General features: G+C 35.0%; 12 protein-coding genes and 2 non-coding genes across 20 annotated transcripts; 8 read left to right on the top strand and 6 right to left on the bottom strand.

The window, feature by feature from the left end:
- Positions 1 to 3,436: 3,436 nt before the first annotated feature.
- On the top strand, positions 3,437 to 5,776 carry LOC6639894 (protein arginine N-methyltransferase 7). The gene is made up of 3 exons (XM_002062678.4): positions 3,437 to 3,624; positions 3,692 to 5,254; positions 5,312 to 5,776. Exons 1-3 carry the CDS (start codon positions 3,538 to 3,540, stop codon positions 5,717 to 5,719), a joined length of 2,058 nt encoding a protein of 685 aa, XP_002062714.3. The 5' UTR covers positions 3,437 to 3,537; the 3' UTR covers positions 5,720 to 5,776.
- LOC6639625 (tektin-B1) lies at positions 5,715 to 7,429 on the bottom strand. Its single transcript, XM_002062679.4, has 3 exons — positions 7,042 to 7,429; positions 6,555 to 6,986; positions 5,715 to 6,496 (listed from the first exon to the last, which is right to left on the bottom strand). The coding sequence occupies exons 1-3, from the start codon at positions 7,251 to 7,253 to the stop codon at positions 5,839 to 5,841; spliced, it is 1,302 nt and encodes a 433-aa protein (XP_002062715.1). The 5' UTR covers positions 7,254 to 7,429; the 3' UTR covers positions 5,715 to 5,838.
- A 434-nt stretch (positions 7,430 to 7,863) lies between these two features.
- On the top strand, positions 7,864 to 9,440 carry LOC6639626 (rRNA 2'-O-methyltransferase fibrillarin). The gene is made up of 4 exons (XM_002062680.4): positions 7,864 to 7,877; positions 7,950 to 8,225; positions 8,289 to 8,437; positions 8,700 to 9,440. The coding sequence occupies exons 1-4, from the start codon at positions 7,865 to 7,867 to the stop codon at positions 9,276 to 9,278; spliced, it is 1,017 nt and encodes a 338-aa protein (XP_002062716.1). The 5' UTR covers position 7,864; the 3' UTR covers positions 9,279 to 9,440.
- Positions 9,441 to 10,273: 833 nt separating this feature from the next.
- Positions 10,274 to 10,355, top strand: Trnas-uga. Its single transcript has one exon. It is a non-coding gene; the product is annotated as a tRNA-Ser (tRNA).
- Positions 10,356 to 10,959: 604 nt separating this feature from the next.
- Trnas-uga lies at positions 10,960 to 11,041 on the bottom strand. The gene has a single exon. It is a non-coding gene; the product is annotated as a tRNA-Ser (tRNA).
- Positions 11,042 to 12,847: 1,806 nt separating this feature from the next.
- Positions 12,848 to 20,694, bottom strand: LOC6639877. 2 transcript variants are annotated; one of them, XM_023181811.2, is made up of 6 exons: positions 20,630 to 20,694; positions 19,365 to 19,566; positions 19,046 to 19,233; positions 14,017 to 14,298; positions 13,534 to 13,947; positions 12,848 to 13,467 (listed from the first exon to the last, which is right to left on the bottom strand). In XM_023181811.2, the coding sequence occupies exons 2-6, from the start codon at positions 19,480 to 19,482 to the stop codon at positions 13,291 to 13,293; spliced, it is 1,179 nt and encodes a 392-aa protein (XP_023037579.1). In that variant the 5' UTR covers positions 19,483 to 19,566; positions 20,630 to 20,694; the 3' UTR covers positions 12,848 to 13,290. The 2 variants fall into 2 exon arrangements, with proteins under 2 accessions (XP_023037579.1, XP_002062717.1); XM_002062681.4 differs by having other exon boundaries at positions 20,556 to 20,632.
- A 342-nt stretch (positions 20,695 to 21,036) lies between these two features.
- On the top strand, positions 21,037 to 22,518 carry LOC6639878 (zinc finger protein 277). The gene is made up of 2 exons (XM_002062682.4): positions 21,037 to 21,316; positions 21,373 to 22,518. Exons 1-2 carry the CDS (start codon positions 21,061 to 21,063, stop codon positions 22,482 to 22,484), a joined length of 1,368 nt encoding a protein of 455 aa, XP_002062718.2. The 5' UTR covers positions 21,037 to 21,060; the 3' UTR covers positions 22,485 to 22,518.
- A 197-nt stretch (positions 22,519 to 22,715) lies between these two features.
- LOC6639898 lies at positions 22,716 to 23,572 on the top strand. The gene has a single exon (XM_002062683.4). The coding sequence runs from the start codon at positions 22,822 to 22,824 to the stop codon at positions 23,410 to 23,412; it is 591 nt and encodes a 196-aa protein (XP_002062719.1). The 5' UTR covers positions 22,716 to 22,821; the 3' UTR covers positions 23,413 to 23,572.
- On the bottom strand, positions 23,494 to 39,605 carry LOC6639790 (long-chain fatty acid transport protein 1). Its single transcript, XM_002062684.4, has 6 exons — positions 39,356 to 39,605; positions 37,730 to 37,903; positions 26,238 to 26,482; positions 25,068 to 25,709; positions 24,804 to 25,005; positions 23,494 to 24,749 (listed from the first exon to the last, which is right to left on the bottom strand). Exons 2-6 carry the CDS (start codon positions 37,814 to 37,816, stop codon positions 23,808 to 23,810), a joined length of 2,118 nt encoding a protein of 705 aa, XP_002062720.2. The 5' UTR covers positions 37,817 to 37,903; positions 39,356 to 39,605; the 3' UTR covers positions 23,494 to 23,807.
- Positions 26,613 to 27,143, bottom strand: LOC26529954. Its single transcript, XM_015179012.3, has 2 exons — positions 26,910 to 27,143; positions 26,613 to 26,845 (listed from the first exon to the last, which is right to left on the bottom strand). Exons 1-2 carry the CDS (start codon positions 26,991 to 26,993, stop codon positions 26,702 to 26,704), a joined length of 228 nt encoding a protein of 75 aa, XP_015034498.1. The 5' UTR covers positions 26,994 to 27,143; the 3' UTR covers positions 26,613 to 26,701.
- On the top strand, positions 28,727 to 34,966 carry LOC111519827. Of its 6 annotated transcripts, XM_023181923.2 has the most exons (10): positions 28,731 to 30,272; positions 30,334 to 30,989; positions 31,641 to 31,838; positions 31,908 to 32,501; positions 32,564 to 33,076; positions 33,142 to 33,303; positions 33,365 to 33,496; positions 33,697 to 33,861; positions 33,918 to 34,082; positions 34,144 to 34,964. In XM_023181923.2, exons 1-10 carry the CDS (start codon positions 29,178 to 29,180, stop codon positions 34,277 to 34,279), a joined length of 3,816 nt encoding a protein of 1,271 aa, XP_023037691.1. In that variant the 5' UTR covers positions 28,731 to 29,177; the 3' UTR covers positions 34,280 to 34,964. The 6 variants fall into 6 exon arrangements, 5 of the variants coding, with proteins under 5 accessions (XP_023037695.1, XP_046865975.1, XP_023037694.1 ...); XM_023181925.2 differs by lacking the exon at positions 34,144 to 34,964 and having other exon boundaries at positions 33,783 to 33,861; positions 33,918 to 33,983; XM_023181926.2 differs by lacking the exons at positions 33,918 to 34,082; positions 34,144 to 34,964 and having other exon boundaries at positions 28,730 to 30,272; positions 33,714 to 33,798.
- A 13,152-nt stretch (positions 39,606 to 52,757) lies between the features above and the next one.
- LOC6639811 (protein twist) lies at positions 52,758 to 55,884 on the bottom strand. Its single transcript, XM_002062685.3, has 2 exons — positions 54,464 to 55,884; positions 52,758 to 53,181 (listed from the first exon to the last, which is right to left on the bottom strand). The coding sequence occupies exons 1-2, from the start codon at positions 55,744 to 55,746 to the stop codon at positions 52,917 to 52,919; spliced, it is 1,548 nt and encodes a 515-aa protein (XP_002062721.1). The 5' UTR covers positions 55,747 to 55,884; the 3' UTR covers positions 52,758 to 52,916.
- Positions 55,885 to 69,023: 13,139 nt separating this feature from the next.
- LOC6639788 (Krueppel-like factor 7) lies at positions 69,024 to 109,071 on the top strand. The gene is made up of 4 exons (XM_023181940.2): positions 69,024 to 69,095; positions 69,652 to 69,709; positions 106,988 to 107,821; positions 108,536 to 109,071. The coding sequence occupies exons 1-4, from the start codon at positions 69,024 to 69,026 to the stop codon at positions 108,706 to 108,708; spliced, it is 1,137 nt and encodes a 378-aa protein (XP_023037708.1). The 3' UTR covers positions 108,709 to 109,071.
- A 19,897-nt stretch (positions 109,072 to 128,968) lies between these two features.
- Positions 128,969 to 137,033, top strand: LOC6639789. The gene is made up of 7 exons (XM_002062687.4): positions 128,969 to 129,121; positions 134,822 to 135,022; positions 135,489 to 135,630; positions 135,737 to 135,879; positions 135,941 to 136,097; positions 136,158 to 136,272; positions 136,338 to 137,033. Exons 2-7 carry the CDS (start codon positions 134,968 to 134,970, stop codon positions 136,467 to 136,469), a joined length of 744 nt encoding a protein of 247 aa, XP_002062723.1. The 5' UTR covers positions 128,969 to 129,121; positions 134,822 to 134,967; the 3' UTR covers positions 136,470 to 137,033.
- Positions 137,034 to 143,402: the final 6,369 nt, after the last annotated feature.

The raw sequence follows: 143,402 nt of genomic DNA, 5'->3' as shown, positions 1-143,402 counted from the left end.
TCGAGGATTCATAACCGTAACCGTTGGTGGTTGTCAATTAACTGCTTTCAATTCCTTCCATTGTGATGGCAATTATTCAAAAAGCTTTGAGCTTGAAGATGGTTGGCAAGATAAATTCACAAGGTTAAACCTATAAGTTTCAATAAACACAATTGAAAGCAGGTAATTATTGTTTGAGTTCAATTGAATTATATTTTAATATGTTGTTTACCCATCAAATATAAATGAAACTGCAATAAAACTATGGAATATGTTAATATGGCGCACATTGTTTGATACCATTGATTACGATTCACTTCAAAGAGTCCACATATCGATATACTTAGCTTAGAAGTCGTCTCGTATATTACAAAGGAGCTTAGCTGGAATGGGGAGAAATAATAGTCTTAATTAAATAAGTCTTGATACTCTTTCAATACATTAACAAGCAAACAGTCACTCCTACTTATAGCACGCTTAAACCAGTTGGGAATTACAGCTGCCTTACGTGTAAGGTCTTTTAGTTATCGCTTGTTTTCAGAGGCTCTAGGAAAGTTTTGCTATACTCAAAGCCTTAACTAGTTGGGGATTACAATATGCCACTTTTAGAGTACAGTCTATTCAGTAGACCAAGGACAGTAAAGTCTTTTTACCGTCTTTTAGTTATCGCTTGTTTTCAGACGATCCAATTTCACGAAACTTTACTTTTGTATGGGCTCTAGAAAAGCTTTGCTATACTCAAAGCCTTAACTAGTTGGGGATTATAATATGCCCCTTCTAGAGTGGACCAAGGGCAGTAAAGTCTTCTTACCGTTTCTAGAATCCAAATGCTTAAACACTTTGCGAATTATAAGGCCAAAATTATCACCTACTGATTCATGCCAACACTTAAACCTCTTGGGAAGAGTTTACTTATCCAGGGAGCCCTCTGCAACTACCAAACTATAAACATTGGGATCTTGTGATAGTCTTGTTATTGACTTTTTAATACTACTGCTTAAACCAGTTGAGAATTACAACTACATTTGGTTAAGAAAACACTCAGCTAACCAGTCTTTGTACTACTATTATGCTATAGTCTTACCTCTGGTGCCAAATTCCTTTCGGTTAGAGTATGTTTCGGTTCACTTTGATATTTCACCGTCAAATCGCATATATAGTCAAGCAGAAAGAAATCCACAGCTCGTATTAAATAAAATACTGATCCAAAGGCTCGCATATAATGCGGCACCGGTCCGCTAGACATTAAAAGATATCCCCAATAACTGTTGATCACACCAAAGATAAAAAAATCAAAACGTGCCGCCAACATCAGAAGTCCATACATTCGGTTTATCTTCCGAACAGTGCGATCGAGTGTAGTCCGAAGGTGCCAAATATCGTGTAACTCATTCCCGTCCTTAAATTTTGTTGAAATTCCATTAAACTCGCCATTGACAAAGTCATAACCACGCGCCACAACCCACAAGGCCAAGAAATAGGCATATGTGGCGACACCCAAAATATTCATAGTATTAATCATGAATATGGCATTGAGTACTGGCAACCAAGCTCGTGGTTTGGAAAACATTCCAAAGGCCAATACATTGGCAGTATGTAAGAAAAACACTGTAAACATTTTGAAATAGAAAATCCTTAGAAGAAGTGGATTTGTTTCCATATTCATTCTCCTGAGTTTTACGCCCAACTCGTGAACATGTTTCAGTATTTTATCTCTCATGCCTCTGGAGAGAATCGTATAGACCACAACCATATACATCACGGTGAAATATAGATTTGTGGTCATTGTAATGGATATGAGTTGAGGAAACGTTTTCAAATATTTCATAAAATCCACTGCGTCCAGAAGAACATTGGGCAACCAAATGATCGTAAAAATATTTATAGCCAGGGCATAATAACGGGTTAGTTTGGACTGCTGAAATTCACCATCGAAAAAACGATACGAAGTTATGCCCAAGATTAGGCTATAATTCGAATAAAGTGACACTAGTTTACGTCCTACCATTTTACCGCAATGCAAGACTACTAAGAGGCAACTAAATGTCCTTCATTAGCCTGTTGCCTCAATGGCTTTGGCTAATTATTGAAAGTGTTCGGTAGAATTCCTTTGAGACATGTCTGGTCACGTGTCCATATATATAGATCTTGATAAGGGATCTATATATAATGTCGCAAGTTATACAAAATTTCTACCTAATTAGAAATGAAGAACACAAACAAACAGATTAAAGTTTTATGATCTTGTTTACCGAAAAGGGTTTCCCATTAACCCTTTACCTGGGCCAAACAGGTACAATCTGCAAATATATTCTACCTGTTTCCTATATAAGGACATTGCTTCAATCATTGTCACATCATTCGAGTTTTATAATTCAAAGAGTTAACACACACACACACACCATGGAAGGAATGGAAGGTCCACTAGAGTTTCTGCAATTCGATGTTAGTTACATGGTTCTATTCGTTTTGATCATAACATTACTGGAATATCTAGTCAACAGCTGGCCAAGGACTACCAAGGAAACAAAGGAGGAAATCAAAGTACAGTGGTTCCATGAAGAGACTCCAATCCTTTGTCGTCATTTGGATTCACGACATCGTCATAAACTTATGACTGGAGTTCGACGAAGACTGGATTTTAGCAATTTATAGTTTATAAACATTAATATATAGTATTATTTTTAATTGAATGAAATTTGGCTTTAAATTATATAAGTTTAATATAAACAAAATTTGAAATTATGCATAAGAAATAAATAAATACATTAAAAAAAAAAAACAAATCTAATCATCTTCTTAATGATCTATGTGGTTGTAACTGAAAATAAAGAGTTGGGTTTATTTCAAGCTGAAAATGGTGAAAAAAAACTTTCAAATCTATTTGAAAAACATATTTTGCACATTTTAACAGCGAATATATGGATGTATGGGCATTCCTTTAGTTATATAAGATTTTATAAACAAGTTCAGCTTGTTTTAGATTATATATTGTCGCAAATAATCAATTTCATTAAACAATTGAAGAAAATGCATTTTAAAATTATTCAAAAATTTTGATTTGGTTTTGGTGGCAAGTGGAAGAAAAAGAATTATTTTATTTCTTCTAAAAACTTAATATGATCAATTACAAATAAAGGTATTTGGCAATTGACGTTCTAAAAATTATTCAAATATATAAATTCTTCCATTAATATATTCTTATTTCCATTAAACACATATATTCCCAGTAGTCAGATCAGAAAATCAAAAAGGAATGTTATTTACATTTGTTCAATTTGTTAATTACTGATTATATTTAATGTATTCATTCAAATCATCTCATTTACCGTTACTACTTCAAACTCTAACGTCTCAGGTGTCACATTTAAATTTGAAAATCAATGTGACCCTAAATTAGAAAAATATCGATAGCAGTTAATCGATTTCTTGTTATTGCCGGCGTGGTCTAGCAGTGCGAAAGAGAAAGATAAAACAGCTGAGAGAGTTAGCCGCAGAGACAAATAAAAATACAAAATTAATTTAACAATTTTAAGACGATTCTGCTTTAGGCGTGCCATGTCCTCCTTTTCCCAAGTGAGGAATCCCATAACAGGACAAGCCACCTGGCAGGAAAATGCAGATGACTATGATTATCATCAGGAGGTAACGAAATCCTAATGCCATGTGGTTGCTGAAAAGGATTGACAAACCATTTCCATTCCATTTGTAGGTGGCCAATGCGGGATTCGGCGACATGCTGCACGATTGGGAACGGAATCAAAAGTATTATGCGGCCATCAAGAAGACGATAAAGAGAATGCAAGCAGATGGACGTGAAGTTCATGTCCTAGACATTGGCACGGGCACCGGAATCCTGTCGATGATGGCTTTAAAAGCGGGAGCCGACTCAGTGACAGCCTGCGAAGCTTTCCTGCCCATGGCCAATTGTGCTGCCAAAATTATGACAGCGAATGGTGCGGATAAAATCCAGTTGATTAGAAAACGTTCCACAGAGATTCAAATCGGTGTGGATATGGCCAGGAGAGCTAACCTTCTCGTCGCCGAATTATTAGACACTGAACTGATAGGTGAAGGAGCCATTGGCATCTACAATCATGCTCATCAGGAGTTACTCACCAAGGATGCCCTATGCATTCCAGCGCGTGCCCGTTGCTATGCCCAAGTGGCCACCTCCTCGTTGGCCAAGCAATGGAACGGTTTCAAACTGATGGCCAACCTTGATGGTGAGACATTGCTAAGAGTGCCACCACAGTTGAACGAATGCAAGGGCGATGCGGCTCTACATGATCTTCAGTTATCCCAATTGCCAACCGAATCTTTTCGTTTATTCAGCAAACCTGTGGAAATATTTGAATTTGATTTCCAACAGCACTTGGAACCCATCCAGAAGCAAAGAAATAAGGTTGTACCACTTCAAGCCAGTCAGCCGGGCTCAGCGGATATGGTCTTCTATTGGTGGGACATTGATTTGGACCATGAAAGTGAAATAGTCCTTAGCTGCGCCCCCTTTTGGGCTCACCCGGACAAGGATAAACATGTTGCAGGCGAGGACAAACCTTTGGCAAATGCCATTCCATGGCGGGACCATTGGATGCAGGCCATTTATTATATACCCAAACCCCTCCACCTAAGCAATACAAAAGAAACTTTCTACCTGAGCTGCCATCATGATGAATACTCCCTTTGGTTCGATGCCCAATTGAAGGAACCTGCCGAATCCATTGAAAGGCATCATTGCACCTGTGACCTGCATCTCATCAATCCTCGCAGTCGTATAGGTCAACTGAATCAATCGCCGCGTAATAAACGTTACCTCAACTACCTGGAAGAGACGACCACAAAGGATTCCCAGTTTTTGGTCCTGGGCAACTCTTGTTTCTTGGGACTGGCCACATGTGGCCTGGGAGCAGCCTCTGTTGAAATATATGATTCAAATTCGCTTTCTCGTCGACTGTTGGACTCGTTTATCAAATTCAATAAGCTGGAAAATGTGAGTCTACTGGAGAAACTTGAAGACGTCCAGGATCATAGCAAATTAACTCACATCTTTGCGGAACCTTATTTCATAAATTCCATTTTACCCTGGGATAACTTTTACTTTGGCACTTTGTTATTGAGTTTAAAGGATAAACTGAGTGAAGGGACTCAAATTTCACCTTGTGCTGCGAGAATCTTTGCCTTACCCATGGAATTTTTGGATCTACACAAGATTAGGGCTCCAGTGGGCAATTGTGAAGGTTTCGATTTGAGTTTGTTTGATGAAATGGTTAAGGTAAGAAGATAAAATCATAAACTAAACTTTTATTATAAATTTCTTGCTCTTTTTTAGGACTCTGCCGACAAAGCAGTCTCTTCCGTAGAGGCTCAACCCCTCTGGGAATATCCTGGACGTGCCTTGGCTCAACCACAGGAAATACTGCGTGTTGACTTTGCCAACTTCAATCAGGAACTGCATCAACAAGGCAGCATTGAGCTGATCAGGAGCAAAGAATGTAATGGAATAGCCCTTTGGGTTGACTGGCAATTGTATTCCTCGGAGTCTCCCAAGGCCTTTGTAACCTCGGGACCCAGTCAACCCATTGAAATTGGCAAATTTGTCAAATGGGACATGTTTGTGCGGCAGGGAGTGCACTTTCCACAGACCAGGACAACCAACGCGACCCAAGTCGAATGGCAAATAGATTTTAAGCCCTTTCTGGGTGAACTTAATTTTAAATTTGATTTAAAATCAATTTAAAGAGACAAAATTATTTTATTTTTGGATTTTTTACGCACATAAATTTTGGAACCACAACTACACGAATACATCACCCGATTGGGGGGGGACGGGACAAAGGGAGAAACGGGAATACACCTCTAGTTCTTTGGTATCTCGCTCTCCATGCGTGTGAGGACAATATTGCGATCAGTCTGTGCACTGGGATTGGCCAGTTTGAGACCAAATTCACCGCCCTTGAGACGTTGACGCAAATCCAAGGCACGAATGTCGGTCATCAGGGCATGTTGCTTGTTCTCCAGATCAACATCACATTTCTGTGCATGCTCCTCCATCATATTATAATGGGCACGACTCTCATCAATCTTGGTTATAAGAAGACGACGAATTTCACGTAATTTCTCCACCTCGATGCACAGCATATCATGAGCCTGATCTATGCACAACTCCATGCCCGATCGCTGAGCACGATTCTCCAGACGGGTCTCGGCCAATTTGACGGCATCAGTTTTATCCCTCAAGGCCTGTTCCAGGGTCTTGATCTCACACACTGCCAACTCCATATCATCCTTCATCTTGAGCTTTTGCCATTCGAGTTCATTGCGTGCCCGTTGGGTCTCAAAGATGCGTTTCCTGATGGAATGCTCGGCACGTTCTTGCTGGGATTGCAGCATATTACGGGCCTTTTCACGGCAAACAAAGAGAGCCTCCCGTATGGCATAGGTATCGGCTAGCTCGTTCTCGGCTAGCTGCTTCATGTTCTTCACATGCTCCAACCAAGTCTCATAAGAACAGGAACTGCAAGGATTATAAGGATAATCATAGAACGGATTTGATTTGAATGTTGGGCTCTTACTTTTTGGGATTCCTAGTGGGATCAGGCTTGAAGGATATATTTGCGGAATTGCGATCCAAAGCCAATTGGGATTCATCAAGCTCCACTGCCTCCAGTTTATTCTCAATTTCCAGGCCAATCTTAAAACGGACCTCCTCCAGGCGCGTCAATTTCTCCCAAGCCTTCTGGCAGCGATCGGCCAAAAGACGTTGATTATTCTCCAAAATGGCCAATTCATTTTTGATTTCTGTATCGGCATCATCGTAGGTCATCTCAGAGCCCGAACGTCCATCGCGCATGGTAAGAACTTCGGCTATAACCGATATGGGTCCCGCCAATGACTCCAGTTCACGTTCCGTGGCATCTTTCTCCTCCTGCAGCAAAAAGATTTCCCTTTCAATGCGTTCGAAAGTTTTCGAAATAATCTCACGCCAGCGATTTAGCTCCGAGATGCTACAAGGCAATTCATGTGAATCTATGGAAATGGAATGGATCATGGAATCCTTACCGATCAGTTAGAGCCTCATTTGTCTCATAGTTGGCCCAATCGCACTCGATTCTGGTCTCATTTCGCAAGGTCCTCGATGAATGGCGAATGGAAAAGGCATCTGTGCGACGGGCATCGGCCACATTACGCAACTGATTGACTCGAGCATGCCAATCCGTCAAGGATATATGAGGCAATGGCTTCTCCATTGTAGCCACCGAATGGAACGCCATGATTTAACGCGACAAAAAAGTGAACAAAACTATTTTTCAATTAAATATTTTCCAATTTTCAAAATTACAAGTCTATATAGATATATATTTATATATGGATTTGTTCCTCAACTCAAACTATTTTCTAGAATGAAAAAAAGTATTGTTTGAAAAATATATATGTAAATCAATGTTGTTTGTCTGAGGGCTCTTAGATCTCCAAGGTATTTGCCAGGTTGATTTGGGGTCATTGTCAGGGTTACGTTTGGACGCTATGAATATGTTGTCAAGGAGTCATTGATATAGGAAAATGTAAAACTTTAATAATTGAAATTATTTCAAATGGAAATCACTTAATAAATAAAAAAGATTTTCATTTCAATAATTGCTAACAAAATGTTTTTGAATCTAAGCAATGGCGCTAATAAATATCGATAACTATCCGTAGCATCTGTGCCAGCTTATCGATTGTTGCGCTACTATCGATATTTCCAAATTTGCTTTGCATCCCTGGGTTTCACACGTGTTTTTCTTCTTTACGTCTGCGGGTACAGCATTGGTTGTGCCGCGTGCTTCTCAGGAATTGAATTTTGAAATAAAATCTTGTATTAAAACCAAAAAACCTCATAAAAATGGGCAAACCAGGTGGGTGAAACTTCAATCGCCAAAAGGAACTACCTAGAAGTGGCATAATCTAAATTCTTGTATCTTTTTTAGGTTTTAGTCCACGCGGTGGTGGCGGCGGCGGTGGAGGCGGAGGCGGTGGCTTCCGTGGTCGTGGTGGTGGTGGCGGCGGCGGCGGTGGATTTGGAGGTCGCGGCGGTGGTGGTGGTCGCGGTGGTGGCGGCGGCGGATTTGGTGGTCGTGGTGGCGGCGGTGGCCGTGGAGGTGGCGGAGGAGGACGTGGTTTTGGAGGACGCGGCGGTGGAGGTCGCGGTGGTGGTGGTGGACGCGGCGGTGGTGGTCGCGGTGGCGGTGGACGCGGCGGCGGAGGTAAACAAGAAAGAAACAAAGAAATTTTTGGATTTTTTTCTTAATGTTTTTTTTCTATTCCAGCTGGAGGTTTCAAGGGCGGCAAGACCGTGACCATTGAGCCACATCGTCATGAAGGAGTGTTTATTGCCCGTGGCAAGGAGGATGCTTTGGTGACCAGAAATTTTGTGCCCGGCTCTGAGGTCTATGGCGAGAAACGCATCTCTGTCGAGGTAAAGGTTCTTCCCCCACACCGATCTCTCTTAGCCAATGATGAAGCTGTGCGCAGGGGTACAGAACATGGCAGTATGTGGCCATGAGCAAACATGTGTTTCATCTGGCAGCTGCTGTGGACTTTGGGTGCACATTGAAGCAGTTGCTGATGGCATTTTGTTTTGCGTAAATCTAAACACAACTGAGAGAGATTCGTCCTTTGCTTTGAGGCCTTTTTAGAAGTTTAATCTAAACTAAATGTTTTCTCTACTTCTTCCTCAGACCAATGGCGAAAAGATTGAGTACCGTGTGTGGAATCCCTTCCGTTCCAAGCTTGCTGCTGCCATTTTGGGAGGCGTTGAGAAAATACACATGCCACCTGGCTCAAAGGTGCTCTATCTGGGCGGAGCCTCTGGCACGACCGTTTCCCATGTCTCTGATGTTGTTGGACCCGAAGGTCTTGTCTATGCCGTTGAATTCTCCCATCGTTCTGGTCGAGATTTGATTAATGTGGCCAAGAAGCGGACAAATATTATACCCATCATTGAGGATGCACGTCATCCACACAAATATCGCATGTTAGTGGGCATGGTTGACACAATATTCGCCGATGTGGCCCAACCCGATCAGGGACGTATTGTGGCCCTAAATGCTCAGCATTTCCTTAAGAATGGTGGCCACTTTGTCATCTCCATTAAGGCATCCTGCATTGATTCCACAGCCCAACCCGAAGCGGTATTCGCCGCCGAAGTCAAAAAGATGCAGGCCGACAAACTGAAACCCCAAGAACAATTGACACTGGAACCCTACGAGCGTGATCATGCGGTTGTTGTTGGCGTCTACAGGCCACCACCCAAGTAGAGAGGGATGATGGATCAGTCGCTCCTTGAAATTTGGGAACAGATGATGCAGTTGGCTAGGTGTTAAGGCTCTATTACTACTACTACTACCTAATACAGACTTTTGTATTAAGTTTCACTTTTATTATTAAATCAAAAACCATAGTTTTAAAGTTAAATGATAAAAATACAAAAATATTTTTGTAATTTACGTACAAAAAAAATACAGAAAAAAATTACAAAAACCCAAAAAAAAAACCAACTAATTAATATATAAGAAATTAATTTTGCAGACTAAATTCATTTGAGAAAAAATACGATTCGAATTATGTGGAAATATTAGATCAAAATAATATTACATTTCCATTCATATGATGGAATTATTTTTTTTTTAATTTTTTATCCCATTTGTAATGAATTTCGACTATAGAAATATTGATCATTTAAAAATTGATTGATTATTTCTGAATTAACAGATTTGAGATAATTTGGGCGGTAAGGCGAGATCTTATAGAGATCGACTTTATGGATATCTTAATTCTTAGAAAATTTGGATTCGATATGACAAAATCAAATGGAAAATGCTCCTTCACATTTTCTTCAATTTGTTAAATATTTTTGAAACTGATATTAGAAAATTGAAACCTCAAGGATGACCCACGTTTTTCCTAATGTCAAAAATTAAAAAAAATGGAATTGTAAAAAAATTTTAAAAATTCCATTTTCATTTATTTAAATATGTGTATTCTTTATTTAATTACACATTTTTTTTTGAAATGCATAACTTTGATTTATGTTAAAAAACTATTTAAGAAGTTATTAAGCAAAAAATTAGTATTGTATTTTCTTGGTAAATCGTAAATCGAAATTTCATTTCTAACAATGAAATTGTAAACAATAACAAAATATGTAACATAAAGCAACAGGTTTCGAATTCAATTGTTCTCCCGTGCGGGCTAGAACCCATTACTCACCCTCGAAAATTCTAGTTGGCCATTTGAGCAGCTAAACCCAACAGCAGTTGTGGCCGAGTGGTTAAGGCGTCTGACTTGAAATCAGATTCCCTCTGGGAGCGTAGGTTCGAATCCTACCAGCTGCGAACGATTAAACTTTCTTTTTTACTTTTTTTTTTACCAATTATTCTTTAACAAACATTTAAAATAGTTTCAATTAGTAATGGAAATGTGTTTCGTTTTCTGTCTTATACAAGGTGGCGCAAAGGAATGTCATCCGATGTTGTTTGGCTCTAATTTTTTTTTTATAATAAACTTTGATTCTGTTTTTAAGTTATTTAAACATTGAGAAATTTATTGTCCAAATAAACATAAGTTTTTTTTATTTAGAAAAAAATGAGAGCCAAACAACATCGGATGACTTCTTTTTACCCGGATGAGTTGTATGCCACAATTGTTTACCTTTTTTAAATTTATTTAATTTAAGTCCATCTTATCTAATGTTGCTGAAAATTCGACTTTCGTTTTTATTTGTATCAGCTAAACTTTTAAGGGACTCTAATATAATATATAGTCAACGCACTTTACTCTAAATAACCAATTTATTATTTTTTGAGTATAAACAAATCTAGAACTGGATTAGAAAGTCTTAAGTTCTAAATAAGTTTATGATATGATTTTTGTTCAACAAAATATAAAAAGAAGAAGAAATATATAAAAAAGTAGTACAAAAAAGAAACTCTAATCGTTCGCAGCTGGTAGGATTCGAACCTACGCTCCCAGAGGGAATCTGATTTCAAGTCAGACGCCTTAACCACTCGGCCACAACTGCTGTTGATGATCTCGTGTCAAATGACTCATTTGATTATATGAGTGTCTTGGTTTGCTTACAACATTTCGGTTGCAACATGTTTCATTAAAGCGAAAACCGACAAGTTTGAAGCACAGTGGGCTCATTTAGTAAAATTCATTGGAAATATAAATTTTAATAATTTAATAATTTTAATACCAACTTTAGAACTTCCTTTTTAAGGAATTGTTACAACTTTTCTAACCAATTATGCTTTATATGTCTATAAGTTTATCTAAGAGTGACAATTTTTAGGCTTTATTGGCTAAAGATTGGAAAGAAAATGATTAAAAAAATGAATTCTTTTATTTCATTGACTAAAAATTGAGTGACATCTGAGCTAAGGGAAAGCCAATCGGAAAAAAGTCAAGTTTTAAGAGGAAATAAACTTTGGGAGACGGCTAAATTAAATGGTGACTGGACTTTAAATTTTCTTATCAATATAATTAATTAAGGGAATAGTTAAAATTTAATCCGAGATCCGAATAACTTCGGCCTAAACGACACTTGTATACCCTTCCATGTTTTTAATTTTAGTCATACCTTACCTACAGGCAAAATAACGTAAAAACTTTTTACTTTAAAACTTCCGTTTAGGTAGGTTAAAAGATTTTTAGCATTTGTTGTAGTTTGATATTTCACTATCCAGAATTGCAAAAATTAAGTCCTTAGAAAGGGTTAAAAAGACTTGCTGATGCAAACCGTTTGCAATTAAATGGACTTGAAGGATCTAAAAAATCATCTTTTCTTTGGCACACATATTTAATGTAAGACCAGTCAGATCAGATGTAATATCTACTACAACTATATACATATGTCTATTTTCTAGAAAATTTCAACCACGGATCCAAGATGTTGCATTTGTATACCCTTGCAAAAAGGGTATATTAATTTTGGTCAGAAGTGAGCAACGCATAGAAGGAAGCATCTACGATCATATAAAGTATATATATTCTTGATCAGTATGACTAGAAGAGTTCATAAAGCCATGTCCGTCCATCTGGATCAACGCAAACTCCTCCTAGACCGTTACAGCTACAGAGTTTGAATTTTGCATGTAGGCTTGTATATACTGCAGGGGTTGTATGATGATAGGCGATTAGATCGATATAATTTTTGTCGGATTTTTATGAAACATGTATCATTTGACGGGAAATTCAATTTACTTTCATACTTAGATTAAGAAAAAGTACTTTAGTTTAAATTGGTATCGTAAAACGGCGTCAAACCAAGAGACCTCAAGAATTACATACAAAAACCCGAAATTTCGATTGGCGCCAAATCAAATACTGGGGCTAAAATGAGAATTTTTGGTATGTAGCTTATCTTAGATTACCTAGATCTACAACTTCTTCAAAGAATACACAGGTCTAACTACAATATTAAAGATTTTGGAAAGACCGGGCTAAACTAATGACCAGCATTTGGGGGCCGATTTTCGTTCAAACGCACCTGTAAAAAAAACGTCGAAAGCTGACATGACAATAATTACGGGACATTATCTGAATACAATAACCAACAAATTATATATTATATTATTCAAAAATTTCTTCATTAACTTTCTTAGGAGCCGAGAAAATCGAATTCAAAGTTAAAAAAAAGGGGTTAACCTGGTGACCACCACTGTAAGTAAAAAGTTACCAAAAAAATAAGCTCAAAATTCTCAGGCAATTCACAGAGTTTGCCGATCTTGAAAGCCATATCCTTTTCTAGCTTTCATTTCAAAAGATACAAATCGGTCCTCTCAAAATATCAAAAAAACTTAATAAGTGATAAATTGTTGAAAAATTTGTTTTTGTTTGATTTATTTAACATATTAATATTAATTGCTTTCAAAAGTCTCGTCCGAAATGGACATATTTTAAAATGACAGCGTTCGCTTTTAGTATTTTTTTTTATTATTCGTTAAATTACTATTTATTTAAATGTTTTTTTTTAGTGATTCTCCAAATATAACAATATATAATATAGAGCATTTTCCTCTTACTTTCGACATTCATAGCTTAAGTCTAGATTCGCTTTCGCTTCAAGATTCTGCCTCAGGAAACACATACACACAAAAATACATGCACATACACACATATATAAATCGGTGCAGACACATATGTATATATATGTATATATGAATGTGCTAATATTAATTGAAATCTTTTGAAACTTAGAAACTAAAAAGGGAGTAAAATCAATCAATCGCGTTGCATTTTATATCACCGTCTCACAGTAGTCGCCGCTTACAATTTGGCCCTCTTTGGCACTCCGATGGCCTCGAGTACCCCCGATGTCTCCAGATGCTGGAACAAGATCTGGAGATACTCATCCCGATGTTTCATGAAGTGGGCAGCATGTTGCGAATGATCCCAACACTTGAAAGTGACCGTAATGTCGGCTCTCTCCCAATTCTCGCGGACCTGTGTATGGCAAATTGTTAATTAGTTACAGAATTATTAAACCCAATGGAAATATAGATGGCTCACCGCATGATTCGACGATGGCGGACCAATCGGGTCGTTCTTGGAGACAAAGAACAGGGCCGGCGACTTTAATAGAGTCGAGTGGAACATTTGACTCGATCTCATGTAATGAATGGTCGCCTGATTATGGAATGTCTTCATATGGTATAGCGTATAATTTCTCAATGCACTCTGCATCCGGGCGTTCTTGGGAAATATCGATTTGGGCAGACCCACCGGTATTTCCGTAATATCGGCAGCACTATCCCATATCTGGCATACGAAACGATCCAATATGCTGCCGTAACGTTCCATATCCCGTGACATCTGCAACATTATCTCGCCCAATTGATAGGCACCCACCGAGAAGCCATGCATCACAATTGGCTCATAAGCCTTGTTGTTCTCCAGGAATTTCAATGTCTCGGCGGCCACAACCTAGAATCAAAGTATGTAGTTATAGTTATAGCTATCGGATCATAATGATATATATTTGTATTGACTTACCTGCGTTCCTTTGGTGGGCCACAACAATTGCCAAGGTGTAATATGGACAACCACCACATCGAAACCCAATTCTGTATAGATCTGAGCATATTTCTTCAAATGCTTCTGCTTGGCCATTAGCCAGGCCATCATGAGAACCAAAGGATTACCCGTTGGCTTCTTAAAGGCCAATGTCTTGGGATCTATTTCAATGTCGCCCTTGTGCGTCGTGTAGAGTGTCATATTTTTGGTAATATCCTTGGAGGATATATTGCGACGATTCTGTCCTGGAGCCATGGCGCTCTGAAAAAATGCAATAAATTATTGTTGTTAAACATGTTCAAGTCTCGAAAGATAAAGCAAATTAGAAGCTTATATATTGACATAGTTAGTGGATAATTCGTTTAAACTGAGAAAGATTATAAAAGCTTAAGATAAAGAACACTGGAGTACACAGACAATTGAGAGACTTGCAAGCAACTAATAGACTTTCAAGTGTTTTATCAAACGAAAAGTTGATAGCAGAGTAAACACATAATTATCTATTAAATACCACAAAATGGAGACAATCCTAGCATCTTTAACTCATATGTATCTAACATCAGCTCCCGAACTCATAAACGAGATCATTTTCTCGGCGTCTTAGTTTAAATAGACCTTCTCTAACTAAAATAAATAATGAATTAGCGTCAGGAGACAATCATCTAAGTGAAAAAGTTTTGGAAAATAGATAAAGGACTTAAGGGAATTATTAAAAGTAAGAGATTTTAAACCCACAAGATTATATTTTCAGGACTAGAAACAAAACTAGAATATAGACAGTGATTCGTCACAAAAATTAAATATTCTGTTCCATGAACTCGTTCAAATGATTAAAGTGAGTTGAAAACATTTCAAAATACAAGTATCTCATATATTGAATATTTTTTGATGAATATTATTGAATATTATTATCAAACCAAGCCTTATCTTAAATATAAAGCTTCATTTTAAAATATGTAGTTTCTTACATTTTTTTTGTTCTTTTGAATTAAAGAAAATCACCTAAAAATAAGAATTCATGCATTTAAGTGTTGAATTAACTTCCTAAATGATAAAAAAAATTGTGAGTTTTACTGATTTTTTCCAAAAATATATGAAAGGGTCTTGAGAAACTCTTAGCTCTCAGAAGTTTAAATATGAAACTGAAAGAAATGGGAAAACTTTTTTGTTACCAACTTCCCAAAATAGTTCTAATATCGACTGAAAATCGAAGAAATACTCTTCCAAATGATTCAGATTGTATTTAAAATCCATATATATATATGTATATTTGACTCAAGGTTACCATTTCAAGTGCCCTTGGTTAGGTAGTGCTTTCTACTGTTTGGTAGTAGTCATTATCTGTTGTTGAAATCGATAAGCTTTTAGACCCTTCTATTCTATAATCTATTAACTTTAAACGTCTAGACAATGAAATAATCTTTTTAGTTTTATTTTATTTGAATAGTTCGGATAGGTCCAGGGTAAACTACAAATCTTATCTACATACTGTGCACCTGAATATTACCTGTTCGAATGGCCTGATCATTGTGAACTTATCGGACCATTTAACGATTAGATATGGGATTAAGCGTGGCGTGGTTTATATGCAAATTAGTTCACTTGATTTTTATTTGCCAACACAAACACACACAGAAAGCGATAATAATAGTAATTAGATAAAAGAGATGTTAAAAAGGATCTATAAATTTGAAACGTAAAGAACACTATAAAGAAGGAAACTCAACTCAAAAGTCTTTTACCACCTTGCCAATTACTACTAAATTTTAACACAATTTTTTAATGTCGCGTTTGGGACATAATTTTATAACTAGGTAAAAATTGGAACCGTGCAATATTTAAAAAATGCTTGTTATGGCCACTTTGAAAGTTAATTCATTAATTAAATAATCTATGTGTAAATTTGTTTAAACTTAATTTAAAGCAAGTTTATAGAATTTAAGATCAATTTTATGTTAGACACCAGAATCTTAAGATGATTCAAGACGTCTAGAGAACAGAAGATACTTGTCACACAGAATAGTCTTAAGACACAAAAAAAAAACTTATTTTAGCATAAATTCAAAGCAGTTTAAAGACAATTCTTCATACTATACGTTATTATTCCAATTAATGGTTTGTTACAAGTTTTTTCTTCAACTTGATTGACCGTCAAATTGACTTAAATGCAGTTAACTGAACGAAGAATTTTTAATTTTGCCGTTGCCAACCATAATCAGCTGGTTAAGAACTTTGGATTCATAGATAGACCAAAGCCAAATCTGTTAGATAAGAATATTGCAATTTCTTTTTTAGATAATGACAATGGTCAAGGCAAAGAACAAGTTTAGCAGGAATATACATATTATACCATACACATGTATGAATATTCAAATTTGGACACATCTACATACACACACCCACACAATCGAGAGAGAGAGAGAGGAAAACACTTTCACTTTAGTTCTTTGGAATTATTGTTTGACATTTTGAACTTGAACCACTCACACGACGTTTCAGATGACGATGGGCCTTAAGTAATACAATCAATAACATGGCCAATAATAATAATTCAATTGCAAAATCCAACATTGTAAATCATAAGGAAAACCAAAAATAGATAAAGAACAGGTGAAATCGACTGACCGACTAGCTGACTGACTGAGTGACTTACCTACCCAATGGAATGATCATGGATAGAGAACCAAAGCTCACCTTCCAATGTACAAATGTTTGAGTGTGGGGGACTTAGAATTGTAGTTTTTTTTTTTTGCGGCAGATTGAATTACATTGCGGCACTGGAAGAGTGCAACCCCAAGCCAACCCCCCAACCCCCTTTCCCCAGGTTGATCCACTAGTTCTGTTGGAAGATTCAGCTCTTCGCATGCTGAATGAAAGCTTGACATTGATCGTCATTTATGATTTATGACTACAGCAAAACTGAAAAAAAAAGTAAGAAAGAACGTAAAAAGCTGCCCTCAATTGAGCAGTCAAGCTCTGCTCCAGGGTGGCTCTAGAGATCAGAGGCATCGGAGGCAACTAAGCGACAAAATTTTCCATTCAGTTTGAGTTTAAAAATGTTTAAAAAGCATAAGTAAATCTTCCATTACAAAGCAATTTTTGATGTTTTGGGAAACATTTAAAAGTTTTTAAAGTGTAGTGATTTTTTTTGAGGATTTTTTCTCAGACATTCATATATAATGTAAGGATTCCTTTATTTTTTAGCTCTTATTTTTCTAAAGAACAATCTGATATTTCTGGGGAATCATCTTTAGTTTGTCTTTCGCATAAAAAGACTCGTTCTACAATTTTTTATTGAAATCATTTCTCAACAAGGTGTCAGTTTTTGTTAACAAATTCAGTGCTTTATTTAAAAGTTACTGTAACCCGGCGGAAATTCATTAAAAATTCTAATTACAAATTGATTTCTTCTATGAAAATATTCTAAAAATAGTTTCTATTCACTTGAGGTGAAAACAAATGGCATAGTTAATCACAATATGCAAGTACGTGGTACTCAGATGATAAGAGTATCTGGCGAATTTAGTTGTAGATTTTGGGTAAAGGTGAAACTCGTTGTCTTAATTTAGAAACTTTAAACTTTAACTTTAACTAATTACAATATGATGTGGAATACGGTCCTTCCCATTATGAACTGTTCAGATTTGGATACCTAATTTAAACCCCTAAAATGATCCACAGGATTCGCCATTGATTAAGCCCAAAAACCTAACTATCCGTTTCAAAATATCACGTGTAGATAAGATATAGAAGTTTAGGTTTAGAATTGTAGATTGATTATCGAATAAAATACAAAAAAATAACTTAGTTTGACAGCTGAGGCATTATTCCGAGTTGATTTATTAATCTAAGCACGTAACAGGCTGAGTCAATTTTGTTTGCCATGTCGATACAGATAATATGTGTATATACAACTACATATGTATATTGATATGTATATATAAAAAGTTATAAACACAGCTGGTAAACCAAGCCAACATAAAAACTACCTTTAAATAGAAAATGTTTGTTAAACTTTGTTTGCTTGCGTTTTTTCAATAGTTTTGATAGAAAATTTTAATATTTAAGTCATTAATTTCTTTTCTTCATAATAAAGCAACTATTTTCTGATTCCGAATCTAAAAAAATAAGTCGTCCAAATTGTATTTTAATTCAAAGAGTTATATTTGAAAAAGTTTTTAGAAAACACACGGAAAGTGGAAAAACTTGGATCAAATTTGTAGAGCCCAATAGAATCGAATAATTTATAGATCTATTGAGTCCTTATTGAATAATAATTGAATAATGTATCAGGAGTTTAAAATATTTTCAAAATTTCTTTATGAAATGTGTTATTTTTCACCTTACAATTTAAAGTTTAAAAATAAACAGAAATCAATTAAACAACTGAGTGAGACTCGAACATTTTATTTAAAAAAGAAAAACTAATTGCTGGAAATTTCCAATTTTAGATAATAAACTTTCTAATGCAGCGGATTGTAAAAGAAAAGTTGACTAAAATTTTACGTGAACAACTAACAACGTTTCAACTAAGGTAGCTCGAAAAGTAAATTGTTATATCAGCTATAACAAATATAACTTTTAAGCCATATGATATCATTTTGGTTTACATATATTTTTTTGTGGTAAATAAAAGAAAAATACATATGAAGGTTATGTTTTTAATATCAGTAATTTTAAGGTTAGTTCATGCATTAAACGAGCCACTGGTTAATTATAGTATAGCGCAATTAAGAAACAAATCGTTCGCCGGCTAATCAACAATGTAGTCAAACAAATTTATAAAGGTTTTAATATATGTACACACAATACAAAAATTTGCAAGTACAAAGTTCAGAAATCAATAATCAAACATCTCAAATCAAGCATGGAGGAAAACAGAGAAAGAGAGAGATAGAAGCAATAGGAATAAATTGAATGTAGGAAATATAATTTGGGGCAAAATGGTCAAAATTACAATAATATGGAAATAAGTTCGATAGATAATTACGAAAAACAAAATGCTTACTTGTTGCGTCGGGGTCACCACCTTGGTGATGGGAGTTTGCAGGCTTGAGAAATTACGGTAAATGGGTCGCTGCAATTCCCGATATTCAGCTGGCCGAAGAAGACCCTCCTGCATCATCTGCCCCTTACCAAAGAAACTATCCGCAAATGCATTCTCATAGGGAACAGCTGCACTTCGACTATTTTGCGCTGTGACAGGGAAGGAGGTGCAATTAATGGGGCAATCAATTTATAAATAAATACATTAATACACTCAATACACAATTAATGTGTATATACAGAGAAATTGGGTGAAATATTATTAATATTATTATTATTACCGCCAAAGGATAGGCCCACGGCTAAAGTAGCGGCTGTTCGACCGGCAGCAAATGGTAAACTTATTGATTTTTTTCCTGCAGTTGCATAAAATGCAGTGCGAAAGAAATTGTATGCCATTTTCCTTCCTTTATTTTTTTAGTTAGTCAGTTGTAATCGATTGCAAAGTAGCCTAAAACCGGGCGAGAGGCGACACAAGTGAAACTGCAAAAACCAAAGACATACACAAATTGATAATGCTTTATTCTTAATTTAAACAATATCCACGTCCGCAAAAAAATATTCGTTTATGCGTATACCAAAATCGTGATCTATCAAAAATTCAATGGGTAAACTGAAATTTAACAAATTTCTTCACTTTCACTTGAGTTTAGTTGTAGTTTTAATTGTTATAACAATTCAATAACATGTGAATAGTATTAAATTGTCTATTTAGTATATTATAAATTTATTTTTAGGTAAACACTTTGACAAATTTGTGTTAAAAGCAGATTTAATTTATATATTAACATGAATTATTCAATAAAAATTGTGATTTTTATAATTTTAGATTCCAATTCATTTTTAATTTCTTTATTTAATATAATTTATGAATATTATATAGGTTTTTATACTTTCAAAACTAAACTAAACATTAAATTTATTCAAAGTTTTGAAAAAATTTTATTTTTTATTCCTTTATTTATATTTAAAGTTGCAATATTTTTTAGGAATTCCAATTATCCAATATTTTGAATTTTTATAAACTTTTTGTATAAATTTAAACATTTAGACAATTTGCTTTATTCTCTTGATTTTTATTTTTTTTATTAATTTCTTAAATTTGTCGTTTTGATTGGAATTTTAATGTATTTATTTATTTTCCTCTGAAATATTCCAAGTGTATGAAGTTTCGATGAAATTCCTTTGGAAATTGTAAATTTTTGAAACTTTTTCACGATTTTGATCGACGCATAAATGAAACGCAATCATCTGCTTCCCAGACAGTCTCTCACACACACGCACACACACATAACGAAAACTCTACCAACACAATTACAGGCCATTGCACACAAAATGAACTTTGTACCTAAATGCGTAGTATACATATATATACACACACATACACACACACACAGACTAAAAAGCCGCTGCTGCAAGTAGAGTTTTTTATTTTTTAAATTAATAAATTTTTGATTTCTCCTCCACCCAACCTGTGCGTGGTGGCTTTTGGTTGCCTTTTATTGATTTACAAAAAAAAATCGAACGAACGGAACGCGAGACTTACGCTCAAGAACGTGCTTTTGTTTACTTTGTCTGCGGACGAACAAAAAATTAGTTTTAATTTATATTCCACCCCCAGACTCTGTTAAATGTTTAACATTCAAATGATCGACTAGAGAGCACCCTCTAAATTAGTCAATCTCAGCAGGAGTGGGTGAAATGGAGTTAGTTTTAATATATTGTTAAAGATTTAAAGCAGTTAGTTGCAATTGGACTTGTATTGTAATCACTTTATTTATAAACAAGTCTATAATAACGTTTTTTTATTCAATTGGCTAAAGAGATATGCTCTTTTAGTAATGGGTATCAATGTAGAACTGTTTACAGTATGCTAATTAACAGAATATGGGTTCTGTTAACTAACACAAACCTAATGTTTGGTCACACTAAGCAAGCACAGCTGTTTTGTGTTGTTTAATTTTTCAGCTTGGTCGAATGGAACACGCGGAGATGGACTCGGTGCCAGGAGGCAGTTCATCATTGGAAGCCACGGCCAGCGAACAATCCCACCTTAAACCATCGGGCAATACAGCCATCAAGTGTCTGAAATGTGAAAAGGTTTACATCTTTCCAGCAGATAGAGATGATTGCTTAGCCCATTTGTATCTGGAGCATCGTCTGGTTATAGCCGATGTAGAAGATATAGCAATGTTGGAGGAGTATTTGCAATTCTGGGAGAAGCAGTTTCAGGGTAAGTGTAAGACTGAATTATTAACATTTGTCTAATTGAAGTTATTTGCTTGGCAGACCATGAATTTGAGCAATATTGTACGACCATGTTCTTGGACCAACTGCCAGATGGTACCTATGCCAAAAATGAAAAATATTATCTGCTCTGTGATATCCTGCCGCAGGACTATGAATTGCGCCAGAGCTTGAAGGAGCAGCGCCTTAAATCTGCTCTGGAGCGCCATCATTACGAGCTGACGGATCGGAATTTTAGCAAGGATTGTCTCTTTTGTCGCACCGTGATCAAGGGTTTACGTGCCGACTATTTGGATCATTTGTTCGATAAGCATTTTCTGCTTGTCGGCAAACCCGAAAAATTGGTCTATGTCGATGAGCTGCTCAATCAACTGGAGAAGAATCTAAATAGATTGATTTGTCTCTTCTGTGAGAAGACATTCAAAGATCGGCCCACTCTCAAGGAGCACATGCGCAAGAAGGGTCACAAACGCATCAATCCGAATCGCAAAGAGTATGACAAATATTTCCTCATAAATTACAATCGTGGATCACAGCCACAGCAATCCCGTCAAGGCCATCAAAAGAGACAGACCTCAAGAAGAAAATGCTCCAATTCCACTGTGGAGAAGGAGGGAAGTGTGGACTTTGATAAGCATTTCGCTCGCCAGGATTCGGATGGGGAACACGACTCCGATTGGTCGGATTGGGCCGGCGATGATGAGGCTGAGGGTAATTCCTTTAAATGTCTCTACTGCCCACATTTGGACAATCAGTTTGCGGATCTCAAGCAGCACATGAATGAGATTCATCATTTGGATTTCGAAATGGAAACCAAATCCCTGAATTTCTATGAACGTGTCAAAATTGTAAATTATGTGAGGCGGCAAATTTGCATGCTGAGATGTGTTAGCTGTGATCTTCAGTTCGATGAATTTGATTTACTCGAGGAACACATGACCCAGGAGTTGCATTGTGGCATTGGGCGGCGCTTGAACTGGGATAAGCCAGAGTTCTTCTTTCCCTACATGGAGAATGATGGTTTGTTGTGTGTCCTGGATGACACGGGAGCGGATGAAGAGGAAATGGATATGGTACGCATCATATCGGAGGATAGTATGGCCGAAATCAACAAGGATGCGGAGCGTTTGTCCTTGGAGAATTTTAAATTGTAAATTAATTTAATTGGAATCTTTATATTTTTTTATTAAATTAATTGGGAAAAAGCAAGAACAGCCTTTCTATAATTTTTAATTGTTTAAGATGCACCAATTTAATCTTATGGCTAGTGGCCATTCAAAAATTCATTCCTCTGACACCCTGTATATAAACGCCACTGTTAACTTTGTTACTTTGTCAAGCTGTTAACTCATTTTGAGCTCGTTAACGCATTATTAGTTAGTTCAGCAGCGCTCCAAGCGGACTTGACCCGAACATATGACATCATCAACAAAACACAAAGTTAATTTTTATTAATTTTATAATAAATAAATTAAGTTGTAAACTATAACTATGGATGCTCTGGACATATTGGAGAAGCGCATTGATGCACTGACACGCGTGTTGGGGCCCCTGCCGGACGGCGACTCTGGTAGCGATAAAACAGCCAATGTTGTGGATTCCCTGTGCTCCGCCAACTCCATGCTAACTGAAGCCACCACCGGACGCACAGAGCTCCAGAAGTGTGTGGCTCGGAGTGGGGAGCTGGAGAAATATTTGGATCCCAATTTCCTAGAAGAGCAGCAACAGGTGCGCTCCAAAGAAGTCTACCTCAATGCAGTGGCTCCCGATTTGCACTTGCAGGCTGAGCAGCTGGAGAGGATTAAAAAATTGGAACCGGCTCTTGGGGCCGAATACTTTCGCAGCATTCCCAGCGAGTGTCTGGATCAATTGAAACAGATCACAGCCAACAATGGCGAATATGCCCAGCAGAGTGAACTCATTGAGGAGAGTCTGATATTGGCCATGAAACGTTATGGCGAAATCCAAGCTGGTCTGCTCAAATCCCTGGACGCCATGAGTGAGCGTCTGGAGCAGGTGGAGCAACGCATGGAGCAAAAGAAGAAAGCCGAACTTACCAAGGATGTGCCGGTAAAGGAATAACCAAGTTTGATCAAAAAGTATTTCCCCTCAAATTGGAGAAAGTTTTCTTCTGTGAGCAACATTTTTTAGACATTTTTTTCCTCCAATTGTAAGATTGATTTTTTATTACTTATTTAATACTTAGCACAATAAAATGAATCTATCCATTAATAATAATAAATGCTTAAGCCATCTAACGATTCCGTAGGATAGCACCACCGTAAAGAAGTAGAGGCTAAGGCTAAGGAAGGGTTAAGACTGCCTCTAACTGAACCATAAGATCAATTAAAAGTAGATCCCCCCCCCGCCCTTTAAAGAGGTCCTCCATTTGCTAATCTTATATATTCCTGTATGATTTTTCCCCAAAAGGAATAAAAGACGTGAACGGGAAGAGAGAGAGAGGGAGAAAGAGTCTCCTAAAACCGCACTTCACTACGCTGAATGCTGTCGTATACGGTTGGCGTCAACGGAGCGTAGCTTCCATCACTCTTGGCATAATATAATTCATCCTCGATGGTGGCCGGATCATAGCCCTGCTGTTGCAGTTCCACTTTGCGCAATTTGAAGGTTCCCGTCAAATCGATTTTACGCAGGAAACGCAAAAACTGCGGACGTGCATAGCTGGGCAGGACCTTTGTTATCTCCACACTCAATGTATCCAGTTGAACTTCCCGGGCTGGATCATAGATGGCTGCCATGCCAGCTTTGCCCTCTGTGTGTGGTATGGCCACGCCATAGCATATCACATCCTTGTAGGCAGCAAGATTACTTAGTTGGGCCTCCACTTCGCTAGTGGAGACATTTTCACCCTTCCAACGGAAAGTGTCTCCGGTACGATCCTTGAAATATAAGTAGCCCTTCTCATCGGAGACGAGTAGATCGCCCGAAATGAAGGCCATGTCCCCTTTACTGAAGACATCACGTACCACCTTCTTGGAGGAGGCCTTGGTGTCCACATAACCCAGGAAAGCACGACAAGGATTGCCCTTGACAATCTTGCCAATAAACACGCCCGGCTCATCGGGTTCACAGAGTTCGCAGAAGCCCTTCTTATTTCTCAACGGTTCACCAGTGTGAGGATCTGCACGTATAATGGATATAGGATAGATTTGTGGCAGAATACGAGACACAAATCCAATGGCTCCCACAGTGCTATCGTTGTTCATGATATTCGCATTACCCTCCGTGGCTCCATAGAATTCTCCGACTTGTTTAATCCCGAAACGCTCAACAAACTGTGGCCAAATCTGTGGACGCAAACCGTTGCCAAAGACCATGCGTATCAGGTGCTTGCGATCATGTGAAGCTGCCGGCGTGGCCAATATATAACGCGCCATCTCTCCAATATACTGAGCAATCTGAAAAAGAGCAACTTGTAGTATTCCAGAGGTCTCTATGATGGCTAATCCTACCGTGCAATTGAAGCGAGCGCAGTCGGCGAAATAGCCCGAGGCACTGAATTTCCTGCGTATAACCACAGTGGAGCCAAAGAGCAAGGCCTGGCCCATGCTCATCACACCTCCGGCTGTATGATAGAGGGGTAGAGGTGTATAGAACACATCCTTGTCACGAAAACCCAAAGCATAGTGTATGCCAGCGGCTATGAAAAAGTAACTAAAACAAGATCAAAATTCATCAAGAGAGTTTGGAAAATGCAAGAGATGATCTCCTCTCACCGTGAGTGGGTGATGACAGCAGCTTTGGGTAATCCTGTGGTGCCCGATGTATAAATATAAACCAGTTTATCATGATGATCAGCTCGATTGGCGCCAGCTGACACTTTGTCCTTGGCTGCTCCATCCAGTAGTCCGTTTAATTGTTGGGCCAAACCCTGACTAAGTCCTTCAGTTGATGCCACGGTCGATCCCTCATCGTTGAATTGATACAGTCCCACATGAGCAGGCAAATCTTTGGCTATATCCATAACTGCCGATCTGAAGGTAGCTCCATAGATGAGAGCCGTACACTGACCCACCTTGATGCTATGCTGGAGCGAGGGTCCACGTAGATTTGTGTTGATCAGAGGCGTAATCACACCTATTTTGGATAGACCCAACCAGGTGGCCACAAATTCTGGGCGATTCTCGAGCAAGAGACCCACCACATCGCCCTTCTTGTAGCCATGACTATGAAAGACATTGGCCACACGATTCGCATGTTCATTCACTTGACGGAATGTCCATTGCTGAGTCTCACTCACAATGGCCAATTTATCCGGATGACGTGCCACATTCGATTCGAAAATGTCCCCAATATTGAGATTTTTGCGCTCTTGACGTTTCACAAATATTAAAACTCGTATATACGAAATTAGAGCCCTGTAAAGAAAGCAAAAATTGATTAATAGCAAACAAATTAGGGATAACTTTTTAAGCATCGAAATCTGAATAAATTGGGCTAAATATCATGACTTTATATTGAAAGAAAATATTTGTTGAAAGATAACTTTTGACTGCGAGAAGAAGCGACAGAGAGAATATACATATTTATTATCGTTCCCTCTCGCTTGCACCTTATTGGTCAAATGGAAATGATGGTGAATATCACAAAGAAAAATATCGATGGGTGGGGTACGGGGAAATTATGCTTTGAGAAGATGTTGGTTCGATATTTAAGGGCATTTGATTAACTTTTCTTAGTAAGTTTTCCTAAATGATTGGAACCTAAAGTATTTAAAGAAATGGCACTCGGATTTGGATTTATGTTTATTTGAAAAATAAAGTTTGCCAAAGAATTGAATGGAATTTCGAGAGCGAATGGCTTTCTTTGATTTTCTTGAAACTTTTCCAAAATATTCTTAAAAACGTTACAAATTCAGATTAAATGAAAGTAATTGTTTAACTTACTTGGTATCTCTTGGTCCTGTTACTGCGGCTATGTAGAACCATCGGAATCCGGGCTTAATCAATAGCAAAAGGCTCAAACTGACATAGAGAGAACCCAATCCAAACCAAAGACCTTGAAAGTACCAAAGAGCAGCAGTTCCAGCTGCCAAAACTGGTCCGAGAAACAAAAGTAGCCAGAGACGCCATCGGCTCTTGTTTTTGGGTGGTATCTGTGGGGAATTTCCAGCATTTTCCACATCGGAGAGCTAGAAAACATTTCAAATATTAAACATTGTCAAGATCAAACATTGACCCCTTTCCCCTATAGACGATTTTCGTGATCTTTTGCTAATTGCTAGTTGTTTAATTTGCACTTGAAAAACAAACAAATCGGCGTAACTTTTTCCGCATCAAATCATTTAACACTTGATAAGCAAAGGGGAAAATATATATATATACAAAATATGAATACAAATATATTAATGCTAATTGCCAAAGCGTCGACCATTTGAGATCTCTTTAAAGTGCATCAAAGACTTGTGTTCAGCATCGGCGGTCAGTTTATTGGACAATCGGATGAGCACACATATGGTAAGGGCCGATATCAGACCCAGCATAAAGAAGAGAATCTAACAAGGGAATTATTATTTGAGAACGATTTTGTGAAATACATTCCGAACCCCTCCCATTTACTTTATGGCCAAGTGTGAGGCGTGCCTGGGGGCCCAGAACTCTGCCCTCTTCCACCAAGGGTTCCCTGTCGCTGCTGGTCATCATGATGGATGGACGGTTAGCTGAATCGTTGGGCCAAATATTTGCTTGGCTTTTATGAACTTTCGATATGAGATTTCGAGTCAATCAAGTTTTTTTTTTCTATTTTAGTTTGACTGGTTTTTGACAGTTTGATCAGTAAAGTGTAGGAAAAGCAAATGTTTGGATACAATCAATAATTTTTTTCCTCTTCGGTTTTTTTGTTTGCTTATTTACGCTTGATCAACATGATCACCTTTTGATCTTGACTTTAGTTTTTTAACTCAATTGCTAGACAGGTGTTCATAATGTTATTAGTCATGTTTGAGATCGTTTCGAATTTAGTCACTAACTAATGTCTGTTAAGGTTTTGATTTAATTCTTATTATCACTCTTTAATTGATAATTCCTAAACTATCAAAAAATCATTTTGTTTCATTCACAAATTCATAATTAATACCTTTTTATTAATAACAAATTTCTTACTAGACCAAATTCTTTAACCTAAATATTAATTTGCTAGTTGGTTCGATGAATGAGAAATAAAATATTAAAGATTTATACATATATAACAATTAATGTAAGACATATGGAATTAAACTACACAAACAGAAAATATTTAATGGCAAATAAGCTTTAAAATTTAGCTTAGATTTAGAAAATCAGTATAAAGTTTCATACAAAATAGTTAAACAAAATGTTAACTGTGTAATTTCCTAATAAATCGTTGTTCAATGCAAAGTCAGATAGTTAGTTTAAGTTCTTGAAATCTCTCTTTTCAGATCAATTAAGTATTGTCGTGCCTTTTTATACAGATCTCTCCTTTTCATTCTCTAGAAATCAGTGCTTTAGTTCTTTGAACCGTTTTATTTAGACAGTTATTGGTTGGTTATCAACATGTAGTATATTTAGCTTTAACAGTGACTAATGAAAGTTAGTGCCCAAGTAATCTAATAAGCCATCTTGGAGGTGTTTCTTACTAACTGTACCGACTCAAGGTTTAAAAGGAAAAAAATAGATTTTACCCTCAGACTATAAAATAAGTCTAATGTTCTTGAGTAATTGATCCTTTGCCGTATAAAAAACGAAAAGTGATCTATATTGATTTTTGCCAGGATTAATTGACTATACATTTTCCTTTTTATACCATACACCCATAGGGTGAAATGGTATGTTAAAGTCGCCAAAATGTATGTAACAGGCAGAAAGAAGCTTTTCCGACCCCATAAAGTATAAATTCTTAATCAGCATCAACAGCCAAGACGATTTGATACTAATATCCAGCAAAATACCAAAATCGGACTAAAAATAGCCAAGTTATAAAGGTTTTTCCATATGGCCGGCGTTGGCCGTTGGATGGTGGGGGCGCTAGGGTGCTCGTATGCTTGAGTGAGCAAGAGTTTTTTATAATACGTAAATGCATTTGTTATAATATTTGAAATATTTGTTTTACTGGTGTATGGTATACCATAGTCGGCGAGACGACTTACTTACTTCATTTTGATGTAAGTGGATTCATTTGTGAATAATTCAAAGCGGTTTATCGAATTTTAAATACATATATTCAAATAGATACGACAAACATTCAGTAATCATACTTAATTATTAATTTAATTCCTAAATAATAATTGATTCAACATGTTATGAAAGTAATCTATTTACATTTCCATTATCTGCTATTATCTACAACAAATACTAACGTCATTTTAAGGTAATCTAATGCCTTTCAAGTAGGAATCGAACATTATTAAACCTGCTAGCATTTCGTTTCTCACTTCAGTACAATTTACAACACGGCACATGATAGTATTTCGACTCGGCGGAAAATTGGCCATATCATTTCTAAACACTTACATTTAAAAGTAACTGATAAAGCGTTATCTGATAATATTTCATGGAACAAAGGAATAATTTTTTAGCTTAATCGTTTAAAGTTCATAGTTGATCGATCCAGTTTAACGGATATATAAATACATAAATCGTTCAAAAGAACGGACGGATATGGATATATGAAACAAGAACTTGTTTATAGTATCTCCATGTGAAAAATTCAATTTGTCGTGACATAGAACATAGGACATAGAATATCTATTTTATCTTTAAAAAATGAGTGCAAAATGTGTAGCTTATCTTAAATACTAGTAAATAATTAGTCATTCCGTTGACTAATACGGTTGTCCATTTTCGAACAAGTTAAACCACTATATAAAAATGAATTGTGAAACTCAACCTCAATTGATTGATAGGGATTTTAATGATCTGCTATACAATTTAATTGATATAAAACAGGATGAAGTTACGCAATCGGCCACAAAACGAATTCTGGAATTTATTTTTAACCTGTTTCTGATTAAAAATGTGAACTTGTCTCTAAATATATTTGAAAAGCTAATCTCAGTCATGATGGCTGTCTTTGATGGAAATGAAGCTGCTTCCTCTATGGAACATCGTCAGTTTGTCGCTAATGTGTTGGCCATTCTTCAGCTTCAAATAAGGAAATTCCCAAATACCGATACCAATCTTTTGCTGAATAAGCTGTGGTCACTCTGTCTGAGTGGCGATCAGGTGCATCCTCTCGCTGGACAGATAATCTTTACGCTTTCTGATGATTTCGCTCACCGAGTTGGAAGTTCGCCAGAAATGCAGAAAGGGATTCAACAGTTAGTCCAATCAAAGGAGAAGACGGATCGTAAAACAGGCTACTCTCTTATGCGAAAATTGAAGGAGTATTTCGATTCCGATTACATTTCTGCATTGGAACATTTGGAGGAGCAACAGATGCCCAATAACTTAGTCAGTTGGTTGGACAAGCTGAAATCCACCACCGACATTTCCCCATGGACGCGTATTTTATACCTCAAGCTCTTCCATTCCGAGAATGAATTAATTCTTTATGAAACAGTCAAATATATAGACGACAATGTGACAATGTCTCATTTGACTGATTGGAATTTGATAGATGAGTTTCTAGCATTAACCAATCGAACGATTTTCGACATTTTTGATGTTAATGATGATGATGATGGTAATGATGATGATGATGGTAATGATTATGATAATGGAGTCTTCAAAAACTTCGTATTAACAAGTGGAGTGGAATCGATTGTGAAAGCCCTGGTAAACGTTCCATGGAAATGGAATAATATTCCACTATGGAATTGGCTCAGAAGTATACCGAAAGAGAAGAAAGGACAAGCGCCAAGCATTAGTAAGGAAATATTCTTTAAACTCGTTTTTCGAGTCCAAGAAATTACAGACGTACTAATGCTGGAAAAATTTTTAGGATGCGTTATGGATCGATTTTGCGTAAGTCACTTCGTCACTTCAATTTCGTGCCCTTCATTCTCTTTTATCTTATGACTTATAGGTTACAATTGACGAATTGTCCTTAAGGGATTACTTGTTCTTTATTGAGACGATGTACAAAAACTCGATATATGAATATTGCGATCATAATTGGTTGTTGGACAAAATAAATAATTGTGACAATTTTGGAGCGGAAATCGTTTTCTTCAACAAAATTAACTTGGATGTAATATTCTATTCGAATCCATTCTGTATACGGTTCGCAAATCCTGTAGTTGCTACTCTAATTGAAAAACTAAGAACAGTACCAAAAGCTCAACATGGACTGTTACCTTATTACATAATGGCTTGGATCAAGGACTCTGAAAAGATTAGGGAGTTTTGCGCCACCAAATACGAAGTGAACATTTCTTTAATTCTAGGCGGAGATCTGAAGGCAATACAAAATCATTTGCTCAATAAGCTCAAGTGTCAAACTGAAGAGGAGAAATCTATTTTGCTGGAAATTTCTGTAGACTTGTTTGTTTTAAATCAGATAAAAAAGTGGAAGGACATAAAATCTTTTGGCTTCAAACCACAGGAACTACTTCAAATGGGAGGAAAGCTAACATTTCAACACTTGGGATATCTTTTGGGAGAAGTTGATGAACAATTGGAGGACGCGAATGTGTTATCGACTTTTGTTTCTTTACTGGAAAAGTTTCCATTTCCTCAAATGTAAGTTAATTCACTTAGATAATGTATCTGTATTTATGAATACCTATTTATGTATGTAAGAGGACCTTCTAAATTGATATTTTTCGGCATGTTGGTAAACACTTCGCAAAAAAGTGTATGACTCGGGGTTTCAGGAATTTTGGCGGCGGTAGTCAATTTGACCAACTTTGAATCCTCTCCCCCTATGTATTTGAGACTGAACTTTCCACTGAAACATTGAACATGTTGCCAGGATCAATGCAGATTCATCCTGTCAGCTTGCAACATTTGAAGGCGACACATCTGTCAATGCAACTCTGGACACAGTCTCTAAACAGTCTCCCACAAGTCTAAGTTTGTTTTTGCCAGGTACAATTGTAAGACGTCTCTTCTCGTGCCAGGGGATTTTCTTTACCGGTCGCAGACATTTACGAATCAAAATCAAATCGCCCTAATCGAAGATCAAAGGGAAGTCAATACCGAAAAAACCATTTAAAATCCGATCCGATGTCGAAATTCTGCTAATTACGTCTTTTTAATACCCTGACGAACTGCCTTGGAAATATTTGTCCCAATCTGAAATTGTTTATCACTTGGTGCATTCGAAAAGTATTTATTTATATTCTGTGTAAATGGGTCCATTTTATTTTCTTCTCTTTCTATATTTTGTAGAGCTTGGACAATTGGAAAATATGCATCCAAACATTTGACACCTGCAGAACAAAATAGCATTTGCTTAAAGATTATTACGAATTATATTCGTAGCAATAGAAATGTTGTAATTGGAATATTAAAATCGAAAGTAAAATTTTCTATCAATGAAATCCTAGAGGAACTTATCCTTCATTTAGAAATAACTAAAAATGCATGGTGAGAGTAAATTAAGTGAATTGACAAATAATAATATTATATCAAAGTATCCTTTCATTGCACTTACAGGATTTTTGAATCTCTAACTACTTTTTGTGACATGGTGTTTTTGGTTAGCGAGAATCCAAACAAAATCATTTGTGAATTGTTGCAGCTTAACAATGAACTGTCTAAGAGCCATCCACGTTATCTAGCCAACTCCAAGGAGCACAGACTTAAACTTTGCATTGCCTTTGTTTTGCTTGACTCACAGAAGCATCTAACTAGACCATTGTTATTGGCAAAATATTATCCACCACCACCACCACCACCACCACCACCAATGGAATCTGAATGCTTAGATTTGTTATGGACAGCATTACTTTCACCCCATGAGCAGTTAAATATTACATGCCTTTATGAAATGATAGTGGCACGATATTTAGATGATCCACAAATCCTTATCGAGCGCTTGCAGTCTATAGCTACTTTACAGCCAAATCAACAAATGTCCTTACTTTCCGTTACACATTTGTTATTAAATAAAATTTCTGGAAAATGGATCGGCCACATTGATAAATTCTTACAATGCTTGGTGCCTCTTAAGGAAGCAGAAAACTTAGAAGTTCGTCAATTCACAACACTGATTATACAAAAATTGTTTACACAATATCCAAGTTTGCGGTAAGCTAAAAATAATTCGTGGTATAGAAAATAAATTTATTATATTTTAAATTTATTTTTAGAAATGCGCCTTTAGATGAATTTATACAGAAAATTTTAAAGGATCAAATAGCAGATGACTCGGTTTTACCTCATGTGAAAGTTCGTCTCCTGTTATATAAATTGTTTGGACAACGCTGGTCAATACATAGCCTTTTGATTGCTTTTAACATGAAAAATGATGCAGTAATTTATCCAAATAAAGATATGGAAGAATTAGTACATGAATTACGAAAAGCTTTCAAATCAACATCCATCCATCCTGGTGGAGTTCCACCAGTGAATGAAGATATGCCAAGTAACAAACCAATTAACGATACATATCCCAAGTCCAATCTAACTTGCTGGAATACATCGGCTGCAACCGAGCCAGGAGTTGTTCCTTTAGTCCGTGGAACAAGTTCATCTCAATCTGATGGCGAACTAATTGTATTATCCACTCGCAATCATAATGAAGCCAGCTTAAATGACTTGATGGAAACGTGCAATGCGTTTGGCGTTCGAACTTTGGTATTGAACAAGTTGACAAATTTAGGGTTAGTCTTTTCCATTTACTTCGTTATGCATATTTGTAATTAACATTTCTTTACAAATATTACAGAATCAGAACTGCAGGTGAACTAACAATATGGCTAAAAGAACCTGAGTCGTTGCATGAATATTTGCGTGAGAAAAAAATGAAAAATTATAAAATTTTTGGCATTGAAAATATGGAAAGATCACATAAATTGGCTTCAACTCAGAAGACAATTTTGGTTCTTGGGTGAGTGAATCTTAGAATTAACAATCCAAATTTATTAATAACTTTTAGCATTTTTTTTAAGTGAGGATCAACAAGGCACAGCGGACAATTTGAAGGACTTGTTAGATTCAACAATTGTATTACCACCGGCTGATGTGAAAAATTTACAAAATATGGCAATATTTTTGTGTTCTCAGCCAGGTCCTGAAATGTGGTAAAAAGATTTTCCTATGTGAATTTTTACTTTTACAAATTGTCAATTATTCGTTATAAAATATTACAGAATCAGAACTGCAGGTAGATTATTTATCACATATTAACCAAATTGATAATTGATATTAAGATAAATAATCTACCTAACGACTAAAGTTGTTACCCAATTTGGTTAATATGTGATAAATAATCTACCTGCAGTTCTGATGTTCCTTTAGTCCGTGGAACAAGTTCATCTCAATCTAATGGCGAACTTATTGTATTATCTACTCACAATCATAATGAAGCCAGCTTAAAAAACTTGATGGAAACGTGCAATGCGTTTGGCGTTCGGACTTTGGTATTCAGCGACTCAACTAATTTAGAGTAAGATCATTTCCGTTGATTTTTTCACATGTATACAAATTATTTTGATATTACAGAACCAGAAAAACTGGAGGAGACTTAAAAATACTGCCAATAGATCCTGAATCATTCGAAGATTATTTGCATTTGAAAAAAAAGAAAAGGTATAAAATTGTTGGCATAGAAAATATAGAAAGATCACATAAATTGGCTTCAACTCAGAAGATAATTTTGGTTCTTGGGTGAGTAAATCTTAGAATTAAGAATCCAAATTTATTAATAACTTTTACCATCTTTTTTAAGTGAGGATCATCAAGGCACAGGGGACAATTTGAAGGACTTGTTAGATTTTACAATTGTATTACCACTAGCTGATGTGAAAAATGTACAAAATATGACAACATTTTTGTGTTCTCAGCCAGATCTTGAAATGTGTTAACAACTAAAGTTGTTACCCAATTTGGTTAATATGGGTAATAATTGACAATTTGTAAACTAAAATTATTTTTGATTATCTATATATCTGCCTTAAGAGCCGTATTGATGTTGTTATGTCTGTCTGTTTAAACCTTTAGATTTCGTAGAAACTAAAAGCTAAAGCCACTAAATATAATTTGTAGTTTCTTTTAGCGTGCACGCAATTCAAGTTAGTTTTAAGCTTTTGTGATGCTTCTTCTGACGAATAATAGTCATGATGTGCGTATAAACCATTTAAAAATAGGGACACACAAAACAATGGTCCATATGTATGTGTGTTTACCGTGGTGGACAGCCGGCTATCCCGTTTCGTGTTGATAAATTTTTATTCTAATTTTCTCGACTTCCAAGTAATTTCTTCAGAAACCAACTGGTTGGCCTGTTGAATTTGTAACTTTCGTAAGTAATTTTTGGTCGTTTTACCACCGCACTGTGGACGGAAAGCCCGATTTTTTGGCATAAAGTCCAATTTTGAAGATAAAGAGTTGAAACTTGGTACAGGTGATACTAATATCATACATAGTAAACCTTTAAAATTTGAAACGAATCCGACCACGCCCACTCAGACCGCCCATATAAGTAATCTTGCTAATGAGCTATTTTTCAATTTTAATTATGTGCTTCTCTTAGTACACTACAAAATTTATTTTAAAAAACATATTAATAAAAAAAAACATAAACAAAAAGTACAATATCCAATACATAACAATATTATTTAAATATATTCATTATTAGAATTCTTAAGCATTTAAATATATGGACTATAATTTGAGTCTGACTCCTCATCGCTAGCATCATATTTTGAACCGTCACTATAATTAAATGAGGAATTTTCTAAAAGGAGTTAACACTTTAGCTTTGTTGTGTTGAGATTTTTTTGTTCAAAAATATGCTTGACAGCTCGATCATACACTCTTTTAAGGGGGTATAGGTAATTCGTGCAAAAATCTGACATTTTTTAAGAATATTCATTGGCGATCTCAGTTCAATTTTTTTTGCCCGTGTGATAATACAACATTAAAACAATATGTGTGAAAATTTTCATCCCAAAATATTAAAAATTGACAATGACAAAAAAAAACTCGACTACCTGAACAATTTTGTGAAGAAGTACTGTGTAAAATTTCAAAACGAATTGTTCTAGTAGATTTTGCAGGATCGTGTTCACCGACTTTGAAAATGACAACTTTTCAGGGGAGCGTTTTAAAGTCCAAAAATCTAATATAAAACGGTCGGCCGACCTGCGTTCAACTGCCCATAACTTCAGAAGTTTTACTCGGATCGATCTAAAATTTTAACACATTATTCTTAAGATGTTGTGCATGAAGAAGAAAAAAAATAAGAAAAAAATTTAAAAAAAAATGTTTAATGCTATACCCTCCCTTAACACATATGTGGTGTGTCTTTTTAATCAAAAAGATAATTTCGGACAATTTTTTCGAATGAAGTCGTGAATAGTAGCAGCTTTTTTATTTATCGAATCTTTTTGTTGATCGTCTATATTTTTGCTGCCGATATGATCATATTGATCAACAATCCAATCATAAATTGATTCTTTTTTGTTTGTGTTGTTGCGCCATACATCAAGCAACTGTGCATTGCTGAATTCAAAAGTGGCTGCAATATGTGTTATGTGCAAAGAGGGATGCAAGAAGACGCAAATAAGATTATTACCCCGAACAAGTATGTACTTTTATTCATGACTTCACATATTTACTTTTTGGCCGGGAGTGGCCGAAAATTAGTTCTACTCCATAATTCACGTGGACTCGGGTCTAATTTTCAAGAAAAACATATACTACAACATAAGGCACATGTACAACATTGAACACATACTACACAATTCTAAACTGAAATTTATATTAAGCATACCTGGCTCTGTATTTTCCATAGGTAATTATTTTATTAATGTTTACTTTCACTAAAATAGGTCACCTCTAACTTGAGCAAATTTATAAAGCTTGCAAATGTAAACAAAGATCTGAGCTCATGCTTGTCTTTGGGACCCTGGTTCTCATACAGGGCTGCAACAACTAATCTATAGTTCATCGATATATTGTGCTTAGAGTGTCTAGTTTCTAAATAAATAACAAAAAGCACCATATGGTTCCATGATTTTTTAGACTTTATGCCAAAAAATCGGTCTTTCCGTCCACAGTGCACCGTCTTACTACACTCATTTATACAAATTAAATTATAACACTTAATCAATTACCCATCGAATGATAAAAGTTTCACTAAAACCCATTAAATATTAGATAGTTTTCAACGCATTTTGTGTTTATTTGAAAGTTGTACTTTCTTTATTAATCTTAAGCCAATATATCATAACATGCTATCAAATTTGCTTTCTGTTGTCAAGCTTTTTTAAATCTTACGAACTAAAACTTTTGATGATGCAAAAATAATCCATTTTAATGGATTATGCAATTATTTCGGCAATAAACTGTATTTGACTTTGGTAAAAGGTTTTTGTATACCCGTGTAAAGAGGGTGTATTAACTTTGATTTAAACAGTGCAACGCATAGATGGATCACCTTGAAGAGATGATCTCCATCCGTCCATTTGAATCAATGCAATCTCATCCTAAGCCGTTAAAGCAGAGCTTAATATGGGCTTCAATATACTGCAGAGTTTGTCGGATTCAAACGGATTTCATAGAAATCTGAAGACAGTGACTTTTCTTAATAACTTTGTTATTTTCTAAGCTATTGTCATAAAACTAAATATCTGTCAGTGTGATCCACCTAATAATGACTGTGCCAAATTTCATTAAGATCAAGTGACTATATCATATATCTTTCATAGGAACAATCGGTCAAGAGATAATTTTTTATAGAACCACTTTTTTATTTTTTGCTCCAGCGTAAGTTTGTATAACGTTTAAACAATATAATTTGTAGACAAGAAGATTTTTTGCATTCAGGCCTGTTGAAGAGCAATGAAAACCTTGTAAGGGTATACCAGCTTCGGCATGGCTGAAGTCAGTCCCTGTTTCTGGTTATATTTATTATGTATTTACATATAGGCTATAGTAAAAAGCATTTTGTTTTGCCTATTTCGCCTGACCTGAGCCCATGGACTTGACTTTCAAGCTTAATCGACCATAAAAAACATTAAAAATAAAGTGCGTCAACAATAAGCACTTGAAATTTTATAATTAAATAAAAGTAAAAATAAAAAAGTAAAATAATTCAACTCGTTTGGACAGAGAGTTACAGATACAAAGATGCATTCTAGTTGAAGACCAAGACCTAGTCCCCCAAAAAAATGTGTGTATATGTATGCATGTATGTGTGAAGTTGAATCTTGAAACTGGTTTTGTGATATGGCAAAATCTAGTATTATAATTATTTGTTTGTGGTAGATAAAAGAAAAACCAACAAAATGTTGATCATATGTCATTTTTACCTGTGCGGAGTTCAAGGCTGTTGAATCAGCGTTGATGTTGTTGTTGCTGCTGCTGATGTTGCCGCCGTTCAAAGTGGCAGAACTCATTTTGCCTTAACTCGGTGTATGTGTGTCTGTGTGAGCCCAATTAAGTTCGTTGTGGTTGCAGCAGCTTTTGTTGATTTGTTGTTGTTACTTTCAAAATGAAATTGCAGGTAATTAAAGGTGCTAGAGAAAGACACACAGAGAGAGAGAGAGAGAGAGAGAAAGAGAGTTGCAATTGTTGCTTACAATTGAGTGACACAAAAGAAAAATTGGCTGACTTCGTTTTGACTGCAGCTTTTGTACTTTAAAAAATCTTTTGGAATGCTCAAGGTGAGATTTTTATATATGTACTTTTTGTTTTTTTGTTTTCTTTTATGTTTTTTTGGGTCTCTCTTGTTGTTCAAGCGGATGGATGGCTAAGTGACTGGTTGAGGATGACTTGTCGTGTTGGACTTCAAGTAATTTAAATTGTTTAGATGGCTAACAATTTTCAACTTATTTTCAAGACATCGTAAAGTCTTGCAATTAACTCAGATTTATGAGTGAGGAAGTAATTTGGAAACACATTTAAAGAAACAAAAGAATTTAATAATAGGAAACAATTCAGAAGCATTGTTAATCAATTGAAAATGGAATATAGTTTAAATTTGAACTATAAACGATTCCCTTAAATATTAATGCTGATAATTATAATTATAATTATTTATTATGAAATATAATATCTACTTTCAAGCTTTCGCTTTATTATTTTTCTCTCAAACATTTTCAAGGCAATTTTCACTTCATTATCACCAAATAAATTTTTATTTTCTAAATGCTAGTTATAAATTTAATGTATAATTGATTTAATTTGGTACAGTAGACGCTTGCCAATTGAAATTTAAAGTTATTAAAAACAGAAAAAAATTGAATTTCTTTATCAATATTTAAACAAATTGATAACAATATACAAATTTTAATCAATTTGCTTCTAAATTCTGAAGATTTTAGTGAAGAAACTTTTCAATTATATAATATTTTTTTAAGAAATTGGCTAAATATCAAATTGGTTCTAATTGTGTATATATTTTTGACAAGATAATTTTACTTCTTATTTAATTTTGATGAATTTATTGCTGGAATTTATAATATTAGCATCCAAATTTTGTCAACATTTAATTGGTATTAATAAAAAATGGATATTAAACTTTGAATTAAAATTGAAGTCTTTGATAATTGAAATTTTGTTTTTAGGAACATATATGAGTTTGATTTTCATTGGTTTTCCATGCCTGAATTGCATTTTTCGATTGAATTTTGAAAAACTTCATTCCTTGTAATGTTTAAAAAGAAAAATTTAAACTATTTCACTTTCGTTTTTAATATGTTTTATAGTTTATCGAAGCTGCGATTTCAATGTTTTCTTTTGTTGTTGCACATCGCACTCTTTCTCTATCTCTTTCACCCATTTCACCCCATCTCTTTCTCTATATGATTAATATTAACAATCATCTCAATCTCACATCATTAGAGATGCGGATGTCATGGCTCATCTTCTTCTTCTTCATCACTTTCACTAGCTTCTTTCTTTCTTTTGTTTTTTTATTTTTAACTTGAAATTACCATAAATTGTTTATAAATTAGCCACCACATATAAACAAATTTCAAGATGATTTTTAACAAAATTTTCACATATGAATTTGAGTTTTGAGCAACACTTTGTACAATTTGTTTAATTCACTGCACGCATTTAGAACATTTGTTTAAAATTGTTTAGACAAGATCAAAGCCAGATTTGTCCGACACACTGAGTATGTGTGTGTGCGTATGTGTTTAAGCCGGACGCGTCTTTAGGCCAGCAACTCAAATCGTTGACTGCGCCCAAAGCAGCAGATGAAGCTTGAAGCCTTCGCACAATAAACACAAAAGCTGCGTTGCTGCCGCATTCGCTGTTGACGTTGACGTAGACGCTGACGTCGCGACGTCGACAGCAACAGGTCGTCACAGTCAAGACACGCAAAGTACAGCTAAAGCTTTGAAGCTCAACCTGTAGAGTGGGTACACTGTAACAAAACAAAGAAACCATAACTCACTACGGGCTAAGATGAGCGCTAAGTAATCTATAAATATTTCCCATTTTGATAATATAAAAGTCGTTAAAACCGATAGGAAATTATATAGAGGAATAGGATTTTTATTATCGTGAATGTTAATAATTTCTATATCAATTCGATAATGTAAATCAAGGGTGGGCACGAAAATTTAACTTGGGAGCCAGAGCATCAGCAGCAGAGGCTGGGCAGAGAAAAAGGTCACTTTTGCGAGTCGACGCACACAAAAATTTGTGTGCCTCGAGTTTTATGACGGGTCATAAAACGACCTTTTTTGGGTCGAGCGAGCGATCGTCGTCGAACTTATGGGCAGAGAGACGGACAAGTCCCGAATTTTACGGGGAGGGGGAAAAAGGTCGCGATCTCGAGCTCGCAACTTGTAGGCAGAGGGACGGACAAGTCCCGAATTTTACGGGGAGGGGGAAAAGGGTCGCGATCTCGAGCTCGCAACTTGTAGGCAGAGAGACGGACAAGTCCCGAATTTTACGGGGAGGGGGAAAAAGGTCGCGATCTCGAGCACTCATCAAAAACAACCCTTATTTTTACTTGTCCCTCACTCCCTCTGCCCACAAGTTGCGAGCTCGAGATCGCGACCTTTTTCCCCCTCCCCGTAAAATTCGGGACTTGTCCGTCCCTCTGCCCATAAGTTCGACGACGATCGCTCGCTCGACCCAAAAAAGGTCGTTTTATGACCCGTCATAAAACTCGAGGCACACAAATTTTTGGGTGCGTCGACTCGCAAAAGTGACCTTTTTCTCTGCCCAGCCTCTGCCGGTAAAGAGCCACGGGAGCCAAAAGAGCCACTACGTGCCCATCCTTGATGTAAATGAATACAAATCTATTCTTTTAAAAAGTGAGTATAAATACTCTATATATCTCCACATAATGTTATATTTAGGAAACATTTCATAACATTGACTAAACCACAACCGAATAAAATCTATTCAAAACTTAAATTTAGAAAAAAATATGTATATACAGTGCACCCTCGAGTAACACAAATTGTTCCAGCATTATATTTGAATTTTGGATTGATTTTCATGTTAAGTCAATGTTAAATAAATCTGCAAATTAATGTCAAATAAAGATAAAACGGTCACACTGGAAAGTGTATACGGGGCTTCCCCCTTAATTTTACATGCATCGAGGGTTTCTAAACGAAACGTTGGTTAAGAAACTGTGTTCAATATTTGGGGCGTTCATTAACCGAGTGTCCACTGTATGTAATATGTATTTCAATTCGTTTTCTATTCTTTTCTAAACATATTTGGAGCATTTTGATATTCCTGGCATAGAAAAAGGTTTAAAATGCTTAGGGCAACATTTTACCATAATTTGAATCCTCTGATTGAACTCTGACAAAAATTGACATAAACGAGCTCAACATTTCATCACAATTGAATCACTTCGACTCCTTTAGAGAGTAATGTTTTTAACCAAAAAGAGGGCTTCAAATAGATTCATCACGGTAATTTTAACTTTCCAAATTCTGGGTGGGTATGATTTTAATATACATTACATACTTTACTTTTCTTTTCATTTAGCACTTAATTTAAAGCTCCTTCCATCTTTAAATTGAACACGTAATTTCTTTCAGTGTAAATGTACTTGCATTGCTATTAAATGTATACCGGCAGCAATTATATGCATATTTGTATTCCCTGCATTTTCTTTCGCTTTGCCATTACAATACTCTTTACCAAAATGAGTATATTCATATTGCTCAGACCTCACATAGAAGGCTTTGCTTCAGATGTACCTATTTTTTTATGAATTCATATATGTATTTAAAAGCCTTTATTCTTGAGATCAGATGAATGTACAGGATCATGGAACTGTTATTTATTCCCTATTTGGAAATAAAGTCTAGAATTATTTATTTACTTTGTTTTATTATTATTAGCTTTTAGAAGTTATATCTTACAATAAGTTAAGGCATCTTCCATTTGGCTTCGCAGATTTGACACTGACAAAAAATAGGGAAACTCAGCGCAGATGAATTTGGAATAAAATAAATAAACTGAGCAAATTATTTAATTACTCAGCATAGTTCATCCTTAGACCTTAACCTTAAAGATAATGACTTAAAATAACAGACATAAAAATATTCTAAAGTTAATAAAAAGGATTTCTTTACTTAAATAAGTTTGAATCAACAAATGAAACCTCCAAAATAAATAAATAGAAATTTGTGATTTTTAGTTTGCATTAAATGGCCAAAAATGAGAATAAACACTGAGGGTTATATGAATTTATCTATCGATGACTTTTTCGAAAAATATTTAATGAATTACATATATTTCTTTTCGGTTCTTGAAAAAAGCAATAAGATTCAAATAAACTAAATTAAAAAAGGGCTAACTTCGAGTTTGTATAGTGTATTTGCAAGTCGTTGTCACTGCTGCTTATCTAATGACTATAATTTTTTTTCTTCATTCGGTTTTCTGCTTTTTTTTTCTGTTGTTTTGCAAACACGTGAATTGTTCAGCATGCAACATTTTATTATGTACGAGTTTGTAGTTTCCCTTGTGGCTGGCCATTAACATCTCAACAAGACACCACAAAGCAACGCATAGAGAAGAATTTTCTAATGTCTATGTGTGTATAAGGGGGAGGGCATTTAATTCAGAACACGTGTTTTTGCCTTTGGACTCTTGTCATCGTTGCCGTTGTTGTTGTTGTTGTTGTCTTTGGGTTGACTTGAGCAATTGAAGCGTTGCATGACTCCAATACTCCGATTCTGCCCCAATGAACTCCAACGAGACAAGTGCAAGACACAGAATTTTGTATGCTGATTTCATTCGTTCATTTTGTTCGCATGTTTGCCATGACTTGGCTATATCGAAATTTGTCTCGAGTGGGCCAGAGAGTTGAGTTATCTGAATGTATATACTATATAAATATACCTATACATACAAACATATGACGAGTACTTATGGCGGAGATTATTATGAAACGGGGTTAATTGCGTATTGCAAAATTACAGTACATATATATTTTTATTTTTGGAGGCGTTTATTTACGTGGTGAACGGGCTGGTAAACAATCAGAGGAACAAACAACAAAACTTTATGAATTTTAATGGCCAAATTGTTTGATTCTCAAAATTTGGCATACAAAAGACGGGTTTTGAGAAGAGTTTTTAACTAATATATTTTGACCATAAGAAGGGGTTTTGATAAGCTCAAAAAGTGTCCATAAGATTCAATTGGAACTTGAAGGTATGACAAAGAGTTGATAAAGTTAAAGATTTCATCAAAATTGAAATAAAAATTTTATGGAAAGAATATTAAATACTATTTTGTGCGTCTTAAAGTTCGGGTTCGGGTTTCAAAATTCGTCTAAATTATCTTTTGAGCCTAAATCGAAAATTTTTAGTGTAAATCATTTTTATAGTTTGCTTTGTTAAACATCCAATTAGGAAATTTTCTTAGATTTTATGAATTAAAATTAAATATAATAAATAAAGAAAAGTTCTTCTAATGTAAAGACTTGCATGAAATTTCAATAACTTTTTTATTTATTTAAGTGTTAAAATAAAGTAACTTTGATTCTATAATCTTACTCAATAGATTGATCTTAAGATGACGAAAAAGTTGGCAAAATATGATGAAGATCCAAAACTATTTGAATAGTATTTTAAATAATATTTTGATATGTATGAATCAAAGTAATGCCTAACAGTTTTCTAATTTAAGAATCTATTTGAAATCTATATTCATTCTCTTTTTTCTTAACTTATATAAGAAGAGTTCAATTAAAACTTTTAAGAATGATTGTAATCGTCTTATAAACGTTCTAAATTATTATCTTTAACAATAAATGTATTGCAATGCTAATATTTACTTACCAATAGGTATACGGATATAACTTAACTGAATCGAAAAAATATTCAATATATTAATTTACAGTAATTTACATTCTTTTGACCTAGAATTACTAAAGCTATTCTTTGCTTATGCAAATACTTTCTCATCTAACCAAGTCTTTGGTTGAAAAACAACTAATTTAATGTAATTTTTAGTTATTAGTTACGCTATAACAATTGCAAAGCTTTATTGGCTTTAACAAGCTTGCATTATATATAAAAGTTCAATTCGTATATATAACTGTCTGATGAGAACTTTGGTCCAAAGCCTTGTTAAATATAATTAACTAGTTGTAATTTATTAATTAACAGTTTACTGGTGACTGAACTTTGCAAGATACTTTGTAACCTAATTGACACTTTTCTGTCAGATTAAATTAAATTTAAACCATAAGAAATTTAGTTGTACTTAATGAGTTGCAACTTAGACAAGTGGAATAAATAAATGTAATCGATGAAATCATTAAGTTTTTATTTGAAAAGGTTCGGAAATCTTTTTGTGATTTTTCAGTTGTAATTCCCAACCAGTTTTAGTTGTCAAGAAATGAAATGGGGATTGTATTTTAAGAGCCCTTTAGCAAAGTCTTCAGATATAGCAATAAAGTAAGCCGGCTAATTCTTCAAACTGCTAAAAATAACATAGACTTAGAAACCCTTTTCATTTTAATAACTTGACACTTTGCATAATCCTACTCTGAGTCAAAATCTGATGGGAATTTGAGAACCTTTCGAGGAATAACAAGTAAATGATCGAGTTACATATTTAGAAGTTTACAGGTTCATGTAAAAATCAAAACATTTCCATGACTTATATTTAAAAGATAAATTTTAGCTTATTAATATAATTCGAAATCTGCTATGCTATGTATATTAGATTCAATTAAGTAGTCTCAAATTTTGTTTAAAATATCAGTTTATTGTTTTCCTGTGCAATTTAGAATGTTTTAAAGCAAATAATAAATATTTTTATATAATTGTTTGTCTGGTAATGTTCCCAAGATTTCATTTGACATTATTTATACGTAGTGATTCGACTCAATTCGGAAAAGTCAGCAAATAAGCTTTAATATCAGTCAAATCCAAACTTAACTTCAAGATGCCTACGTTTGCATTAATAAAGAATTTTAGTTGCGTCTTTTTTTGGGGTCCTCAATCTCTCACCTGTCTGATTATTACTTTGGCTCTCCATCTTTCAACACAAACTTTCAATGGCAATTCTCGAACATGTTTTTTCACACAATCCCCTATGAATTCTTTATAGGCTCTCGCCTATCAACAGTTTTGGCACCCTTTCCCTTTCCGTTTCTTCTTCGATATTTCCACTTCCCATTTTTTTTTCTTCCACTGAATAATTGTATGTACTATATAACAAGGCTCCAAAGATATGCCCGAGACATTCAATTCGAAACTGTGTGCGTTTTTTTCATACATCTTACAGATGCAAGAGACATAAATGTCTTTGCGAAATTGTATACAAGTTAAAGTATATATATAAATTTGAGTGTATATGTTAAATGTGCTACCCTTCGCAGGCCCTTCACTTCTCTTGACTGCAGTTTTAGCCCCTTTTCGGTTGAGACACTTGAGTATTGGGCGAGAGAGTTTATTTTATTTTATTTTTTTTTTGTTCATTTCATTTGCCTGCTGCTTGCATTTTGTCAAGTGGATTTTGTCGAGCTCGAAAGATCATTAAAACAACATCGTTAGTGTGACTATAATGAAGTACTAAAGAGCAGCCATAGAGAATTGGAGAAGGGATACACACTCTGTATTATTTTGTATAGCATTTCGTTTTTGTGGCGTTTTATGTCTCCGCTCTTGGCACATGATTAGTTTTAGAAGACTCGCTGACGCCTAATCATTTGTTACACCCAAGACCCTGAGACTCACAGAGAGAAAGGGAGACACATAGAGAGAGAGTTAGGGGGGGCAGCAAAATTTTCATTTATGTATTTTCTAGTATGTTGTACTTTTTCCCTACATTCTATGATGGCATCTTGGATTACGCTATGGCATTGACGGATGCGACCGTGAAAAGCGTGGCGTGGAAAACTCACATCACCAACGGGCAATCAATGTTTCTATGTTCGATGGGTATCTAAACATTTTCAATACCCTTTAGGCTAGTTGGGGCATATAAGACGAAAACGTGAACGTAAATTTTGTAAATAGAAACTAAGATTGTTAATGATCCTCTCTGTAGAGCTCTTCTTTATATCAATAGGATCAGTCCCATTTTTACAGTAGTTCTCTATGTTCCCCATATTGATTTCTGGGACAAGAGACCCTCCAATTCGTTATTTCGTTATTAAAACTCCTCTTCATAGTCATAAGTAGTTATATTGATAATTCATCGTAGCAATTTAAGTACTCCCAATAAAGTTAAGATAGTATTTAGACTAACGATAAGGCAAAATTTGCTTAGATTTTTAACTGTAATATTTTGTCTAACATTTTCTGAAAATTTCTTCTTCATTGCAAATGGTTTTTTAAACTTTCTTGACCTTATGGTAATAGTACATATAAATATCTATAAAGTGGTGCAATCTTTTGTCGTACAGTCTGAAACTATGACAAATTCCAAATAAATTTATAATTCTGATTTCCTTTCAGACATTTTCGACTAGTTTGAGTTAACTAAGGTATTTAAGAAAGAGAAACCCATTTTTTTTACATGTTTTTAAAATCGTTTGATAAGTTGAATTTATCTAAATAGTTAAGATAGACTTTTAAACAAAATGTCCAAGATTATTTTGCTTTTCCAACATATTGTATATCGTCTTCAGGGCAAATAATTTAAACGTCAACATGGCAAGACTCGGAATTATAGCTATATAAGTTTTTAAAAGATTTTAGATTCGGTTTTTCAATTTCTTTAAGAGCATCGAGAGTTTATTATATATGTATCTGCATATTATATAGCCGGATTCCTTATGAAAGTAGAAACTTAACTGTGTTCTGTCCAGAATTCTGGACTTTGCCTTATTTAATATACATACTAACTCTTATTCCCTACTAAGTACTTTCTGGTCGACTCTAATAAATTACCTTTGAGTTGCCTTTTTTCACTGGCTGCCATCGGATATCATTTATACATATAGATGAATATATATATATATACATACATATATATATATATGGCCGCCTTTTGGAGACGCTCCCGCGCTGTCAGAAATTAATCTTTTCTCTTGCCAGATGTTGGTGCTGCTTGCGGTTTGCCAAAGACGGATCAAGAGATGATGATGATGATGATGATGACGATGGAGGATGTTGGATGCAGAAGGAGGAGAGGGGCAAAAGACCTCAAAGGAGGGACAGGCAGGCAGCGTAAAGTGTCAAGCGTTTACATCAAATGCAGCGGACAGCATCAGCCGCATCAGTCGAGGGTTGCCTTTCGCCTGAATAAGGAGTTGCCCTGTCGCCATTTTGTTCCTTTTTTCGGGGTAGTTTATTTTGCTTTGTTCTCGTCGTTTTTTTTTTTTGGAAAATGAAAACCATTTTAGTTACTTCCTGGCTTCTGCTTCATCATCTTTGGTTTCTGCTATATCTTTGGTGGGTGTGGGGATCGAGCCAAGTCACTAAAATGTTTTTATGTAAATAAACAACAACAAGCACAAGAACAACAACAACAACAAGTTTGGCTTTTTTTTTTTTAGGAAGATGGGGACCCGACCGCCAACGCCGCCAAACGATATATAGCCAATGCTTTTTTTATGAACTGTTTTTTGTTTATGCACGCACACACACACATAAAGCGGAATTGTTGTGTTTTGTGTGTGTGTGTGTTAGTTGCTTTTTATGTGCTGCGCGCATCTTCGGCTGAAAAAATATAAAAGCAAAATATTTATATGAGCGCAGCCTGTCCTGGGTATACGAGAGCGAACGTCAGGCGGACGGATGGGACGAGCGTACAGACTTACGGATGGTTGGATGGACAGACAATTATATAGGCAGACGAGGAATGGGGAGAGGAGAAGGGGAACCAATTGTATTGCCCCTTTTTTTTTCGCGCCTACAAACAATTACTCCATATACGCATACACTAACAAAATATTTCATTGAATTTACAAGAATTCAAATTTGTTCAATTTCGTTAAAAATATTTCTTTTCGAAAATTAGGAAAATTTCGTAAAATATATAACAGTTGCTTAAATTTTAAATTGCAATAATTTACATGTATTTTTAAATTTACAGACAAGTCTGAAATAGAATCAAAATTCTGCGGTTGGAGAATAATGGAAAGAAACAGCGGCTAAGAATGCAGAATCGGAAATCCATTTTGGAATGTCTTACAAAAATATTCTTTTATTGTTTAAGTAATTTTAAATAGGTATTATCATAATTGTTAAATATTTTTACAAATTTATATTAAGGGAAATCTGTAATAGTCCGCAAAGAGTAATTCTTTTCTACGGTTAACTTATTTTCTATTTTTTCAAGATCATCCTTTAAAGTTAATTTCTTAATATCATCTTAATATCAATCTTAAATGCAATGGCCTAAAATATAATTGAGGGACATTTTTTCAGACAATATTTTGCCAAAAAGATTAATTCGATCCTACTGTTTGTTTAATCATAAAACTAAATGCTAGATTTGAGTTAATTGGGCAAGTAGTCACCTGGACTAATCTAATTAAGAGTCATTAAGAATTAAGAGTCACTTAACCATTTTCATGGATACATACATATGTATTCAAAGGTGAGTTAGATCTAAAGTGAAGCATACTTTCGAGCAAATACAGAAATAAATTAAAGTTACTGAATTTCCTTGTTTCTTTGGCTTTTGACTCTTCAATTAAACTACTATTATCAAAGGGGCAATAGGCTCCTATCCCAGCCAAAGTTCTGGGTTCATCTAGTTGTAATTCTCAAGTAGTTTCAGCGTTGAGTAATGCTTAAAACATTACAATTCTATAGTAGCTAACAAAATCTGCTAAGAGTTCTCGTAATATCGATATACAGAGAACTTTTCCATTCGAAAAATGTATTACCTACATTACCCACCTTAATTTACCTATAAACAGAGATTTATCGAATGAATTCGATAGCCCTTACATTTTGTGGGGTATACAAAATTCGTCTAATCTTTTCTCTAAAATGTTGACGTATAAAAACAATTTTTAACTTGTCTTTTTATGAATTTTGCCTACATAGATGCATTGTGTATACATCTTATACCGACAACTAGTACATTAGCTTTTGCCTTTTAGTTGCTGTTGTTTTTGTTGTTGTTAGTGTTAGTGTTGTTGATGGACAGATCGGCCGACTTGAGGGGCGGTCGAGCCATTAGTCAGCTGCCCGTTTTATGAACTTTGATCGTTGACTGATTGGAAAAATGCATACGAAAATGCATGCAGGCAGGCAGAAGGCAAAATACCTATACTGACACATGATAGAACTATATAGTATTGTGGATATAGAAAAATATCGTATATATCGATGATTTTTAATTACTCTGCCTTTTGCATATTTTGTCGCTGGCAACGTTGCGTGAACCACCAGATGTTTTGTTGAAGAATAGGGGTTGGGGCTGATGGAATGGAGGATGGGTTGAGACTGATGGATGCGGGGTCTTGTATTTGCTTGAGGTTCTCACTAAAAATCAATCAGCAAGGCATAAATGAGTCTGAGAATGGGTCACACAATGATGATCATGATGATGATCATCATCATTATCGTCAGTCTCTTGAACTACTGGCAAATGCTTCCGTTCGTGCAACGGGTTGTTTGGCTTGTTACTTTGAAATCTGAAACGCTTCGTATAATTTTTGGACACACCGTTTTGACTTTAACATGAGGCATAAGCATTGAAGTGTGGGTAATGTATGTATAGATACTATATACCACAAGATATACGTAAGTATGTCTGCAGATTTGGAATTCGCAGAGCTACTAAATTAAATAGAAAAAGAGATACAACCACCTTGTTGTCTAGGCATTTCCATACCCCCAACAAACTCCAAAGAACTGTCAACGCCCTCTAATGGAAACTCCTCCAAGGGCCCTTGTCTCTCTATGAGATCATAAAATCGTCATCGTTGAGGGTGTCATATAACATATCCATGAAAATTGTGTAACTAATTTTAGAAATAAGGATTTCAATTTGGCCATGGTTAGGGATAACAAATTTTCTTTCTAGAAACGTATTCGCAAGGCGAAAATTTTCACATGGCCTTTAAGGAGATGGCTTTTCGAATGAATGCACGTGGGTATAATCAATGGCATGTGCTATGCGCCAGGACCTCATGCCAGGCTTTGTTTTCGACTCAAGTTTTTTCCCAACATATGTGACGGAGTTTCTTTCGACTCATAAATGAAATGAAAACAATGTCCCGAATGTCGATGTGTGTCGCTGTGTGTGTGTGTGTGTAGGAGGAGGATACCGCTCAGGACTCGTATATTTTTGTTTCCCGTTTTTAGAAAACATTTTTGTTGTATTTTTCTCTTGGCCTCTGACTTAAAATAGGCGCCGTTGTTTTTGTCTGACTTTGTCCTGAGGGCAGGATAATGTGTGATGTTCGTACATACATATATAAAAATAAGTATACACACATACATACGTATATAGTTTATATACTTGGTCTTCATTCATGCGTCAGGCATTTTGGGTTAAAGGGGCGTTTAAGTAAGCAATAGCCATATAAATCAATTGTTCTTCCCTTCACCATGCCAGAGATCTCGAGACTGACTGCCTCGAGTTTTAATTAGATGCAGTTTTTTCAAAGGAAATTTGATGTTTTTTTTTCAGTCTTCGTTTTTTGGGTGGAATATTCAAAAAAGGGAAACCAAAAAGAAAAGGAAAACGAAGGAATTTACATAAATATATATTGTATATTAATTTGGAATGATGTGAGTTTCCTATTACACAAAAGTACAAAAGATAAAACATTTTTTAAGCCAACAAGTCAAATGTCTTTGATATATAGAATAATAATATTTGAAATGACTTTAAGTGATTTATATTTCAGTTAATATGGTTTATTTATTTTATTTGGATATAGCTAGATATACATTTTATGCTTAGAGAATTATCAAAGTCAAATTTCGTAAGCAATAATTAAAGTTTCTCAAAGTGGCTTAAATTTCGAATCAAAGAGGTGCTTAGACAAAGATTACTAACTATTTCTTTAATAATAGTGTTGATTGATTTTATTTTTTACTCTTGATTGTCCCCTCTAAATCGATCAAAATTGATCAAAAATTCAAATGAATAGCATCGGATCCAGGAGGAAGGGACTGGGGGAAAATCTTTCCCAAATGTTTTGAAGAAAAAGAAATTGCTCAATCTGCTGCAACAAAATATGAAATCATTTTCCGTATTCGACCCAGAATAAATAATCTAACAAGGGAAGAACTCAAGGCGAAAAGCGCTGATCTAGATAAGTGGTAAACCAATAGCAAGGCTTTGGCGATTATTTATCCATTGTCAAGTATCTGATTTTGATATCCCGTAGGCTCTATAAGCCCATCTAGAAAATAGCCGAAAGTGTAGTGATATTAAGGATTTTCTTTCTAACAAGACTTCGGTGAAGTTAAATGATAAAAATATTGAGTCCTTGTATTTAGAACCCTTTTCAGTGTTTTTTTTTTCAACAAGTTTTAAAATTTGTTGGGATTATTTCAAAATTAAGTTGGTTCTATTACCCTTTAGTAAGTTGGCTTACTAAGTTATATTTGCTTTAGTGCAAATTCCTCTAAAAAAATAGCTTTCCATTGAATATGTTATTTGCAATCCAAAGTCGAGATTAAAAGATAATTCCTAATATATCCAGTACAGGGAACTGAAATGAAATACAAGAATATTTAAATGAATTAGTCAAAAATAATACAAGTTATCTAATTTAACCATTTTAACTAACTTGATTTTGCATGCGATTCTGGTTTCTTGTGCTAAAAAATATGTTTTAAATTAATTTATGCAATTAAGAGCAAGATTTTCAATGTATATATAGATATTAGTTGCAATCTTTTGCTATGTTAAGAACTCGATATCTTTGCCATGCTAATGATGTTGTTTGCGAATTTGTCTAGATATATATATTTTTACTTATGAATGACAAATGCTGAGATTGATTTTATTTAAGTCATGATGTCATGCCATTAGAGAGAAATGTGTATACCTATATTAAAATCAAAAAGTAATGCCTTTTGATCTGCAATCTGTTATCCTAAATATTTATGTGGAAGTTGTCAAGTTGTTTGCATGTTCCTTTTGGAGGATGGGATAGATCTATTCACATCCGTCAATCTGCAAATTGCAACAACCTGTCGAAGATACTATATCTATATATAGTAAAAAAATATATGTGTATACTACTTTGTGTATACAAATTTGCCAGCTGTCATTTAAAAAGCAATTAAGTTAGCAACTAAAAATGAGATATATCGTGCCTTTGATGACCACAGCACACATCGAGAGACAAAAACTCGACTAAATCAACTGACTGAGCTAATTATGTGACTTTTAAATAGGCATTTTGGCGACATAAATACATTTCGCCTTTGCTATGTGGAATACTTTGTAAACAGTTTTTATGTTTTTGAACATAAATCACCGGATGTGAGACCAAAAACTCCAGAGTATCCAGCAGCTACACTCGGTCTCTGGGTCTATCTTCCCATGCCCAAACGCCGAGTGTCTCTTATGGGCAGATGTATGTATCTTTAAGATACACACAGAATGTCTCTCAGTCTGTGGAATGACGTTACGCTCTAAGTATGTCGTCGTATTGGATATATATATATATATATACATATAAAGCCGCGACCCCCCCCAAAGAAGAAGATGATTTTTTCGCGCCTAATTTAAATGGTTTTGGGAGCAGACAGACAGAAGCTGAATGCAAAAGATATGAGAACAAAATACAAAATGGTTTCTCATCATTCTCATATATATTTATATTTTCTCTTCATTTTTTTCTCGTTGATTTCTTTTGTTTTTTTTTTTGTTGGTTGGGTTGTTTGTTTTTTTTGTTTTGTACAATTAATTTAGTTATACATATATTTAAAAGAATTACAATTAAATTAAATAGTTTAAACTTAAATATCTATAAGATAATATGGAAAGAGTTTCAATTTCTTGTTTTATATTTTATCAATTTTGTTTTACGTTTAGATAGAGATACTAAGGCTCTGGAATTCACGTTGTAGTTGTATATATGCAATAACTGGAAGCCCCCTAGGATTAATATTCATTATTGTGTTATGCCTTCTGATGCTGGGCATCCCCCTCCATGCGCCAAACACCAAAGAGATAGCTCAGTTTCTCTGGTGGAATTATCGGGGCACCATTCGCTTTACGCAAACATTTGAGATCAGCTTCGGCCCCATTGGCAGCGGCACTCAAAATGGAGGTTGTTGTCGTCACATTCCCATAGCCAGCCGAAACTGATGAGGTCTGAGCTTCCAAAGCCTTCAAGAGCGAAATATCACTAGAGCTTAACATGCGGCAAAGGAAGTCAATGTATCTGAAATTGGAATAAAAAAAAAACAAAAGATTGTTATTGACTGTTAATAAAGATATAAAGGCAGTTTCTTAGAAAATATTTTATAAGTAGACGACTGATTAAACAATTTTATTGTTTTTATGCCTATTGAGTGTTTGTAGAACTTAAACTAAGAAATTCAATATACAATGAGTAATTTATTGGTACTTGGAAAGTTTAACTGTAAAATTTGTTTTAGTTTGGAAAAGTTTCGTTTGTCATTTACATTTATATATTTAGTAAGAAGTCCTTTCAAGTAAACATAATAAAGGGTTATCCATACTTGTTCAAATGGTTTTTGTAAAGCTTTTAAATTAAAATTTACTTTATGAAAGCCTTCATCTCTGAAATGAATTTGAATTCTTTAATTTGTAATGTGAACTATATATCATTATCATCTTTCAATATTTTTCTATATGTTCATTGTCATAAAATATGGATTGAGACACAGATAACTTAATAAAATCGTTGATCTTTTAGCAAGAAGAAGATATATATGTAGATATCAACTACTATATCTATAAAAAGGTCCTGGCGTTAATGAATCAATGTCTCCTGTTTGTTATGTATATCAGTTTGGTGAAAAAAAGCATTAGAAATGTTTTCCCTAAGTTATATGTAAGGTTTGATTGAAGAAATAAAAATATTTTTAAAATGGTTTATCCTAAATGTAAATTAACATGAATTTAGAATTTGTCAATGGATCAAAGTTGTTTTATTACAAAATCCAAAATTAAAGTTTTTAGACTTTTCCTAAGAATTATTTTATATACAATATGGCAAAACTTTGATTGAGATTTTCTATTAAAATTTTGTTGTCATCAGGCATTAATGATAACAATCATTGTAAATGACTGTTTTCTTAATTTTTGTATTTCGCGTTAATTTTTTCAGAGAGGAAGCATTTTTAAAGCTATTAATCTAGTTTATATAAACAAAAACATAGACTGAGATAGGAACTAAAATTTGAACAAAATTTTTGATAGAGATATGTATTTAAAAACTCAACTGAAAATTGCATTTTTGTAAAAATCCTTAAGTAGGATATTAGGAAGAACTTTTTCTGAATTACTTTAGAGGAAAAATCAATTCAAAAAATTTGTTTTTCTAAACATTTTTCTGTATAACTTGGACTAAGAATGTTAAATGAAATTTAAGGAAAATTAATTCTTTAGTCCTAATCGACTCTTTAAAAAACTATTTGGTTACTTCTTTTATAAAACTTCGTATTTTCCCGTTTTTAATAAAAGGATTTTCATCTTACCTTGTGGCCAGTTTGAGGGTCTGAATTTTGCTCAGTTTATCGCTGGGTAGTGTTGGAATTATTTGCTGCAGTGACTTGAAGGCATCATTCAGACTCTGGGTACGTTGACGTTCTCTCACATTGGCCATAACACGCTGATTGCTAAACTCATCCGTGTCCTCGGATTTGCTGGGTTTTCGCTTCAAACGTCTTCGTGGTTTGCGAAAAGCTTTGCCAGCTCCTCCTCCGCCGCCGCCACCCATGCCGAGGACACCATCATCATCCACACCATCGGCATCTAGATCGTCGTTTAGGCAGGCTGGCGACATGCCACCGGCCAAGTCATGGACCGAACTTAGAGCCGATTGTCGGGCGTATTCAATATCATCACGATCGGAACTGGAATAGGTACTGCCATTTAGGGAATTTGCCGCTTCATAGGCATCGAAACTTTGTCTATAGTTTGCTGACGTGTTGCTGTTGTGATTGGCTGGAAAATTGATTAATTGTGGTGGAGTGGTTGTGGTATTGGATGATGGATTCAGAGGATTTCCTCCTGCTCCACCATTGGCATATAGAGCAGTTGTGGCATATTTCAGCTCCTCCTCGGCAGCAAAATCGAAATGTGAATGCGGCGAGTTGCAATTGCTTTGCTGGGCCGAAGAGGCCACCTCATCCACTGTGGTGGGCAAGTAATCCACATAGATCTGTTGTTGTTGCTGGTGTTGCTGTTGCTGTTGCTGCTGCTGTTGCAGGAGCTTTTTATGTTCTGGTTGCATGGCTAAGGTTCCATTTTGTTGCAAATCATAATCACTTTGACTACGCGTTCTTTTGCCATGCTCGTTCCATGGAGAGCCACCTGAATTATTGGCCAATTGCTGCTGTTGCTGTTGCTGCTGTTGATCAAAGCCATTTTGATTGTTATTCAGCTCCAGGCTGACACTTTGAGAGCTTTGATTGCTGCTGGTGCTTAAGACCTCATTGCTGGGTATATTATAGTCGGTATCATCCAATTCTGTTAGTCCATAGGCGGCATAATCCGTGGGTAGAGGGGCATACTGAGGTTGCTGTTGATGATGAAGCTGTTGTTGTTGTTGCTGATGATGATGTTGCTGCTGCTGCTGATGTTGCTGGTGTTGCTGCTGCTGTTGCATTTGTAGATATTGCCCCGATTGGATATAGGCTTGCTGCTCAACTTGTATTAATTTAATCACATTATGCTGCAATTCCATTATATTTGGCAGCGTTGGTTTATAGCTTATATCAAGCAAAACTTTTGGCGATGCCGACCGTGCGCTCATCATTTAGTTTATTTTTTCTGATTAACTTTAAATGTAAAATCTCTTGTAATTTTTCCAAATTCAATTGTCACTTTTCTAGCCGTTCTCGCTCGTCGTCGATCTTCACGCACGCAATGACGAAACGCAACTGACGCACGATCCTGCCGGCCATTGCTCAAATTGACATTTTGTGGCTGCTCGCCCGCCATTCGTCGTTCGCTCCCACACCATGGGCATATGCTGCCATCTCTCTTCGGCATCCTGGTGTTGTCTCGCTCTAATTGGTTTATGCCCTGTGGGAAAAATCGTGCACATTGAACTGTCGTCGCTCGTTCCGTAGCGCTCGGCTGTAATCGGCAGCGGCAATGGCCATTGCGTTGGGTAGATAAGATATCACACAATGTTTTGGTTAACTACGATTGGGTTTTCTCTTAAGGTCGTTGCCATTTTAGTAAGCAAAGATTTTGAAATTAAAAATGAAGTTGGAAATAGTTTAGATTTGGAAATCTTTTAACTAATTACAAAGTATATTGTTTTCAATTCTGTTTTTCATTTTTAAACAAATTAATAAGTTAGCTAAACTAATTATAATAAATTATAATTTTTTATAAATTATTCAATAAATAAAAAGAGAATGATAGAGACGAGGTCTAAGCCAAAGGCAGCCATATATCATTTTGATTCCTGAACTCTTGATTTCAAAAATCATAAAATAATCAGTTTTTTCTACATACATAATTCTATGAAGGTTGTGGGTTTTTAAAAATTAAGATTTTAACCACTTATTACTTCTTAAAAAAGTATATAATATCTTGCAAAAACTTCAACTTTAATCAATTTACTTAAATTTTGACAGAACTGTTAATTTTCATTTTTTTATCATTATTATTCCCTTGCAACAAGAACAAATTCAATGGGGTCAGAAATGTGCAACACGTAGAGTTAAGTGTGCCCGATCGAATAAGTTATATAAAATATTGATCAGAAGGACGAGCCAAGTTCATATACACAAATTTGACCATCCGGATGCATTGAAGTTATCGTATTCAGCCGTACAATAACTTTTTCCAGGTGATACACAAAGAACTTAATATTTATTTAATAATTTAATAACCCAACTCATTTGTCTTTGGAAATTTATTTGACTTTTAGCTATTTCTAAACAAATCATGGAAAAAGTTAATGTCGATTTTAAAAAGACTATTATTTATTAGTTTTAGGACTGAGCAAAGTTGGATAATTGGTTTTTAATATGCATTAAATATAAATCGAAGATAATCGAAGCCTTTGAAACAAAACCCCAATTAACTCCAACTAAAGATCAATATATATGAGATAAACTTCAGTGAGAAGAAACTTTACAAATTAATGATCACTTTAGAGATAAATTTGAAATATTAGTTAAAAAATAATTGTTCTTCTCTGTGTTCCTTCAAAGCATTATCTCTCCAGTCACAGGTATTCTTATATGGCAGGTATGAAATACATTTCCTCTTGAGGTTTGTCTCTTGGATTTTCTTGAATGCAGCGGCTGCAAAAATATCCACAAAAACCTAGAACCTTGACTTTCACTCTGGAATTTTGTCATTTTGGGTTATTTTTGGTTTTTTTTCTGTTTTGTTTTGGCCAGCAAAGCAGACGAGCAGATAATTTTCAGGAACTTGTTAAAATAATTTCTCATCTATTTGTGCATAAAAATAATTTATATTGTATTTGTGTGTGTAGACAGCAAAATATTTCAATCTAAGCGATTGAAAATAAATTTTATTGCACTTTTTTGGAAATGAAAAGAAAATAAGAAAATTCATTGGTCACAGATGAAGTCATTTTCACAATGACGTCAGCGTAAAATCTGTATTATGAAAATTACTTTGAAACGATAGTCAATTTTCAATTTGGTGAAATTTGGGAATTGTGAAATTTTCCCAGGATTTGAAATGGTTTCACTCTCAGTTCTTGTTTGTCGTTTATGCCCATTAAAATCATTTGCGATTATATAATAATCTTGAGATCATAAAACTAGAAATCCTCAACCCTAACACTAAAGGGTCTCGAACTGGGAACTCCGCGAAAAGGTTTCATTATGCATAATTAGTAAATTCCGACACACACAAACACACACACACACACACACACACACACACACACACACACGCACACACATCTAAAGGGAAGCGAAAAACCTCATCTAGAAAAACACAGAAATCCAAAAAATACGAGCGAGAAGTCAAATTTCCGGATATACTTAAATATATATGCAAAATTATCCGCCTGCCTGTCGGGGTAAAGTAAAAATACCCGATTAATATCGGCGCTGCGAACTTCCGCTGGAAAAAACCGCATAAAAGGTCCACGTCCTTCGGCTTACCTAAGTCGCGACCTATGAGAAAAACCGCTCTCTCAAGGGTTTTGCCCTAAAGCGGGGCTCGATCTTCTAACTACCTGGCCGAAACGGAAAATTTATATTGATTAATAACTAAATAATAATTCAAAAGATTTATGGTCAATGGAAATGGGACAAGTGTGATTAAGAGATGAAAAATGTTCTAAGTTAAAAAAGAAAACAATTATTTTGTATATTTATATATTTACGCGAAAGCAATAACATTTTTATTTACTGCATTCCCATATAGACGACATTATTACCAAACAAATTGCATACTTTTTTGCGCTTAATGCAATGTTATGGGACATTAACTAATCAGCCCAAAAGATGCGACATAAATATTATTCAATTGCTTTTGCTTAATTTCAAAAGTCAATTTGAAGACGTTCTGAAGTTTGTATTCTTAATTATGGAAATTTGACGATGCTGCAAGAAATTATTAATGGAATTATATTTTGGAAATAAAAATGCAAATTATGCAAAACTGAAATTTATACAATTTTGTAGAATAAAATAATTGACAACACAAAAATTAATTGAGTGAAGATTAATTCAACGATTATTGTTTATTTAAAACAGTAAACATCTTTTTTTTTTTATTAACTTTAGAAGGATCAATCTATAATGATTAAATATTTCATTATTGTATTTTTTTATATATTGTGAAATTGAATTCAATCTAACTAAATTGTTCTTTAGCATGTTAGTTTGTTGTAATGTTATTTATTTATTTATTTTATTACTCAAGGGTTCTTGAATGTCAAAGTACCCTAGATATAAGAAATGTCGATTTAACGAAAAACTTAATAAAATTTATTTTTGTTAAGTCGTTAACTAATAATTTAAATAAGTTTAGCGATTCAAAAGATGTAGCGAAGAATTTTGTGACCATCTCAGATTTGAAATTCGAAATTCCACTGTAATTAATAAAAATTCCAAACTATGCTTGTTACCAAAACTGGTTTGACTGAAATTATGCTTTTAATTTCCTTTTGTAAATGCTTTGTATATTTTTAAAATTATTATTTTTATAATGCAAAAATGAAATGGAAATAATCAAGATGTTACAATTGGTTGCCAAATAATTTAAAAAATCTTGAACTCACAGTCAATGAAAAGTAGTTCGTTCCTGCTCCTGGTTTTACTGTGATCGTTCTAAAATTCGGATCTTTTAATTAATAACGACTGTTAGTGGTGCGCCTTGGTCGATAATTTATCGATATGAACTGGTGAATCACCCCGAGATTCGGACGATCCATTGTTTGTAGCCATGTGAACGTGAACACGTATCTGTGTCTTATGGCGATTCGTTACGATGAGCTTAAAGTCACGTAGTTTATTGATTTCAATTCCGTTTAGGTTTTTTTCTTTGTGATTTGTTAAAACCAAAAACAAGAAGTAAATGCAGGCAAAACAAGAAATTCGCCTTTAAAGAAAATTTTTATAGGTATTTTGCGTACGCCAAACTATGTTTTTTTTTTCATCAAATTCAACTTCAACTTTAACTGCCAACGACATCAGTATTAACTTTCCATTTTGGCAAATCCTAAGCCAAGGATCGCGAAACAAAAACAGTTGAATAAAAACCAGCGTGTGTTTGTGTTTGTGTGTGTGTGTGAGTGTGTATGGAGCGTGAGAAGAAACTTTTGCTAAACGTAAATCTTGCTCGACAATCAATTAAAATTAAAATATTTTTTTGTTTCTGGTCCTCATGTCAACGGGGGAAAAAGCAAAAAAACAGAACACAAACCAAGCGCAAACGTTGTCTACATATTTGAATTGACTTTTGATGATGTATCACGATTTATTGTTACCAAAAATGGTTGTCAAAGCGCGTGGAAAAGTGGATCAGTGGAGAAACAAAACTCCCACAGCTTTTCCGCTAAGGAGATGCAGCCTCTGAGATTACGGCAACTTGATGAAGCAGCAGCAACCAACGGACCAACTGTCAACGCATATTCATCGAAAGAGATGAAGAGAGAGAGCGAAAGAGAGAGAGAGTGTGTTGTTGTTGTTGTTGTTGTTGGTGTATTAATTGCCACATGAGGCAAGCCAGCCAATGAAAACGCTGGCGCCAAAACACCTACGCCAAACTTGTCAAACGTCTCTAACTATATGGAGCTATGCATGTTAATTAACAGTTTACACACATTTACACACTCTCGCACACGCACACCAAGAGACTGAGTGTGTATGTGTGTGTAAGAGCTGTGAGGCCACCCAATAATATGAGCGCCAACTTGTCATTTTAGCCTGGCTCCACCTTAACTAAACAAACAAAACTCGAGCGCATACATTCAAACATGCCGAACTCACACCGAATATGTATGTCGGTCTCTACGTATCCAACAAAAGACTGTGGTGAATTGAAAGCACTCAGCTTGCCGCCAGTAATGAGCACAAGTCACTGCCTCAGTCACTGTGATTTTTTCAATTAGTAAAATATAATGTTATAAAGTTAAAGGGCTAATTTCTTATGAGATGAAATGAGAACGTATTTCAACAAACAAAATACAACTACATATCTTCCCATTGCAGAAATTCCATCGTTTACTTTAATATCTTAACAAATTGCAATATATTTTTAGTACGTTTACTTCAATTAAACTCATTTAAAGCCATTCCGATAAACTTGTTGTGCAAGTTCCTTTGAATTGTGTAATATTTAGCGACCCCTTTTTGAAACAGAATATATTAATGACGCTTTCTAACTCCTGATCTTAAAATTGGCTTATGTGTAGGCATTGATACCCAAAAAATTGGATATAATCTTTTTTTTTTCAATGTTTCTTATGTCAAACCTTTAGAATTCAAATCAATGGAAATGAAACAAAGTTTTAAATGTTTTTGACTTCCCAATATAATTTAATCTTTTAGGAGATCTTAGATTCAAATTTAAAAGGCCATAACTGTTTATTATTTCTTAAACTTCATTAGGCCTGTAGCTAAAAAATAAAACTGACTATCCAAAAGCACAATTTTCAACCATTTAATTTGTTTTACAAATATTTTTAGACCGGTAATCATGAGATTCTCTTTATATTATTTTACTATAACTATACTTCTTTAAAAAAAACATTCTCATTCTTATAAACTTATCGAATTGCATTTAAGACAATCTTTTGAAGAAGTCTTTTCATTTGGTTAGATTACGACCTGTTTAAAATTTAAGTCCAACCTTGTATTTAAGCCAAATTGTGGTCAATCTTAAAAAAAAAGATTATTTCAAAGGCAACACAAGAAGGTCAGCAGGTTGTCTGTACAGCTATTGCAAGAACAACCAAGTTCTATTATCAGGAGCCTTAGCTGAAGAACTCCAGAATCTTCACGCTAAAACTAGTTAGGAATTGCAACTAAATGAAGCGAAAAAGCTATTTCCAGCAGAATTGAAATGGTCATACCCTAGTTTCACCACTAAAACTAGTTGGGAATTATAAGTAAATGAAACTAAAGAGAATTGGCAAAGCTTACAGTATTACAGTGAAATGTTTTGTGGATAAAAAATAATCCTCGAAGCACATTGGTGAAAGATAATATTAAAGTGTCACTTTAATACGAACAGTTACTTTAAGGAGCCAAATTTCTATAATTTGATTTGCTACTGTTTCCATATGAGTTAAACTTGTGATTTCATTCCAGTGACTTGTTCCCTCTACTGATAGCAAGAGTGTCGCTGCTTTACTTGGCATCACTACTCACCACACTGAACGACTATTGCCACTGGCTGACTGGCTCGCTTGCTGGCTGACTGACTGGCTGGGGCTGAAGGCAGCTTAACGCCAGTTTTATGGTTGATACGGGCTTTCAGTGCATGTTTGCTAGGCGGACCGTGCAAACGTGCTTGTGCTTTTTCACTCGCCTCCTACTTGGTTCGTTTTGTTTGCTTTGCGTTTGTCTTTATTTTACGTGTTTTTTTTGTCCCCCCCAACTTGAGCCGGCATTTCCCTGTTTGATAATTTTCACAAATACAATATATATATATAGTAAAATCGCATCGTTTAGTAAAACTTAGTGCCCATCTCTGCGCATGCGTGCCTTTGGTCGAGCGTTTCGTGCGTGCGTGCGTGTGAATGCGTTTCGTGTTTTGGTGCATTGTGTGTTATTTTACTGATTTAAATGGCGTTTTAAGTGAAATTAAAATGACGGATGTGGCCCGTAATTTGCACACACACACAGATAAACACCATCACGCGGATGAGTGTCAATAAATAAAAAAAAAAAGAAATAAAGAAAGAATCTACGGCAGGCAGCAACTGTGGGGCGTTGTACCATCCATAGAGAGCATGTGTCTAGTTGTTGTAATAGTTGTTGATCAAATTAAGTGCTGTGCGTTGCGTTGCCCGCGGGACCGGGACCGGGACTATTGCAATTGACCACCACACACACACACACACACACCACCGGATATGCAACAAAGTGTAACACCCCCGCCCAGGAAACTTCTCTTCAATAAGTGCTAATAAGTGTAAAAAATAAAAGAAAAATGAAATAGATAATCAAACCGGATGTAGGGCAATCACAACAACAACAACAGCAGCAGCAACAGAAGCCTTTAATTTTTTTTTGTGTGTTGAGCTTGATCTAAACTAAACTAAACTGAACTGAATTGAACCGAACTAACTCTTGACTAAACGTCACGCACTGCCTCCTCGAGTGAGCAAGAGCCCAAGACATCGACTCTGACTCCGACTACGACTCCGACTAGGTGCTACTCCACCTCCTTCTACTGTTGTTATTGTTGTTGCACAATGCGGCTGCTTCTGCTCGGGTGGCCAACGCTGAGTTGTTGGCTGCCTCTTTGCTGCATTCGGGCACTTTTGGCAAACTAAGCAACAACCAAAAACAAAACAACAACAAAAAAACACACACAGCACATAAAGAAGGAGAAGAAGAAAAGTTTTAGGTGCGTTGCACTTATTTTCAGCCTTCCCATCCACACCACGCACCGCAGCTCCTCCAACTCCGACTCCTCCACCTTCACATCTCCTCCTTCTCCTTGGGACTGTTTTTGTTGTCATTGATTTCGCGGAGCATAGAGGAGGAGCATGCAGGCAAAGCAAACGGTAACAGCTGCTGCGACAAAACAGACTAACTACAATAGTTGCAGCGATTATTTCAAGCAACCGCCGCCAAAGTTATCTTCCTCCGCCTTCGTCTCCGCCTCCTCCACCCGCACCACGGTTTTTTTTGCCTTTGTTGTTGTTGTTGCAGTATTGGTGTCTTCCGTAGTAACGTGGCCAGAACGTTGCCGGGGCAATTATTATTTTGTAAGACGTTTTACAATTTAATGGTTTTCATGGTAAGTACAACAACAACAAAACACCAAGCCAACGCCATATGCTCTATATACTGGCCCTTCTTCTCATTGTGTCAGCTCGTAGTTTGTTTTTTCTTTTTTTTTTTGGGATTGAACTCTAGATCTCCAACTAAAACCAAGTCCAGGTTGATTGCTTTGCTTTTGGAGTGCGTAATTGTTCCATGACATTCTCTCTCACTCATTGTTGACTTTCTTTCTATTTTCCAGAATGGACTTGGATCCGACCCTCTGTCAGCAAAGGAGGTAAGTCAAAGGGGGCTCTCGATTGGGGTCACTAGGGATAACAACCAATTTTATGAATTTATCAAATCAAACCAAATATTCCACAATCTCTGCGTGACTCAATGTAAACTGAAGCTTATATGGAATTTTAATTTGTTATGGTCTCGATTCTTGTGTTTTAGTCAGTGATGAACAATATTTTAAGGTTTTTGTGTCTCAATGTGCCAGCCGTATGTTAATCAATGGTTGGACTCTTAAATTTGGCCACCCAAATTACTTTCACTTTAGGTTCTACACTATTGGGATTTAATTTATTACAAATGTAGATAAATCTTGTATTCGTTTTTGTTCAGCTTAGTCAGTTGCTAGGCAATTGCCTCTTATTTTAGTTGCATTTGACTTCTGTCATACAAATATATCTCATTAAATGTGATTTGAATTACAAATATTATAGAGTCAATATTGAATCCCCCAGGGAATTCCATTCATGAGAATAATCAGCTTTCATTATTACCAGTTGTAAAGGAAAATTTCTGAGGTATTGACCAAAAAGTGTTATACATATATATATATATATATATTTTGGCAAATTTATACGAATGCAAACAACATTTATATCGAAGGCTTTATGAAATTCAAAGAGGTTAACAAAGCAGAAAAGGGCAACATCTTCTTAAAATCGCTTGGAAATTGGCAAAAGTTTACAAAATATTGATTTCAAGTTTGACAAAATCTTAAAAAATTTGAAGATTGAAGAGTTGTGTAACTTCTTTAATATCTTGATAAGTTTCAAAATTAATTTTCTTATCTCTTTATTCATTCCTTCTTAGGATACGATCTTCAATCATTAAAAATCTAGTAAACTGAATTTAAACAACTTTTTTTAATTGTTGGATAATGTAAAATGTATAATTTATACATAATGTTTTAAAATTTAATTGTTTCTGGTTAATGTTCTTGGATTTTGTTAGGGAACTTTGATTAAAATACAATTTCATTACAAAATAAATTAGATTTGAATATAGCCCCATTGAAAAAAAATGGTTCTTAAAAAGATCACATGATCATGTGTTCTTAATATAAATAAATAATTGTTTATCATATTACTTAATAGATTTGTATACTCAATGGTTGTTAAATATTTATCTTTTTGGAGTACTGCAGATATTAATGTTTAAAATAATTATTCCAACTATTTGAAAAATCCAATTTTAAGCATCATTTTAGATTCTTGGATATTTCATATTTCACTGATGTGAGATCTAAAATTAGTACTAGAACAAAGAGTAAATTATACATAAATTATAAAATTTGATTTCCTCTATATTGATTTATTTTATTGATATTTATGGCAACTTTTAAGTAGTAAACTTCTTATCCAAAATATGTATTATCTTCTCCTAAATTGTTTGACATCTTATTCAAAGAAATCGTAGAAAATGTTCAAACAAATTCTTCGGTCCATATTAATTCTATTATAGTTGAAATTACAGAAATCTACGTTTACCCAAATTCAAAATAATGAAGTTGATTCTCCTCTGTCTATAATCTTATACAGAACTATGTAGTATTCATTGGAGTTGAAGTTTTATATGCTTAGTTTATGCATTTATAATTGTAAGAGGAGTATTTGGAATAAAAAGGTTGATAGTACACCTTCAGCCAAAACTAAATGGCAATCAAATGATTCCCATATGGCCAATTCGTTTGTGCGGCTCATAAAACTCATCAGTTTGGCTCCTTGGTGATTGTCGTCGGTGGCTCAAAAGGCGCAAAAGCCGCCCATCAACTTTTTCTCTTTCTCTTTTTTATTTTTTGTTGTTCCGAAATAATAAAGAATTCCTGACAGCCAATATCATTTGCCAGCGCCACATACCAAGCGGAAAACAATCCATAAAAAAAGAAAAGTCAAACAAACACACACACTGAGGGAGCGAGAGAGAGAGAGAGAGAGAGAATGAGATAGAAAGAAAAGGTGTGGGGGAAGACAAGGTGATGGATCTTGGAGCCAACTAATGGTCGAGCATTCCTCTCAATTCGCGGGCGCCTATGAGAAATTTCAGCACGTCTCACACAAATTAGCCAAGAAACTGCAGCAGCCACCAATAACAATATCATAAAGAAGCTGGCGTCGATAGATGTCTAGTTATATATAGATAGATAGATGGATTGGTAGGGGGCAATTGTCGATCTCTGATATCATCATGGGTTGACAATAAATCAGCGCTGTTTAGCGCTAGAGGAGGAGGGCAATTAGATAGAAATACCTTTTGCACTAGGGCGAACAACAGTCGCATATCAATTGCATATCGTATAGAACTCGATCTCAATGCCGAGATCGCCGCCGATCTCAGATCTATCTGCGATCTATCTGTCTCGTTCAAATTTGCAATGAAGTTGTTGTCAATGTTCTAAACCGCCAAGAGATAAAATAAAATAGCCAAAAGTCAAGTTACAGAGACCCCATGGGTCTGCCTCTCTTCCTCTCCCTCTTTTCCCTCCTTTTCGTATTCGTTTGGACACAATCGAAGACAAACTATCTAATCTAATGTTGTTTTCAAAGGCAATGAGCATTTGTTTGTATAAATAACAACAAACACAAACTAAGACTGAGACTGAGACTGCGACTGCGACTGGGAGATGGAGATGGAGACACAGAGACCTGCAAAACCATTGCATCGCGTGGCCAAGTTGAAAGAGTTACCACTATCTAGACTAGAGTATGGGGTACGAGTAGTTGGATCGCCCACTCGCCACTGACATTTTTTCATAATTTGCGTTACAAGCTTGACAATTGTCGTTTGTTTGCCCACTGGGCAACACTCTGGACATACAATGCTATGATTGTTGTTGTTGTTGTTGTTGTTGTTGTTGTTGCTATTCTCGATGTGTTGTTGGCAGCTTGTTAAGATACCCTGTTAGCATTATCGCCTTAAGAAGGGTAGAATTGCATGGCCATAAATTAAAACTTTAGTTTCCCAGAATGCAAATGTCTATCAATTTATATACTGCTACTTCTAAACGCTAAATTATGCAACATTTTTCTTTAAATTTTATGTCATTCTGCAATTGCTATGGTTTCTCTTTTTTATTTTGTTGTTTTACTTATATGTTGGCTATATAAACATTGGTTATTTAATGTGCTTAAAGTTATATAAATATCAGAACGTCAAATGGAATTTATCACACATAAGAAAAGGTGTCGAAATCAAATTTCACAGATATTTGTCTACATGCAATTTACTCTTGGTATGAAAATCTTTTTGATAACAATGTATTGATACACAATCAAAGAAAAAATAAAACTAGCTTAAGTTTTGTGAATGCAACTCAGATAGTTTGCAATTGTTTGAGTTGGTTGAAGCTAATTAAACTTGAATTTTTTTATGTTATCTTTGGTTTGTTTACCTTGTTAATATAAATTCAATTTTGGCATTGTAACTCAAAATAATTACTCCAAATTAATCTAATCTATGTAAAAAAGTACTTTTCTCAATCTTGTTCGTATTAAAATTTGTATCTCATATTCCGATTACTGCGATTTAACGAGAAATTTCAATAAAAAAATTTAAATGCTTGTAATTTTATTTTGTGCATGAAAAATTTGCTCGGTTTACCATTATAAACAAATACAAATTACGTCAAAATAAGTGAATTTTTGTTAAAATTTCAATAACGATTTTATGTACTTGAAAAATTTTAAGATATTACGCGCAGGCTTGGTGAGTAAATAGAGAAAGATTGGGGATTCTCCCAATCCTAGAATTTTCTCAGGGGACCAGTGTGAAAAATATTATAATACAATGTTATTACAATTTTTGTCAAAAAACCACATATTAGACTTCCAACTTCATTGCCAAACATCCTAATAAAAAAAATATAAATTTCCATAATCCAAAATCCAAAATCCATCCATAATCGAAACCTTCAAAATAAAAGGTTTGAAATCTGTTGACGGTTTCGATTATGAGATAGAAGATAAAGTATTTTATATTCGCATTATTTTAGTTTGCTAAATTTGTTTTGCTTAAAAATTGGGCTGAAATCAGATAAATAAATAAAAATAACTTAAAATTTTTATACCAGGAGGATTCTTTTCTAATTTTTTGAGCTATGAAGACTTTGTTAATATAAAAAAATGATGCTAGTCTAAGAACTCTATAGAACATGGGCTGAGAATGCAGAAACAAATATCATTTTGCTTAAGTTTCATGACAATTTTTGGTTAATCTTTTACAAGCTACATTGCACAAGTAAGAAACATTTGTTAAGAGGCATAATCCATTTAAAGAGAGGCCTGTTCCGACTTCTGATTTTGAGGAATTTTGCAGAAGTTGTCATTTCTAGCTTTCGTTCCAAATGAAATAAGTAGAATTCAAATGGTTCGGCCTTTTAGTCAGTTAAATAAAAAGTACATGAACAAAATACCTAAATGTTGCACCACCCAAATATTTTTCTTTAATATGATTTAATAATTATAATAAAATATTTTCTTGAATACGTTGGAAACAATATTAACTAGTAAGGAATAAATTCAGTTTTTCTTTGGCAGAAACTTTACACATATATTAGCTTTATTAATGGGTCCATTATTAACAATATTAACTATATATATATAGAAGATAATGTAAGTCATACAGACTGACTTACAATTACTGCAAATAATTTATGTAAAAACAAGGTTTACAGAATTTTTGATGTGTACTGATCAATTTTTTTTTAGTCGTACAACTTAGTACAAAAACTTTAAATTATATAGAAAAGAATATTTATTTTATTTTTAAACTGTTGGTTAAACCTTTTGGAGTAATATTTCTTGATACATTCATGAAAAGTAGATGATTTAGCAGTTTTCTTGATGATTAAATAATCAAATGGATTTCTAAACTTTAAATTTATTTGTATGTGTTTTTCAAGAACAAATAATTAACTATGAAATGGATTAACTCATTCTTTAGCTCTACGACTAATTTTTACTAATTCGGAACTAACTTACCCAAGTCACTTAAACATTTTTTTTTGACATTTGCGAGCTGCTTAAAGAGTAAAATAAACATTTTGATTAAACAATTAAAAGCTTAACAGTAAAAAACAAACACAGTACAAATAATAATAATAATAAAATAATCGATTTAGATACATGAAGTAAAGTTAGATGGATGCCACATCGAATTGAGTTATATTGAATTCTTTTGTCCTTTTTTGCTGGGTATCTTTCAAGTTTATTCTCCATAAATCATAATTCTAAACGTGTGGCAAAGATTTTTTTTCTAAATATAAGCACTATTTATTGGTTTTTGTGTTGGCATTGTGGAAATCTTGGCAAAGTGTTGGACCTTTCTCACCTTGGTAAATCGCTCTGCAAGCCAAGACCAAATGTCCGTCGATTCCCGTCGTCGCCGCCGTCGTCACCATCGTCGTTTCAGCTCGTGCGGTGGCTACTACCAGGTAAAACCAGGTAAAATGCATATATGCAGAGTGCCAAATTAAAATTTATCCGTTTTATGGCGCTGCGGGCAGCCCATAACTGTTTCTCTTTTTTTTTTCCCCCTCTCGGTTTTTATTTTATATTTTTCTTCTGTTTTTTTTTTTTTTTTTTGGTTTGTTTGTTCACTACGTTTTATTGCCGTTAGTTTATTGGTTAAGATTTCGTAAGCGCATAATGCGCAACAATTGCGGTTTTTATATTCCATATGGATGGAGAGCAAAAGAAGGCTCCCCAAAAAATAAAATAAAACTTGGCGTTTATAGCGGCGTATCGACGGAAGTCATTTGTGGTTCCAGATAGATGAATTCAATAAGCAAACAGCTTCCAAACACGCACTCCCTCAAAAAAAAAAACCCCTGAAAAACCACTGGAACTCAGCATTTTGTCAGGCTTGATTAGCTGAAACATGGCTTATAACTCTATTGTTTTGGCTTGCATATATAATAAGCAAATTATTATGATGATGATGATGATGATCTCGATCGATGCTTAACTTGTCTCCTTCTTCTTTCACAGGCAGAGGGCCCTCCGGTTCAAGTTGAACCAGTTGATTTGAGTTTGCGTTCACCACGCGGTAAGTTGTTAATTATATATAGTTAATCTTAACTCTTAGACCCATCGATTTCTTTAGTCCAAACGCAAAACGCAAACACTTACCGTTCTTTCGACCGGCCAGTTCAACTTGACGCCTAAAATTCCAAACAATTAATCAAAACCAAACTTTTCGAAAATAACAACAAACAAAAAAGTTGACTTTCAAAAAGCAGGTCAAAAGTAGTAGGAAAAAAAAAATAACCTATACAAAAACCTATCTCTAGAAGTGGGGAGGGGGCGAGACAGAAACAAAAAAAAATAAAAACCAATTTGCATTTGTAGTGAAAATAAAAACAAAGAAGAAAAATGATGGAGGTTTTAATTATATGGTGAATCAATGAGGTCACAGTTCCAAAAATATTGTGGGTGGTTTTTTCTCGGCATTTTTAGTTATAGTCTATGATAATTGCTAAAGCATTTCTACCATCTATGAAACCGTTGCAACAAATTGATCTTTAAGCCATTTTGTTGATGGTCATCAATCTGTTGGGGAAAGTCACATAATCAATGTGAAAATTTGTAAACAAATTCATTAATCAGTTAGTCAGTGACTACCGAAAGGTGATCGTGATTGAAATTGAGAAGACGTTAAAGAGATTTCTATGAAAATTTTACACAAATTTCATAAAGATCTGATAAGATAAAGATATAGATACAGAAGAGATTGAGTGAAAACTTAACAACAGATATTTTCAAGGGGACCTTTGAATTTAAAAATACTAATTGAAAACGAATATTATGAACTTTGAAATCTCTTTTGAATTAACATTAAAATAGTTTTAATTAAAAGTAACTCAATAAAGATCTTAATGAAGAAGTTAAAACAAAATTTGTAAATTGATACAAATTTATAAAATTTGTTGATGAAACAATTGTACGAATTTTAATATTTAAGAAGAAACTTCGCATTTGAATAAAAACTCTTTGAACTAGCAATTTTAATGGAAAATAAGAATACATGAATAATTCTGGAAAAAATTAGCTACATGAATTCTATATCTATAAAAGAGATACACTAGGATAGGATAGATCGAGAAGTGATAATTTGCTAATGATTGCGACAAAAATCACATCTACTACAATAATTTATCTAATTAAGTACCAATAGTTTCCCATACAAATTTAAATTTATCTGTTAAATTTTTGCCTATTTAAAAAGAAATATACGATTGAATATGGATATAAGATTTTATTAAATTAGTGCATTTAGCCCGTTTAATTCTTATCCTTTATAGCTTGAATATATGTATTTATGGTATTTAAATATTACATTTTAATTTAATTTTGAAATAATTCTTATATTTTTCAAAATTTTAAGTTTGGTTGGACTAATTTGTTATTTGTAGATGATGAAGGAGATAAGACAAAATAAGTAAATGACAAGAATGATAATGAAAACAGTTTTGTATTAAACGTTTTTTGTTTCTTCTCTGTAATTTGATTACTTAAAGCAACAATTTTTATTCCAAGAATTTAAATAAACTAAAAAATAGATGTGTTTATGAAACAACATTCTACAGAAAATTAGCATTGTGATGTTTGATGTAGAATTTGATGTACAATAAAGCCAAATGTATTGGGAAGAGAAAAGTGGAAAGCATCGACCTTGAGCCGGATAAAGAAGTAAGGTTTGATTATGTAAAATAGGTCGCCAATAAATTCAGAAATGTAAAAGTTGATAAGACTCAAATTATGCACTTACATCTGTAGAAATAAGGTAGAGGAAACCTGAAATTTGTGTTATAGATAGATAGATTAGATAGATAAGTAGATTGCTTAGATATATGATAAATTTTGTTTCAAACTTCATTATGACAAATTTGATGTTTCTTCTTTTAAAAAAAAGGCTTACCTGATCGATTACTTATGCGATGATGACAAAGTAGAAGCATTTGAATCAATTTACAAACTTAAGTCTTAGGGAAGGTTAAAGCTTTAGAAAGGTTTTGTTTTGTGTGGACAATTGAGATTACATAAAGAGCTGTAATGCTCACAATTTGTATAGCTGTTAATTAGTGGGCTATTCTATTTGGCATAGATGTTTTTTAAACATTTAAAGCTTTACTTAGGCCTCTTTGAGTTGGCTGCTTTCTCATGGCTTCAACTTACCAATAATATGTTATCTATTGTTCTAAATCTAAGGCTATACACACACATCAGTTGGCCGGCCACTAATCCCCCCAACGAATCTATGGCTAATGCTCATCATGATGATGAGGCCTCATTCTTATGATTATTACAAGTATTTGTGTATGGAAACCCTTCCTGGTGTGGGTAGAGCACCAAGAAGACATGCTGTTTTGGCCATTAAATTCAAGCTGGTCTATACTGAGAATTCTCTTCAAGAAACTACATATATATATGCATACTTGTGGCTATGAAGTGCGATATAGCGCAACTAACAAGATCCAATGAAGAGCAGCCATCACAGCCAGATAGTGTGAGTGTGAGTGTGAGTGTGTGTGTTTAGGCCACCCCATTCCACTTGACCATTTGACCTTTGTGTTAGCCTTTCTCTTTGACTTGCAGACCCTAGGTCTCGCCGTGTGTGTGTGTGTGTGAAGTTAACAGCAACGCCCCAAAAAATAATGTTGAATGAGTGCCGCAGGGTGCCTACCCCAGCAGAAGCAGCAGCAGCAGCAGCAGCCGAGGCAGCTCCAGTCGAAGCGGTACACATAATTTAATTAAGAAGCCGAGAGCTTACCTTAAATGGCTATACAGTAAGATTAACAGCTAAAGCAGTGCCTTCATTAGTTGAGAGTTGAGTTGAGTTGTGGTTCGTAGACGATTTGTATATTTTGTGTTGTTGTTATTTTCCTCAATCTTCTCTTCTCGCATATTAATCAATTAGGCATGATATTAGTGAGGGCATCATTAATTTTGTCAATGCGCTCATGAAGAGGTATTTTTTTTTTTTATGGTGAGATGGGCGAGGGGCGGCGGGGGATTGCTGCAAATCAAGTTAATGGTTTATGGCGTGCTACCAAAACGACTGGAAACTGAACACAACACACAGAGAATACTGTCCATACGTCCATTTTTGTCTATGCATGGCGAATGTGTTAAATAGCGTTAAAATTTGTAAAACAAACGGCACATAATGGGGCCCCCAAAAAAAAAAAATGAAGAAAAAAACCAAAATAGTCGGTTTAATTTTCAAGCTTAACGGTCGCTCATCACTCGATACACGGCGGAACTCGTCTCGTAAGCTAACTCTCTAGCAAAAACATAAATTATGGGTTTTAAATAATTATGCAATTAGCCATACCAGCAGCAGCAGCGGCAGCGATAGCCTTAAATTTGCCAAAAAAAAACAAGATAGAGACAGCGAGAGAGGGAGAGAGAGAGAGAGAGAGAGCGGGAGAGAGACACCCTGGAGGTAAGAGCTTGAATGTTTAGTAGAAAAAAGTTCAGTTCTTAGCTGAATTCCCACCGCCATCAAAAAGTCTCTAATTGCAGTCGAGTCTCAAAATAAAAGAAGGAGTTGTAGTGGAATCACAAGAAGCAGAAGACGACGACGAAGAAGAAGAAGAAGAAGGTGGTGGCTGTGTGCAACAACAACAAACTACATTTACAACTACAACTACAACTTGATTTATTTAAGCTACCCAAACAGCCCATAAATAAAGCTGTTGAACTAGCCATCAGTAGATGAAAGAGCCAAAGAGGAAGGCAGGCAGGTGGAAGTGGGAGTCGCAGTCATAGTCATAGTCGGAGGAGCATAAAGCCAGTGCCTTACCCAAAGCCCAAAATCCCAGCCCAACTCAGTGGTGGAGCCAAACCCGAACGACTCTCGCCACCACCACCACCACCACCACCACTCAGGGGCATAGGCTTTCAGGTTAAGTAGATGCAGCGACACGCGGGTCGTTGCCAGCTAAGCGAACGACCTTAAGACCAAAGACGAAGAGAAGAGAGCATCGTTGCAGCAGCCAAAAGCAGACGAGGCATGAGGCATGAGGCATTCATCGAATGATATGCAACATTTTTCGGTTAGCAATGCGGCAGTGATGGGTTTAACCAATCCAGTTGGTTTCTGCATACATTTGGAATGGGTTGCAGGTGCGTCTTTCTATGGTTTTTATAGTCAACTATGTATATGAAAATAAGTAATAATATTATTGATAGTGAATTTTAAAAGAACTCTATTCGAAGTAGAATCGATAATATCGATCGATATCTTATCAAAAATTAATAGTTTAATTCTGACTAATAGTAAAGGCAGCTAAAGTTGAATTTTTGGGAAAACTTATCGGTCTACTCTAGATTATACAAATAGGATGTTCTTAGAATTGTCAGAAGTATCCCAACTCATAAATATCAGACGTCTATTCTTTATTCGAATTTCAAATACTTTGTTTAATGCAGCTGGTCAAAGGAGTAAAGTAAGTTGTCAGACCAAATGACTCATTTCAGCTTTTAAATATATTTATGCAACGCTCTTATATATACATATCGTGAATAGAATCATTTACGATTTCAAAGGTTTCAAGTTATGTACCTCAATGTGCAATTTTCGTTTAATAAACTCTGAATGTCTCAGAAAATAGTTTGGAATTACTATATTATAAAATAAACACATTTAATGCATTGATTACACTCAGCAAAATAGTTTTGTTTAAGAGTTAGCAGGAAAAAGTATTTAACTTATGTTTTAGGAAATGATTTTCGAAGTAGAAATGGTCGTTATGATTGTATTTTATGTGGTGAAAAATGAATACATTTGAATATCTTAGAACTAGAACAGAGTAAGAAAAGTAATGAACGACTGAACGAATTGTAGTCAAAGTTACTCACTAAATTATGTATTCATCCTTCCTCTTGAGAATGTTTCAAAAGAGCATACAAAATAAATTCAGAACTGATTCGAATTCTTAGTGTTCTTTTCATTCTTTATTTAATTTTTGAAAATAATAGTCTTATTTGTGGTTTTGAATATAACTGTGCAAACGTCTACTAGATAAAATGTAACAGAATACATGTATTAAAAGATTAATATACCTTAATTTAGTTTTCAAGAGTGAAGGAATATCGAAATACTCCATATTGTTCTCTATTTTACAGTCTTTAGAGCAGGCAACAATTTCGATAATAAAATCTATTTATCGATTACTTAAAACATACTTTTGTTAATGTTAAACTCCATAGAAGATCGCCAAAGAATATCATAGTTCTTATGGCTATTTGGATGCTTATTTTTCTATCCCCTCCGATTGTTTGAAATAACAGAGGTATTTGCATAGTGTAACCCATTGACTCCTGGGAACATCGACGTTCCTCTTTCAAATTGTCTGTGTTACCGTTGCTGCACTTCATCGATTGTGAGCTTTTTACTGCCGATGCTGCTGCTGCTGCTGCTGATTTCGAATCTGCATCTGCAGCGATAGACAAACATGCCAAAGAGTCATCGTAATCTCATAACTGCAGGCGGTGGTACAAGCAACTCCAATGCCGACTTCGACTCCGACTCCCCGATAGTTGGTTCTTTTTTAGTTTTCGTTTTGTTAGCCTCACCCATGGCATGGCCCGCACATTGCGATTGTTTTTTAATTATGCCCGAGCTGACACCCAAGCCCAAGCTTCCAGCGATTGACCAGATGATGTTGAAGATGAAGATCAAGAAGATGCAGAAGATGGCAGTGGGTCTGTATGGTGTATGGTGGAGTAGTTGCCATTGCGAGACTGTTTAACATGGCGCGTATGTAGCGCGGTCGCTTGTCGGCTTTGCGCTCGGTTGAGGTTGACTTGACTTGACTGAGTGACTGTGACTGCCTTTTTGAGGTTATGTGAAAGGTCAAGTTCGTGATCGCATTCAAACATTTTTGCCAACCACTCATCTTGCTGCGCAGATCGCTCTCGCCTCCACCCCACCCCGTCACCACTGCAAGCCCAAACCCAAAACCCAAACCCAAAAGACCAGGCCCAGTCTTAGTGCACAGGAACACGAGTGTGAGCCGACGCCGAAAAAAAAAACAACACAGAAACAGAAACTGAGAGAGGAAAATATATATATATGTATATATGTATATAGTATATACAACCCGACCCAAGCGACGTCGCATCGTAGAAAAATTGAAGATGAGCGTGCCACCACCACGCCACGATTCTGGCATTCCCGTCTCTCCCTCTTGCTCACTGAGTGGGGATGTCTATGATGTCCTCCACACCATTCAGCTGCTCCTCCTCTGGCCATCCAACCGAATTGAGTGAATGTAAACTGTGGTTTACTTGTTTCCATCGTTGTCATAGTAATTTTTCTGCACTATAACAACGGCCAGCATCGCCTCCAACTACAATTCCGAGACACTACAACAACACAGTGGCAGGCAGTCACCCGAAAAACAACAGCAAAACAGCAAACAGCACAGAGACGAAGAAAAAAATGGAGATGCTGATGACACTGGAGACACGTTGTCTCTGGCAATCGTGCAACTGACACACCACCAGCAACAATAACAGCAACAGCAACAGCAACAACAACAACGGCAACGGCAACAGCAAAATGCTCGACAGCATATGCCACACGAACTCCAAAAAATTACACTGGACAACCAACCAAAGAACATGCGGGTGCGGCCCACCTTGAAAGTGTCCCCAGATCAAAGATGGCCTAGAAAAAAGAATATTTCGAGAAGACTATAAACTAAAGTTGAAGGGTCAAGAGTTCTCGCAACAGATACAAGTGTTTGCCACAAGGATAGAGTGACCTTAAGAATTTGAAATTAAATGAACAAACGAAATGGTTAAATTGGTAGTTTTCTTTTTTGTTTTTTTTTTCAAGACCACATAAATTTTAATGCCAAATTGGTCAAATATTTTTCACACAAATTTCTTAGATTTAGTATAAATTTCCCTACAGATGGATTCACGTAGAATCATCCAAACTGAAAATGGGTTGAGAGTTCTGTTTTTCCCTTATAAATTTTATTTAACTTTGGCAATCTCAAAAGATGGAAACCTTAGGTAATAGCTAATCCATTAATCTAGTAACCTATATTCTGTATTATTATTTTTACTGAAAAATAATAACAAAATGATGTATATTAATTAAGTAAATTATATAATTATTACATGTGTAATTTCATTAAAATTCAGTGTGTAAAAAATTTATACTTATCCGTGTACCTAGTATAAATAGATAGATAGATAGATTGTTGGACATGTAAGTACATGTCGGATATAGAAAAGTATTCACTTTTAGCTTGTATTTCTTCATTTGTATTACTTACTTTCTTTCGTATATGTTATTTTAAAAATATCTGATTCAAATCTATTTCTATCAGTTTGTTTTTAAATGTATTTTACTTTGCAGATCAAGAGGGATATTTATTTGCTTTATTATCGTTTTGATTTTTTTCTATAATGTAAAACATTATTTTCAATAATGTAACCTTTTTTGTCTAAGATCAAATTCAAACGATTATTAATTCTTTTACAAAAGAATCAATAAGACACGAATGTTCTCAAAAGATTAAAATAAAACCTTAAAGAATTAAACAAAAATATTGCCTCCTTAATATTGAAAACATATTTATTTTATTTTGGCCTATTCAAACGATTTTAGAATAACAACTTTTCTCCTTAATTTTTATTTTTTAATAGAATATCACCTTTAAGATCGATAAAATTTTTTATTAGTATAATTGAATTTCGAAACCAAATTGGTTCGATTTAATTTGCATCTAATTATAATCTAGTGCCAGTAATTCATCTTTTGTAACTTTAAATAAACATTTAGTTCGACATCTCAAAGACGGTTCATATAAAAATCCTTTTCTGGAGATTAATTCTAATTACAATTTTAAAGAAACAGATAAATCTATACATCAAATTTCTGCAAATATGCAATCCAAATTTTCTGTTAACTGCATTGAATTACTTAGAGTTTAGTAAATTAATTTATACATGGTATTTTAAGTAGTGAATTCATTTTGTATCCAAAAGTGCCACAAACAGCGCTCTGTTGCTTGGTGAATTAAGCAAAATGTGTGCCATGCCCTGCAATGAATATCATAAATCAACGCCCAAGTAGGCTTAATGGAAACCTGTTGCATAGTGTTTCCCAGCATATCCCAGAAAAAAAAAAACACATAAAGGAACATGCGAACAAAACCACGCAGTCGCCACAGACATCGTTGCTGCTGCTGCTGCTGCCATCGTCATCATCATTGCCGCCGTCGTCGTCGTCGTCGTTGCTGTTGCTGTTGTTGCCATTGCTGACACACCAAAGTAGATCCACGCTTTCGTGAGCAAACAATTCGAAAGCTGACAAAAGTGCTGTGCAATAACATGTTAACGACGACGACGATGAGATCTCTTCAAGCGATCGATTCAAGTTAGTCATCCTCATACCCAAAAAGATCCCAGCCATCCCACACGAATCATAATAGAGAAGGCTGCTCCTCAAAATCATAGAAAGAAAAAAATAGAATTTGAAAAATAAAAATAAAGTATTTTCTGGGCCATTTATCGTATCGATAAGCCAATTCAATCGAATCGAATCGGCATCTGCATCAGCATCAGCATCTGGTTAAGGATCAGAGGAGCGTTTGAAACGGTTCACCAGCAACATTAAATACAACTGCAACTCCGATTTCGATTCCAACTCCAATCTCCAGTTACCAGTTACCAGTTTCGTGTAGCTCATTAGCCTGGCAACTAATTTCGCAAGCTTTTTTTGGGGGGGCCCAGACAATGCCAAAACAGAGTCTGCATATTTATTGGTCATAAGTGCGGCAAAACCGACACGGAAAGCAAAAAAAAAAAAACACAACCAAAAGCAAAAAAATTTGTCTCCAATTCTTGAAAGCAAAAGCAAAATGGAAAAAACTACTGACTGCATATTAGCAATTTGCATTGTTTTTTTCTATTTTTTACTAGAGCACATGTGCATAGATTTGCACTGCTTTATAACCACAGAAAAATAGTAAGGAAAACCAACCAAGACACAGGCGTCGATAGGAATTTGTCATTAGGCGTAAAGGGGATCTACACATACTTACATATAACTTGTGAACTTTGAAAATAAAGAAATGGGAACTAAAAATTGTAATTTTTTCAGATACCCACATTTATAAATATATATTTGTGATGAATATAGTTTGTAAAAGGTTTTAATTTAGTTTTTAAATTCATCGAGTTACAACCACTTTTGATTAGCAATTATTTTTGAACTTCTCTGAAAAGATAAAGAAGCCCTCAAAGAAGTCCTGTTTCCAGAGAAAGAGGATAGGATTAAAAGTACTAAAAAATATTGTCTATGGTGATTTCAAAACAAACAATAAGAACTTTAAATTCAAGTGTCTTAATTTTGAATTCTTGAAATTTTAAGCAATTAGTAATTCCGCCTAACCTTAATGCAATGTTTCTCAAGTTTCTAAAGGTTCCTTTTAATATTCTTGGAACTAGTAGTTCGATATTTAATTATATACAATTATTGAAAAATAAAAAAACTCTTAAACTCTTAATCACCCTGGAACTACCTTTTAGTATTCGGATATTCTATAACTGAGTTTGAGGTTCCAACAAACTTTAATTTTCCAGAGTATTTCTCTAGCAAATTAATCAGAATCCTGAAAACTCTTCCAACTTATCCTAAGATAAAGACATTTACCTAAAGGCTTACATATATTCGTTCCTCTAAAAATAGATGCTCGATATTTAACTCTGACTTGCTTTACTGATTTTAATATTCATGATCTCCTTAGAGATAAAATCAATGAGAAAGCCCACTGATTGTCTTTCAATATTTTCCAAAATGTTTACTAATTTCCCAACTCCTTTTTGAGATGATTTGTAAATATTTATCAATAGACTTTTGACCTTGTCAATATACCAAAAAAAATAAATTACAAACAAATTTTAAACCATTTTAGATTGGCTTGGATTGCAGTGTTATTTCCCTTGGTTTACCCACCTATGCATAGAGAGCAGCAGCAAGTCATGTACTTAGCTGTGAAGGAATTCTTTCTTAGCCACAAATCGTGCCACAACACGTAAATGGGAGCTTCGTGTTCGTGTGTATGTGTGTATGTGTGTGTAAAAATTTGACTCATGACTTGGTTGCATTGTTAAACTCCCACAAACACCACAAAAAGGCCAGCCATTCACATCCTTTTTTGGGTCTCCTGATGCCTGGTGCCTTTTGCCTTTGCTACACTTTTAGTTTTGCTCAAATTAGTCAACGGGATTTTTGTCTGGCACACACATACACCCAAAGGGAGCGAAAGAGAGAGAGAGAGAGACAGACACAAAATGTTTCTACAAATTAACGCCAATTTCGTATCACGTTATTAATAGTAACCATTAAATTGACCGCCCCCAACTTTACGCTCTGATCATTATCTGGCGGCTAACAAGACAAACAACAACAACAACAGCAACCAAAGCTGGAGCAACAACAACAACAACAACAAAAACAACAAAGGCCAAAACCGCCTAGATCACTGGATTGGTAGTTTGGTAGTTGCTGGTGGATGTTTGCCTAGTGCCAGTGCCGATGTTTGTTGCTGCTGTTGCTGCTGCTGCACTGTGATTCCTTCCGAAATTGGTTGGCGGCTGCTGTTGCCGCAGCTGGCTTAGCTGCAACGTCTTGCCTTAATTATCTAGCCTGGCTAAGAAAAAGAAGACAAAAAAGCAACACCAAATAAAAAAAAAAACCAGAGGGCGAGGGCTAACTTCGACCGCGTCAAAGTTTGTATACCCTTGCAACTTTTTTGGTAAGTTCTCCCTTACCTATAGCCTTCAAAGTGGAAAAACGTTTAAGCTAAAAGGGCTAATGTGTCCGAAAGAACGGCCTACAATCTTAGTTTTTCTTCTGCATAGGAAATAACGAAGATATTGATCAAAGTCACTGTTTTCCACCGATCGTTCCTATGGGAGCTATATGATACAGCTACCCGATCCTTATCAAATTTGGCACAGTCATTAACAGATATATTAAACTAACAAATGTTTAATTTGAAAGCAATCGCGTCAAAAGTAACGAAGTTATTGACAAAAGTCACTGTTTTCGAAAGATCGTTCCTATGGGAGCTATATGATATAGTCGCCCGATCTTAATCAAATTTGGCACAGTCATTAATAGTTATGCTAAACTGAGAAATATAAATTTTTATGACAATTGCTTCAAAAGTAACGAAGTAATTGACAAAAGTCACTGTTTTCGAAAGATCGTTCCTATGGGAGCTATATGATATAGTCACCCGATCTTGATCAAATTTGGCATAGTCGTTTATATGTGTAATTAACTTAACAATATTAAATTTCACGACAATAGCTCAGAAAATAACGAAGTTATTAAGAAAAGTCACTGTTCGTGACTTTGCCATTTGTATGGCAGCTATATGATATAGTGATCCGATCCGGCTGAATCCGAGATATACAACGCCTGCAGTATATACAAGCCTACATGCAAAATTTCAGCTCTGTAGCTCTTACGGTCTAGGAGGAGTTTGCGTTGATCCAGACGGACGGACGGACATGGCTATTTGAACTCGTCTCGTCGTGCTGATCAAGAATATATATACTTTATATGGTCGGAGATGCTTCCTTCTATGCGTTGCACACTTCTGACCAAAATTAATATACCCTTTTTGCAAGGGTATAATAAATAAACTATGTTTATAGATAGGAGAAAAAAAAAACACACACACAGTCAGCTGCAGCGGCCGCGTCACCTTTGTTTGCCGTATCGAGCGATAAGCTTGTTAACTGTTAACCAAATCTGTAGCCACTGAAAAATGGCGCTGACCAAGTTGGTAAACTTACGCCCACATTGGCCAATGTATGCACTAAATTTGTTTTTAGCTTTTTTTTATTCTCTCATCTAATCATTTGACCCGAACGCTGCTTAATAAACCATTCCGCTTAGCGATGGCAACGTGAGGCATAGGGAAATTTTAACATACAATCCATGTGACATGGAAAGAGTTTGAAAAGCGAACTTAACAAAAGACTTGACTTTCCTTTAGTTAAATTTTAATTAGTTTAGAGTAGGAGTAGTCATTTTCTCCTGAACTACAATTCGTGCCCTTGATATTGCTGCTGTTGTCGGTGTTGAAGTAGTCCTTGATGTTGCTAGGCAGATGTTAATGCTGTTCCTGATGTTCCTTGTGATCTTGATGTTTCTGGAGTAAACTCTAAACTATTCACCAGGTAACAAGCAGCTGGAGCTTTATGTTGCTCCTGTTTCATCTCATATAAAAACATGAGATGTTGTTGATGTTGTTGATTCTGCTTCTACTTTTGATGTTTAATGGGTTGGAGATGTTGTTGCTGTTAGATAATTATTCTCCACCTTTACTTAAGGCATTTAGTGGTTCTTATACTGCAGCTCTTTTAGAGAAATTAAGAAACAATTAACTCTGAATGAAACTTCAATTCAAAAATTGGTCGACATTATCATTTATTCCATTCACAGAATCTGTCACTAAACTTGTATGATTCTATGATTCTTTTCCAAATAGCATGCAAAATTTAAACAAAACTTTTTCGATTTTTTACTACGTCCAATAAAAACCTCAAGCAAAGAAGGCCATTGCGTAAATAAAAGCAATCAAATCTCATAAAGTCATGATTTTATCTAAGAGTCTCTTTACACTTTAAGTGAATATCTATACTTTGGGTTAATGTAGATCGATTTCTTTGCGAAACTAAATGAACTATTAGCTGCTTGTTGTTGTCAAATGTACATCTCTAATTGTATAAAACATATTTGTAACTGACATCTGTGGCTCATTGATGCATTTAGATAAGCAGAAATGCGGATCGAGATTGGATAATGTCATGTAGCCATGTCATATGTTAGGTTAAGAAACAAAAACACAAAACACAAAAAAAAACCAAAACACAGCAACAACTGCAACAGCAACATTTTTAAACTGGAGCATTAAGTCAAAACAAAAACAATTCTTATCGATTACACCTGAGACCTCAATCAATAAATTGATTGTTAGCGATCAGTTTAAAGGCAGGCAATGCCAAGCCGCCGCTGCAGCAGGCGATGTTGCTGCCGATGTTGCCGCCGATGTTGTTGCTGCTGCCGCCGCTGCTGCTGCAATTGCATGTGCTAAGCATACAAACAAAAAAAGAGTTTGTTGCTGCTGCTGGTCGAACTCTTAAGATAAGCCGCACTCTGCTGTTGCTGCTGCTGCGGCGGTTGTCTCCTCTGCTCTGCTCTGCTCTGGCTTGGCCTGGCCTGGGTACAAGTCCAAGCCAAGTCCAAGTCAAGCACTTTTGATCGTTGGCTTGCGATAGGCGGTGAGCGGCGCGTTGCTAGGAAGTTGAATGTTTGTTGGTTTCTTTTTGCTTGTGTATGTTTCTGTTGTTGCTTCTTATTGTTGTTGTTTCATTTCGTTGAGGCATAAGGCAAGATTTGTGTAAATGTCAGGTGGTAATAGTGACACTGTGGGCCACTTGATTGGTTTCTTACAGGAAAGCCAAAAAACCCCAAACAAACTTCAACCCCAACTCCGAAATTGCAACTCCATCTAAAACAACAACAACAACTCCGAGGAGTCTTAAGTTGTCTGGCTATATGACTATGACTCTGCTCTCTGTCTGTGTGCCAATTTCTGCAAGGTTGTTACGGTTCTCAGCTCAGTTGTTAGCATTTCTTTAATTGGCTCATTTTCGCGGCAACAAGTTGACCAAAGTAAACACAAAAAAAAAAGAAACCCAAACCGCCAAACCATATATTTATAGCAGTTAAATAACAAAATTTATAAATAAAAAAACACAAGTAACCCCGAGAATAGAAGAATTCAGCTTAAACATGACAATCGCATCTAAGCCATCAATTAAACATTTAAATGAATTGAAAGCTTGATAGCATTGCCAATTGTTGTGAGTGACAGCCGAAAAAAAAATAAACAAAAATAAAGCAAAATCAACAATGTTGTTGATTGATTTGAAAAGTTTGGTTTCGTTGCTTTTTTTTCGTTCCTCAATTGTTGAGTAATTTTCAAGGCAGACTTTCAACAATTTCGGCAGCCAACCAAATAAAATATCCTTAGTGTGGACAGAAAACTAACTAAAATTAAGTTAAGAGTTGTCTTAATAAAATTTTGTCTGATTTAAATGATAAATTTCCTTTGTTTGCCGTGTCAAGTTCAAAGCTCCAAGTTGGACAAGACAGATTTATAAAGTTATATGGACAAACATATAAATCGAAAAGGAAGTACTTTTTGTTTTCTACTCGTCGACTATTTTCCACGACTTTTGCTAATGATATTTTGTCAGAATCCTAGACTTACTACGAAGAATGTCCAGACCCTTCACACTCCCCCTGGATCCATCCATGGCCTTATGGAGCCATCTCCAAATCAGACAAACTAGATCTTAGAACATCCAAATTAGTTAGTGTAGAAATATTTTTAGAATAATACTTTATACTGAAACAATTTTTACAACTGATAATGCAGACTGAAAACTACATATATCTAGTAGATTGACATTACATTCCATATGTAATTGTTGCTTACCAAAAAATAATCAATTTCCAACTTAATACCGAATACAATTGAACGCCTTGAAGTATACTTTATTTTTGACGTTGAATGAAATGTACAATTTTCTTGAAATTCTCATCAACTTTGACCAGAGATACACCCAGAAAAGTAACACAAACAGCCAAATAGAAATCAACGCCCACCGCTTACAATCTCACACCCAACACCAACAGATTCAACCACAACAACAGAAACAGCATCCAACAACATCTCCTCTGGCCTCTAAGAAACCAAAAAAAAAAAAACATTCTCAAATTGAAAGCACACGCTGCGTCATCAAAGTCATTAAACTGTCGGCTGCTTACGGAAGTTTACTTGTGTGTTTTTTTTTTCCTCTTGGGTTTTGGGTGTGGATCTGCGTTTTGTAACTGATATGCGAGAAGAACAACAACAGCAACACCAGCAACAACAACAACAACAACAACATCAGCATGTGGGAGCGTAGTGCCAACTGCTTTTTGTGTGGAGGTGTAGAATGTGGCAAGCCAAAAGTCTGCAATTGGAAGCTACCTTCTAGTGATTTTAAAGAAATAATAAGTGATGAATGTTGATTTAAAGTTGCCTAACAAGAATTTCAAATGCTCTAAAGAGTTTTGCACATATAATTGAACAACACGAACTTTGATAGAGATAAGTACACAATTTCTTATCTATCTATATAGCGATTTTTGATATTTAAATCAAACCTTGTGTTTAAGCTGTAGAAAAGAAACAAATGCAATACAAATCGTTGGGCTAGACGACTATAGACAGCCTATTTAGAATTGTGTAAGATGTCTTTTAAACCGAATTCTTGTGTTTCCTGAACCTAATCTAGTTATATAAGTATAACTAGTGCTTGATTTAGAGAATTTTCCCGGAACGGATATATTTTTGGAAATCTTTTTGAGAAAAATGAACAAAGTCTAGTTTAAATTCTATTCCTTGTTCGCCTACTCTGCAAGTTCCTCGCCTTTGTGTTGGCCTCAAGGCAACTGCCAAGTTTAAATCTGACCCTGTCTATAAACTACCAATGTAAGGGCTTTGAATTTTGCTTACTTGGCTGATGGCTCAGGTCATGTAGCCCTCTATAATTACACTATGGATCGAATAATTTCCGATTTAAAACCTTTCTTACAAACTCAAAACAGAATTTAAGATATTGAGGTATTCCAAAGATTGGAAAATGGGCACACTATATAGGGCTAGAAATGGCACACCGAATAGTTTGTTAAGAGTCGAAGAAATTTTCCGAATTTTATAGCAAAATTCTTCGCCATATTTAATTTCTAAAATCTTTCAAATGTTTCAAAATTGTATTTTTAAACTCGTCAGCTTTATAAATTTACAAATCAATTTTTTGGGGTAAACAAGAAGAATGAATATAATTTTCGAGCAAAGTTTCATTCAATTTGCAATTAGAGAAAACTTTGTAACATTCCAATAGGATATACATCAATTGTGTATAAAGTCATTTCGGCTGTCAAAGCGAATGCTGAATTCTATAAGCCCAGTTGACTTTTTGTAGTGTATAGTATAATAATAAATGTGACAAAGCTGTAGCAGCTCCGGGTCTTATTTTGCCGTCTGCAGTTTGCAATCTCTCTCCTTTTCTAGCGGGTGTGTCAGCAGCAGCAGCAGCAACACACACCAGCAACACACACACCAACAACACACACACACACACACACACACACTGGCGACAATTTCGCAAGTCGGTTGAGGTGTGTTCTGCCGACGTTGTAGTCGGTGCATTTCAAACGTCGGCGTTTTAATGACACGCGTGATGTGATCCGCTTGAAATGTTTTTTTTTTTCTTCTCCAAGTCTCAGTTTAAGCAAATTGCCAATTTGTCGACGTTTTCTTTATAGAAAATATCTATATACAACAAGAGAAGAGAAGAAGCAATCTACCACAAAGAGGGGAGGAAGCAAAGAGTAAGAAGTTGATGAAGAAGAAAATATCACACCAAATCAAAAATAAGACAAGAGACGCCTCCGAATCGAACTCCCACTCCCGTGGCTCTTAAACGTGACTTTCACAATCCAACCTTCAAAAGGTTTTGCTACGAGTAGCAAACAAAGTCACTCAGTCAGAGGGAAGAAGAGTGAGAGAGAGAGAGAGAGTAATAGAGAGAAGGGAGGGGTAAGGGATGGGTAAAAGAAAACTAACAACTTTTCAAGCGTTTACTTTTTTGGCGCTTCATCGAATAATATTTCTCACGTTCTATTTTTGGGTGATTTTTTTTTTATTTTTGATTTTTTTTGACCCCCCTCCCACTTAGCAGCCTATCAAAACGAGACAGTCCCCTCGTCCCTCATTGGTTTAGTTATTATTTGTTTTGTTTGTTTGTTACTGGAGCAATTTCAATTGTTGCCACACAGAGGGGAATTTTCTCACATAATCTCATAATCAGGAATCGGAAGTAAGATCAAACCAAACAACAAATCAAAAATTTCTATTACATTGAAATCGTTAGTTAAAATATGCTCAATTTGCTTAATTTTATTTTTTCATCGTTTTCCTTTCAATAATTTGCGAAAAATCGCAAAGCAAAAAACCAAATATATTTTCACGAACGTGGGAAAACGTCAAGGCATGTTGTAATCATCCATCCATCCATCCATCCATCGGGACTAGGTGATCAGCCGAGCACCGCGACTGCAAACCATGTCAAACTGAAAATTCAACAGAATTCGAGCGAAGTTCGAACCACCGCAGCAACCAATTATTTTTATCGATTTGGTTGCTGTTGCTCCAGCAGAGGCAAAACGCAGTCTTTTTCATAATCAAATGTGTAAGCCGACTCCAACACTGAATCTCTGTCTGTGTGTGTCTATGTGTGTCTATGTGTGTGTATTCTACATACGAGGGGAACAAGTCACACATGTGAGTGAGTGGCATCACCAGATCGTAGTTGCTGCTGCTGTTGCAAGTTGCAACCTGGCCAAGTTGCTGTTGTTGTATGTACATGTGGCAGGCGCAAATGTGCGACTTGTTGTACAATTTCAAATTGAATTAAATGATTGAATGAATGGATGACGGACACTAAAGCTGACTTGCCAGCAAAATCCAGATTGTAGGACACACTACACTGCTAGAAATGAATATATACCAAGCATTAATGCTGAAAAGTGAAAGCATCTATAAATAAAAACCTAAATTGTTTTAACCATTTGCATTGTAGTTGTTGAACTTTTACACCTTTAAGTACTAAAAACATTAAACGGGATGTTCTTGTTCTTGGAGATCAGATGGAAATGCATTAGAGCCAGAAAGAAAATGTCAACAGACTTTCTATAATGGCAATGTCTTTATAGATCTCTTAGACATCTCTTCTACCAAGGACTGTCAGATAAGAAAATTTTAATAGGTCAAAAGAATTTTCTAAAATTCTTACTGATATTATAAGCCAATCTCCTTATTTACTCTCAAGTTGAAGAGACTAAACTTAATTATTAATCCTATAGATCTAAATGTTTGTTATAGAGTTTAACTTGATTCTTCTATCTCTTTGCTCTTAAATATTTGTTTAACTAACTATAAGTGAATATTGTATTTTAGATAACTCATATATGAAATTGTTTTAGTTTCTTTAGAGAGCTGAAGTTTCAGAAACTTTTTTCTCGAGCTTAACTTTTTGTATTTTCTTATGTTAGCCCTATTTTCTGGCAGTGTAATGTATGCCGCCTCCATTCCGCCCCCTTGTGTGAGTGTTAAAAATCCTTTCAATAAATAGCCAAAGACAAGTAGCCGTTAAAACGCATTCGGTTGCTGTTGCTGGTGATGTTGCAGCGGCTGTTGCTGCCTTTTGATTCATGATGCTGCTGGTTTTGGGGACTAAGTCTCCCATATAGGCTCCGTGTGGCATGTTTCGTTTGTTGCGTTTTTGATCGCAATTTGACAATGCGAACAACAGCAACGACAACTCCAGACGAGGACGACGACAGACAAACAGACAGACATATGGACAGGCGGAGAGACAGAGGAACGGACAGTCAGACAGCGCTAAAATGAACATGCGCTCGCTTGTCATTTAACATTTTTATGATTTTCAACATGCAAAGGTAGCAGCAGCAGCAGCAGCAGCAGCAACAGAAAAGGAAAGAGAACTACATACAACATCGGCAACTGCAACATCAACCACAACAACAAGAACAACATCATTTTGGTCATTTGGTAGTCAAAACGGCCAACTGCAACAAAACTTTTGGCAAAATTGGGCTTTTATGGCTTAATTGAAATGGCCAATTAATGAATGAGAATAGCCAAAAGGATGAAAACTGTTGTTGAGATTAAGAGATAACCATAGAATTTTATGGCAACAATTAAATATAGGCCTAAAGTCTTTTTTTTTTCTCCTCTTTTCTTCCTTCTTGCAAGGGTAATCAAATTTCAAAGTACTCAAACAATTTCCTTTTAACAATGCAACTTAAATGCCCATACGATTCGGACAATACTTGATTTAAATATCAATAAAATTAGACATCAATGAAATTCGATTGATTGATTTTAATTAAGCAATTGATTGAGCTACTGGTTTTTGCTCCCAAAGCAACAAGTGTTTAGGCCATTAAGTGTGGGATGCATGAAAGTGCAAGACATTTATTTTGGCCAAAAGAAGTTGTTGCCAATAAATGAATAATGCTTAAATATACAGTTTTATTAATATTAAATAATTGTAATTAATCATAATTAATAGGGAGAACGCGTTGGCACGTTTACACTTAACGAAAACAAATTTTTCTACCCTAAAAAATTTCAACTATTAGCTAACTCTTAAATTATTGCTAATTAATTGTAATTTGAGAACATTTTATATGAAATTTTTCAAAATATTCTTGTTTTAATAACTATTACCATTATTATACTTGTACTAAAAGTTAATTATTTGAGCATTAAATCAAGTAATATAAAATTTGTTTACCCTAGAGCAACTAACAAAGGTTAAGTTACTTATAACTTAATTTAATTATTTGATAAAAACTTTTACTTTGAAATATTGTACTAAAAACTAAAACATTTTGTAGACAATTTTAATTTGAGTTGACAGAATGATCTACAACATTATGATATAGATTAAGAAACAATGTAAATATAGACAAATTAGACGCCATTGGGATTAACTTATGGTCATCTTTGTTTATAAATTGTCTGATTTGAGTTAAAAATGAAAAACCCACTTAATAAGGTAAAGTCATTCAATTAGGCGTTGCCAATGAAGTTTTGAGAAAAGGATAAAAAAATTATGTCATATTTTAGAAGATGAAAGGTTTTCATTTTTACAAGTTTTGTATTTATGTTGGATTGGTTTAGAAAATTTATTTGGAAATAATTGAATTCATATCTTCTGTCATAGCATGAGTAGCTGAGTTGAGAATAAATCACTTAACTGAAATTCTCAGTTTTCATTCAAATTATGAAGAGAAAGTAACAGAGAAGTCTTTTCTCCTCTTGATCGGTTAAAACTTTGATAGTAAAGCACAAATCGTAGTCTCGAATCGATCGTTTTCCACCATCGAACTTAAGATTCAGAATCTCAGAATCTAATTAGATCCAATCAATTTGTATGTTATGCTACTTTAATTTGCTTCATTCTCTTTGAAATCATTAAAAACTTTCAACTTTTTCAATTCATTCCTCAATTTCTTTTATTCCTCCATCCCAAGAAAAGTCCTTGAATACTAAATCACTTTATAGAGTTAATCAGTTGACATTCGGTTCATATTTTAGGAATTATTCCAATTATAATACTCACTATTTTGATGATTTTTGAATATGTTGTAGAACAATCTGTATATTCCATGGAAATCAAGCTTAAAACTATTTCTTCATTCATACTTCCTATTCCTACGAATTACAAAGTAAAGTTCCCCTTGTTAGGCTCAAAAAACACATTCTATAAACACCAAAGGTTAGATATTTATTATAATAATTTAATAATTAATTTAATATTATGGGAGTATTACTTTCAAATCACATTAATCACAGTAGTCGTTTAACTAATTGTAAGAAATCTTAATGTAGAAAGTGAAATGTAATCTGTAGGGTTTCCTATTTACTCACAATTGCATTAATGTTTAATGTTGTTTGACATGATTCATTTAGATAATTTGCCATATTTAGCCATCAGTTTTAATTAAGAGTAAAATCGCTTTGAGAGAATTACGCAAAAGATCAAATGAAAAACAAAAAGGAAAACAAATGTGAGCAAATTTTTATTTACTTAACTTGTGTAAATGCTGACAGTTGTCATGGCAGAGAGAGATTGAGATAGACAGACAGACAGACAGAGAGAACGAGAGGGAAGACAAACACTTACACACAAAAAAAAAAAAAAAAAATAAAGAAAAAATTAATCGCTGAGATTTATGAGCCAGTAAGTTGCGGATCGAGTGGAAACGAGTCAGAAAACCAACCAACAACAACAACAACTGCAACTGTCCGAGTTGGGAGTCCGGAGTCGGAGTCGGAGTGCGTGCCTAGTCCGTTAGAGAAGTCTCTGGTTGGCCTTATAAGGCAATTTTATGCATAAACTAAACTGAAGCCTGAACCACATTTAGCGAGAAGGCACTCCACTTCACACTTTTATCAGTTTAAAATATGAAGCAGCAAACTATGGGAAAATCTTTTTCCCTCTCAAGACACCGAAAAAAAAAACTAAACTAAACTAAACTAAAGTATAGTAAAAAAAAAGAGCCGACAGTCAATTGTGTGGTGAGGAGGAGATTTGCGAATGCTGATAAAGAGTCTGAGTCCAAGTCTGGAGTTGGATGCACTCGTGAGAGTCGTTTCGCTTTTTTTTTATTTTTATATATTTTTTTTTTTTGGTGTAGTTGTTCACAGCATGGGTGCCTGAAGATTGCCAGAGAGATGAAACGAAAGATGGCTTTGAGGCATCAAGCTCCAGTTTTTGTTGTTTTCTTTTCCCCTTTTTGTTTTTTTGGCCACTCTGCCCACCTATGTATAATATATAATTAGAGATGTCTTGTAAGGCGTTGCCATGGCCAATTCAAATGTACCAATTGCAGCCAAGAGGCAATCAAAATCAGCGACAAATTGTTCAGTTTTGTGGTCACAAATTGAGTTAACGCTGCCAAATTAGCAGCATGAATTTATCGCCTTGGTCAGTTAAACAGAGAGACAAAGAGATCCAGGCGAGTGCAGGCAAAGATGGAATCGTGGGGGGAGGCGGTAACTCAGACTGGCCACAAAATGCTTTAATTAAGTCTTTACGATACTATGGCAAGTACACTTAGAGAAAATTGTTCATAGAACTCGAAATGCAAGTAAAGTCCTTGAATAACAATTGGCCATTAATAGTTCAATATGTTCTTTAATCCATGAATTATGCAAACAAGCTTTATTATAATGACATATTGAAATGAAATTTTATTGTCGTTTTGAGATCTTAAGAAATGTTAAAAAAATAGCAGTCCTGGAAACAACTTAGCAACAACTTTTATTAACAAGATATTCTGTTAGTAATAAAAACTAACGATTCACAGAGTCACTTTTTCTGATATCGATCTTTGATCGGGAAACTATCGAGTAATTTTTTCGCAGTGTGCAATTGGGCATAAAAACTCTTAAATATTTTTATAGGCTCTCAATATTTTTATAACATAAGTAACTCGAAAAGCGTAAGCTTATGCCGCCTCAAAACGGTAGTAATAAAATATTAAATAATAAAATAAAAATCAATAATTAAAATAGTGTATATTCAATAAATATTGTGAGCATTTTCTTGTTAATGGTGTTAAATTTTTAAAAAGTCTTGCTATCTCTTTTAAACTTCTTTTATAAACTTTCTCAATAAGTTTTACTAATTGGGTAACTCATTGGATTCAATTTGTCTCTAGGGCTTATATTTTTAATGATAAATATTTAGATCTGTAATGGTTAGTTATTTCAACTCTGAGAGTGAAGTTGATTAAGTTGGTATGCCTTTTGCAAGCAATTATATAGGAATCTACTGAAGATTCTTGCCAATTTTAAATATAAAGATTTAATACGACTTGCTGGGTTGGAAAAATAAAAGTTGTCTGGATATAGTAAGATCTCCCGCCTTGTTCAAATCTTTTATTTCTTCAAAGAATTTCATCCTGTGTTCAAAGGCCTGTTCTATAATAGTGTCCCTTCCGAACTTGTCTAGCATGTTCAGTGTTTTGCTGGTGGTACTTTCAGTTCGCAAAATCCTTACTATATTGCAATTAAAATCGGTTCGTGATTGAACTTCGAACCTTTTATTTCCAATTCGTCATCCATTTCGTTTGTCTTAATGTTAGATTGAGTAGTTTCTGCCCTTTGATATTCTATCAGATGTGTCATTGAATGACTTTTTCATGACGATTGGCTTAGTTTAATTATTATGAAAGTAAAAATAGTCAGCCTGAGTAAATTTAGTGAGCTAAGTCTATTAATTCTATTCTACATCAATGCTAAAACAAAAAAGATCGACTTGATTTTCTAACAAATTTTCTTGTAAATTGGTTTCTGCGTTTTATAAGTTTACTCTAAATAAGATTTTTCTCTCAGTGATGATTGAATTTTGAAATTGGGTGCACCACAAACTTAACTTGTTGTTGTTGTTGTTGCTGTTAGTGGTTGCTGGTGGCTTAAATAAATAAATCTGCACTTGGTGGTTGGCTACCTGGCCTGGCCTGGCCACTAACAATTGGCGCTTGCCTCTCTTAGACCGCCAATAAAAGATCGCAACTGGCTGATTTGACAGGTTGAACAATTTTTGGGGTTGGGCAGTTGATTTTCATTTTGTGTGCCATTTGTATGGGGAATAGATTTTTGTATATATTTCTCTCTCTCCCTGTGTGTGTGTGTGTGTGTGTGTGTGTGTTGATTGCCCACCCACCTGGCTGCGATTAAGGCATACATTTGTTAAAGCTTTACAAGATTATTTTCACCTAGTTGGTGACAACAAATTAATTCCAACCAGATTTTGCATAGATAGACAACTGTGTAAAGAGTTGCTGGAGGATTTATCTTTCAAATGTCAGGCCAATGGATAAAGATTGATTTCTTCATTGCAGGGAAGAAATGTCAATGGGATGGAAACTATAAATCAAATATTTTTCCCCCCACAAGTTTGTCATGACCATAAATAAAACATATAGAGAAAAAAGAATGAAGAAAACCACAGCAGACAGAAAATGTGCCGAAAAAGCCACGAAAGATGGATGAGGACGTGGGGGACAATGGACGTACATATTGATCGTCTTCGATCGGTTTTGCAAGGTCAGCTTCTTTGTATCCGTGTCTGCTTTCAGCTGGCCCTTAAACTTTTCAAAAGTCAACAGCAGTTTAAACTCGTTTGCAAAAACACTAACGGGCCAAAACCATCGTCGTCGTCGTTGCTCCAGTCATTCCAGTCGCTGTTGCTGTCGTCGTCGCCCTCCCGCCGGGCTCCTACACTCAATTTGTTTGCCCAGCGGCATTGAGAATTGGAGTGTCAAACTTTCAGCTTTCAATGCACGCCAGGATGCCGCAAACCATCCATTGATGATGGGGAAGTGGGAGAGAGGGAGAGATTCAGATTCAAAATCAGAAATCAGGCAAAGGCAGAGACAGAGGCAGAGACAGAGGCAGACTCACAGTCATAGTCATAGTCCAGAGACCAGATCAGGGCCGCCTTCGTTGCTGGGTTCTTGCTGTTTTTGTATTGACATTAAATGAAATAATCTGCGATGATTGTGCATTAGTTGTGCAGTCCAAAGACAGAGACAGAACCTGGGTAATAGTTCTAGACTGCGGCTGCTGTTGTTGCTGCATCCTCCAGCAGCAGCTATCGGTCCGGTTGGGGTAAGGTTGGAGAGCTTAAGGAGAATGAATGGGAAGCTATGGTGAGCCTGGCTGGGCAATGTCGTGGTTCCCATGGCATGATTTTGCATGAAATAATGTGGCGCACGAGTGGGCGGGCAAAGAGATACGTGCGGGGGGCCACTTGTCGTGGTGGAGTCTCTATTTTTTGGTTTTTGCCTTTGACTTAAGGGGACTTTTAGGCACAGTGGGTGGAAGTGAACACTAATTAGTCTAAGGGCATCAAAATGTCTTGTGCGACTTTTAAAAATGATTACTTAATTTAATAAATTATGTTAGAATCTATAACTAATGTATTTAGAGCTAAACAAATGAAAACGCTGAGTAATACTTTTCATGCTTTCCTTTGGGTTAGAGTGAAATTTGCACTAACTATAATTCGCAACTGGTTAAAGCTCGAAAATAAACTGAGTCTCTTACTCTAATAATAAAATTACATTAAAGTTAGTCAGTTACAAATTTACAACTATTATCTATTATTCTAATTATTGAAACTAAATGAATTTAGTTTCAATTTTTCGATCAGTTTTGCTATCTCAATTAAGAACTATTAAACCTTATCATTAAAAGTTTTTGATAAGATTATAAGTTTGAAAACAAAGAAGAAATTTTTTTAAGAACAAATTTTTGAAATTTATTTATATACCTAAGATATCCTAGAACTTTAAGAATAAGTTCTTTTGAGGTAACTTACCTGTCGATAAAGGAAAATAATAAGAAAAGAAATGTGTAAGATTTGCCATCAAAATGAACTATAAGCATAGAAAATCATCAGTTTTACAAACAAAGTAAACTGCTTGTGGAAAATTTTTTTGGAAATTTGTTCAATTTTTTAATTCCACACTAGGTTATCCAAAATTTGATATGCTCTCGTTATGTCATAAAAATATATTGAGTTAAATAATATTAAAAAAGTTAAATAAACTGTTGAACATTTTGCCAACTGTTTGTTTTCAATGGTAGAATATATAAAATAAATTTATTTAGCTAAAAGAATCCAAGAAAAAGATGTAGTAGGATTAGGAAAGAAAAATGAAAGGGCGAGAACAATAATTTGAGGTAGTTAAATAAAACTTTTTTGATCAATTTTAGTATGTTTTCATAGCACCTTAATATAATTAAGGAATGCCAATACCAAAGACTTATCAATTCAATCAATTGATTACAGTAGATTCTAATGAATCTTTTGCCCCACTGTGTCATATGCCATCAGTTGCCCATTTGGAAGCTTCATTCAGTCTTGTCTTTTTCGGTTTCTGTTTCTGTTTGTTGCCTCAGTTGCAGCAGCATCAGAGTCTCTGACTCTGTCTCTGTCTCTGTCTCTGTAGCCGTCTTCAGCTTCAGTCTTAGCCAAATTTGCGACGAAACAGGAACCGTTAACTGCGGCAATTTGTGCTGCCAAACATCGTCTCTATCGTCGCTGTTGTCTCTCAGTTTTTCAAGTTTCCCACGTTATAATTCGTTAGATTTTCAATGTGCCAGTGCTTGGTGCTTGGTTTAGTTTGTGTAGTTTGCCTTTTTTTTTTTTGTTTTTTTGGTTATTTGGATCGCTTTGCTTTACTATCCCTTTATTTTCATGTAGTTGTAATTCGACGACTGATTGACTGGGTTGGGTCAGTAGTGCGCGCATCTCCATCGCCATCTGAAGTCATCCTCTTTTGATGGTAGTTGACACAGTCAGTTTTTTGGAGGAGGAGAGGAGGCGGTGGCTATGTTGCGTGAGGCCAAGCCTTTCTCTTTTTCTCACTCCTCTGACTGTCTTTTTATTCCCTCTCTCTTTCTCTCTCTCTAGCTGAGCATCACGTGCAAGCAATTATTTTATCAATCATTTAGGCGCTGTTTTGCTGGTGTTGCTATTGCTGCTCCTCCTAGCCCGGTCTTGGTCTTGCTCTTGGTCTTCGTCTTGGTCTTGGTCTTTGGACTGGGCCTAGTGCTCAAACAGCGAAAACGCATTTAATGTCTGCTTAGTGTGATTACGACGCATTAATGCCGCTCCAAGCCGACTTGCTACAGACTGGACTGGGTCGTCGTCTCCATCGTCGTCGTCGTGTGTTGTGCATCTCCACCTTGTATTTTGTTTTAACTGTTTTACAGTCTCCTCCTGTTGTTGCTGTTGTTGTTGTTGTAGTTGTTATATGTGTGTTAACTTTCAAATAAATTAAACATGAAGCTGGGGATCATTTATTTCACTCGCTCCACCTAACTCGTCGCTCTTGGCTCGCAGTTTTTTATTTTCTTATATTTTTGGGTTGTTTTGTTTTTGCTCGTCTCTCTATGCGCAATGTTTCTTCATTTTCACATTAAATGTGCAATCCCCGACATTTGTTTGAATTAACACGCGGCAATTACCGCTCACCAAAAAAGTCTCTCACCATGCAGCAAGCGGCTTTAGCTCCAACTTCAATTTCAACTCCAACTTTAACTCCGACTCCATGGCCATGCCACAGGCCATAGATTTGGCCAACAAAAGTGTATTCTTAAAAGACTTTTCCTTTGACCGTCCCCACACAGTTACAGATATAGATACTTCCTATACATATGTATGTACATTAGTTGTGAGTGCTGTAAAACTTGACTAAAACATGTTGAAGTAATTATAGGAATTACACTAAAGTAACTATACATTTATGTAATTAAGCCTTAATTTTGTGACTTGCCGTAAAGTAATTGATTTTTTCAAGTTAAAGCTTTCATTTAAAACGTCAAAACGATTTAATGTATTCTACAAATCCATAAATAATTATATGGTAGTTGTTGGTACTTAAATAAGTAACCATATTTAAGTATTTAAAGTCTTATTTTTGGGCAATATACAGTTTAATGAGTTTTTTAAATGGCTTAGATAACTAATATTGCTAAAGTTCATGCTTTAGGTAAGTTTCATATTTGAAATATTTCTAATTTTATTATACATTATTTTAAAGTTTTAAGGCCCTTAAGAGACCATCTCCCAAAGGACCAAGCTGGTTTCTAGTTCCACTTCGATCTTTTCATCCAACATAATGAAGAAAACTTTGATAATACTTTACACAATAATAACGGGAACTGCAGAAACTGAAAACTCTTATTCTAAGCTGATCTTTTAGTTTGGGAGCAAAAACCAGACTATTTGTCTGACTGTTCTTATATCAACTATATGTCCGATCCTGCCAAACTCAAAAACTTAAATTACTTCTTATAGTAAAAACCTGAATTATCAGAATTGATTTCAATAGCAGCTAAACTGAGTGGGAAAGAAACGAGTCAATTGTTTATAGTCATTAAGAATATATTTAATTACTTTATGATAATGAAATTGTCTCTTTCTATCCAAAGATATAATAATTTCTTAGACGGCATAAACCAAAAAACCAAAATCTACCAAATAATATTTTTAAATTGATCATCAACAAACTGTGATTAAATTGATATTCACAGTCATGCAAACTATGGTCAATTGGTTTATTACTTATGTGACGTATTATTGCATAATAATTATCTTTTAAGCATTTAAATATTCATAGAAAAAATAGTTAAATAGATATAAATAGGTTCCCATAAAACCATTTGAGTAGCTTATAATGAAAATTGAAAATAATAAAATTAACTAAAGTGCTGGAAACTTGTTATTGAACCCATTTAAGCTTAAACGGAACTCCCTTTACGATTTTACTATTCAATACACCGTATAAAATTCTCATTTTAATAGACATAGATAAATAGTTTTCAGTCAAGGCGTATGTTCCTCAAAGACTTGGGTTTCGTTTTGACCCACTTTGAGCTGCAACTTCCTTATGTATCTTAATTGCATATGTCTATATGACATAAATCTTTAGTTAAGCATAACGAACAGCCAATGCAACGCATATTTGTCAACAATTAAATTTAAGTGTCTGTAAATGAATTCAATTCTCATATCATTTGATTACCCCACACACAAATGCACACACACACACACACCACGCCGATGAATCAATAAATCATTTCAACTAAAATGATCTTTAAATGCTGATTACTTCTTTGGGCCATTCTAAATTCTTCAGTTAGAGAGAGCGAGAGAGACAAAGAGAAACACTTAAACTGCCCGCTGGTTTATCTATGCGAAGAGACCAGACAAAGAAATGCATAAATTATTTCCTCGAAGCATTTGAAAAACGCCTGTTTGGCCACTAACCAACAACCACCAAGACTAGTGACGTCGATTTACTAGACTGGACAACGGTTTCGGTGCCTACTTTTCTGCCTTAGACTCGGCATCAGACTCAGCCTACTGCCTACTTAACTGGCCATTTAGAAAGCCTTCTTCTAGCCGTGTCCACGCTTTTGTCCATATTTGTACACAATTAGCAATGACACAAAAAATGAAAAGCGAAAAAAAAAACGAAATTCCAACCCAACCAACGAAAAACAACAACAACGACAACAACCACAAACAAAAAACCAAAGCAAGAAAATACGTTAACGTAAAGGAAACAAAACTTCACACACCATAAATCGATTATCATTGCGAAAAGTACACACGCACACACACACACACTATGTATATATATATACACTCGGTCTGAGGGGGCATTAAATCAAATTGTTTGTGCATTTTACGCCTCTCTGGTTTTTCGTGCATAAATTTATTTATCGACTTGTCCATCGACGGCTGCCGTTGCCGCCTTATCTCCACACGCATCGTCATCAACGGGCATCGGGCATCGGGCAGTGGACATCAGGACTTGGGCATTGCGTATACGCCAAGTTGGCTGTGCTTGGCATGTGCATGCATAAAATGTATAACAAAATTGTCATTAGCGTAAAGCATTTGTTAAGCACTCCAGATCAAGAGCGATAAGGTGTCTGTCTACCTGTAGCTCTCCACTTTCCTCTTCCACTTTACACTTGAGTCGACCAACTGCATCCACATCCATCCAGCCATCCAGCCATCGAGCCATCCAACCATCCATCAACGCCATCGTCTCTGTGTCTGGGAGACTACGTAGAACACGCGCTGACAATCAAAGGCGACAGAAGCTACACTCAGAGAAAAGAATGAATAGTGGGTAGAGAAACAAATTGGTCTGCTAAATGAAAACATAAATTATTCGAATTTATCATTAGGTTAACCTTTTCGTGGCCATAAAATGCAACCAAACAAACCGAAACGACACATAATCGTTATGCCGAGTCGTAGCTTTTGTAATTGGTCATTAAACTTTTACTTACATTTCGGTTTATGAGTTTCTCTTTAGTTTAAGGACCCAAACATCACGTTTCAACATTTTGTGCCAAATCCAAATGCTTAATAACCAAAATTAAGTCTTAGATTTATGTTAGTTAAAGTTATGAGACACTGCGAAATGGAGTCTAAAGGGAAAATCAGAGATCATATTTGATTGTGTTTGTTATTGATTTGGGTGATAAAATATTACCAATAACTGAAACAATATATTATCATTTATGGCAATGAAGTCAAAGAGGTTAATTAGTCTTGTTTCAATATTTATTTTTGTTTATTTAAGTTGATATTTGGCTCTGCAAACTAATTGAAAAGTAGAAGCAGGCATTGATTTAGTTTAATTTTAAATTGTAACTATATTTATGGAGACTTTTCACTTTTAAAGGGCTATTCGAATATGAAGTTTTAATACTTTTAATTAAAATAGAATTTAAACTTTCTACGTAACATTAAAACCTTTATATTTAAATGATTAAAACTTATACAGAATTTTCAATTCGAGGAATTATATTCGAGTAAAGAAGTTATAAAGTTATAGTATCAAGAATAAAATATATGTATGTGGATTTTAAATGTTATATTGACTAAAAGAGGGTAAAACTACATTATACATCTAGGTATGTTAAAATTTGTCAGAATACAGATTAAACTTTTCTGCTGCTTTTGAGAAAGTTTTAAACCAAAGAGAAATGTATTTTGTAATTTTAAATCAAATCTCTTGATATTCTCAGAGGCCCCTAAGTGCTTCTAGACTAAGTGCTTCTATTAAACAAATTTCATTATTATGCATTATTAGAACTAAACAACTCTTAATTTAAAATTTCCCAAAAATTACTGCGGCCTAGAGGGCTACCTGTAAATAAGTAAAGTGCAATTTTGACATATATTTCTTAGCAAATCTTTCTTTACATAAATATTTAACAAAGTCTTATTGTTAGATAAATATATTAGAAACTGCTTGGAATTTACAATTTAATAAGTCCTAAGACCTGAAGCATTTGTATATGAAACTCAGCCATAACTTCGAATAGATTGAAAATTGTCAGTTAAGCAAACTGGTCAGTTAGATAATCAGACTTTAAAATGAAAGGGTTAAATATTGATTAGTCCTATTAAAGTTTTCCACTTTCGCTTAAATTACGGTAATATTTTAAATTATGGAAATGACCCTTGAGCCATTAATTATCAATAGGATTTATGTAATTTCTTTAGGCAACAATTATTATTGGCTACTTTATTTAACTGTACAATAGTTAAGAAGTACCTTATTAGTTTATTAATTACTCCATTGTAATTAGTTAATTTGATAGGTTAAACTTAAATTTAAAGAGAACGCCTAAGAGTCATATTATGGTTGCAATCAATTTTGTTCGGAAATGGTTTCGCTTTCTGTTTTTAGCCCATTATTTTGTTGAGTGTATGAAACGGGTCCATTGGCACTTTGGTGAGGAAGTCTTTGGCTGCCTTCTTGCATTGCTTTTTCACACCTTCGCCTTCGCCTTTAGTATGGAATGGCATGGCATGGCTTCAGCTTCAGCTTTGGCTTTGGCTTTGGCTAAACATTTTTGCCTTTTTTTTCAATAGTATTTTCTTTGCGCGCGCGTATCTTTCTTTTTTTTTGTTGGCGTTTTCTTTTTGGTCAGAAGGCCTGGTGTAAAATGGTCTGGATGATTGGCATTGCTTTGGTGTCGTCGTCATCATCGTCATCATCGAGAGTTGCTGCTGCTGCTGTAGTCCCCGGCCTATTGACAATGCGTCTGACGTTTGGCTCCGCTGGCGGTGGCAGCTTTTGATGGCTGCCACTCCTGTGCTGTAAGCTTGATCTAAAAACTAGTTGCGTTGACATACCAATTAACTTGACAAATACATAATTGGTAGCAAAACAATTAAATGTTTTTCATCTCTCGCTCTCTGTTTATTGCGAGAATGCCTCCTCTGCGATACATGTCTGTATCTATGTATGTATATAGTAAAATGTTTTAAACTGATCGCCCATTTCGCTGTCAGCTTATGACCACTGAAAATTCATTTAAAGTTATCTAGTTGTCAATTCTTTTTTTTTTCTCTCTCCCTCTGCGTTTTTTTTGTTTTTTGTTTGGCTTCAAGATATTTGCACAATTTGCTCGTAAAAAACAAATCAACAAAAAACGACAGAGAGAAATACAAATAAAACGGCAGCCGCTAACGAAGCGCCAACAAAAAAACAAGCCACATACACATGACAATATTTTTCTTGTTTTTGTTGTATTTGTGGGCAGGCACTTGAATCTTTGTAGATACAAATGTATCTCAACATGTCCACACAAATATACACTAAACTGAAAGGGAAAATCAGCAACATTACAAAAAAGAATGACAAAGTTTGTTTGTATTCAAATAAAATAAATATTGATCATTGTCAAACAACTTTTTCAATCAAAAAGGACCATTCTTTTAGGGGTTTTTTTCATATACTTAGCTCCCTGAAAATTAAGTCATAACATTTTTATTTGTATACTTATTCGAAGATTCTCTCATCGCTTGAGAGATCTTATCAAACTTATCAGAAATTTGTTGTAAGCTAAATTCATTATTTCCCGTCGGCTTTTAGACGTTTTAAGAAATCTATCTTTTATTTGCAAACTTCACTTAATAAGCTTTAGTTCATTTATTACAAAACAATAGTGTGGCTGCATATTGCAAAAGGCAAAAAAAGAGCCTCAGCACAAACTATCAGTACTTAGTTTCAATATATCTTAAACACTTACTATAAACAGCCGTTTACCTAAGCAAATCAAAGTTCTTAGGATCTCCACCTAATCAATATCAATATTGTTTGCAATTTTAGTGTGGCTGCATTTTGTTATAGAAAAAATACTATACCAAAACAACATAAGACGCACAACTAACAGTTTTAGACCAAACATTTGTTGTGTAAAACAATTCCAATTATGTATATAAGGACAAAACCCATACCATAAATATCTCTAACTTGATCTGGATCTTGATCTTTCTGTTTATACAAGAAAAGTGTGGCTGCCTATTGCCAAAAAGAGACCATTTTCAATGCAGTGTACAATATAAATCGATCAGTTTACTGGATTAAACAGAAAATTCCTCAGATATCGCAAAAGGGCATTCAAGCTGCATGAAGATAAAGTTTCCTTATTTCTTTTTAAACTTTTTGTGTGTTGTTACTCCGCTCTGTGTGTTTGTTGTGTTGGCAGCGTCTTTGGCAGGTGCAGTTTGCATTTTGTGTGCTTCTTGTGGTTGTTGCAGTTGCTCATTAGTTTTTGCTGCCACAAAGTCTACGTCTGTTACCATTTTGGGCTTTTGCTTGGAAATCAGCTAGGCACACTGGATTAGGTAGACCCAAGATACAAAACAGACATACATACAGGCAAGAAGACAGACCGTCGATCGTCGGTCGGCTGGCAAGCAGGCAAAAAGGAAAAACGTTTTGGCAGAGTGTTTTGCAGTGTGGGAAAACTTTTATTTCAAGGTTCAAAAGACGCCCGCAGAGTGTGAAAAATGGCTTAAAAGAAACCCAGAAACAACAGCAATAACAACAAAAACAACTACAACAGTAAATAAATATAAAAGCGATTTAGAAAAACTTTTTGGGCTGCTGAGGCTGCCCCCACGGCGTATGCGCAATGCCATAAATTCACTTTCCGAAGCCAAAGCACCGAGCAGTGCCTCAGATGTGACCGGCTCCGGCCTGCGCTTTTTGGCATGTGTGAAAATAGCCCAAGCAATGGCCCAACTAGCAAAAATTCACAATTTTCATTTTCAGATTTCAGTTACGGAGATTTTTCCATTCGCTCATTGCTCATACGCCATGTTGTGTTTCATAATTATAACTTAAATACGACAGTTTTATATAAAAATCAACTAGTAAATCAAAGTGCCTCAAAGCGCCTGGCAATTAAGTGGCAAGAAAATAAACGTAACAGTCAATGAATGAATGTTGATGGTGGCGGTGGTGGTGGTGGTGGTGTTGCTTAGTAGATGGTGGTGCTTGGTGGTGCTCGGCCAAGCACGTCGCCATGGACAGAGGCAGGCGCAGAGGCAGAGGCAGACGTAGAGAGTCCAACTCAGCGAAGCGAACTGTCAATTATAACCAATCGCACACCAAGTGCACATTAAACCCTATCAACTGTTTTTGTAATTTATTGTTTAGTTGGGTTTTGCCCTCGCTTCCTCACCCCCTCCCCACTCTGCCCGGTTTTCTATGTATGTATATAGGTAGTGTCTCTTCCCAGCTCGGCTTCCCCTCGCTTTGCTGTTGTTTTTACTTACAAGTCTCGCCAGTTTCGCATTTGGTGCGAGATCCGCATTGCAGCGCCTGCTGGGCCCATGTCTTAACAGTGGTCTCAGAACAATTTGACAAAAAAGAAAAACCGATGTTGCCTTCAAACTATTGAGTAAGCTTCAATTAAGTTGGAACAAATCATGATTTAACAAAATGTTGCAATACTTTTAGTCAAAATTTTTGCACCACTGTGCGCACTCTTCCAACTTTTCTAGCTAGGAGAAGGAGGGTAAGCGTTACCGTCTTGGCCTCATCATAATTATCGCTGCAAATGCAATAGCAGCCGAGGTAGGAGGGGGGGATGGGAGACACAACTCTCGACTTCTCGGGCGGCAACGCAATGCAACATTCGCGTAGATCTCTCACAAAGTCAAATGAGCAGTTTATGGCTACGACGGCCAACTTGAGCTCCGGCCATTTGAAGACGAGCTCTAAAGGAGCTCTAGGAGCCTGACTGTCTTACCGACTGCCTGCCACTTGGGGGCAACATTCACTTTTTTTATTGCACCACTTTGGCAATAGGCTCACAAGTGTGATTTCAAATCTCTGGGTCGCCAACATCTTTTTGGCCAACTAAATTGGCAGAAATATGAAGTCAGCATGTGCATTTTGGGTAAAAGCGGTGATTATATGCTAGAGATATATACCTACATACATATATACATTTAGATGGCACCACAAGGAGAATGTCCAAAAACGAAATGAGAGAGCGAGAAACCGACAAAAAAATGAGGTGAGGTTATTTGCCACATAATAAGCATTAGCATATGTTGCAGAAGTCTTTTTTCTTCCCTTCCACACACACACACAAACTGCAATTGCAAATGGGCCAACACAACAGGGAAAGAAACAGCACTGTGGGCTGACGTTGATGGCCAGTTCAATTAAATGCCATCAATTTTAATAACGCGCGCGCCTGGCTAACGGGCCAACCTCTCGACCAGTGACCAGGCAATCCGCCGCTGCTGCTGCTGCTGCTGCTGCTGCTGCTGCTGCTGCTGCTACCTTGGGCATTGCTGTGACTCTCCATGGCATGGAAATTACAAATGCATCAGCGGACAGCAAAAGCAGCAGCAAAACCTAAAAAAACCATGTGTAGACAACGCACTTGAGACACTCGAGGCTATAAGGCCGAAGACCAAGTCCAAAACCAAGTCGGTTGGTCGCTCGGTCAGTCAGGCAGTCCGTCTGACGGTCAGTCTTGAATGTGGCCCTCGGTCATATAGTTGCAGGCACAGACAAAGCACTTAAGCACCCCAAAAGACTGAGCTTGGGTCACCTTCTACTCCACACTGACTGACTGACAAACGAGTCGCAAGAAAAGCCAAATTGAATGTGTCCATGTGCAAGTGTGTGTGTGTGTGTGTGGGGGGAAAAAGTGGAAAACCAGGAAAAAAAGAAAGAAAAATAAAAGGAATTATTACATTTCTTATCTTGGCTAATTGCCGTTTCGTTTGCAGATTTTGTTTCCTCCTATAAAAAACGAAAAAAAAAAAAAAACTTTTATATGGATAATCTTGTTGAATCTATCGATTATCTCTTCAGGCCAGTTCAAACACTTGAACCTAACATAACAAACAAAACCAATAACAAAACATACAACCAAAGAGTCAGAAGACAGAGGCAATCTTCCAAGCTCTCTTAACCTTATTGTGTGACCAGCCAAGACCCAAAAGACAAGTGGCAAAGACTTGAGGAAACTTTTTTTAGATGATTTTTCGTTTGCTTAGCGCAAAGTAAGTGAGAGAGGGAGAGACCCTTTTTGTATGTTGTCTGTGGGTTGGTTATACCCTTGCTAGCCCTTGGGCATATTGGATTATTCTATGCAGCTACAAAAAGGATTCCTTGGTAACACATTTAGAGTCACCTTAAAAATCGATTGCTAATCAGCGCTAATAAAAATTATCAAAATGTTAATAGTCCATCGACTATAGTGGGGCAATTTATAGGTGTGCAAATTAACCACTTACAATAAATTTACGAAGGCTTCATAAAATGGATGCTTTTACACCTGACACCTCCTATAATTCTGACACCTTTTAACAATAATTGAATAAATTATCGATAAGTTGGAGCGAGCTCAAATTATGACCTTTCTTTTATCGTGGAAGATCTCTAAGAATTAATTCTAAGTCATTATATATTATTGAAGTAGGTATTACATTGTAATTTATCGGTCCTTTTGGATCAGAGTTCTTTATAATAGTCGTGTTAGACAGAGCTGTTTCTATTAACCCTTTAACGCTCGTGAGTTTTTTATCGATTGTCATAAAATTATGTAACAAACAATAAATACAAAATAAATTTTTCAATAAACTATTTTGAAAAATTTTAATTTCATTAAAGTTGGGAATAAACAATTGAAACTTTTTAACATAAATTAACTTCAAAATGGTTTAAAAAATGGTCAGTATCAATGATTTTATAAAGTATCGATATGTGTCTTGAGACACTCTTGGGCATTAGAGGGTTAATCGGCATTACGTTTATCATCGAAAGTTCTCGAATTATATAACAGCACAAGACAATTTTTCTATCGTATTGTAAAGCTGCCCTAGTGAACTACTTTATTAGGATCTATGGTATTAGTTTTTGTATACATGAATATTATAATGCTACTTGATATTCTCAACTAGTTATCTATTATAAATTCTATATAATCTTTAAGCTAGAGCTACATCCCAATTGATTTTGTTCTACGGAAAAACAGCCAAAAGTCCTTTAGACCTTCTTGATTTTTCTCTGAGGTACTCTTCCTCTAACTAATTACTTTTCTGAACAAATTTATTTACAAACATCTATATCAACAATCATTAGAGTATAAAGGGTATAGAACCATCACTATAATTCCAAGACCCTCTGGTCTTGGTCTCCATGATGGCAGCTGCTGCTGGCAATTGATGTTGATGTCGCGGGCGCCAAAATCGACACACTTGTCCCCGTCGCAAGTTGAAGTCCGTAACCAAAACTCCAAGTAGCAAACTGACAGTCGTCGTCGCAGTCGTCGTTGTCTGGCTCAAGTACAGGTTAAATGGATCACGACTGCACGGATTTGCTGTCCGTCTGCCTCAGTCTCTCACTCTCTTCTCTCTGTCCCGTTGTTTGTCTGTCTGTCTGACTGTCTGACTGTCTGGCCAGGGCCATAAAATACGCGACATGCAAACGTTTTTGATGCAAAACGAAATTAGGAAATTGTGTAAAAAATACAAAAAAACCAAAGGAAAAAAATACTGTTAACTGACAAGCCAAAGTGTTCCAAGACAGTTTGGTTCAGTTCAGTTCAGTTCGGATAAGTTGAGTTGAGTTCAGTTCAGTTGCCAATCCAGGCAGTTGTTCATTTACGAGTCTCATTAGGCATTTGGCAGCCATAAAGTTGGAACATTTTGTTTAAACGTATCTCAATTGCCATTTTTTCTTTTCATTTTCTTTTACCTGCAGCAAGCACCTCGTCGCATGGCATCAGCAAATCCTCATCGTTGGCCACCAAGGCGGTGGTCCATGGCAAACAGTCGATTGGTAGCTCATCCGCCTCTGCATCCTCCTCATCCTCATCCTGTGCCACTTATGGCGCCTCAGCCTCATTGGGACCATTCGGTAGACATCATCAACATGCAACGCATCAGCAGCAGCAGCAGCAGCAACAACTTTATGCCTCTGGCGTCTCCAAGTTGCCATTTTCGCCATTCTTTGCCGCATCGCCATTCTTCTTTACCTATCGACGGATTAGCAAGCAGGAGGATAACAATAACAGTTGCAGCTATAACAATGGCACCACTGGCGGCAATGCTGGTGGCTCTAGCTCCTCCTCGGCCTCACTCATGCAGGACTACGATCGCAAATTTAGTTTGCTAAGCTTGTTTAAGAATCCCTACAAATTCTCTGCCGATGGCCATCAAGGAGGAACTAAAACCTCAGCCTCAAGTAAATCAAATGCGTCCACTGCCTGTTCGCCAAGTTGGAAGAGCTACTCATCCGCTGGCTCACCGCATGCTGCCCTAAACCCTGCCTTCGGTGGGATGGCCTTAGGTGCCACCCGCAAGGATAACAGCAGTTTCAGTGGCATCAATTTCGGTGGTGGTGGTGGTGGTGGTGGCAGTGGCACCACATCGTCCTCCTCCTCATCGCCGTTCAGTCGATCGACGGACACTTCAAGCAATGGTGGCTACAATGATCTCTCCAAGAACCGCAAGGTACACAAATGTGACACCGAGGGCTGCGACAAGGTCTACACAAAGAGTTCGCATCTCAAGGCACATAAAAGAACGCATACGGGTGAGTCTAAGAGTCACTTCAAAATCATTATCCTGCAACTGTTTGATTCTAAATGACATATATAGTTTGCCTTTAATGGTTTAGCCAGTCAGACGAATAATTCTTGAATGTCTCCTCTTCGATCTTTACTCACGAAGCAATGACTTTTCTTATTATGCATGATCTCTTCAATACTTTCCACTTACTCTTGTAATTCTCAACTGGTTAAAGAGCAAAAAAGATTGTAGTTTTAATACAGACAATGTAGTTCAATTCTGCAACTAGAATACAAGTCTTAGTGTGCTTGTAATTCTCAATGACCAATCTTTTAGCAATAATGTGTCTTTCTTAATTTTTTCTAATTTGTTTCAAAGGGTAAAATGCTGAACATTTTGCTAATTGGCAATCATTTTTCTGACTAGTCTTTCTATTATTTGCTTTTCACACAATCTTTTTTGTTAAACATATCTTTCTATTATTTACTTTTGGCATAGTCTTTTGTTTTTTCTAATTTCCTTGGACATTCATTCTTTTCATTTTAACATATAATTTTAACTGCCATTTTACGTTACTAATTTGCCCTTCTATTTTAACACTTTTACGGCAAATTTTTAATAAAATTTTTGGGAGGGAGAAAAGAAAAGTCTAATAATGGTTTATGACACTTTCATCTTTCACCGCTTTCCGAAAACCTTCTATAATTGGTATGTTCTTTTTTGGTTGTTTTTCTTGCAGGTGAAAAACCATATGTGTGCACCTGGGAGGGTTGCATCTGGCGATTTGCCCGCTCAGATGAGCTAACCCGGCATTATCGCAAACACACGGGAGTGAAGCCCTTCCGCTGTCAGCTGTGTACACGGAGCTTCAGTCGATCCGATCATCTCTCATTGCATATGCGTCGCCACTGACCACTCTTGATCCTGGCCATAAAATCACTACTCTATAGCATATAGTACATATACATATAGAAAAAAAAAAACAAAACCATGCCCGGAGAATACTCATTTAGACCACATTGTAGAAGGAGGCCAAGTTACATTGGAGCCAAGCCAATTCTCTAGATGATCTAGAGTGAAACCTATTTGTTCTTTTAATGCCTAAGTAGCTCAATTTAGTTTCTTTTTTGTCGGTATACAAAACAAAAACATAAACCGGGCTCAAAGCCCAAATTAGTTTCTTAGTTTTAAACTAAATATTCATATTTAAGAAACAGAAAGGGAAAAATTTGTAAAATTTCTACCATGCATTGCCTTAAGAAGCCAAGTGAAAGAAAAAAAGAACATTGAAAAATTATTATTAACTAATTTAGTAAATAACTTACTATTATGCCTACTACTTTATACACAATATATAGATATATTTTTTGGATTGGTGCTAGCAACTTGAATGTGTGTGTTTTTTTGTATATATATACATATCTATATATTTATATAAAGTTGAACTAATTATAGCAAAAATTTTTATATTGGATGTTAAGTAGAAAATTTTTTATAAAACTCCCCACAAAAAAAAGAAGACAAAAAACAAAACATCAGAAGAGGCAACTACAAAAGACAAAAGTAAACAATAAACAAATGCCAAGCAATCTATTTATATACAAAATACTCGTACAATAGAAGTTATCCATTAGTTATATATATATGTATCTATATGTAGAATATGATTTGACAGCAATTTGTGGCCAACTCAGAAACAAGAAAACTGCTGAAATATTTATCATCTTCTCATCATTAATTGGCCACAAATATCCAATAAACGAAAATTGTCTCTTAGTTTTAACTTTTAAAATGGACAAATTGTATTATTTTTTAGAAACATTTTACAACATCAACAACAATCACAAGAAGAAACAATTTTTTTGCTCTCAAAATAATAATAAAACAGAAATGGAAAAACCTTTTTTTGTACCATATTGAAACGATTTATTTAACTTAACAAAGGAACAAGCAAAAAAATCTTCAGATCTGGGCTCGCTCATTAAGCTGAGTTACAAATCCGCTGTGGATTTTTCTCTCCTTCTCTCCGCCCCCCCCGATGCACAACATCTTGCATTTGAATGAAAAATCAATTGAGCACACAATGGACCAAGACGCAGTTGGCTAACTTTAGTATCCATTGACATGGCCGACCAGGCCCCTTGCTAACTACATACATACATATATACATAGTCACTAAGCCACAGCCATAGCCAAAGATGTGTGGCAAGTTGTCAGCAGAGGCCTTTGTGGGTAATGCCACTGACTCCAGCCACAATTCCTCCCAACTTAGAGAGAGAGGCACGCACCGGGCCAATTGTCCAAGGGGAGCATTGTCGTCGTTTGTCGTCGGCTTGCGTTGTTTGCAATAATAAAGATGACAAATTTCTCGTCATTTGTAATTTCAATGCGAAGCGACTGGGAGGAGTGACCAAGGGGGAGAGACTCTACAGGCTTGGGATATGTTAGAGATATTTTTTTTTGCGCTAATACGCATAACTGGTTAGCTAGTTTGCCGGGTTAGTGCCTCGGCTGGATGACACCTGCAGCGGAAATCAGTGCATGAATAACGCTTTGGCCATTAACTCACAATTGTGAAATATTACGCATACGCCGAGGCAATTTATTGGTAAATTAATAACCACAAATCCGACCAAAAAGACAGACAGTAGCAATAGTAGTAGCTGGTTACTGCCGCTGCCGCAGTCGCTGTTGCCATCACCTTACGAGTTTAGCATAAAGGTTAAATAAATATACATACATTTAATACATACAAATCTATTTTATCTATATATGTATGTGTATAGGTAGGTTGGTACGTAAAGCTACATTTCGTATGTATAACAGACCGGTTTTTTAGGTTAATTAATATGCCTCTTGGGTCAGGTCAATATTGCGTCGAGGTTGCTGTTGATAGGGAGAGATGGGTTGGGGTTGGGGTTGGGGTGGGGGCTGGAGATGGCACGGTGGTTTAATGACCTGATAAATGTATGTAAATGAGTAAAAGTAAATTAGAGAAGCTTCCAAAGAGAAAGACAAAGAGAATGGTTGAGAGAGTAACAGTTGTGCATGAAAAATATGTGATGATTGACTTGTCAATAGAACCGAATGGGATGAGAATTTAACAATTGCTATTAAAGTAGAATTTTCAATAAGTTAAACCTAAATAAATGAAGAAATTTATACCTAAGACAAGAGTAACATACAAGGAACAAGTTAGAGAGAGTTGGAGCTGGCGAAAATATGTCATATGAAGAAAAGTAAACTAACTTTAAAGTTTCAATTTACTTATTTTATACCTAAAAACTTATATTTTCTATTATGAAACACGATTTAAAGCACTGCATAATGGAGATAGAAATAAAATACTTAAAGAAAAATATTCCAGACAGATTTAAACATCAATGTAAGGACCAAAAGCAGATGCCATTTCATAGAAAATTACTTCATATTTTAATAACATTTTTAAACATTATTGATTATAAGATGTAGGGCTCGGCAACTCACGGTAACTTAGAAAGACAGCTTAAAAATTATTTATTAAAAAAAAAACAATGAAAGATTTGAACAATGTATTGAAATAGTTGGAAAATTAAAACTGATCCATTAAACTTTTATCAGATTTTAAAATAAATCAACACATATGGATCTTTACAGATCCTCATTCGTTAATAAAAGTTAGATTGTTTTAGAAAGGCGACAATATTCAAAGGGATTTCAGCTTTTTAAGTAGAGTTGAAAGTTTTAATTCATTGTCTAACATAAAATACATTTTGGCATATGAAAATTATGACTTTAATGGTAATCAAATATTTCGCAATTTTAAGTTTGTATAATTCGTAATATAAATAAACACTTGTAGTTGTACAGGAAAAATATACATATTTATTCTAAACAGTTTAGATCTTAGACGACACATCGAATAGATTTTTGGAAATTGGATAGTGAACTTTACGCACCAAACAACGAAAATATCAGTAAGTTTGAGATAATTTCAAAATTTTCGAGTATCCTAGAACTAAAGTGAACCACGTTTTATTAATTATTGACTGTTTTCAATGGTATTAAAACGAAATATATAGGATGAATATAGGATATATCGAGCCCGGAGCAATCCTCCAGCCATGTGGGTTGTTAAATGTGCTCCATATTGTTAATAAGGTTGATTGTTGAGGCAAAGTTCAGATCACATTGTGCACATATGGCTAAACAAAAATAGGAATTGACAATGGCACAAGTCTATTGGAACTGAGCTGCAGCTGTTTCTAAATGAAAGCTGATCATAACAAAGGCAATAAGAACATGCAAAATCATTGGGAGTGACTCAACAAGTCAATAATTTTGGCCAAGTTAACAAATTTTTTCCTTAATACTCTACAACTTCAGATAAGTTTTGCAGGCTTATTTAAAGTTTTCCTTTTGTTGCTTTACTTTTTTTTTTTGTTTTTTGTTTCTTGTGGGTAAAATGAAATATGTTTTTCTCTGTTTGTTCGTGAAATGTCTGATATTTTTGCGAAAACATTTCCTCAGCTTAGTGCATAAACATGTGAGCTCATTAAAAACCAATAATGTCCATGGCCAGAGAGTCAGAGGAGACAGCGAGTTAGAGTTAGAGTTAGAGCCACCACACTGTGTCCATCAATTTGGTTAGCCTGGCGACTGGCGGCTGACTGACTTTTGGCGGGTGCAATGTGTCGGGCATATTGTGGACTCTTGTGGAATCGAGCTTGGAGCCTGTTGTCGGTTGTCTCGTCGGCATCGTCGGGAATCGAGGCCTGTCCATCAGCGAGGCAAAGAAAAAAAAAACGCTCCAATAACCAAATCTGAAGAGCTACAGCAAAAGGAGCAAAGACTATGTGTGTGTGTGTGTGTGTGTGTATGGAGAGAGAGGGAGAGGGTAGAGAAGGTGGGGGGATGGAGTTAAAAGATTTGGTCTTGGTTTTGGTCCACACAGTCATTGTGGTTGTAGTCGTCCATTTTTAATTTATTGTTATGCCTTTTTGCTGCCTTTTGGCTGCCGCTGACGATGCGATGCGATGTTGCTGCTGGTCGGCAGGTCATGTGCAATTTATGAAACGGCTTTGCATTGGACGCGCGGCCTGATTTTTGAGACACATTTGGACTGTCGCAATGACACAGAGAGTAAGAGAAAGACACAGAGAGGGATAGATAGAGAGAGAGAGAGAGAAGGGGATAAAGATTGGTATTGAGAAGGGGGAGCTTGGCAAAGCTGCGGGTCTCAGCTTCTGTCCATTTGATTTGTGATCGATTGTGTGTCGTTAGTTTGCGACATGGGGCATGAAATCTTTGACACCTAACGGTAACTGCCAGGTATAGGCCAGGTACCAGGTACGAGTCACAGCAGTGGGTGCCCCTTTCTAGCTTCTGCTTCTACTTCTTGCCACAATAAATTGGAACGTTGCCTTCATCGCCCCTACAACTCTCCTCCATTTACCTCGCTGGGAGTTTGTCAGCGCTGGCTGGGCCAAGTGTTGGCAGTTTTGCCATTTATTTTACAGGTGAGTGAGCATAATAGACAGTTGCAAGTCTCTTTTTTTGGGGCCTTGGATGACGACGATGATGATGATGATGATGATGATGATGACGATGGGGCATGCTGTGCGGTTGTTGTTGCCTTTGTGGCTCTTGCTTCAATTAAAAACAATCCGCTCGTCTCATTTGACAATTGCCAAGAGCTTGCTGGCCAAATAGAGAGCTTGGCTTGCCGGGTGGGGGCGGGGGCGGTGGGGAAGCCTAACCGTTGTTGGCTCTTTATAATTTTTGTTTTAAGCTAAAAATGTAAGTATATGTTGGAAATTAAAATTCCCATCACACCATAAAACCCATAAATCATCTTTTATCTAAGCAAGTCTATCGGCGCATGCGCGCGCGCCAACTTCGGAAGAAAAGCAGGCAAAAGACCAGAGCCAACAATAACAACAACAACAACAACATCCTCCAACTACATCCAAGATGTAGACAAAGCCTTGTCCAGTGCCACAGTGGAAAATGGATGCGAAGCCTGTTGCCTGCTGCCTGCCGCCTTGTGGAACCTGCTTGACTCTCTGCCTTAATGAGAATTTAATATTTTTCAATAAAAATTTGTAAAAGGCGCGTTAGCTTGTCGACCTGCTCCCTATCTCACTCTAACCCTCTTCACTCACTCTCTCTCTCTCTCTCTCTCTCTCTCATTCGATCTCTGTGGTGATCTTCTGGTAGATGGAGCCGCCTTGGCCATGTGTGTCTTGGCTATTAACGCACTTTGTTTTCTGTGGCCATTGGCCATGGCCTGCGTTTTGCACATTTCATGTCAGTGGCGTAGACCCAAACAACAGAGAGATTATGCGGGTACTCGTCTCGCCATTATGTTCTTAAAATAATCATTAAAATTAAGCTTAAATAAATCAAAATTTGGCAATGCTTCGAGGCGTTGACTGGGAACTGACAAATGCAATCCATCTGAATCGAATGACGAAAATTTTCTGGACTTACTCAATTTATGTTGGAGGATATGGGCATCTTGTATATTATTTCAATTAATAATCTTAAATTAATTGTTGTTAAATTAATTAACAATGAAGCCACAAAACAATTAAAATTGTACAAAATATTATGTTCAAAACATTTGCTTAAGTTTTGTTTCGACTCCCATAAATGATAAAAATTTAAAATTGCAATAGCAAAACAAACAATAATCTTTAGATAAATTAATCTTCATTTTCTAATTATTTATGCTTGATTATAGTTAAGACAATTGACAAATTTAAATTAATATTTACTCAATATTCTTTTTCATACTTTCTGTTTATAATAATTCAAAGAGGAATATCGAAAATACATTACTTGATTCAAACTTAAGTCACTGTATGGTTAAGTTTGTGTACAAATCCAAGTTGAGATTCTGAAAAAGATTCTCTGTTTGCAGTTAAAAATGATTCGTAACTAAAAAGGCTCTAATACTCTGAGTTTTTACAAGTTTTTATATATCATGAACCAATATACTGAATTAAATAATATTATTATGGCCTTCATTCTGGTTAAAGACCCATAAAATAAGTGTAATACTCGTACAATAATGGAATAAATAAATAATATCAATGTTTTGAATATGCTTTCCAATCGACTTTTACTACTATTAAAGCTTTAGTATTTCACTAAAGTTGAGCTGTTTATTTTTAATATATTATATTTTGAGTTTACTTGGGGTCAAGTCTTAATATTCTTATCTTAATATTCTGCCAGCGAAATAGTAAAAATAAAAATTATTTAACTATTTCTCTCTGTTTGCCAATAATCAAAATGCTCTATTAATATACTTTGCAGATTCAAGTCCATAGCATAATCAACATGTAAGCTATTTGCATAATATGCCCATGAACATTTAAAGTTGGAGCCAAAGCAGCTAACAGCAGTTCGACCGACAAGTTGACTTTGACCTTTATTTTCATTTCTCCCTGCTGATGCATCAGAAGCCCGAGCCCCTGGTTAACTAGTAACTTCTCTCACCCGGTTATGTTATTGTTATGGCCTGTTATGTTTATGCATTTGGCTGTGGGTTTTAGTACACATTCGATTCGATTCGAGGAGAAAGAGTCTTTTCGTGGCCTAATGCACATTGCATACGAAATCGTCTAAAGTTCAAACTCGAAGAAAAAGAAAAACCGGGAGCGGGAGTTGGCCGCAGATTGTCGCCGTTGGGTCGTTCGAGGTTCTTAGTCTAGTCTGATCACCGATCACTGGCACTGGCACTGGCCCTGCCCCTGCTCAATGTGAAGCTATTGGCGGCAGGCGCGTGCAGACTGTGGGACTCTTTTAATATGCCAACAATGACAATCAAATGTCACCTCTGGTGCGCCATGTCTAGACTGCCGCCAGTCGATGCCAGACAACGGTGGCCCAAAAGAAATTGCATGCAAGTGAGTGCCAGCCACAAAGCCAGCCAGCCTGATTGCAACTGCAACAGCAACTTGCCACTGCAACAGCAAACAACAACAACAAATAAATATGTCATTTGCCTCATTATAAAGATAGCAAATGGGGAGAAAAATATATATATAAAAAAAAAGGCCTCCTGATCAGCCAAGAACCTGAGCAGCTTGCGCCCCCAGAGCTGCGTCACATTTAAACGTTTAATGATAATTTATGAATGTTGTTGTTTTTTATTGCAACAACAAAAACAACAAACAGCAAACAACAACAATGCCGTAAACCAATAAATCTTAAGGATCACATAAATCTTGGCGCTAACTGGCCAAAACGGAGCAGACCAGAGCAGAGCAAAACCAACGGAGACGAGACACAGTCCAACTCTTTTGAAAACTCTGATCACCAGAGAGGCAAGAGTGGAGTGGAGGGGTAAGCAGGGGGCAATCAAGAGCACAAAAAAAAATAACAGAAATTACATTACAACTTTTTGCAATTTGTCCATATGCCGTAATACCCTTTTAAACGATTAGAAAATTCAATTATAAATCGATAATTCTTACTGGTCAAAATGTAAAACTGTTTCATTGAGAAAATGGTGACAATAATTTGGGAATTATTAAAATCATACCATAATTTTCTTAATTTAGATTATTCTACGTTCCTTAGATTATATGGAAAGGACTATATTTTAAAGTAAATCTCTGGTCTCAGGATTATCAGTCTTAACCCTTTTTTAACCACTAGAAATGTTAGAAATCTGAAAAGGGACATTTATTTTCGGCAAAAGCTAAAATTAAAGACTATCCTGCATCCTTTTGTTTTGCTTTAAAATGTGAAATTTTACAGTAAAAGATAACTATTTCTATATTTCAAGGAGAAATAGTATATTTCTATAACTGTTCAATATCTTTCAATTGAATGTTTGACATTATAATAACTTAGCTACACTTTAGACTTCAATTAGCTCAATATGGCCTATATTTCTGCCTTATGAAAAGTTGATTGAGTTATATCTAGCTTTAGCCCAGTTATATTTATATAAAATAAGAAGCAACGAGTTTCATCCAAATATGTATGAATCTGTTCTCAATTGTGATTATTCTGTTGTTTTTGTATCCTGAAGTCTTGAATAACTTTTATATATATATCTTATATTTTCTTATATCTTGTTTGTGTTTACTACTATATATTTGAGATCTAACTCTAAGAGAAAGCTATTTTAAGGGTCTTTTATATTTGCTTGCTTCTATATATTTGGGACCTGACTAACTCTAAGACAAAGAAATTGAAGGTAATTTTTATATATTCCTATCATTTTCAATGCTTGTAAATTGAATTCTCAACCTAGAAATCGATTATCATATATCTTTAAGTCAAAAATTAACTTACTACCTTCTGTATAAGCACTTCTTTTTCGGTATGAACTAATAATGAAATAAAAACCAAACACAAAATTCTAATTAAGTGTTATATTTTACGCTTTAGATAATTGGCTTTAATACTTTAGGAATTCAAAGCTATTTTCTTTATGAAGCTGTTAGAAAATGATCGATGACAATTGAGATAATTAACTTACAATTAGTCTTTTGATAACTTCAGCAACTTTTTTTTTGCAGCATAAGTTCAAGTAAATAACACTTTAAATAAATTGAAATAAAGAAAAATTGAAGTCCTGAAATTATTCCTCCTGACAAATTTCATGAGAAATGTGAAATACTCTTCCTGTGCGAAAGGATATATGTATGGCAGAAATACAGAAATTATTTTTGGGCTCCCTGACGACTCGGAACACTTGATCAAACGGCGGGAGTTGGCTATTGACAGCTGCAAAACCTTGATAGTTAAGTGGGGCTTGAGTTGAACCTTTTTTTTGTGGTGCTGGTGGTGGTGATGGCTAGTGGCTGGTGGCTCTCCTGTGGTGCCTAATGTGTTAATAAGACTAGATGCTTTTTGTTGCTCACTTGCCAGCTGAAAGATTAAACAATTTTTAGTTTTAGAAAGGAGGCTTAGGCTAATTTTTTTTTTGTTGTACTTGTTGTCTTCATCTTATGAATCGGTTCTCTTTTTTTTGTTTGTGTAGTTTTTGTTTGTTGGATAATTGAATTTTGCTTTTCATGCTTCGTTAACATATTTTGCTTATAAGGATTTCCCGTAAGCAGCAAAAAGAAATCACAACTGATCAGTGAACATGCCGCCACAAGCTTTCAGCTTCATTGTTGCAGGTGCATGTTGCCGCAACAATGCCATAAATTGTGACATTGGCTTATCTCTCTTTCCCTCTCTCTTGCTCTCTCTGTTTTTCTCTCAACCCCAACGACAACAACATCTTGGGGCAAAAAGAAGAAAAAAAAACCAAGCAAAGCTGGCTAATTCTTTTTTTTTCTTCTCTTTTACCTTAGTTTTTATTTTTATTTTTTTTTGTTTTGTAGTGCAAACGGCTTAGAACGAGTTTTGGCATTTACGACTCACTCACTCACTCAGTCAGTCGGTCGATCGGCGGATCTCTTGTTGTGGATGCAGTGCAGCGGCCACCGCCACCGCCACCGTTTTTGTTTTTTTTGTTTTGCTGCTTGTTTTTGTTGTTGTTCTTGTCGCTTGCCGCATTATGTTGCTGCTTAATTGGTTATAAATTAATTAAACGTCGATTAATAATCCGGCTTCTTGTCAGTTAAAACCGCCGCCGCCGCTGCCGTTGCCGTTGCCGCTGACGACGACGACGACGTTGGCCATGGCAAAAGTTGGTGGTAACTTGGTAGGTTCTGGGCTTGGGAACAGGAACAACAATAGCCAAAGAGTCAAGCCAAGACCACAAAGGAGTGTGGAGAGAGGAGAGCGAGAGACAGCAGCATCTGGCACACACACACACACACGTGATGAGTTGGCAATAATGATCTTGTTGCTGATGTTGCTGCTGTTGGCTTGAACTTTGGCTCACCAGCAGCAACAACAACAACAACAACAACCAAAAAGGGGGGAGAACAACTCATTAATGGCCTGGCCTGGCCTGCGAGTATATCAATGACCATTTGGGCGTTTAGGTTGAAGCCACATTGCTGTCAGTTAGCCTGTCAACATGGGCCCCATTGTTGCCTGTTGTTTGCTATGAGTTAATTGTTTTTTTCTCTCTCCCTCTATCTCTCTCTCTCTTTTTTGAAGGCAGAAAAATGGCAACAAATAAAATAAAAGTAATAAATTAATTAAATATGTGTAAATGCTACCAGCTTTAGGTTGTCTTTTTGTTATATTCTGTGTTTTTTTTTTTTTTTTGTTTTTCTTTTTTATTTGTAGTGAATTAAAATAAATTAAAAATTCAATAAAAATATTTATAACACGAGCATTATACTTAATCAAAGGTTATAAATTATTTGCAGTGGCTTTTTTAAATGGTTCTATCTATACCAGAAACATAAAAGAATCTATATCCGTTTATTAACTATTGAGGAAAGAGTGGATAAGTTTAGTAGGTTATAAGTATGTAGATCTATTAGAAAGCAGTCAAGATATAGGGGGGAGTGAGAGAGTCAGGAGTGGAAATCGAGTTATTAAAGAATATACCAACAATATCGAACAAGTGAAGAGTTTCCTAAGATAGTTTTTTGTTTTCCAAAGAAAGTGATTTTAGCCTTATGTAAAGTACTTTAATCCAATTTGGCGTGTCAATTTATTACTAAGAAACTAACGGCTTTCGAAATTGTTGATAATTAATATAAAATAAAGTAAATCGTATATCCAACTTCACTGCCAGTCGGGACCCATATATGTATATTCTTATGAAATTCATAAGACCAGTAGTAAATGCAGATACCCAGCTGATTTAAGAAGAAGGGTGTGGTTAAAGCCTTTCTAAATAAATCTTCACATTAATAAAAACAATAATCGATAAAAATTTTAATTTCTTTTTGTTTTTACTGACTTGTGTGAAGCTTTTATGTCTTATTGACTTGTCTTGCAATGTAGACGAATCTAGCAAAATTTTGTAAACTATAAACTTTTATAGTGACCAGCAGCAAAATTATAAGTCATATTAATAAAATAAAGAAGACGCTTCCCTATTGTGCGAATAATTTCTTTAAGATTGATATTTGCAAATATAATGAAATCACCTAACAGTTGGATTCGATTTGAAATTACTTTTGAAACACATTAGAAGATTTAGAAAGTCATGTAAATCCAATATTTTTACATTGGAAACCAACAAATAAAAATGAAGTCAAACTGATCAAAAGGAATTTTTGTTATGCTTTAACTAATACAAAGAGATAAATATAATTTTGATGAAATAAATAAAAGTTGTTCGTATCTTATTAAGGGCAGAAAAATTGTTTAAAACCTTGAGGTTCGAAACGCGAATTTAACTCTAATAAGAAAATCTGAACTAATCCGGATGTTGATCAGAAATTTGAATCATTAATTAGAACTTAAAGAATCTTCTTACATTTTAGAACTTTAAATATGCAAATTAAGTAGGCTATGGTGGAAAAGTGGACAATGGAAAACCTTTTATAGTTATTAAACTTAATTATTATAAAATGCGTTTGATCAAAGAAATCAATGCCAAATCTCTTTTCCAGACAGATTATTTCTATATGATATACACGTCTTGATGAAATTTCTCGTAGTTTAATAAACTAATTTTTGGAAATTATTTAAGAATCGGTTATATAAAACATATGCATTGAACTAAAACTCATATTGATCTATCATTTCTATGGGAGTTCTGTTCGTTGTGAATTGGTCCAATCCAAGTGAAACCAATGTGTATAGCCATATAAAATTCCAGAGTTTAATTTTTTGTAGGATCTTTGAGAGGATTGCGGTGATGCAGATGAATGAACAGAGAGAGACACGGATGGTCTCAGTTAAATTAACTCAACTCGTAGAAAGATATATACTTCTAAGCCACACGTCTTCTAGAAATAGAACCATGATAGAACCTTTTGGAAAAGTATGCAATTACTAATAGTTTTGCAGGCAACAGAACTAGAAGCATAATTTACGCCAGAAACCAAAATTTGGGAGCTAGTACACAGTAATGTGCTGTTCGGTTGAATACTTACTTGATGGATTTATAAAATAGACAAGCCAAAATCGAAAAATGAAAATATACTATTGTAATGATAATTTGTTCATAGAAGCCGAATCAACAAATTGCTTGATATACAAAAATACATTAATTTACATTACGATCAACTTACATTACAGAAGCTTAGGGAGGGGGCCAATGAATAGAGATTACAACTTGTTGAAAGTCTTATTTATGGATTAAGATTATCGAAATGATTAAATTTTTGATGAAATTCAAACTTAAGGTGGCTACAAATTTATAAAGGAAGTTGAGCTATACACACTATCTACTCCTATTTATCTATTCAACTATCTATCCCTTTCTCTCTGTGTGCTTATGGCCACTTGCCATTCCTGCCATTCTCTCTGACTGATACTGACCTAGCCGCAGCAGCAGCAGCCACACTAACAGCACTTTAATCTGACAGATATTTGATTTGATTGCTTGGTCCGAGAGATAGAGGGAGACGACAACCAGAGAGTGTGAGTGAAAGAGAGATAGAGAGGCAGAGAGTGAGAGAGAGCAGCATGTAAATACTCTCGTCTCGTTTCTAACGCAAAGTTCATTTCAACATTACTCTTTGCACGGCATATCCACTCGAGGCGACAACCAAGTGATGCCTTTTGTTGATCGAGTGCTTGCTACGCACTTCACTCCCCAACAATGACAACGACGCAATGGGGCGATGGGGCAGGAACTGAGGATTGAGGGGCGAGGGGGCAGAAAACGGTTAACTGCTACACATATGTATGTGTATTCCGAAATGCTACTTTAACGCTCACGATAGAAACACATGGTCTTTCATCTGTTATTTTTTGGTTTTTGGGCAGTGGCGATTAAATCAGGGTCCAGCCCCAAAAATAAAAAAACGAAAACAAAACTGAAAGAAGAAGGCCACCGTTAAAATTGTGATGGTAGTTTCATCTTCTTTATGTGTGTGTGTGTGTGTAGGCAAACTCAAGTGTTGAAGAGTACACTTGAAAACGATTGTTTAGCCCAAAGACAACGGGCGACGGGGCCAGACCATAATGATCCAGAAATTGACAGCAGCGGCTTTCTCACGTTTTTCTGCGCCTGGTCGTAGGCAACAACAAGTGGTCCACAACACACAAAAACACACACACACACACCAACACACACACACGCATTTAACTAAATTTCATGCAAAAGGCTGTAAAATGTCAAAATATACGAGCACACAACGATTTAAACTGTCAACGCTGCCGTAAACATTCATTCAGCCAGTCACAGAGAGAGAGAGAAAGAGAAGAGAGGAGAGGAGAGGAGGCGGGTTGCTGGCCAATCTGTGTGCCACTTGTTGCCTCAAAATTTGCTTATGACCAGCAGCAGCCGCAGCGGCAACACAAACTCCACACACACACACAAAGTGAGCCTGCTCTAATGTCGCTCGTAAATCCTGGCCTACTGAGGCCAGATGGTGGTGCTGTGGCTGAACCAGGGGAACTGGTGGTGGTGTGGTGGTCATGTGGTTTTGGTGGTTTGCTTGCTGGCTGGCTGGCTGATGAATGTTGTGATGTGGAGCAGGCGCAGTTGGTTAGATTTACGCCTCACAATTAACGTTCTAATCGTCTCAATTTGTTGGACATTTTGTTGGATCTCTCAGCCAGCAGATAATCAGCGATACAAGTCTATTAAAATTATCCAACTAATGGCAGAAAGTTTATTTATATGCAAAGGAAATTTTATAGATTTTTCACTCCATGAAATATCTATGGCTCTATGTATCTATATGTAGGTTTATTATGTATAATATGTATAACGGCAAAAATTGATTTATGATTTAAAGCAAATTTTAGGTAGTTCGCTTGGAAAATAACTGCATTTAATAAAGTTGAATAAATTCTGTACATAATTAGTTAATACCAACTATTAAGACTAGTATTAGTAAAAATCCTAAGATTTAAAACTTCTTTGATTTATTAAAGATGAAAATGTTATTAATAAACATTCTGCAAAAAGTTTTAAAAGAGAATAAAACACAGAAAAATTTGTATAGTAATATAAACAAGAAAAGGAGAGAAGAATAATCTAGACATCTGGCAAATTTACAAGATGGGATATATTCTCAATATATATGTCAATATAACCCCAATCTCAAGTTTTTTTACTCATCTCTTCTTGCTTTTATATTAACTGAACTGCAAAACAGGCTTATTTGGTCCATCAGAACCTAGAAATAAAGGTAATGAGAACTAAACAACTAAAAAACTTAGTTGAAACAAGATATTATTAGGTACAAAAATAAAAGTCAGAGTTCTTACAAAACGTAAGGTAATTTTTGATTGACTTAAGAGTTTTAGGTTCGCTCTAAATATTTAAAGACTTTTTTGAAGATTCGTGCCTTAAAGTCTACTGAAAATTATGATAGAATTTGCCTTCTTAAAAGGCAGTTGATTTAAATAAGAAAAAGAATAGAAAACTTAAGTTTTCACTACTGTTAATAAATTTATTTAAATATTCGTTGTTATTTGGATTTACTACCAATAAGACAAATTGGCAAATTCGATATCTTCATTTTCAAGCCATTCTTCATATAGTTATTTTAGGTGCTAAACAACAGAATATTTTGTGGATTAAGATATAAATTTAAATTTTTTCATAAGTATCTAAGAACAGTTGTTAGAGTATTGCAACCTTTTTGAATTTTAAAAAACCCTTTGGCAATAAAGTAGAAAACAACAACTTTGATATCTTTAATTATTGATCATGAAACGACAAACAAAATGTTTTTCAAATCATATATTTATTTAAATGTATACTTCTCAATTTTTTAAAATAAAATACCAAAAGAGACTACAAAAAAACAAATGGCGCTTCAAAGAATGAAATTAAAAAAAGATTACCGATCAGAATTGGAAATTTCTGTAAACCTCAAGACGATAAACCATCGAATAAAACGAAAATGTATGTAACATGAAACATCAATATCATCATTATATCTTAAGGAACATAATATAGATCCAGTCTAATGGCCTTCTCTTCTTCTCCACTTCTTCCTTCTCTACGTCTACTTTTTTCGTTGCTTCGTTCAATTCTTCTCCATGTCTGCGCCAAAAATATAAGCAAGTTGTAATAATTAATTACAACTTTGATTAAAATAAATTAATAATTTAATGATAGACAACTATAAATTCTTAGCAAAGACACAAACCTATCGTACCAAGAGCTTTGCCATAAAAAGCTTTCATTTGAAATGGAGCGCTGACATAATTCAATTGTTAATGCCGACTTTTGGGGAGCACATTGGGGACCTGCTTCGTCTCTTCCCCCTCAACAACCATCCACACTTTTCTCTATTAGTGTTGTCATTAATTTTTCAAGTTTTTCTTTTCTTTATTTTGTTTGAATTTAGTTGCCGTTGTTGTTGTTGTTATTGCCTTTGCATTGTTATTTAAACAAAATAAAACTAAACTAAGCGTAAATACTTAAGAATGGAATAAATGCCACAAGCAGGAGATTTTTGTGTGTTCGGCAGGACAATTGTAGCAGTCCTTTTCATGGATGTTCGTATGTGTGGGTGGGTGGGGGTTTAGGTGGTGTGCGTGTGTGTGTGGGTGAGTGGGTGGGTAAGCTAAACTTTAAATTGTCCAATGCTACGTGCCCCGCATGCGGAGTTCATAAATCCAAGCGCTAAATGTAAACATCAACAGTTGCGCTCCATGAGGAGCGAGGACCAGCAACAATTCTGGGAAAAACTTGCAAAGTTCAAACGCAAACTAATGCAGCAAGGGATCCCCACTATACCCCACTTTAGCCCCTCCACCTTTTATCCTTGCCATGCTCTAACATTTCGCCCACTCGTTTGGCTAGCCACTTTCACCGTTGTTTCTGTTGTTGTTGTTTTGATTGTTGTTGTTGCTGGCATCCTTAATGCGCGATAGCCCACTGTCGGTGTGTGTACGAGTGTTGTGTGTGTGTGTGTGTGTATTGTAGGTGTTTCTCCTCCATGGGCATGGTCTTCTTGTGCTTCTTCTGGCCATCCAAAGGCAAATAAAATAAACTTCATTTTGTTTTTGTTTGTCGTATAAGCAATGGCTTTAAGCTCTCGTTTCCATCCTTCGTTGCTTGAAACGCATGTGTTGCCCCAATGGTAATGACCTCTCTCCCATACCCCCGTCAACCTCTCACATACCCACTAGCCCCTACACCCACTCACTCTCTTCGTTGTCTTTCTACCACATTTGACCTTAAACTAGGTAAATGCTGGCCATAATGTTGATAATGATGTAAAAACTGGAGCATAATCTCAAATATATAATAATTTTTTTTCTTCTCGCTGTTGTTTATATGCAAAGTGCATACTATTAAACTTACTTCTACTTTGTGTTTAGGTAAAAACTTAAAGTATTGCCCACTTAAGCTAATTCTATCTTATCTCTTTGAAATGTTTGATAAGACAATTTGCTCAAGTGGATATTCATTGACGGGTCTATCTTTCTAGTGGCTAACAAATCAAAAATCTAAACAAACTTAATTTATTGAATATATTATATATCAATTTGCCCTTCATCTAGAACTACGATAGAGAGTTATCCAAACGGAAATTGCATTTTAAAGAAATTTTTCCATGGTCAGCGTATAATTTAGCCCGAAATAATTTGCATTATTTTGGACACTAAAGTTTGTTAGAGTTTACGAAGTGCGGTATATTACCAAAGAGCATTTGTTTAATACTTTAGATTATCAAATATATTTAAACTTCTTGGAAATGGAAGAATAACATTTTCTTTAATTTATTCATATTGTTGATATTGTCTATATAATTTTTGAAATCTTTTAGAATCGAATGAGTTTAATTGTTTTTCAATTAAATTGCTACAAATCGTAGGTTAATCCTTGTCTCTGGTTTGTCTCTTCCTTAATAGTTTTTTTTGGATTGATTGAGATCTTCTAAGCATCATAAGTTAACTGGTTAATCAAATCAATCCTTTCGTTGCTTGTTCGTTCTTTGCCAAACCAAAAACTATTGCAATTTGGTGTAAGTTGTGTTCCACGTATTAGACACGTAGTTAAAAGCGATGCAGTCTTTAATTGTCACGTAGACTTGCTTATCAATTTCCTTAAAACTTATTTACAAGAAAAGTAAATTTCTGTCATAAGCCAAAATGTGTAGATACTCTGTCCTAAAGGGTTATGTTGACTTGCCGAAGTTAATTGTCCTCACTATTATCAATTAATTCTTGAATTTTGAACTTAGCTAATTTCTGCCTAGATTTTACTGTGACTTATCATTCAAGTAAATAAAAACTGTTTAATGAGTATAGAAAACATTATTAAACCTTGGAAAAAACATTTCTTTAGGTTAGTCCTCTGAGTTATAAATATTGTTAAGAGCATAAGATACCTTCTTATACCAGAGACATCAAGACTGAGAAATTGTGCCTCTTACATCAGAAACAATTCAAACTTTAATTTGAATATTTGAATATATATTATTATATATTATATATAATATATTATAGTAAAACAATTGTTTATGCTTTTTGAATCTTTTTAAATGAGTCGTAAACATTTTGGAACTCAACAGATTGTGAGCGATTCAATTAAGAATCAATTGGACGAACTTAAAGTATGTTTATATATGTTTAGTCAGAGATCTCTGTGTTAAAAGTATAAAGATATAAATGCTTGTAAGGTTATTAAGAAAAAGAGCAAACTTTATGCAACAACAAAAGTAGCGCATTTTCCCATTAAGTTAAGATTACTGTTTGGGCCAAACATGTATATAAACAAACAAACTTGCTTTATGTGTGCCAATAACTTGTTTATTTTGTTATGATAACAAGAAAAGGTAAATGTTTAAAAGCAATTTTTCCTATATTAGGTTACAACAAACAGAAAACAGAAAGTGAAGAGCAATAATTACTATTGAAGTGTTACAAAAAAAAAAAAAAAGGGATTGATATTGAATTCCATTCATAATATCGTGATGGGCAGGTGTTGCTCAAGGTTTCTTCTTCTTTTGATGACTTAATAAATTCATTTCAATTGCCCGTTGACGAATGCGGAATTTCCACTTGAATGGATTTACAACTAGCCGCTAGATAATGCCCCCTCCCGTATATGTAGGTAGACAAACTGATTGTCTTTATGTCACTGTCTGAATTTATGGCTCTTTATGGTGAGCTAAATCAATAGAAAGCAAGCAAAGGAACGGCCAGAATGAAAGGAAATCGACTGCCTAATTTACTTGTTATCGGAAAACAAATATGCAAACAGAAAACACAAATTGGCATAGAGCAAACAAAGAGCGGGAAGAACTTAAGGAATACACGGGGAAAAAGGACAAAAACAAAAATATAGAAAAGGACACGTGTAAATTTCGACACTTGAATGGAAAGTGGCAGCAGGTAGAGGCACTTGCCACTTGCCACTTGCTCCCTTGCCCCCTTGCCACTTGCCTCTTGTAGTGGCTTATTTTATTGTTGTTGCTGCTACTGCTGTTGTTATGTGCCGCCGTTTATTTGCCTACAACAAATATAAATAATAAATATTTTACAAATCAAATGGAATTTCATTCGCCATTTCCTTTTAAGTGCTGGATTTATCTTATCATATACTTTGGCTTATTAAATTAATTGAAAAACAAATAAGAAATAATAAAAAGAAAATCATGCAAGACCATTGAACGGATTAGACAATCAATCTATTTGGATGGAGGCCAACTACCTTATCATACGTAAAAAAGAAAAAAAAACCAATAGAATCGTGCAGAAACTTTGGTTTTAGACTTGAGCATACCCTGTGATAAATTTTGCTAAGATATGGCTAACATGTTCATACCAAAATTGGTAACGATGACTTCTACTTTACCTAATTTACTTTGCCTTATGTTCTTTGCTTGTATTTCATAATCAATTTGACGGCTCAACTCAATTTCAAATCGTTTGAATTCTGGTCAAAGAGTACTCATAAATATTTCAATTTCCATTTGTAGACCAAGTTAGAAATGGTAACAGAGATTCCAAAACCAGTACAGGTCTTATGGAATTTTGCTTAGATAATGCTTAAATAGAATTTTGAATAGTTTGAAATGCCTCTCTATTTTACACTTTACAAAATTCTTTAAATTCAATTTGAATTCCACTTTCTTTCCCATTGCTCATTATGTGATTTAGAAAAAAAAGATGCCAGAAATAAGTCTTTAGCTCAATAAAACATCTCAAAAGCGTAAACAAGCTGATATCTATAATTAATCCTCTTATGTTACTGCTGATCTGGAGTAACAAGTGCCACTCTTCTTAGACTACTTGAATATACCCTTTTATTATCGTCTGGGTGCTGGGTGTAAAAATACCTGTTGTTGCATTTGGCAACAATATTTTTGCACTCGCTTGGCAACATTTTTGTAAAATGTTGATAGCCAAATGTTGGCAACATACTATGCCAGTCATTGATATAGAACCTAGTTGATAAGGTCTCAATATATCAATTTGGGAGCTATCAAACTCACATAAATATTTAAATTAGTTAATTTGAACTCTTTATTAATATTGAAATTATATAAAATGAAGATGAGTGTTTTTTAAAAAAATTACTGTGACCCAAATTTAAGTATTGTTTCTAACCATTCACTTTTTTGTATCAAAAAATTGTGTGTATTTGGAATATAATTATATCGAGTATAGCTTTAATTTTGCTTCGAAAATGGTATTTTAGCATATAGGATAAAAGCGAGTGAGGAGGAAGTAGAACCAAAAGAGAGAGGACGTTAATATCAATAAATTTGCATTTAAATACATTTATTTAGGATACTAGAGCATAAATATGGACTATTTAAAAGGGTTTTCCGTAATGCATACTTTGCACACAGAGTTGCCATTTTTTAAAAATATTTGAATAATCATTAAATGATGGATGGATGAATGGATATTCTGACTTTCAAGTAAGCTTTATTATTGATATCAACAAAACACATTATGTGGATTTTTAATAGAGTTATAAATGTTACTTTTTCGTGTTAGCATGAAACCAAACGCAAAACAAGTTGATGTTGAGCTTTTCGTGTGGCCCGGAGTGTAGTGCACGGCCAAAGCACTTGGAGGGCTTTCGTGTGTGTTGCCGTTGCCGATGTCGCTTCAGTTACGTTTTGTTATTCGCTCGGCCAACAACGTGGCGCCGCTTGCGTTTGCCGAATTTTGAATTTGAATTTGAATTTCGAACAAATTGAAAACACACACAAAAACAACAAAATAAAAAGAACTTTTCAAAAATCATTTTTCAAAAGTGTTTGCTGCACTTCGTTCGTGTTGTGCCTATGTGTGTGTGTGTATCTTTGAGTGTGTGTGTGTGTGTTGTTCGTGTGTCTTCTTGGAGCTCTTCTTACAATTAACAGTAATCAATGAATTTTTGTATATTAAATGTTTAATTTGGTGTTGTCGATCGAAAAGAAAAAAAATAACAAACATATATATTGAAAAGTCAACCGAAACCTGATTTTGGCACAAACTTATTTAGTGTGGAGCAGCACAGTCAATGAGAGTTTGCCGGGGCGCAGTGGTTTGAGGAGGGGTCAGGGGAAGCTGCGGGGCGATCGTTTTTGGGTGTGCGATCGAACTCACGAGACGACGCCAACACAGAGACGCAAATTGATGGAGAGAAAGAGAGCTAGAGGGGGAGTAGAAGGGTGGCTAGGGGGTCGTACCGACGAAGAGAGGGCTCGTCCGACTGCATTTTTGCTTCACGTGTGGTTCCCCGCCACTCCCCCCATGGCCCACACTTCTGTTGTTTTCTTTTTCTTTGCTACCGCCTAAGCGAATCTGCAGTGAAAAATTGTCTTTTCATTAATTTTGATTTTGCCTTTTTTTTTTGTTTTATTTTTTTTAAGTAATTCGTTTTTACAGTTTATTTTTATTTATTTATTACTTTGGTATTTTTGTCATTTTTCTCAATCTGCCGCTTCGTCAAGTGTTTTGTTGTTGTCCCACAGCAAGCGAGATGGCCAGAGAGAGCGAGCAATCGGCGTGATCAGTGATCAGTGATCAACTGAAAACTCAATTGCAAAACAGAAGAAGAAAAATGTAAAACTTAGATTGTTATTTGTTATTTCCAATTGTTGTTTGCGGCAATTTACTAATTGATGCCGCAAAACAATAGAAAACACTATTCTCTACGAGTGAATATCGGTCATGAATGTGCATCCACGGCAAAAGTAATGCACAGAAAAGTGGAACCCACTCCAAAGAGTTACATATATGTATGTACATACATACATTGTATATATAGTGAGAAAATGTCGTATTAATTCAAAAACCTTTCAAGTCGGCAATTTAATACACTGTTAACAACCTTTGCAAAAATTACACTTATAAATTCGTTTTTATGACTTCTTTTGGCTACTTTCGACGAATTTTAATTAAGAATTGACTCTTACTTGGTTGGCAAATGATTTTAGCTTAGCTTCAAGGCAATCGAAAATATGAAGTCTTGAAATTATTTGTATATTTTCTTTAGGCAATACATTTTAGACACATTTTTTGATCTCTTTACAATGTGAGTTTCAAATTATAGTAATTATTTTTAAATCCATTTTAATAATAGAAAACAATTTACACAATAGTTTAATAATTAGTTAAATTGTTGAATTAATTAGTGCCTAATCAGTGAATTATCAATTTAAGGAAATGCTCAAAATATATATATAATTAGTAAAGGTTGTTTTAAATTCAAATATTATTTGAGGCTAAACTATGGTATTAACATGAACAAGTTTATCAATTTACAAATTTACCCACATTTGTCTATTAATTTTAAGAAATAAAGACAAAGTGCTTAAAAAAATGTTTAAAAAATATTAAAACCTTTACCGAAATAAGCCGTAGAAATAAAATGACTTAATTGAGCTCTCTCTTGTCTTTTAATGACATGAAATTGAATCAATAGAAAATACAGCATCGCATCTACGAATGCGATCTGGGAAAAGGTTGCCCTCTAAAGTATGCAATGAAAGAAGACGACTTTTGAGACCCAAAAAAGTACATTTCGGAATAACCTAGGAATACAAAAATAATCATTGATGGAAACATTATTTATGGACAAGATAAAAGAGTAGAGAGACCACCAAAAACTATTGAATTTTTTAGGAAAAAAGTACTTTACTTCTGCAGACAATTGCATAAGTTAGGGGGTAAATTTTTTCCCCTATTTAGATCCCGAAATTCTGAAACTGTTTTTTCGTGTTTTTTTTTTTGTTTTTTAATAAATAATTTAAATGTAAATCCCAAATATTTGTGTATTCCTGCAGCTAATTCAAACCAATTTCCTCGTATAAATATTATTAAAACGCTCTATCCATTTATTTTAAATGCAAATGGGAAAAACTTGGCTAGCAAATTGTTGTAGAGAATAAAAGTGAATTGCAAGCAGCCAATTGATTCATATATTCTATAGAAATTTGCATCGATTGCAAAAGTTTCTCTTGTTTTTTGTTTAGTTCTCGCTTTATTGATAAACAATTAGAGCTGACCTTCTCAACAAAAATTTTTATGCCTTTATTTTAATTTATCACAGGCAAACAACAGACACAAACAAATTCGTCAAAACTATTAAGAAACAACAAAAAATATAAAAATAATGACAAGTTGTGTTTTATATTATTTGTATTATAAATATGCTAAAAGCATCTGCCGCACCTTTGTGCATAAGAAATAACATAAATAAATATGCCGCATTTACATGTTGAAAATAAATTGCAGCAACTAAACGAAAAAAAATTAACAAAAACAAAAAAAAAGAATAAAAAATTTGGCACATCAAATAACTTAAAATAAACATATTTGTTTCTTTTTTTTGGCTCATTTTTCATTATTTTTTGTTTTGGACTTTTGACTACGCCTACGCCGCGAGAGGTTGATGAGCTGCAGCAGGAGATGAGCTGATGATGAGAATGATAAAGCTGAAGAATGACCAAAGGATATAGAATAGGGTATATAGGTGAATGAGGCAACAGATTATCTTATATAGAAAAAGTTGTAAATTTAACAAAAATTATCATGGGAGATACTTGAATTTTTTTTGGGAACTTCTTCTTTATGACCTAAAAAAAAGCAAAAGTTAATTTGAATTATTCTTCTTAATAGTTAAATGCTTCTTTTTTTAACAAAAATTAAGAAATCCGATTGAAAAATTATTTTTTCTAACTTCCAACATATTAAAACCATATAAAATTTTGAAAATTCCTTAAAAAAATCATAAAAAAATGAACTGAAATTAAACAAGCAGTTGCCTTGAAAAAATGGAAATTAGAAAAGGATAAATGTTTAATTTCTTAGCTTATAGGGTATACAATATTCGGTGAAACCATTTACTTTAGTATTTTTTTATGGCGTTTTAAGTACTATTTTTATATCAAACTAATAAATCATCAACGCATAATTTAACTATAGAAAAACATTCATCTCGCATTTCATCCTATTCCATTATAAATTTATAGTGTATTTCAATACTGATGAAAAATTGGCAACTAGCGTAATGAAATTTCAAAGCACTTTATTTCAATTATAGATAAAATCAGATTTCTTTTAAATAAACATTTGAAGTTGGTTTTCTTTTCGACTCTTAATCAAACAAATTAATCAAATTCATTACAAGGTTTCTTTTTGGCCTGGCAACAAGTCATTTTGGTTTTAGTTTTTAGTTTTAGTATTATTTTAATTTCATTCATCAAGCAGTCATGATTTATATCTCGACAACATAAAAGATCAATAATTACAGTAATTGAAAAATTTGTTTTTTTCTAATTTATGCATATGAATAATTTTATCATTATTTAGAAAACTTGCACTTTGCCTTGAACTGGCATAGACAATGCAAATTTTCATTTAGCCTATGCCAAATTATATGTTTTGGTCTTGTGCATTAACAACAAAAACAATTAAGAAAGCAATAACAAGTACTACTATCAACAAATGAAATTTAAATAAAACTAAAAACGGGGAGAAAAGCAACAACGTTGACGCTAATTGTGTCCCAGCTAGGAAGGGTACATTAGTTCTTCTTTACAGTTTGTCAAACAAAGCAGAAATAAGCTTTACAAGCAATGTACCTAGAAAATTTAATTTTTGATTAACTACGTGGTCTTGACTAATTAACCTTTTATTAGCTACTTGGTCTCAACTGAAGCTACATAAAGGCTCATCTGACAATCATTTTATCAATTCTTCTTATCGATTTGGTTTTAGTACTCCAGTTCAGTTATCTCTTTTGGGCATTTCGCTATCTAATCATCTAATCTTAAAAAGTCCTTTGGTATTGGCAAACTGTCTTCCTCTGTTTCTTTACAAGTCTATATTATCATCGACTATCTTTCTTTGGAAACGTTCTCCTTTTCTTTCAGACTCTTTTTGCCACAGATGTGTATTTTTATTGGTTACCAAGTTTTAATTCTTCTACACTTTACATATGTCCACTGAGATCTTATAATAGTCATGCAAATTCTTGATTATCTCTATGAGCTTAGCTATTGTTTATTGTTTTGTGTCTATGTATAGGAATTAATATCTTATATTCATTCTAAAGGCTAATCATTGCTTAACTTAATCTTTTGTTTTACTTTCGTTTTTAATGACTATGATTTGTTTTATTTCGCCTTGGGTTTTATATTAACTATAACTGGGAACTATTCATGCTGAAAGATAATTAGCAATGCATTAATCAGATTAATTACCGATTGTTAAGAGGTCATTTTTACAGAAGTATATGAAAAGGGATAGTTTCCTAGGAATTCCTGACTAATGGTTCATTCTTACATATAAATATGTGTTCTTTGACGTTTGTATAACTCAAGCAAAGCTTGTAGGAATGTCTATATCTTTTATGTACCTGAAATATTCTACATCTAAAACTTAGCTCTTTATATCATTTATTTTCAGGGCAAACATTGTCATTCAGTCAAAATCTTCATTAAACCCTTTTTTAGCAGAGCAGAGAATTGAAATTAGTCAGAAATTCTTTTGTACTCTTCCTTTTCATATTCTTTTTCTTAGACAGTCTTTACATAACATTGTCGCATTCTTCTTAATACATTAATTCTAAATTAAGTCATTTTCAACCTTAATTTATCTTTTTTGCATATGATTAGTTAATGGCTCATTTATGTAATACAATTGCGTTCTATATTTCTTTTTTTTTTTCAATAAATGCAACTAATTAGTTTCAACACAAAGATTCATAAGATGGATCTTTGTTGAAGAGTATTAAAACCTAACTATGAGCATTTCGATTCCGAGATCATTTCTCTTGTTTTTGGTAACTTTTTTGTGTTTTGTTTGTTATGCCTTTCGCTTTTCTTTTGACGACATTCGTTTATATTTAGATCATTTCTATTATTTGAGCATTTCTTTTAATGCGTCTTTCGGGCATCAAGTGAGAGTGAGCAGCCAAAAAACAAAACCAACAACAAATTTAAAAACAAATAATATTACTTAGAGGGCCGACTAATTGATATCCTATAAATTTTTGGCATAGGGCATTTAAATTAATTAGAGGTTTTTTTAGTCATGGAATTTAAATGTCTTGCTTTAATAAGTAATATATTTATTAACATACTAAAACTATTTTAATTTTTGGTATGACATTTCTGAAAAAGGATCCTAGAAATTATTAATTTAATATGCTTTTTATATAGACTAAAAGATATTGGTATCAAATCTCTAAAAGTTATGAATTAATAATTTGAAATATTATTATGAAATATGCAAATATATATAGATGAATATATTTCTGTCGCTAAAAAGAGGCGTGTCCAATGAACAAAGCTATATAGTCTGCACGACACATTTAGCAGCTATAGAATTAAATCTAGATCTAGCAAAACTAACAGAAATGGTTCATAGAGAAAATAATTGAAAATGTTTAATGAATTAGTCAGTCAGTCAGTCAGTCAGTTAGTTGGTGAGGTGGAAAGGGAAAACAGAAGAAATAAAAGTGCATAGAATACCTGGAAATCTATGTCTACAGGTTTTACACATTTCACAATGCATAATGCATTCTGGGTAATAGTTTGGCTGACGTAAAAATATGTAAATTCTGTTGCAGTAAATCAAAACACAGTGGTGTGACATCACAAATCGAACGCGACTGCCAATCGGAAGAGCAGCAGTGTAATTGCAAAGTCAACAAAAGAACAAACGCAAAATATAAGGAAAACCAACAGAGAACGAGAAAGCAACAAACTGCTAAAAATGCATGAAAACTGGAGTCAAAGCTGGGGCTGGACCTTGTTGCTCATATCAATGGGTAAGTGCAATAATATGGCCTGACTTGGCTGTCTGAACATCATGTTCATAAGCAGCAGTTTCCTATGTGCTTATCTCTCAGGCTGTCAGTCAATATAATTGGCAGAGTCGTGACTTTCGCGAAACTAGAACCGACTTACTGACTAGGCGAATATACATACTTATATGTATGTACAATACATATATAGCAAAACTAGAACTGACTTCGACTTGAACTGAAACCGAAAAGTTTCAAATTTATGAAATGCCAATTTCACTTACGCCCAACTTTATTACCCTTGACGCACATTTGCAACTTTTGTTGCAGCTGACTGGAGCTCTGACTTTAGTCTCAGTCTCAGATTGCCTTTTAGCTTTTCTGTTTGTTTATACCCACCACTTACCGTCCCTTTATTCTACCTTTCTTTCGTTCTCTCTCCCTCTCACTCACTCGATTTCGCTACATTTTTGTACTCGAATTTCTACAGCATTGCTGTTGGCATTGGCCAGGTCAGAGGAATGCGGCCAGGAGGAGTTCACCAAGTGCGCCGAACCACTTGATATGCTGCATTTAACAAAAGAATTTTCAATGGGTCCAGCCAAGAAGGAGGAACTGGATAAACTTTGTCAGTAAGTTGTTTTGCTGTCTCTTGCCTATTAACAAACATCATTATGAGCTTTATCTAAGCGATTCATCAATCGATTCGATTCTGTATCTCTAATTCCAAAATTATAGCGAGTTGCGTAAGGGTGTCCGATGTATTCAAAGTTATACGCGTCGCTGCATGGATTTGCAGCAGAGGAATCAATTCAATAAACTCTACCATGGCACCAATCAGTTCATTCGTGATCTCTGCAACAAGGGTGAATTTCAAGAGGGTAAGTTCAATCAGTTTTCCCACAGTTAAATATTGAAAACTTATCGAGTGTTTTGCTGTAGAGTATCTAAAGCATGCTGCCTGCTCGGAAATGGCCAAAAAGCAATTTGAAGTTTGTGCCAATCGCTATAAGGAGACCATGGTCTTTCTCAAGCCCAATAAGAATCAAGAGAATCAAGAGAATGGCACTCTCAATGAGAATATCAAAACCATTTGCTGGTAAGTCCAAGATTAAATCCACATCGAATGAGTTGTTAATAGGTTTTGTTTCATTTCTAGTTCCATTAATGAATTGGGAGACTGCTCAGAGAATGCAGCTCGTAAAATTTGTGGCAATGAGGCAGCAAAATTCACACGAGAATTAGTTGATAAATATGCCAACAGTTTGACCAAGGTAAGCTACAAATCATTTAATAAATAAATACACTAAATAATGAATATTTTACATTTAAATTTCAGCTCTATTGCGAGGACTTTACACGTCATCCGGAAAGCTGTCGAGATGGTGAGGGAGATGGAGCCATGACCTGGTCATCAAGTAGTCTGGGCCTAATTTTAACAGCATTGCTATTGAATCTGCTGGTCAGATAGACGCACATAGAAAAACAAGTTAAGTTTACTTAAAAAAACAAATAGAAACACCAATGAAATTCTACACAATAGTTAAGGTTTCCAGAAAAACAAAAATACAACTGCAACACACTCACACACACACTCACATAAAAAAAGATTAATTGCAATCACAACACAAATTCTCTATACGAGCGAGCAGAAAAGAACATAAAATACAAAAGCTTAGTATACGTTGCATACATTTGGGGGCATTCAATATGAAAATAGTCAAAAGTGAGAGAGAGATTCAGTTAATGGCGGCAAATGCAAAGGCCTAACAACTATATAAAGTAAAGTAAATGATAAGTATGTTAATTATTGTCAAGCTGTATACCATAGGTAAGGATGATCGTACAGATATATTATATATATATGATATATATGTTAAAAGTGTCTAGTTAGTGTCTAGTTATGTTGGTGTAGTAATCCCGCAAATACAAAAGAGAGAGAACCAAAAGTTGTCGGTTTACCATTACTTTCCAGAATTGTGTGCAATATTAAATATATTAGTTGAGTTTGTCTAGGCTTTAAAATATATACACATACATAAATATACTTCAACAAAAAAAAACAATTATTAATTTATATAGTTATAGCTAAATTTTAATATTTAGGCCTTGGATGAGTTAAGCTTCCAAAAAAAAAAAAACAAATGAAACAAAACGTAACACACACACACACACAAGAGAAAAACTCACACATATCGGCAATAACGTAAAGTGCATTTCTTTTAATGAATTTTTTATAATTAATTTCTTAGTACAACTAATTTATTTAAACAAAAACAAAAATACAAAAAAAAAGAACTCACAACACACACACCAAAATGTAAATACTTAAACAACAAAGAAACAAAACAAAACAACAACAACAAAAAAATGTATTAAAATTGATAAAGTCATAAAAGCATGAAAAAATATATATAAATAAATATTAGTTTAACTTACAAATAAAATATACAAAAGGAAAAATTAAACACATACAAAAATTATAAAATAAAACTGTGAATATATTATTTTAAGGCAAAAAACCACTCACCCATACATATGCAAAGAAAAATACAATAAAGAGAAAATAAATTAACAAGGAAAAATGCACAGGATGCCCGTGCCAAAATGCTTTTTACTGCAAAAGAAGGGATAAACCATGCGGCAGAGCCAAAAAGTATGCAATGAAGCAGCCACCGTTTCAGCTGCTGCAGCTCTATGGCGCCCCGAAGTATGCTGCGCAAATATGCAACCGAAAAAACCAAAGAGACGTCATCGTTGGGTGTTGAAACGGCCTGGCCCCATAATTTATGTTTATGTGGTGCTGTTGCGTTCATTAGACCAAACAGGCAACGCAACGGCAAAGGCAGCGGCAAAGACAGAGACGAGGGACATCAGCGACGAAGGTTACCATGGTGGTTAGAGGCTGGCGAGGCTGGCGAGATGCCTCTGGCAGCTAATTTATAAGGTTGGCATATGGCTCAAGGACATATATGCTTAATATATGTTATTATATACATTTGGGTATATAATTAACCATTCAAAATGGCAAAGTTATTGGCGTGCCGCTGATATAACGATCGAAAACAGATAAAGCATTTGCCGATTTTTCATAATGTTTAATCTTAAAAGAAAGATAATCATTTCCACTTGAGTCCCATGCAGAGTTCTTTATGTCCTTATGGCGTTTTAAAATCAAATGATCAAAAAAAAAAACAGGGACTAACAAAACGTTTAAGAATGAAGGAGCAAAACAGTTTCTTCCTTTAACTGTTGAATAAGTAGTTTAAAGTTTAAACACCTGAATACTTAATACTTAAAGGTAAAATTTATCTTGGACTAATCCATCATAGAAGCTGCTAGATTTGATTATTTAGTCTAAGAGTTTGTTTCACCAATTGTCATGTAAGATTCAAGTTCTTTTGCCGATTGTTTGCAAACGTTCAGATTGCATTTAAGCATAATTACCTAAATAGATGTATGTACCTCGTTTGCTGTATCCTTTATTAAAGAGCTTTGCCCCCCTTTCTCTCACTCTCTCTTACGCTTAATATACTTATATTTCAGTCGTTTCACTAAAGCGCAAATTGTCAGAGCTGGGTCATAGATTATAATTTGACCTAATTTGACAACAATTCCTCAATGAAGATTGTAAAAAACAAGAACCACAATCAAAAGCATAATCAGTTTGTCCAAATACCTATCTCAAGTACCACCAATTTTTATCATTCCACTAATCTTCTCTTCTCCAAGATTTATGAAATTAAAAGAAAAATAAAGTTTAGACAAATACTATTTGTTCACTCTCCTTATTTTCTGGCTTCTTAGCTCTTGCTTTTTGCCAGATCTTAAATGATACATACACATATGTATTCCAAATGCAACTGGTGGAAAGTCCAAGTACTACACACTAATGTCCATCAAGTATGCCCATTAAAGACTTTACTCACTTAATTGCTTGTCGCTGTACGGTTTATTTAAACTGTTTGAATATGATTAAATTTAGTTTCCATAAAAGTCATCTAAATAGTTGAATGCAATTTAAACTAAAAGATTCTTTCGCTTACGAATTAACTTTGATTAGTAGGTAACAATTGGTTGGGAGCAAAAGGTACATGGGTTCATTTAACAATCAAACAAATTAAATATATATTACAACACACACACATAGAGAGAGTGAGAGAGAGAGAGAGAGGCAAATCAACACACAAACATTCACAGCACACAGACTGACACTCATTCACCAACTCACTCATACGCCCCGTTGTCCAGCTTTGGCAGTTTGAAGCTATTGTTGTCTCTGATAGTTTTTCGTATTTTTTGGTTTTGTTTTTGTGTTGCACAAAATATCAACGCAGACAGCTGAAACAAGTCGACGGGTGGGGGTAAAACTTTTTGAAAACTTTTCTTTTGTTGTTTTGCGTTGTTTTTGTTGGTGCTGTTGTTGTTTTTGTCTGTTTTAGCATGTGATACGATTTTTATGTAAAACATAATTGCAGATTAGTCGCAATGGAAATGTGAGAATAAAAGCAAAACAAATTGTAATCGTTCTGTTGCCGCTTTAAGAGAACGCGAGAGGAAGGGGGATTAAGGAAAACAAAAAAAAAGGCGTGGATTACAGAAAAGGACAGTCGGCAATTTCCATCTCCTCTTCCTATTGGCTGTGAATAGAGTTTACAGAGGATTCCACACTTGTCTACTATAAAATAAAGCAACTTCATGACTGATTCTTCTGTGTTTGCATCTCTTTCTATTTGCCACAAAGATATTTTCAATTAATTAAAAATCGGCAAAAATACAACAAGTGGTTGGTGGATAAAAAAGGACCAAAACCGACAACTCCTCATCCTACTGACCAAAATTACTTTTGGCCAGACCACAAAAAGAACTTTTACTCAACAATTATTGCTTTACGAAATATGACTTCAAATTAAGAGACACACAAGAGGAAGAGAGCGAATTGGAGTCGATCCTGGGGATGGATGGCTATATGACTGAATGGATGGAGGTTACGCCTATTTGCACAACAAATGAAGTTGAAAATGCCTTTGGACCAGCATATGAAGCAGTTGACCTGACCCAGGGTCTCTTTCTCTCTTTCTCTCTTTCTCTCTATCTCTCTCTCTTTCTGTGAACTCGTCTCCTGTTGCTGACTGCCACTTTAAATGGAACGTAAATATTTGAACTGCATTGACAGTCAGCACAGGTAGGGACAGTTGCTAACCCCTCCAACCTACCCGTTGCCCCACCCCCCGCCATCACCTTTGCCTGTCTTCTCGTCTCTGGTAAATGGCAAACGTTTCATATTGATTTGTTAAGTACTGGTAGTGGACCAACCGAAAATTGCACACAGGCTTATGTTCATTGGCCGTTATTGCAATGCAATTGCAATTGCTTGGGTTTTGAATATAGTTTGCCAAAGGCTTAAGTAGCCGTCCCAAACCACACAGATTTCTGCTATACACGATGTATGTAATTTATGAAATGTTGCTTCCTCAATTATGAAATCAACATCATGGCAAATGTTTAATGCAGAAGTCTTAAGAAATTAGAGCACATCCATCTAAATACTAAGCGGTAAAACGGTACGTTTTTTTTTAGAGAATTTAAGTAAAAACAATGAATTATTTTAATTACTCTTGATTCAGTTCAGCGCTAAATTTCAATTACTTTCATACTTTTAGGCTTCCTCTTTGTTTGCTTATTAAATGCACTGGGCTACTTCCATTGATATTTATTTTGCTCAATAACTAAACTAAGCTTTCTGATTTATTTAAAGGATTTGAACTTTTGTAGTGTTAATAATGAAGTAATTTTTACAGATTTATAATTTCTAGATTTTTGTCCACAGAAAGGAAAAACTATATATTGAAAGTATTCTATCCTAATAGTGAATAGATTAGTCAAAGCTAAAAACAACATATCAATTCTTTGGAAAGATTTCTTCATTGTAATTGGGCAAATTTCGTTAATTAGTCGCAAAATAGTTGACCAACTCAGCCAAATGTCTTTAGTCCAACATTACTCTTGTCCATGTTAATGCGCTTTGATTTAATGTCAAATAACTTCTTTTATAAAGAAATTTAAATATTTATTTAAAGGACTTTGTAGCAGTCTTACAGATAATACAAATTTATAAGTTTTCCCCCGTATAAATACAACTTTAACACAATTTAACTTTGTGAAGCATACTTATGTGCTGAAATTACGACTTGTCAAATCAAAAAAGTATTTACAGAGCCTTTAACTCGAAGTTTATACTTCAGATTTTGATATCTGTTAAGTAAAACGTATAACCTAACTTAAGTAAAATATTAGCCTTCTAATCCATAGTACGTACTTAAGAGTAAGAGAGCTTTACGAATGAAATTTGAAACATTTTAAAAACTTCCCTTTAATTTAAAGTCATCAGCAAAAAAAAAAGATAAACAAAATGCATACATTTCTATAGTTAATTCTCTTTTGAGAATAAAAACTCAGACACAGAGTTTAGATGGTTATTTGCGATGCGTTTGTAGAAGCATTTACGTGTCGAAGCTTGTACTGTGTAGTCATCATATTCACTTTGATATTTTCGTTTCAATTTCAAATCACTTTGGAGAGATTAAATGGGCAACCTGCCACTGCAATTGGGATGGATGGATGTATGAGTGTGTGTGTGAGTGTGTGTTGGGGATATAGCTGCTGATGCCCATAAATGCGCTTGTGGTTAGAAGATGGAGATGGAGTTGAAGCTGGACTTGGCCTACGTCAGCTGTTGGCTAGTTGGCTGGTTTTTGTGGGTGGTCTGGCTGAGCTGCATTTCGTACATGACAATCACGTTGGTTCTGGTTCTCCGCTTGTTTGTTGTTGTTACTGTTGTTACTGTTGCTGCCACATGCGTTGCATTTGCAATTCAGGTTCCTAGGCTAGCTGGCTGGTTGGCTGGCTGGCCCTGTCCAGTTTCGTACTGCTGTGGCATGTCGTGGTGTGGTTTATAGCAACATCTTGTCCAATTTATTACCACTTTCATTTGGTAGCATAATAGGCATTGCACTCATACATACCCACACACACACACAAACACACACACACACACACATAGTTGCATAGCACTTGCGGCCAGTGTTGCATATCTATAACACGTAGCACTCAAAAATACTAAAATGGCATTCATATAAACCATAACAGGTGCTCAACGCACAATCGAAAGCGTTTAAAAAAGGGGTTTACATTTTGGTCAAGTTTTCAACCAAATTTCAAGTAAATTAGCAAATGTTGCAAAATTGTTCTATTAACAGAAACTATTTATCTGTTTGATTGCTTGTTTGACTAATATTATATTTTTTTCTAGGCTAAAAAACACGAATGAACTTTCAGAATGCGAAAATTTTTGTATGCCTTCTGATTTTGGAGCGGATTATAAAAGTTTTAATGATAAGATTTGCTTAGAAATAGACAGACGAAAAGATGATTGTTGATCAGTCTAATTATTACCCCTGACAAAGTAAGTTAGGTGAATTGGTGTACTTGAATTCATTTAAAGTTGATGTTTATCTAATTTTCTAAGATATTAATGCAAAGTTTCAAGTTCGTTTTTCCAATTTAATTGCCAAACATAATTTTTTCATTTAGTATCTCATTAAAGAAATTGCTTTGCTTATTTTTAAAAAGTTTCGAAACCAAAGGCTGATATTTAGGTTGCTTCTTCTTTATTAAGCTTTAGAGAAACCAAAGAGACTAAAATTTAAAGATTCAAAGAATCGTTTATCATTATTCATCCAACTATTTATTATTGCTTAAAAAAAGTTTAAGCATGTTAAAATGTAAATAAAATGAAATAAAATTATTTTCAGATATCCATATAAAAGTGTAATTGAGCCTATAATGTCTTTATTTCAGCTTAACTTGTCCTAATATCAGTTATTTCTTTCCTAAAAGTGGGTTGCTTTTTTATGAGAGGTCGATAAATATTTTACATTTTATAATCTCTTAATATTTCCTATGAATTAAAGTGTTAAGTGTTTTTAAAGACTTCTTCATCTTGTTTATAAATGTTATACTAATTAAGCCGATATTAAGTACATTACATTTACATGTACATACATTTCTCTTATCCAATGGGACACTTGCCCCCCTTGCTAATAAGGTTCTACGACTCTGTTTTAACATATGTTTCGACATTTGTGTAGGCCTCACATCTTGTCTGTTGCATTTCTGCTTCATCAGTTACATGCTTTGAATAATTGAAGCGTATTTTGGACTGCCAAACCACTCTGACAAGTTCCTTTTTTGCTTTTTTGTTGTTGCAAGTATTTTTATTGCATGTCTCTATCTAAAAAGTTATTAAATTATCCTCTTTGGACTCTTTGGGTTAGTTGGAGCAAAAAGTAAAATTGTTGCAAATCTTTTATCAACTTAAAAACAACTCATTCCCCTCCCCGCC

The sequence above is a fragment of the Drosophila willistoni genome (genome assembly GCF_018902025.1).
Source record: "Drosophila willistoni isolate 14030-0811.24 chromosome 2L unlocalized genomic scaffold, UCI_dwil_1.1 Seg196, whole genome shotgun sequence".
NCBI lineage: Eukaryota > Metazoa > Arthropoda > Insecta > Diptera > Drosophilidae > Drosophila > Drosophila willistoni.
Note: the sequence above shows the minus strand (reverse complement) of the source record. Positions and strands in the feature narration are given on the sequence as shown.

Bases quoted from the DNA above. Each gene is read 5' to 3' on its own strand.
- LOC6639894 (XM_002062678.4), top strand. From the start codon at position 3,538: ATGTCCTCCTTTTCCCAAGTGAGGAATCCCATAACAGGACAAGCCACC. The intron at 3,625-3,691 runs GTAACGAAATCC...TTCCATTTGTAG, and splicing joins ACTATGATTATCATCAGGAG to GTGGCCAATGCGGGATTCGG. The intron at 5,255-5,311 runs GTAAGAAGATAA...GCTCTTTTTTAG, and splicing joins TGTTTGATGAAATGGTTAAG to GACTCTGCCGACAAAGCAGT.
- LOC6639625 (XM_002062679.4), bottom strand. From the start codon at position 7,253: ATGGCGTTCCATTCGGTGGCTACAATGGAGAAGCCATTGCCTCATATA. The intron at 6,987-7,041 runs GTAAGGATTCCA...ATTGCCTTGTAG, and splicing joins AATGAGGCTCTAACTGATCG to CATCTCGGAGCTAAATCGCT. The intron at 6,497-6,554 runs GTAAGAGCCCAA...TAATCCTTGCAG, and splicing joins CCCACTAGGAATCCCAAAAA to TTCCTGTTCTTATGAGACTT.
- LOC6639626 (XM_002062680.4), top strand. The intron at 8,226-8,288 runs GTAAACAAGAAA...TTTCTATTCCAG, and splicing joins CGGTGGACGCGGCGGCGGAG to CTGGAGGTTTCAAGGGCGGC. The intron at 8,438-8,699 runs GTAAAGGTTCTT...CTTCTTCCTCAG, and splicing joins AGAAACGCATCTCTGTCGAG to ACCAATGGCGAAAAGATTGA.
- LOC6639877 (XM_023181811.2), bottom strand. From the start codon at position 19,482: ATGGCATACAATTTCTTTCGCACTGCATTTTATGCAACTGCAGGAAAA. The intron at 19,234-19,364 runs GTAATAATAATA...TCCCTGTCACAG, and splicing joins CGTGGGCCTATCCTTTGGCG to CGCAAAATAGTCGAAGTGCA. The intron at 13,948-14,016 runs GTAAGTCAATAC...CTTTGATTCTAG, and splicing joins GGCCCACCAAAGGAACGCAG to GTTGTGGCCGCCGAGACATT.
- LOC6639878 (XM_002062682.4), top strand. From the start codon at position 21,061: ATGGAACACGCGGAGATGGACTCGGTGCCAGGAGGCAGTTCATCATTG. The intron at 21,317-21,372 runs GTAAGTGTAAGA...TTTGCTTGGCAG, and splicing joins CTGGGAGAAGCAGTTTCAGG to ACCATGAATTTGAGCAATAT.
- LOC6639898 (XM_002062683.4), top strand. From the start codon at position 22,822: ATGGATGCTCTGGACATATTGGAGAAGCGCATTGATGCACTGACACGC.
- LOC26529954 (XM_015179012.3), bottom strand. From the start codon at position 26,993: ATGATGACCAGCAGCGACAGGGAACCCTTGGTGGAAGAGGGCAGAGTT. The intron at 26,846-26,909 runs GTAAATGGGAGG...TTCCCTTGTTAG, and splicing joins GCCTCACACTTGGCCATAAA to ATTCTCTTCTTTATGCTGGG.
- LOC111519827 (XM_023181923.2), top strand. From the start codon at position 29,178: ATGAATTGTGAAACTCAACCTCAATTGATTGATAGGGATTTTAATGAT. The intron at 30,990-31,640 runs GTAAGTTAATTC...TATATTTTGTAG, and splicing joins AAGTTTCCATTTCCTCAAAT to AGCTTGGACAATTGGAAAAT. The intron at 32,502-32,563 runs GTAAGCTAAAAA...ATTTATTTTTAG, and splicing joins ACACAATATCCAAGTTTGCG to AAATGCGCCTTTAGATGAAT.
- LOC6639790 (XM_002062684.4), bottom strand. From the start codon at position 37,816: ATGAGTTCTGCCACTTTGAACGGCGGCAACATCAGCAGCAGCAACAAC. The intron at 25,710-26,237 runs GTAAGTTAAACA...CTTTCTTTACAG, and splicing joins ACAGGACCAAGAGATACCAA to GGCTCTAATTTCGTATATAC. The intron at 25,006-25,067 runs GTGAGAGGAGAT...ATCTTGTTTTAG, and splicing joins GCTGTCATCACCCACTCACG to TTACTTTTTCATAGCCGCTG.
- LOC6639811 (XM_002062685.3), bottom strand. From the start codon at position 55,746: ATGATGAGCGCACGGTCGGCATCGCCAAAAGTTTTGCTTGATATAAGC. The intron at 53,182-54,463 runs GTAAGATGAAAA...TTCCAATTTCAG, and splicing joins ACCCTCAAACTGGCCACAAG to ATACATTGACTTCCTTTGCC.
- LOC6639788 (XM_023181940.2), top strand. From the start codon at position 69,024: ATGTCCGTCGATTCCCGTCGTCGCCGCCGTCGTCACCATCGTCGTTTC. The intron at 69,096-69,651 runs GTAAAACCAGGT...CTTCTTTCACAG, and splicing joins CGTGCGGTGGCTACTACCAG to GCAGAGGGCCCTCCGGTTCA. The intron at 69,710-106,987 runs GTAAGTTGTTAA...TTTTACCTGCAG, and splicing joins GAGTTTGCGTTCACCACGCG to CAAGCACCTCGTCGCATGGC.
- LOC6639789 (XM_002062687.4), top strand. From the start codon at position 134,968: ATGCATGAAAACTGGAGTCAAAGCTGGGGCTGGACCTTGTTGCTCATA. The intron at 135,023-135,488 runs GTAAGTGCAATA...GAATTTCTACAG, and splicing joins CTTGTTGCTCATATCAATGG to CATTGCTGTTGGCATTGGCC. The intron at 136,098-136,157 runs GTAAGTCCAAGA...TTTCATTTCTAG, and splicing joins AATATCAAAACCATTTGCTG to TTCCATTAATGAATTGGGAG.